Source organism: Denticeps clupeoides, chromosome 15 (genome assembly GCF_900700375.1).
Source record: "Denticeps clupeoides chromosome 15, fDenClu1.1, whole genome shotgun sequence".
Lineage (NCBI taxonomy): Eukaryota > Metazoa > Chordata > Actinopteri > Clupeiformes > Denticipitidae > Denticeps > Denticeps clupeoides.
The window spans coordinates 7,922,287-8,063,935 of NC_041721.1; the positions used below are offsets into that span (position 1 = coordinate 7,922,287).

The 141,649-nt window shown below is 43.5% G+C and overlaps 10 protein-coding genes across 17 annotated transcripts in view; 5 read left to right on the top strand and 5 right to left on the bottom strand.

Moving 5' to 3' along the window:
- The first annotated feature begins 332 nt into the window (after nt 1–332).
- On the top strand, nt 333–44,682 carry LOC114765065 (uncharacterized). The gene is made up of 12 exons (XM_028955123.1): nt 333–571; nt 6,257–6,325; nt 9,466–9,613; nt 12,520–13,002; nt 13,284–13,475; nt 19,475–19,624; nt 22,670–22,888; nt 24,051–24,142; nt 24,990–25,098; nt 31,759–31,974; nt 42,645–42,714; nt 44,311–44,682. The coding sequence occupies exons 1-11, from the start codon at nt 368–370 to the stop codon at nt 42,695–42,697; spliced, it is 1,935 nt and encodes a 644-aa protein (XP_028810956.1). The 5' UTR covers nt 333–367; the 3' UTR covers nt 42,698–42,714; nt 44,311–44,682.
- A 4,236-nt stretch (nt 44,683–48,918) lies between these two features.
- Nucleotides 48,919–49,722, bottom strand: ascl1a (achaete-scute family bHLH transcription factor 1a). The gene is made up of 2 exons (XM_028954074.1): nt 49,088–49,722; nt 48,919–48,983 (listed from the first exon to the last, which is right to left on the bottom strand). The coding sequence occupies exon 1, from the start codon at nt 49,661–49,663 to the stop codon at nt 49,100–49,102; it is 564 nt and encodes a 187-aa protein (XP_028809907.1). The 5' UTR covers nt 49,664–49,722; the 3' UTR covers nt 48,919–48,983; nt 49,088–49,099.
- A 4,144-nt stretch (nt 49,723–53,866) lies between these two features.
- On the top strand, nt 53,867–65,894 carry pah (phenylalanine hydroxylase). Of its 2 annotated transcripts, none has more exons than XM_028954071.1 (13): nt 53,867–54,097; nt 54,734–54,847; nt 57,516–57,699; nt 59,308–59,396; nt 60,606–60,673; nt 62,360–62,556; nt 62,635–62,770; nt 62,852–62,921; nt 63,140–63,196; nt 63,630–63,725; nt 64,708–64,841; nt 65,124–65,239; nt 65,352–65,894. In XM_028954071.1, the coding sequence occupies exons 1-13, from the start codon at nt 54,056–54,058 to the stop codon at nt 65,393–65,395; spliced, it is 1,347 nt and encodes a 448-aa protein (XP_028809904.1). In that variant the 5' UTR covers nt 53,867–54,055; the 3' UTR covers nt 65,396–65,894. The 2 variants fall into 2 exon arrangements, with proteins under 2 accessions (XP_028809904.1, XP_028809905.1); XM_028954072.1 differs by having other exon boundaries at nt 53,868–54,097; nt 54,737–54,847.
- A 378-nt stretch (nt 65,895–66,272) lies between these two features.
- Nucleotides 66,273–71,831, top strand: th2 (tyrosine hydroxylase 2). Its single transcript, XM_028954196.1, has 12 exons — nt 66,273–66,473; nt 66,551–66,722; nt 66,805–66,893; nt 67,228–67,295; nt 67,511–67,561; nt 67,644–67,789; nt 68,147–68,282; nt 68,370–68,439; nt 68,696–68,752; nt 70,926–71,021; nt 71,116–71,249; nt 71,348–71,831. Exons 1-12 carry the CDS (start codon nt 66,273–66,275, stop codon nt 71,505–71,507), a joined length of 1,380 nt encoding a protein of 459 aa, XP_028810029.1. The 3' UTR covers nt 71,508–71,831.
- Nucleotides 71,832–77,680: 5,849 nt separating this feature from the next.
- Nucleotides 77,681–92,532, bottom strand: nup37 (nucleoporin 37). Of its 3 annotated transcripts, none has more exons than XM_028955472.1 (11): nt 92,483–92,532; nt 92,250–92,337; nt 91,260–91,436; nt 90,813–90,937; nt 88,308–88,380; nt 88,095–88,189; nt 79,429–79,519; nt 78,751–78,932; nt 78,611–78,652; nt 78,437–78,530; nt 77,681–77,874 (listed from the first exon to the last, which is right to left on the bottom strand). In XM_028955472.1, exons 3-11 carry the CDS (start codon nt 91,413–91,415, stop codon nt 77,761–77,763), a joined length of 972 nt encoding a protein of 323 aa, XP_028811305.1. In that variant the 5' UTR covers nt 91,416–91,436; nt 92,250–92,337; nt 92,483–92,532; the 3' UTR covers nt 77,681–77,760. The 3 variants fall into 3 exon arrangements, with proteins under 3 accessions (XP_028811305.1, XP_028811306.1, XP_028811307.1); XM_028955473.1 differs by having other exon boundaries at nt 92,501–92,524; XM_028955474.1 differs by lacking the exon at nt 92,483–92,532 and adding an exon at nt 92,434–92,452.
- A 96-nt stretch (nt 92,533–92,628) lies between these two features.
- On the top strand, nt 92,629–101,655 carry parpbp (PARP1 binding protein). Of its 2 annotated transcripts, none has more exons than XM_028954992.1 (10): nt 92,629–92,867; nt 94,648–94,884; nt 95,004–95,114; nt 95,628–95,798; nt 95,880–96,034; nt 97,301–97,478; nt 97,894–98,075; nt 98,181–98,253; nt 100,404–100,614; nt 101,123–101,655. In XM_028954992.1, the coding sequence occupies exons 1-10, from the start codon at nt 92,718–92,720 to the stop codon at nt 101,431–101,433; spliced, it is 1,779 nt and encodes a 592-aa protein (XP_028810825.1). In that variant the 5' UTR covers nt 92,629–92,717; the 3' UTR covers nt 101,434–101,655. The 2 variants fall into 2 exon arrangements, with proteins under 2 accessions (XP_028810825.1, XP_028810826.1); XM_028954993.1 differs by having other exon boundaries at nt 101,126–101,655.
- Nucleotides 101,563–103,005, bottom strand: pmch (pro-melanin-concentrating hormone). Its single transcript, XM_028954994.1, has 3 exons — nt 102,762–103,005; nt 101,875–102,040; nt 101,563–101,779 (listed from the first exon to the last, which is right to left on the bottom strand). The coding sequence occupies exons 1-3, from the start codon at nt 102,948–102,950 to the stop codon at nt 101,727–101,729; spliced, it is 408 nt and encodes a 135-aa protein (XP_028810827.1). The 5' UTR covers nt 102,951–103,005; the 3' UTR covers nt 101,563–101,726.
- Nucleotides 103,006–116,898: 13,893 nt separating this feature from the next.
- igf1 (insulin-like growth factor 1) lies at nt 116,899–130,646 on the bottom strand. Of its 2 annotated transcripts, none has more exons than XM_028954326.1 (5): nt 130,285–130,646; nt 128,334–128,493; nt 119,205–119,386; nt 119,081–119,116; nt 116,899–117,122 (listed from the first exon to the last, which is right to left on the bottom strand). In XM_028954326.1, exons 1-5 carry the CDS (start codon nt 130,309–130,311, stop codon nt 117,063–117,065), a joined length of 465 nt encoding a protein of 154 aa, XP_028810159.1. In that variant the 5' UTR covers nt 130,312–130,646; the 3' UTR covers nt 116,899–117,062. The 2 variants fall into 2 exon arrangements, with proteins under 2 accessions (XP_028810159.1, XP_028810160.1); XM_028954327.1 differs by lacking the exon at nt 130,285–130,646 and adding an exon at nt 129,516–129,842.
- Nucleotides 130,647–134,851: 4,205 nt separating this feature from the next.
- On the top strand, nt 134,852–136,837 carry coa6 (cytochrome c oxidase assembly factor 6). 3 transcript variants are annotated; one of them, XM_028955164.1, is made up of 3 exons: nt 134,852–134,885; nt 135,128–135,281; nt 136,508–136,837. In XM_028955164.1, exons 2-3 carry the CDS (start codon nt 135,138–135,140, stop codon nt 136,601–136,603), a joined length of 240 nt encoding a protein of 79 aa, XP_028810997.1. In that variant the 5' UTR covers nt 134,852–134,885; nt 135,128–135,137; the 3' UTR covers nt 136,604–136,837. The 3 variants fall into 3 exon arrangements, with proteins under 3 accessions (XP_028810997.1, XP_028810996.1, XP_028810998.1); XM_028955163.1 differs by having other exon boundaries at nt 134,866–134,885; nt 135,099–135,281; XM_028955165.1 differs by having other exon boundaries at nt 134,870–135,042.
- A 41-nt stretch (nt 136,838–136,878) lies between these two features.
- Nucleotides 136,879–141,649, bottom strand: part of slc13a4 (solute carrier family 13 member 4) — a 16,263-nt gene continuing 11,492 nt past the window's right edge. The window contains exons 10-16 of the mRNA XM_028955162.1: nt 141,143–141,244; nt 140,891–140,992; nt 140,675–140,781; nt 140,064–140,194; nt 139,760–139,921; nt 138,811–138,948; nt 136,879–138,077 (exon numbers count right to left, since the gene is read on the bottom strand). Coding sequence (XP_028810995.1) covers nt 137,940–138,077; nt 138,811–138,948; nt 139,760–139,921; nt 140,064–140,194; nt 140,675–140,781; nt 140,891–140,992; nt 141,143–141,244 — 880 coding nt within the window. The 3' untranslated portion in view covers nt 136,879–137,939. The remainder of the gene's footprint in view (nt 138,078–138,810; nt 138,949–139,759; nt 139,922–140,063; nt 140,195–140,674; nt 140,782–140,890; nt 140,993–141,142; nt 141,245–141,649) is intronic.

Sequence of the window (141,649 nt, forward strand, 5' to 3'; positions counted from 1 at the left end):
ACAAAATGCAGTCAGTGACCACATTTTTCAAAATCCATAAACTTTTTGCTAATTTGTATTTTACAGGTGTCATACTCATATTTGAAAATGATTCAGGAATTAAAAATCAATTAGGCTGCCATATACCTTGTGAATTGTGGGTGAATCTTGACATCAAAAGGGTTAAGTCCTACATGTCAGTGTTCTTCACTGGTTCAGGTTGGTTTAGTGTGGTAATGATTAATGGGAGAAATGATGCCTTGAAATTTCATTCCCATGCGAGAAGAGAAAAGAACTTCCTGCTTCAGTAGTTTTCAAACACAGCAGTCAGCATTTCAGTAACCAAAGCTGGAGGCCGTTGAGAAAGCAAGGAGTATGCGTGTGTGTCATGATTAAAGGAGGAGACGTGGGGATTATGTTGAACAGCAGACCACCACTCCACTACAGGGAGAAGGCCAAATCTCCCGAAAGGCGAAGAACGGATCATGCTCATCCTCTCCGGCATCCGCGGCGCCCCCGATCCCGGAGTGCCGGCAGCAGAGGCAGCACCTGGCAGCGAAGGTCCCGCCCACAGCCCATCCAAGAACTCACGGTGAGTTCATTCCACGGGCCCCTCTGCTCTCTGCCCGGTCACGTGGCGCCGTGCCGCGCCCTCAGTCCCCTGATCTCTCCCCAAAAATTAGACTTCGGGCGGCACGTTGGGAGGATGAGAGGGATGGAGAGCAGAGGTCGAGCATCTGCCAGATCTTTGACACTAATGAATGTTAAGCAGGTTAGCCGCCGGTGTGCCAACGCGGTAGAGGTCAGCGGAGCGCCAGGGTGGCAGAATCCCTCGGCCTTTGTGTTCGTGCGCCAGTCTCCCGGTGAGGGGCCGGCCCCGGTCGTTCAGCTAAGCCCTGCCTTGTGCTATTGTGGAGATGGTGGCAGCCATATTGATCTGGGATTGCTGGCAGATTATGTTATAAAGTGTGGCTCTGTTAGGCCGGTGGGGGTCCCCTCTTACTCCAAGAACTCATTTCGGGGTCGCGGAGTCCATGAAGCCCCCTGACCCCTCAGCCCAAAATGGCAAACGCACTCACACACACAAGGACACAACAGAGGCAGCGAAGGCCGACTCCAATAAACTGGATTGGTTGGGCGGTCTCATTCACTGTTGATTATGGCTGACCTTTCTCTTACTCCCCCGATGTGGCACTGGGTTCCCAGGTTTTTGTCCCCCGTCTCTCCCCTGGATTGGGCCCTGCTGTGGGGCTGCCTCTGCTCTTTTGTGGGCCATTTAAAGGCCTTGCAGTGTGTTTGGTCTTTGTTTCCCCGACAGCGTTTCCTCATCTGCTCCATGCCCCCCCGTGTGGGACGATTGATCCGTTCTTTGCCAGAACACAAAGTCAGGTCGTGTCTGTCGAAAGGGACTTCAATGTTGTGTGTTAGGCCCATTGATTTCCATGTTGTAATAGTTACTTAAGGGCTTCTATGGAAATTATTATGATGCCCATACCAGGATTAGACAGCAATAGGCATGTTCATGGGCTTCAAATCTCTACTTATACTCAGATATTTCAATTAATATCATTCAATCAGTAATCAGCAAGTGTGCATGATAGAAAAACATGGAATTTTGTAAATCTGTGGACATTATGTTTATTTCCAAATGAAATCAGTGAGGTCACAGAGGTCACTTGGGGTCAGTTTAGATGTATGTTCCAGTTAAAAAACGTCCTGTCCCTACATGGTGTATTCAAGTGGGACTTGTATAATGTGTTTATTTCTGCACATGGTTATCTGTGCATGCGTGTGTGTACGTGCGTGTGCGTGTTTGTCTCTAACCTCAGCTTCTGCTTGCTGACCTCATCAGGACACAGGCTTGAGACCAGCATATCCACTGGCCACAGCGTTGATTGAATGTTGATTAAATGTCTATTAATGTACGCTAGCTCAGAGAGGGAGTGAGTAATCAGGGGAAAGTGAATTAATAAAACATCCAGAGTCCGAGGCAGTGGATCTCCCCTGAGAAAAAGCAAGGTGGGGGGGGTCTGGGTAATTTGATCTGCCCCCTCTCCACCTACTCATTATTGATAAGATGAAGCAGATTTCCTCTGCGGGACTGGAACTGCTCTGCTCCGCTCTTCCTGCCTGCCGGCAGCCCACGCTGGTGCCACCGAAACACGCTGTCCCCCCACTGGCAGGATGTCCCCGAGGTGGTGCGGTCTGAGCAAGGGGGGGGTGGGGCACCCTTCAGACAGGCGCGATGGAAATCCCATCTGAGTGGAATTGGTCTAATCTCATCTGCTGAATTGGACTGAGAGAAAAGGGAAGGCCAATCACTCAATCAAAAGCTCAAAGGGATTAAGTCAATCAATGATACCATCAGAAAGGAAGGCAGCAGCCTGCGTGGGTGGACTCGACTCTCACAGTCTTTTGCAGTTGGCGTACAGCCTTATGTCACCGACACAAAACAAATGATGACATTCTTCCCCTAATAGTGTTTGATACCTAAATGTTTATCATATCAAGTTCCAGGAGAGACATTTTGCTTGTCTGTTCAATTAAAACAGATCATTTAGAAGTAGATGACTATTCAGAATGTTACGGACATCAGCCTCTGTGCTTATATTCTCTATGGTTTGGTTTGCACAATTTTCTTTATGAACAGTCATTAATATGATGTAATATAATAGTCATTTATTTATTTGTGACTTAAATTGTACCAAAAATATTCCCTGAAATTGTCTTCTATGTAGATAGTTTTTTGTACTACAAACAGGTAATATAATTGAAAAATAAACATTAGTATTATTATTGAAAAACACACAACAAAACTATTAATATGTACTATTCTTATTTATTGTTTATAATAATTGTTTTATAGCATGTTTATTAAATCTAAAGGAATACTGGTATATTGGTGAAATGGGAATCTATGAAATCAGTTTTTTTAAACAAAAAATGTCTAATTCTGAAATTACTCTATTAATTACACAGTTTGTTCTATGACAAAAAGTACTTGAATGCAATCTGTTAATGAAAAAGTATTGGCTTAAAATATAAACCGGCCTTTTCAATGCTGCACCATGAATATGTCATGCAATTATCATGTCTGTCTAATAAACCAGCCCCATCACTAGGAATGAACAGGCTCTTCAACAAGAACAACTTCTCATGACTATTCTCCCCATTCAGGCTACAACCCACAAAAAATACATACAGAACAGTCAATGACAAGGCACATTCAGAGTCAAAGAGTTTGTTTCTGCACCCACCTGTCCATCCCCCTGACTTGTAAAAAAAAACAATAAAAGAAAGCAATGCATTAGTCGTGTCTCTTTCCCCACGGCGCACCACCTTCGGGTGTCCAAAACCACTTGATTTCACATTCAACGCGTAATTAGGGACATTGGGTTATTGTGTTAGAAGTGGCTGTGATTCACGGAGGGAAATTGGTCGTTGTGTCAGCATGGCCATTATTCAGATGAGAGCCCAATTAAGGCTGGAGAGATTGTGCAGCATTTTTCTAATAAGAGGCCTGATTTAGGATTCATTTTCCAGGGAAATTTCTGGCCTTTTCTTTAGTAGGGCAGGTAAAGAACATGCTTCCAGCCACAGAGATTGGTAGTTCACCTCTCGGACAATTACATATAGTTTTCAAGGTACCTTTATTGTCTGGACTTGCTGTTCTCATTCTAAAATTACCGTTAGTAAAATTACTAAAAGCCCAACAAGAGCCCTGAGCTCATCCACATGAAGAATCAGGAGAATTTTTTTAAGTTGCCAGACTTAACATCCATTCAACCATCCAAGAAGACAATGGCCCCTCTAAAAGAGATTGCCGAGCTGATCTGTATTATCAAAAGTTGACAGGGACAAAGACCAATCAGAAAACAATGAATTTAGTTACTTATATTTCAAGATGAATATTTACTGGCTGACTGGCACAATTGTAATTAGCAGGGTGGCGTGTACTGCACAAAACGTTGCAGAGACCTGGGTGGGGTGTTCCATAAAACAAGGTTTCTCAGTAAGTTACAAAGACGTCATGACTGTCCAATAGAAATGTAGATAACTAGTCCTCGTATTGGTCAATCAGATAAATTCTCTTTTGTTGAACATCCACCATCCATCTAATAAAATTAACAAATAAGGAGAGCTAATATGCATTGTATACAGTATTTTTTGTACTTTACAATGGAATAAATGTTGACCACATAATACTTATTCTTTTTTTTTTCTAGAAACATTACATATTTGTCACAGTGGCCGGACATGGTGAGGAAGTAGGACGCATTTGCAATGGTTCACGAGATCGGATTTTTATCGGAAGACAATGACCCGACAGAAAACAGACACAAATAGGGCAGCTTTAAACATGCACACACAGGTGGGAATGATCTAGAATCAATGGAACAACGTGAAACTCCGGATCCTGATACTTCTATATAAGCGGTATGTTTTTTTATTAGTAACAGATTGCAGGTATTGGAGCGACCATTTCAGAGCTTCATGCAGACATCTCGTCTTTTTCTTTTCTCATCCTCGAGCGGTTTTCGTTTGCCCACGCTCACATGAGCAAATGCTCACAGGCTCTACAACCACCTGACACATTGACATTGCAACACTGGAGAAAATGCAGAAGAACACTACAGTAAACGAATGCAAAAATCAGTGTCACATCTCATGTAATCTATTGTAAAGGCTGTGTAGGGTCATTTTTGCCTGCATTGATCAACTTTCAACAGAAAAGGTCACATTCAAACACAATAGACATATGTGTAACAGGCCTATAATGTTACTCTAATTAGTCTAATGTTTTAGGGTACTTTCTGCTGAATTGTTTTACTTTTTATAAGGTTTTCCTTATATTTGTGGTGTCCTTAGAAAACGCTTTCTTACTTCACTGTATTGCACATCTACCTACTAAATACTCCACGATACACTTGCCCCCACATTTCTAACTGCCTATACTAACTTCTTGTCTCCTCCATCCCTCTCCCTCCCAGCTTCTTTCTCCGCTTTCCTCTCTCTTTGTGTCCCTCTGCCCGCTGTGGCTCGGTGAGGGGTGACTGCTGTGAAAGGGGCTCTGCTGGGTTCAGCCTGGTGACGACTCAGCCCGATCTGGCAGCTGTCACAGGTGATGGGTGTGTGTTGCCCCCGGAGTGATGGATGGGTACAGGCCGTGCCCCAGTTCCATAGGTCACCCATACACGTAAAGGAGAAAGTCACGACAGAGGACACACATGCATTCACACACATGTCGACTGTACAGTAGGTATAAGCATATTTGTCCGTGATTGTCCTGCTGTGTGTGTGTGACTGTGCACTCTGCAAACATGGAGTAAAGGGCCCCGGGCCCCCAGGGGCCTTTCATGAAGACAGAAGAGCAATTGATGCTGTGGTTATGAGGTTCACAGAGTGCACTCTCTATGGCCAACGTTGTTTTGGTTTTGTTTGTTGCTTACGTTGTTCCACCACATGTGTGTGTATGTGTGTGTGTGCGCGTGTATGTGTGTGCTTTAGTGAATTTTAACTATGTGTAAGTCATCCTCACTGACTGATTGGAAAGATTAATTGAATGATTGAATTAATAATTTGGTTATGATATGACATACTTGAATTTTTAGAATGTAACTTTAGGATGCAAGATTTACTGTGTCTGTATATTTATGTGTGTGTGTGTGTGTGTGTGTGTGTGTGTGTGTGTGTGTGTGTGTGTCAAGGTGTTTGATTAAATGTCTTCACAAAAACAGCTACAGGCAATAGTAAAGTAATTGTGAAAGTCAGTGCGTTTTGCTGGTCCTGTCTAGTGAAAAAAAACATTTTATTAAAGAGTAAATGTTTAATAAATAAGGAGTTAAAGACACTGGGTTTTTACAGAGGCAAATATTAATAACATTATACTATTGCAGAAATGTGTGTTCGTGTGTTACATCTGGGACCCAGGTCACTACAGAGGAAAAAATGTTAGCTATAGAGCCATTTGTCATTTCTAGATTCTTTTAAAGAATTCTGTTTAACACAGTGTCAGTATGGTGTAAAGTTAAATGTGAAGGAGCACAAATTCAGAGAAAAATCCTTATGTTAAAAAAGCCGGTAAATGTATTTTATTTTTAGATGTGATAGATAAATTTTAAGTTTGACTGTTTTATACATCCATTTTTTAAGGAATTAAGGAATAACCTGGACTAACACATTCATTTTATGCATGTTGTGAAACAAGCGTGATATGTTTCTTAGTGTGTGTGTAGGTGCTTTCTCTTAAACTAATGTTTTCAACTTTATTTCTCAGACTCCGTCCTGTTATCTTTCTTTCATCACTAAAGCGGTGCTGTGGGACAAAGACATTAACCACAATACGGTGAGTCCTATAACACACACACACACACAGACACACACAAAGACCATCTCTTTCCACATCTCTCTTTATTTCTCCTTCTCTTGCCCTCGAAAGCCTTGTAGTCGATGTGCCTCAGTCAACAGTGAGGTTGCCATGGGGACAACAGCGCAGTGTGGGCCGGCTTCCTGTCTTGGCCTCTGCTTAAACAAACAGTGAAAAGAGGCACAAAGATCCTCATCGGTCCTTACAGCCTCATTTACATCTCTCTTGACAAACACACGCACACACATCCACTCAATTGCCTCCTAAATCACCCTGCTGTAATGTTGTATGTGTGTGCGTGCATACGTTTGTGTGATTGTCCAGTCCATTCACGCTCCGGTTGAACTTTGAGGGAATACCAGACCATACAGGCCGCTGCACCAGATGAGAGGCTGTTGACCTGCAGATGCTTCTGCCGGTTTTATGGCTAGCAAACAGACACACACACACACACACACACTCACAAAGGTCAGCAAATAGTGGAGGCCGATGTCGTCCGAGTTCCATAATGACACATGCAGAGCACCTGCAATGTGTTTGCACATTCATGTTGATCCGCAGCTGCAATGAGGCTCAGTGAAAGGCCATCAACTGGTCCCAGATCAGGGACCAACATGGCATTGTGATGCCTATGGTCACTCAGAGACGGGTCCCAGTCTCACCTCATATTAGCTACAGTGTCATGACACAATCCAAGTCTGCCCCTGCCCAGCCGTCCTGCTGCTGTGGTCGGGCTCGGTTTGGGGGGTGAGGTAGAAGGCATTGTCTCACAGGGGCGAAACGAGAACGTTGCCCTGGATTCTAAGCCCCTTCTTCTGAGCCTGGCTTCTGACACGAGCCCCTAATCAGATTTCCCCTCCACGGATCTGCCGAACTCCACAATGTGCCCCACTGTCATCATGCCTCCATCCATCCCTCCCTCCCTCTCCCCGCCCCTGCGTGCTGCAGCCAGAGCAAAGCTAATTACACCCTGCAGAAACACAAATCTGGCTGGTTTTAAGAAGTCAGTCTTTTTCAGAGGGTTTAACCTTGTTAGTGCTAAGTCTGGCCCTGCCTGGACGTCAGCCCCGTGTGAGGAATGCTCTGTTCCCGAGGACGGGACACACTTCTGTCTGGCTCCCCCAAAAACGGGGAGTTCACTCAGAGGCAGGCCCATTAAGTATGTGGGAGTGTGTGTGTGTACGTGGCCTTGTGTGTGTCATTTGGAAGCGGTTGCTTGCACGCCGGTTCCTTGTTGTTGCGCAGGCCATCTGGGATGCAGGCTAATAGACTTCCTACATTTGGACGAGTGTGCTGCCCGTGAGTGTGTTCATTGGGGAGCGGATGACATGAACACACACACAGCCAGGGATAATGACATTAGGCAGAGCTTTCTGCAGCAGGAGTGGCGTGTGGGCAGCCTGACGCCATGGGGTCAGAGCACATCCTGAGGCCCCCAGGGGCCACACTCACACACACACATTTAGTCAAATCCACTTTACACTGTAGATTTAACATGATCTATGAAGTAAAAGTATAATCTCAGCCAATCGCAACTACCTAACCTTCAGTTAGAGTGTATAACATGCACTAACAATGCAGTAGAACTGAAAAGAAGATGGAATAAAGAGGGGGCGTGCAAACAGAGAGTTCTGCGCCCCTCCTGTCAACTTAACGTCTAACAGGTAAGGGCACAAAACCGATAAGGCACGTGTGCGTGTGTTTGTCTGTACATGCTGAGGTTTTGTGTAATTGTGTGTGTGTGTGTGTATCTTTAATGAAGAACATGTCTGGACCTGTGGACCTGTCCAATCTTTCTGAACAAAGGCCATCTGAAGAGTATCTCCAGGATGTGGGTGACAGGTAGCGACTAGAACATCTGGGGGTGGCTGCAGAGAGAGAAAAGGACAAATCAGCCAGAGGGAAAGGAGGGTGCAATTCCATCCATTTAATATTTTCAGTTCACAAAAATACAAATGTGTAAAACTAGACGTCCCAGTAGGGAAGGCAAGACTGGGATTTACGGATCATCTGGAGACTGACTCTCTCTTTGTCCAGTAATAATACTGATGTGTGCACATTGTGTGTGTGTAATTTACGTTTTTGTTCTGACCAAATGTGTTGTGTGTGTTTGCTGAGTGTACAATATGCCCCACTATTCTTTAAGATCAATATTGGCTGAGTCACAATGAAGACAAAAACACACAACTAGTGGGTCTTGCCAGGTTATGCTGTCTGATGTTAGGCATAAAATATTACATTTTTACAGAGAACATTGTGTGTGTGTGTGTGTGTGTGTGTGTGTGTGTGTGTGTGTGTGTGTGCGTGTGTGTGTGTGTGTGTTTGTTGAAAGGTTGTGCCTCAATGTGAGCAGCAGGGGGTGCTAGAGCCAACACATGACAAACAGACAAAAAGAACTAAAAATAAAAATGATAAATAATAAAAAGTATTGAATAGTGAATTTTCTTTTACTTTCTGCCATAAAAAAAAAAATCACTGCATAATAATTTAACATGAATCACTGTATTGTAACATTTTAATTTCTCTACTCACACACTCACCATCCTTGACCCTATTTACATGCTCACACGGAATCACAAGGAATCTTGCACCAACACAGCGAGGGAATGCAAACTCAAAACACACAAAATCGCATTCAAATTCATAACTATAGAGGTGTGATGCCACAATGCTAACTGCCATGAAACCATGCAGCCCTGACTTCAATTCATGTGAGTAGCTTTTTTAGCTGTTTTCACAAGACTGTGTGCCATCCATACATCATGGCTGATTTTGGTTTTCGATGGGGCTAAGAAACACATATAAACTCACAGAGAAAATTTGGTGTGCCAATTGTTGTACACTAAAGATGACAAGACAACAGATATAAAAGGAACTCAACTATTTTAGTGTAATGTGTGTAGGCCTAGACTTTAGGTTGTTTTGTCCTTTGAAGGACACATTTTTACTTTTATACTCTGAATGTGTTTTAGAGCCTGTACGTTTTCACTTTGGTAAGTGATGAATGGGGATACTTTTCTAAACCTTGTCACCCTTATGGAATGTACTAGAAAAATGTGTTCAATAGGTGACAGACAAGGAACATTATCTCTGCTGAGGAACTATTTTTTCCTGTTCAGGGATCCAATACCAAGAAGAGCATCCTCCCTTCACTGTGTCCCCGGTTTGTGAGCCACATGAAGTCCTTCCCAGCAAATTTCAGACCTCATGTCAATCCAGAGATCAGTAATTGGCTGCAGACTGAAACAAGTGTCTCCCGAAATATAGGTGAGTATCTCTACTCTTTTTGATATTTGTGTTTGTTTAAAATGAGCTACAAGCTAAAATTATTATTAGGTTAATGTGACATGAATCAATAACATATTGTCACAAAATATTGAACTCTCAAATCCAAAAAAATGTGTGATGTCTTCTAAAGAAGCATCGCACATATACTTATTTATGCGTAACATAATTTTCTTTATTGTTAATCATTTCCTTTATTGTTATCATCGTTAATAAGGGATCTGTGGAAGTAGCACCCATGGCTCTTGTTAAGATTTAATCTGCTTGTGTGTGTGTGTGTGTGTGTGTTAGCACCTTCCTCCGGTGCAGTTGAGAGCCAACCTGCCGCTCTTTGCATAACAGGCCTTCTGATGTAAAGGCATCCACCCACCCACTAACACACCCAGAGGGACACACACACAGCTTTCTGTAAGGGTGGGGACAGGGGGCATAGTTCCACACCAGGGTCCAAAAATAATTAGACAACCATATGGCACAGGGCTCTCTGCCACAGTCGGGCCCAGACTCAGTTCCCTGTGGCCTCAGAGGCGTGCGCACTGCTGTAGAAAGGAGTGTGGAGGGGTGTGGTTGTAGTGACACATGCCATTCATTCACACACACGTACACCTACACACACACACATCTACATGCGTGCACACTCTCTTTGAAATGCGTGAAACAGATGGGAAGAGCGAGAAACATGGTGACCCTCCCTCTCTTTCCCCCATTTTGCCCCTTTCTCATTTTCTCGCCCTCTCTCCTCTGCCTCTTTATGCCTGGTGCTGAGTCCTCAGTGTCACAGGCTCTCTGGAACAAGAGGGCATTGTCTTAGAGCCTTCGGCCTTGGCCCCTTCGGCCCTGCAGTGAAAGAGAGGGGGGACAGTGGCTACAAAGGGCCAGAGGACTGAGGAGGCAGCAGGGGGACAGATGAAGCTGGGTGGCTTAGGAGAGACATGAAGTCTGTGGGTCTGAACAGAAAACAGACAAAGAGGAGGTGCAATGGAATTAGAAGGTACCTTAGGATTAGCAGGTACCATAGGAGGTATAGACTCTTACTGTTTCCCAGTCCTGCCTCCTGTCCAAATTTCTAATCATTTTTTTTTTTGTACAGTGCGGACTGTCTTTAACAAGTCAAATGTGTGTGAACAAATATGATAATGCTCAAGAGGTAGTTAACCTTTATGTAAGTTCATTTTGTGTGTGGATAGTTCTATTCTCTGAAATGAAAGCATAGAACAAATGAATTATACAATGGAAATCAATCGTTCTTCAGAAAGTTCTTTCCAACTCTGTTGCAGAATTTCCCTTAAATATGTTGCACTGGTAGGTTGCTTGGCTGTCCAAACCAGCTTTATTTAATCCTGGAGAATGTGCTGACCACTCCATGTTTTCAAACTTAAAATCTTGTTCGTTTTTCACATTAATAACTCATTGTTGGATGAACCCTTGACCAACTAGGCTCACATCATTGGCATATAAAATCAGCCTTTTTTCTTGTTGCCATGTCTTAGAAATGGCTTTCTGCATGCAGCTTGAGCTTTACAGTTGCAAAACAACACTTGCCACATTATTAAGCTGTGCATGAAGCTGTGTTCTTGTGTGCAGACTTGTCCTGTGAGTTCGCTTTGGGTCTGCCAGACATCAGACAGTTCCTCCCAGTTTCTCAGTGCCCTTTGATGGTGAAGGAGACCTTACTCACTTTTATGATGATGTTGGGTCTTAATTGCCTTTTTCTTACCCTTTTTTATAGCAACACATTGCTTTCTAAAGTACAATATGCTTCAATCAATGCTGACAAGGTTATAGCACCACAGTGCTTTCCAACACTAAGTTTGTGCAGGTAGACAGGGTTGTAAGTATTCAGGACAAGCTGGGACGCATGCAGCAACTGGTAGCACGCACTTTCAACCTCCAGCTTTAAGCTTTAACTTCTTGTTTCCTGAATTTTTTTTTTTGCATATTACAATCTATTATTTAGACTACTTGAATTGTGGTATAAAAAATAGGTATTCCATCATTAAGAGAAATTAACAACATGAACAGTGTCTGGACTGGAGTTTTGATAAATTTGATGACTTTTTTAATGCACTAAACAATTGTTTCCTTCAAACAGTTTGCAGCCGAGCATTCATGAGCTTGCAGACGCCACATGTTAAAGATGTAAAGTATACAGCTAACAAATCCATCTCAAGCCAGCAACTGGAGCATTAGGATTAAGCCTGTAGGGCAAGTAAATGCAGACTTCCACACTAGGTATGGTCCATCCTTGTTGGTTTTAGCTGTAATTGGCTGTATGGGCATTTACATGCAGCGACAGGGAGACAGCTAATTCACACTCGGATCAGTGTTTATGGGGTTATTTCCATATCCTATACCCTCTTGGGGAAAGGATGTTGGGAATTGGACAGCTGCTCTTGCTGGTAGGGGCGTGCAGTTGTGGAAGGGGTCTTGTTAGGGAATTGAGCCCCACAGCCTGGTTGCAGGGGGTGGGGTGGGGGACTCATTGGAGTGGGAAAGGAAATGTCATTGGCAAGCAGTGGTCTGCAGGCCATTCTGGACACCCCCCCCCCTCTTTCTTTTAGCTGTAAACGATGATGAATACAATTTATAGATGACCCTTGCACGTTAATTATTCAGGACCCCTCTTTGTCAGTCCAGCACAATGCCTGTCATTAAGGCAGTGTGCTAGAATGCCTTCTGTGGCATGCCAGGGCTCTCCGTCTCATTATCAGACAGCTGGCCCTCTGGGTAGGATATAGGTGGCCTCCAAACCCTTCCTTAACATAGCCAATGTAGCCTGCTTAGCCTTGCTCTTTTCTGTGGTGGGATTCCTCTGTAAAAAAAGAGGTTGTATGTTTTTTGTGTTTCCTATTGCATTAGATGTTGTTGTTCTTGTGCCTTTTTGACAGACCACACGAGAAGATGGCAATACAGAGGCCAATCCAATAGGGGGCGCAGTGAGGTTGTTGTTCCTCGTGTACCAGCATTGAACATGCCATCATCTGAGCGATCAATGCCTCTGTTGCCACACTTAGACACCAAGACCAACTTCAGAGCTACTCAGCCCAACATTAATCTCAGTGTCACCCCACTGCCTCCACTGACCCAACTTAAAGAGGTAGCTGATGTGAAGTATCTGAAAGGGGAGGGCAAGAAGGAAGAGGAAGATGAAGACAAGAAGGAGAAGAGCTCATCAGGCCTCCCTAATGTCTCATTGCTACCAAATTCCCCATACCTGGACCAGAATTGGCACCATGGCGGGCAAGAGGCAACGGGTGACCATCCAGCCAGCCTTTCCCCAGTGGATTCCCTGTCTGACTTCAGTCGGCCTCCATCCAGCCAGTTTAGTCGGTGCACTGACTTGTCCAGTGGGCCGGGGAGCAGCCATTCTGGTACTTTCTACAACTGACACATTTTTATTCTGATTGTTCAGACTTCTATTCTTTCTATTATTTTGATATTTTTTTCTCCTTGGTTTACATTGTTTGTATGCATCTATTCCATTATATTCATTAGTTTCCTAAAGGTCATACAAGTAAAAACGATTATGATAGTTATTATCCAGAAGGCCAAGCTTTCATTACCTCAATCATTGTACCCATTTTCTCTGGTTTACATCTGGCATCACCTTCTAAACTGAAACGATCTTCTTCAATCCTTCCTACCCCACAAGCTGCAGAAGAGCCTCTCTCAAGTCAACATTCAGGCATCCCAGACCAATTTTTGGGTGCAACGTCTGATGCTACCCGACAGATAACTCTTCTGTCTAGACCATCTCAGTCGGTGCCAGACATTCCTGCAGGGGACCAGACAGAGTGGACAGCCTGTTCCTGGATGGTTCTCCCTCCCATCACCACCATGCGAGGTGAGAAATAATGCTCCTCATTTCCCTCTGTGTTTAATTTGCACTGACTCTTCCCTCACTAGCATTGAGTTGGCACACTTTGTGTATTGACCCACATACTCAAGGGCCCCATTGGGCCAAACATGTCTGGTCATCCAGCCGGTCGTACAGACACTGAGTCAAAAGCCCAGCAGAAAGAGAAACAGCAAGAAAGAGAGCCCCCAAGAAGGCCCCATGATGCTGCACCATTCCTGTCAGGCCCACTTTTGTATGCTCGATAATAAATAATGCAGGGAGCTTTTCTTTTCCATCTAAATCATGGTGAGAGACAGGGAGAGAGAGAAATAGAGAGGCTTTTGATGGCGAGCTGGTACTGTTTGATTCCTTGTTCAAAGCGCTCCAGGCTAGCAACAATGGAGTGAAGGAGGTGGGGCCAGGACGGGGTGGGATGGAGTAGGATATGGTAGGATGGGGTGGGATCTGAGCCTTGTGTTGTGCATCTGTGAATCGCAGCTCCGCCAGCACTCTCTCCTCCTTTCTGTGGGAGCTGAAAGGCCGACGATCAGCCTGTGGTCGTAAATCCACACTTACCGCCGCTCGCTGACAGGGGGAAGAGGGGGGGAACAGTCAGGGCCAGGCTCCGCAGCAGAATGCCTCTCCCCCGGCTCCTTCCACGCGCTAATTTACCGTCCCCAATCGGGATAAAGAGAGGGGCCACTGACATCTGACTCAAACCAGGGGAACTTTATGAAAGGGAGGGAACAATTGAAAAAGAGTTGATAGGATTTTGTTTTTCACCAAGCGCGAGAGAGTCCTTTCCCCCACTACGAGTGACACTGTTTAGTGTGCGGAGAGGTGAAGGGTGTGTGTTAAATGTGTAAATTCATTGTTTGTTTGCACTCAGATTGAGGCAGATTATACTCGGATTGAATCTATAGACACCCTGACCAGAAATGTGCAAAATTATAAAAGCTTGTATTAATCACTCAAAACATTAATATTGCAAATTAAAAAATTTCCATCAATGGCTGTTCACACACAATTAAACTTCCCATTATGTTAATTAGCTCGGTGCTGAAGTTTTTGCCGTTTCTGACGTGAAATGTGATCAGTGAAAAGTACCAGTATAAGCACAAAAAAATCCTAATATTTTCTCAATTCTTGGGATTTTTCAAGGATGCATTGGGTGGTATCCCAGACAAATATACCACAATGCATTTCAGGCCAGCATTGCATAGAAACAGAAAGTTTGACCGGACACTTCCGGTGATTTTTATATAAACACTAACATGACACTGAATTTAAATTCTTTTGCATAGTATATAGTCATGTGACCCTATAAAAGATGAAGGGAATTTGTAGTTATGCTTGGAAGTGTTGTTGTGGCTGAAGAACTGAATTAAAATAAATCCTGTGCAGACACTCATGTATTAAATTGTTAGAGCGGTGGATGCTTATGTCACTGCTTCTATTCTAAATTATTTTATTGAACTGTTACAAAGAAAAACATTACTAGACAAGCTCAACTGTTATGTCAGCAAGCATTGAGCATTGTCTTCCTGAGTCTGGCCTTTCTAGCTGAACCCAATCTGAACAGAATAATGTGTACTTTTTCTTCACAGATTTACAGTGGTAATCTGTGCAGACAAAATATGCTTTTTGTTCACTGTGTTCTCACTGCATTCTCATAATGCTTTTCTTTTTAAAAAATTGTCCACTATTTGTGTCCACTAGTAAGTGGGGGAATAGTGGTCAATGAAAGCAACTGTATTATTCAGACTATGTTACTAAAAGTAATGGTTGGGGACTGCAGTTTGTTTTTTTACGACCTTACGATTTTTACGATCTCTAAAGTCTTGAGTTTGAATACGAGCTCTGTCGTTGTTTACTCTCCCCATGTTGGCATGGGTGTCCTCTGCTCTCCCACCACCCAAAGGCATGCACACAAGGTAAATTGCTGATTGTGTGAGTTATGAGTGCAAAATGTATTTGTCCTGGGTTGGTCCCTTCCCCGCACCTAGGATAGCCTCTGGCAGCCGCAAACGTGATGGGGATAGCGAATGTGAGAGTAATGGTAGGTGCTGGTCAAGATGGTGAACCTGCTGATCAAATCTGGTTGCCATCATGGTTGTTGTTCTAATATACAGTCCTGGCCAAAAGCTTTGAACAATACTTGTCACGATCCGGTCCAAAAAGGGGTTACTCCGGTCTGGGATCCGGACCGGAGTTTCACTGTTGTCATGTGTAATGTTCCCTAATCGTTTTCACCTGTGTTAATTGTATAAAGCTGCCCTGTTCGTTTCTGTTCGCCGTCAGGACTTTGACGTTATGTTCCGTGTTCACCAATTTCAACGTCTCGGATGTCTTCCCTGTCCTGTGATTCACTATTAAACCCCTGTTTCGTGATGTCAGGTGATAGCGTCCTTCATTTCTCGTCACTCTTCGTCCTCCTCTCCGTTCACCTGCCTCATCATGCCCACATGGACGTGACAGAAAGACCTGACCTACATTTGGACGCCACCTGACTCAGCCCCGCTGAGATCGGAGGAGCCGTGACTCGCCGGGAGGACACCGCCAGCTTCCTTGTCCCTGGCCTTCCATGGCTTCTTGTCGTGCAGGGTCCCGACCCCTGCCTCTCAGTCCCATGTCTGGCGGTGTTGAAGGTGAGGAGCGGCCATTCAGTGGGGCGAGCCGGAGGCTGACCATGAGCGGCGGCCGCATGCGGACAGCGGACGAGGTGCCGGTACCAAACTGGCCCGAAGCCATCGCCGCTGGAGAACCGCCGCTCGTCCATCGTGAATACCGGACCACTCATTCATTAATTTACCATTCATCTTTGCTCATCTCATCTTTTCTATCCTGGTTCACTCGAATCGATCCCCTTTCGATTCCTCTTGTCCACTCGGACCATTTAAGACTGTGTTTGGACTTTCCTCCCTCCTACATGGACTGCTTCGTCTGGCCCACCAGGGGTCGTGCCATAAGAGGGGGGATTCTGTCACGATCCGGTCCGAAAGGTAGCGTCCTTCATTTCTCGTCACTCTTCGTCCTGCTCTCCGTTCACCTGCCTTGTCATGCACGCATGGACGTGACAATACTGACCTTTTTGTCAGTTGTTTTGCATTTTATAAGATTCAAAGACTGTTATTGACAATTACATCAAGACATTTGCAGTGTTGGCCCTTTATTTTCAAGACCTCAGCAAACCGCCCTGGCATGCTGCCAATCAACTTCTGGGCCAAATCCTGATGGATGGCAATTCATTCCTTCATAATCAGTTCTTGGAGTTGGCCAGAATTTGTGGGTTCTGAATTATATTAAGGCATTGTTCTTCATCAAGAGATGAAAAAGCTGAAGTTGTTTTGGGAGGATGTTTTGGTACCATTCTTTATTCATGGCCATGTTCTTAGGCAAAATTCTGATTGAGCTTCTCAGCAAGCTCTGCACTGGTGGAACCCGAACCCGCAGCTGAATCATCTTTAGGAGACAGTCCTGACGCTTGCTGGACTTTCTTGTTCACCCTGAAGCCTTCTTCACAACACTTGAATCTCTTTCTTTTAAGTTTTTGATGATCTGATAAATGGTTGATTTATGTGCAATCTTAGTAGCAGCAATATTCTTGCCTGTTAAGCACTTTTTATGCAACACAGTGATGACTGCACGTGTATCCTTGCAGCTAACCATGGTTAACAGAGGAAGAACGCTGATTTCAAGCAACACCCCCTTTTAAAGCATCCAGTCTGCTATTCTAACTCAATCAGCATGACAGAATGATCTCCAGCCTTTTGCTCCTCAACGATCTCACTTGTGTTAACGAGAGGATCACTGAAATGCAGTGGAAATGTTTTTTTTGGGGGGATTAAGTTAATTTTCATGGCAAAGATGAACTTTGCAATTCATTTGATCACTCTTCATAACATTCAACAAAAATGTCTACATTTTCTAACAGCAAAACCAGCTATTCTTGAAGTGGTTGCTCATGTTTCCAGATTATAATGCACAATGTCAGGTGAACATAATGTGGTTAATCAGGGTCAGACAAGACTGGGCAAGAGCCATGCAGAATTATCTGACCCTAGAGCCTTATACTTCCCATGCCTTTTAAGAGCCTAACTCCATGTTTGCATTGGCCTCTATAACCATCAAACATGTTGGCATAAGATATTATTAAAAAGATTGTGAAGACACATTTTTTCCCCTCCAGTATATTGTTTATAAAAGGTTTATAAATGAAACTTCAGCATAACAGTAAATTAAAAAAAATTGCTGTACTGAAGTGCTACATGTAAATAATACCATATTTACATGTAAATAATACTATATGCAATTATAATTTTGATGTTACGCATCACCAACAACAGAGAAATGGAGAAAGAAGCATAAACCTAGCCAAGCAGGATAGTAAGATGTGGTCACTCGTGCTCTTCTCTGGGCTGCTGTGTGCGTTGAGGGTGTGGGTGTGTGTGGGGGCGTGTGTGTTCTCCCCCGGCTCTTTGTCTGCTTTCTGGTTCTCTTTCACGTCCCCGGGCCACAGCCCAACAAACGGCTGCTGACCTCGGGGCCACCCCCATTGAGCATCCTCTCCAGAGTGTAACTGTCCTTGACAATGAGCGGGACCCTGGCCATTGTGCAGTCTGGCCCGGCCTCTCTACACAGACTGCAAGCCATTCACTCATTCTCGCTCTCTCTCTCTCTCTCTCTCTCTCTCTCTCTCTCTCTCTCTCTCTATCTCTCTCTCATACACACACACACGCACACACACTTACACACATACATACGCCAGTGGCCAGTGAGCAGTCACAGAGAGAAGCGTTGTGTGGGTCTGACTGCCTTGCAACCTCTAGCGCACACATACACACACTGGGGTGGACCACTGGCCCTCCTCCTCAACTGAAGATGACAGCTGACTTGACAGCAGCAATATGCTTTGAAGTGTCAAGTCAAGTCCCTCTATTGTCTGTCTGAGTGCAAAGCGAAGGCCCTATACAATACACGTCACCATAGGCAAATGTTTTGTCTGTGCTTGCGTTTTTATGTGTATATATGAGTACATAGCAATATGTAAGTAAAGGTAACTCAAAGTGACTTCTTCGAAATACTTCAAAAGAACCCTTTGAGTGCAGTGTGAGATATCTATAGCCAAGAGAGTACTCACACCCAAAGGCCCTAGCTGTTGCTGTGTGTGTTCTGTCAGGTGCTGCTGGATGAAGACTCAGGGGTGTGGTTATTATTCACTCTGTAGACTCTGGGAGAGACAGACAGGTAATTGGAATAATTGCAGCAGTAGCCTCCAAGACAAAATCAATGTTGAAAAATGGAGATAATATTTTTGGTTGGTGAAATGTCACTGATAAATCTCTGCTTATCAGCCCTCACGACAGCATTAAATGCATTGTGGTTCATAAAAAAGTTGTAGCACACCTTTGGAGTTAGACCTGAAACTGGGCATAGTTAGACCTAATAGAGCAACAAACTGTACTCTAGTCTTGCACTAGTCTGCACATAATACTGTGTTATCTAATTCTGTTGACATTAAGAAGGTGGTTTTGATAAAATCACAAAATCTGTGTAAATCGTGCAGCCTTTTCATCAGTCATCTATCTGGTGCTCTATACTCTCCATTACAGCAGCTGCATGGTGTCACGATGGCTGGACATGGTGAGGAAGAAGGATGCATACGCACAAAACAGGGGTTTATTACATGTTGAACAGGACAAGGGAAACAAGTAAAAATGACCAGACAGCGAACAGACACAAACAGGGCAGCTTTATACAATCAGACACAAGTGAAAACAATCAGGAAACATAATAGCACAGGACGAACATGAAACTCCAGTCCGGACTGGATCCTGATCCTGTGTGTACTCTTTCCAATATACACCTCGACTTTTACCCAAATCAAACCGTGATGCCCTGAGAGCTCATGGGTGCCAGTTGCCTGTTGGCTGAATATACATAGAGAATATGAAATCTAGACTAGCCATCTATGACTTGTTCTAGATTGTGTGTGTTTTACACAGGTCCCAGTGTAGGGTCAAGCTCTTCTCAGGTCAGGAGTGGTCAATCCGATGGCTTTGCTGACCTTGAGGCTGTGGCCCCTCACACAGCATCCTGCAGCAGCCAGGACCACCCAGACAGCAGCGAGGATGACCTCAACTCACCTGCAACAGGTAGAGATGAGCACACACACTGTGCTTTTCTTACTTCGTAAAGACCTGTGGTAACAAACAGAAATGTGGAATTACCTTAACGTAGTCTAAATTCAAGCAAATATTTTGCATCTTTTGGGAATTGACATGGTAAACCATTATCTTTTGAAAACAAACATTTCATCTTAAAGGTCCCCTATTATAAAAATTTCATTTCGTGAAATTATTTAACATTAATACGAGTTCCCCTAGCCTGCTTGTGATTCTGCAGTAGCTAGAAATGGTGAAATGTATAAAGTGTGCTTTGGTCATTCTGCTTCGCTGAGAGTGGCAGCTCAGACGGTCTGGTCTGTAATTTGTCATATTTTTTTTAGTTCTGTCACACGAGACTCTGATGAACCAGTGGGTTAATTTAATTTATTTCTGGAAAAACGCAGACACGACTTCCTGTTTGCGCCCAACATTGAGGTTGGTGAACGGTGTTGATGACATCATGTCCGCAAATGCCCCTTCAACTTCTATAGGCCACTCTCCTCCTCGTCCCACCGCTCCTCCTCATTATCATTTAAAGCTACACACAATGGCGTGTCCTGGGGAAATCTCATTGTGGGACTGGCTAAAAGTGGCTGTATTTCTGTGACTTCAGATATAGTATTAGGGGACCACTAAGACCTGTTTAAAAGCAAAAAAAACGTAATAATAGGGGAACTTTAATAGAGGCAACAGCATTTGGGACAGTCTTACACACATACACAAAAACACACACAAACACACAAACAGAATGTAACACTCGCTACAAAGGTAAACAACAAGCTACTCCTCAGTAAATGTCACAGGCTTAACCCCCAGTGCGTAAAATGTCACCCACAGTCACTAACGGGAGCAGCAGTGATAAGATCAACAGCACCTGGTAACTCCACCAGTGTTGTGTAAACTCAGAATGACGTACATTGTCCATGGCTTGTTTGTTGTTATTGGGGTTCTAATCCCACAATTAGACACTTCCTCGCCTTGGAGGGTGAGGGTGTCCGTGTGAGAGAGAGATCGAGAGAGATAAAGAATGTGATTATTTGCGTTCTCTGTAGTGGAACATGAAGGTAGGTCTTGTGGGGACCTTCTTGTAAATTCTGTACATTTGTGTGTGTGTGTGTGTGTGTGTGTGTGTGTGTGTGTGTGTGTGTGTGTGTGTGTGCGTGTTTATCCTGAGGCTTGGTAGGCACCAGTCAGGCAGATTTCCCCTGGACCAGGTGCCTAAACCCAGACAAGGTGTTCAGGTGTTTAACAAACCTTTTTGTTTCTTGTGACCCTTTGTTGTGACCTCTTGACTTTTAACCTGGGGGTCTAATGTCTTCCACCACAGAGTCTGCTTTCCCTTCCTGTGTTTTTGCTGGAAGGGCCTAATGATTGGCCCACGGCCAGCTTAAAAGAAAGTTTGTCTTTTGGTGGAGTGTGTCACACCCTCACTGATCCTCAAGACTTCCTCTGGACAACGCACCTGTCATTCATCCACACGGAACTCTTACATATCAAGTTCATGACAGAGCAACTGTCCTACCATTTTGATTAATAGGAGAGATAATAATATTGTGGAAGAGTGTGTATTTGTACCTACATACCATAGTTTGTGTGTGTATGGTTGTGTATTGTGATATCATAGCTTGCCTGTGAAATCCCCCTCTGGTGATCGGCAGGACCCGCCCAGGAAAAGGTGGGTGTGTGATTTACATGGGCAGTGAGCCCACTACGTTACTGATCCTGCTGTAATGGGGTGTGACGGAGAGCACAAAGCACTCAGGAGACCCAGTGCTCCTTTAGAGGATCTGTCTCTCACATGTCAAAATACCCATAGTCCTTAGCAGCAGTAATGGCTGCCACTCAGTCAGGGAAGCTGATTATCCAAAACTTCTGAAGGAGACCCATGATTTCATTTGAAAGCATGTGTGAGTGTGTGTGTGTGTCTGTGTGTGTTTGTGTGTGTCTGTGGTTGGTTATATACATGTCCGAAATTTTTTTGGATGGGAATTTGTGAAAGTATTTTTTGGTCCATTCAAATGACATCAAATGGGTCAAAACTTCAGTTCAGTTTATTTTGCAAATGACTTCGGTAGCTGTCGATGGTGGAATATCTGCATTCATGAAGAGAAGAATCTTACGAATAATGTGTTCCAGTGTTCATTAACCCAAGAATGTCACTTTAAAAGCTCCAATAATTATTATTAAAACTCTTTTGAAGTATTTGTTAGTATTTGTTTAGTGTAGCTTAAAGTAAAACTTAAAGAAGCCATAGAACTGGCCTTCTTCATACTAGTAGAGTATCCAGTGCATCAGCAGATGTGAGTTGACTACATTATTATTGAAAATCTTTTTTTTCGTGAAAAGACAAAGAAATTTCAAATTAATTGTAAACTTTTGAATTATATTATACATATAGACAGAATATGAGAAAAGTTTTTTAAAAGCATAGCTTTTGCAAGTTACCATCTATCTCACAGCGGAGGAAGAGGAACTGTAGAAAAAAAAAAGAGGTCGTCACCTGAAATGGTTTTCCAACAGTCTTGAAGGAGTTCCCAGAGGTGTTTAGCACTTGTTGGCCCCTTTGCCTTCACTCTGCGGTCCAGCTCACCCCAAACCAGCTCGACTGGGTTCAGGTCCGGTGACTGTGGAGGCCAGTTCTCAACTTTTTGTTAAGTACATAAGTCCACATGTGTTCATTCAAAGTTTTGATGCCTTCAGTGAGAATCTACCAATGTAAATGGTCATGAAAATAAAGAAAACAAATTGAATGACAAGGTGTGTCCAAACTTTTGGCCTGTACTGTATGTTAAACGTTTTAATAGAATTAAATGTAGGTGCATGTGAGTTTGTGAGTATAAACATGTCAATTACATCAATTACACTCTGTAAATACAAAATAATCATTGACAGACTTAGAAATAGGTATGTAGTTTGCTGGTGATACTCCGGTCTTGGAAAATGCAGTTTTATTGCTTGCTTTTGAACACTAGTGTAGTTCACTATTCCCCAGTACTGGAACCATATCAGCTTCACCTTCACTCTTCCCTTCAGATCTGTCTCCTGGACTGGCTGCTCTGACGATGGGGTGTGACTCAGGAGGTCTGGGGTCTCTGTCCCGGGTTCAGCTCTTGATGCTGGATCGGCCTGAACCACAGGAGACAGGGTCTCCCGTTGATCAAGAGTGGGGCTTCGTTACACCTCTCCCCAGAATGGAGGCAGCCCTTCAAACTGATCCTAGAGAACAGGCCATTATGGATAACCATCTAGAAGGTGTCATATCACACATTGCCCAAGCAAGTCCAACACATGCTGAAGTTATGTGCAGTGTTTAGTGTTGTGGCAGTTCATTTCAGTCCTGTGTTTATGCATTTACGTGTGTCTCCACTATGGCAATAAAGTGAATTCTTGGCCCTGCAGAACCAATCAGAGAAGAACTTTTAAACACTGTCTGAAACTCAAACACTGTGTTTAGATAAAGAGATACAGGCAGGAGGTGGAGGTGGGGGGGTTAAAGGAGATGTGAGAGGGAGAAAGAAAGAAACGGAAAATTAAAAATAAAGTGAAAGAAGCACAGAAAAAAAAAAAACGGTAGAAAGCAGGGGAATGCCGCAATGTTTCGGGCGTGGTGGATGGCCTTGACTGCAAAGTCTTAAGAGCGTGTCAATCAAACTATCCCCCCCCCACCCCTTGGCTGCCACTGGCTTTGAAATGGGGCGGCCTGCCTCTTATCCGTAGGCAGGCTGCTGCAAGCTCTTAACGGAAAAGCCATAAAGCAGAGGAGGCCCGTGCCTGGCCCCGCCCCAAAGGTTTATGAGGCACAAAATGTCATGTTAATCGAGATAAAAATGTTTATCATTAACTCAAAAAAAAAAAATCTACACAGCAGGTCGTCGCTGGGGAGCAATAATGTCAGGCCTTTTGTTGCCGTTTTATCTGTTGCCGCAATAGATAAAACGCCATAAAAATAAAGAAACAAAATATCACAAAAATGTACAAAACATTAAATCTGTTCAAATATGTTATCCCTGCTCTCTGCACTACACCACGCATTCATACGTAGGCACATGTGTACTGTATACGGAAGCATTTGCATGTGTGTGTAAGTGTCAAGAGTGTGTGTTGGGGTGTGTTTCTGTTTGTACACACACCTGGCACACTCCTGGCAGGCAGGTGCTTCTCTGGGCTTGTGTCTCAGTATTTATATCGGTGTTTGCGGAGGGATTATGGGACAGCAGTCATAGCTAATGGACAATTTTATTCCAAGGCACATGTGTACTTATGGTCCCCCTACACACACACACACACACACACAAACTCTCACACAGACAGACACACACACACACACACACACAAGCTGAATTAGTTCTATAGAAAGCAATAGAATAACTGAATTACTAACCGTGTGAATGTGTGTCTGTGCACAACATTTCAGGGGACCTGCAAGCACCCAGCTGTGGGGGCAGTTATGTTTCTGAGCACAGTGGCACCACATCACGGGTGGAGGAGCAGACTGGAAACTCAGTGGTGAGCGTGCACACAGAACTATGACTTTTCCACCTCAAACACCTTCATTTGACATCTTGGCAGAGTTTAAAGCTGCTTGGACTAATTTCTTTACAGACACACACACACACGTTTAGAGACATGCACTTTATGGCTAACTGAAGGGAGGTGAATGGGGATTTCTGCATGGAGCCATGCAGCAGGTGTGTAGTTAATAAGTCACAGGTGTGGAGAGGGTGAGCTGCCGTGTGTGTTTGAGCGTGTGTGTGTAGTATGCTGGTGGCTCTCTGTGTGTTTTGTGTGTGTCTCAGTGGGTCGCTCTGCAGCACAGGGGAGAAGTCAACCTATTCAGCCTCATCACTCCCCTGCTCTGCTGGATGCTGTTTCTGGGGAGACTGCTTTAGATGATGCACTGCTGGTGGGATCTGGTGGGGTGAGGGGTCAGAGTTCAGAGGGTAAATGATACCAGCGAGGGGTACGCATGACTGGAATAGGTGCAGGTGCACTGAGACAATGGACATTATTAATGTTCTCTATTTGATAGGTCTGTGTGCTGTGTGTGTGTGTGTGTGTCTAATACCTGAATGTCTTGCTATAAGCTCCAAAGCAATTATCCACCCCTAACAATGATGCATCCCGGGGTTCCATTAGTACGAGCTGGTAGGACCATGGCTGCATTCTCACACTATAACACCACAGGTCTCTCTTTTATGGCTGGTAATGGTGCCTCAGTCATATTAGCATTAACAGCGGTCAGTGGGGTCAGTCTCTGGTCATGTGATTGGCTCTGTTCTGGGTGGTCATGCTACTGGCTGTGTAGGCCCTGTGTTGAAGAGTGTTGGTGTGTGTGTGTGTGTGTCATTTGCAGAATGTTTCAGACAGCTCGTCTCAGTCACCATCTTCTTGGCTCCCCAAGACCAGCTTCTTAGAGCTGACTTATGGATCTGTGGAGGATGGAACCCATTGTGAAACCAGAGGTACTCAGTCCCAACGATCACAACAGTCCAGCTTGAAACACTAAGACACCAAGACATTTTAACTTTAATTTTATTTCTTATATCATGATGTCAATGTTTAATTGATTTAAATAAAACAACAAAACATTTCTATCATTATTTAAAAATAATAATGTAATGCAATGTAATGTAACGTATTATAGTGTGTAAACAAATACATTATGACTTTTATACAAATAATATGGTATATAATAAAAAAAAGCTTCTCTACAGTGAACTGAAATGCATACACATATTTATAAATTAGTTTTATATATGTTTCTGTGTATGTATATATAAGCATATGAACATGTATATGAGTGCATACATGTTTTATATGAATGTGTTTTGTATTTATTCTCTATTTGTTTCCTATTTTTCTTTTTTCGTTTGTTTAAATCCCAACCTGTGCAAGTCAACAAGCCGCTAGTCCAATCACCAATTGCAGATATGATTATTGCTTAAAACACAAGTTTTTGGATTCCCCAAACAATCAATCAGCTCCCTGCAGATGAATAAGAGGGCTGCTCTCCCACAGGTTAGTGGCAAGAGAGAGGGATGCTACATTATGAATCATTGTCCCCTGAGTGTCAGGACTGTGTTTGGTGTTACTCTGCCTCCGGTACACTTAAGCCTGTTAATCCTTCAGGGCTGTCTGCCGCTCGGTGTCGTCTTCTCCGGTCTTCTGTACATAAATGAATCATGGCTTAGAGGCTGCAGGCGTACAGTAGGCCCACAAGCATATCAAACCTGAAAAGGTGGGCTCAGGGGGGCGCTGGAAAGGTTGCTGAGTTCGTGGTGTCCTGTCCCCTCTCTACCTGTCTGAGTCTCTTTTCTTTTTCTGATCTTCCTGACCACTACCTCTTTTCTCTTGTTCTCTCATCCCTGTTTTCCACCCTGGCACAATTTTAAATAGCCCCTTTTCTTGGTTAATGTTGTGTACTGAAAGCAGCAGGCATCCATCAGAAAAGCTGAGCGATGTAATGTCCCGTGCAGTACCGGGTCAGAGGTGACACCATTAGATGCTTTTCGAAGCTCCAAGGGACATGCCATGCACGGTAGCCACTGCATTCAGCCCTGAAAACACAAGGACACCCGACTGACAAATTACACTTTGCAACTGGTGATCTGGGAGTAGGCTCTGGTGCGTTGTTAGAATGATTAAGGTTGAGACTGGGATGGAGAAAGATGATCCTGGAAAAGCCAAAGACAGGCGGAAAGCAATCAAATCCAAGGACAGAACAGATTTTCATTGTTCATGTCAAAGTGACCTGGCACTTTGTTTTAATTAAAAATCTCTTAGATCTCAGTTGTTTCATCTGTGAAGCAATAGATTTGTGGCATTGTATGACAGTGCTAATATTGATTAACCTTGTAGGTGGGATGTGATAAAGTACAAGCAATTTTCAGTTTGTATGAAGGGTTTTCAGGTTTATTCCATGACTATTTTCTTCAATCTGTTGATGTAGCTTCAATTAATCTGATTATCTAAGATTGGGATATTTTTTCTTTTGAATGACATACAAGACATCAAGACTGTAAACATCTACAAACACATGTAATATAGAATGGCACCATTGGTCAGTCTAGCTTTGTTTTATAAGACAATAGACATAAACCAGAGGTTTATGTGTGATGTGTGTAGGCCTAGAAGTGTCACCATGAGTAATAGAGGCAATGTCATGTGTACCTTCTATTCATCTACATTTTTTCTGCTTTTCATGCTAATTAGCTATTAAGTTTCTATTCCTTTATTGTAATTTCGCATGAAGTCCAGTTTTTCCAGGAGTCCATTGACAAGGACCCTACATTTCTATACTTCTATCTATATGTCTATCTATGTGTACTTGTACTTGAGTGAAGAACATGTGCACTTTTGCTTGTTGCTAGTGATGTTCGTTTGACCACCAGTCCAAAATCCGAACCCCACCTTTACAAATAGTGGTACCACCATTGTATTTCTGAGCAACAAATCATATGCTGCACTGTGGAGAATCGCTGTAAGCGATGAAGCCTGATGTTTGAGTATATGATGAGTATATGTTGGAAATTAATTGTGTGTGTATTCAGTCTGCTTTCTCAGACCACCCTTTTTGTGATCTCCATGGCCACCAGAAACCAAATTATAGGTAAATAAAGAAAGGAAAAAAAGGAAGAAAGGAAGACTTAATCTGAATTGCAGGGTTAAGACTCATCCTTCCTTTCTGCCTTCCCTGCACACTCAAAGGCTCGGCAGCAACAGTTACTCATTGTGAAAAGTAACACAAATGAGGGCAAGTGACTGACAAAAAAGATGTCACTCGGATTACCTGTGCACAATGACTTCTCAGAGGCCAACGGCATGGACACACACTGAGACGGGGTCAGCATAGGGGTCATAAGGAGGTCATGCTACAGACCAACGGGTGTTTGAGGGCTTCCAGGACGTCTTAAAGATCGACATGAGATTAAATCCAACCCCGTGGAGCTCAGAGAATAGGAAATAATGACATGAATGGATTATCTCTTAATGTGACACCATCACCAAAAATGAAGATATTAAAGTTGACCAGTGAGGCGTTCCTTTGTCTGTATAGGAGAAATTCTCCAGATGAAGATACACTCTGTGCTGCTTAGGCACAAATATTTTTGTAAATAAGACCATCTCAGGCAGAAAGAAACAATGGCTGATGAGAATTAAAAAATATATATGTATGTTTCTATGTAAAGTTCTACATTCCATTTCATTATATTTTGTAAATGAGACATTGAATGTTACATTACAATGTGCACAAGCACACTTGTATATACAGTATATAACACAAAGAGAATTTGTACAATATATATATATATATTGTACAAAAATAAAGGGAACACAAAAATGAATGAATGAATTATAATATATGAATTAATAATATTCTTATTAAAGAACATAGCTGAATGTGCTGACAACAAAATCACTCAAAAATTATCATTCCATGGAGGTCTGAATTTTGAGTCACACTCAAAATTAAAGTGAAAAAACTCTGAAAAAACAGTCTGATCCAACTTTGATGTAATGTCCTTAAAACAAGTCAAAATGAGGCTCAGTAGTGTGTGTGACCACCACGTGCCTGTATGTCCTCCCTACAATGCCTGGGCATGCTCCTGATCAGATGGTGGATGGTCTCCTGAGGGATCTCTTCCCAGACCTGGACTAAAGCATCCACCAACTCCTGGACAGCCTGGGGTGCAACGTGGATGGTGGATAGTTCTGGGAAACGGGGGGTTCTTATACCACCCTCATGGAGTCTGTTTGTGACCATTTGAGCAGACACATGCATATTTGTTGCCTGCTGGAGGTAATTTTGCAGGGCTCTGGCTGTGCTCCTCCTGTTCCTCCTTGCCCAAAGGCGGTGGTAGCGTCCTGTTGCTGGGTTGTTGTCCTCCTTCGGCCTCCTCCATGTCTCCTGGTAGCGCCTCCATGCTCTGGACACTACACTGACAGACACAACAAACCTTCTTGCCACAGCTCGCCTATATGCACCATTCTGGATGAGCTGCACTACCTGAGCCGCTTGTAAGGGTTATAGACTCTGTCTCATGCAACCACATGCAAGCACTGCATGTGGTTGCATTCAAAAATGCTAAATCACCACCTGCAGAACCACGCCTTTATTGGGAATGTCTTGCTAATTGCTTATCATTTCCATCAGTGTTGCTTCCTAAGTAGACAATTTGATTTCACAGAAATGCGATTGACTTGGATTTACATTGTGTTGTCCTTTTATTTTTTAAGCAGTATATAAATCTGTGAATTTATGTGAAGTATTGTATTTTTACAAATAAGATTATGGCAACAGTTATAATCAACAGTTTGGACACTGAAGTAAGTATCTATAAAATATAAATTGAAGAGTACCTTCTCCAAAATATTGAGATTTTAGGCCATCCTAATTGATTAATGGGTACTTCACTTCTTGTCATAATACCTTTATGGGTGCTTCACTCCCACACCTAACATATTTATAGGCGCTTCATTCTGAATTCATGACTGCTGCTTTTCCTTTTGGACATTCAGAGGGTCTCTAAGTGTTTACCTTGGTGTTTAGCATTCAGCTGCATCTGATGGTGGGGGGGTTGGGGTGAACTAAATTTGAAATCTGCAAGTTTACAATCTACACGCCACCAATTCAACTAATCTGAACTGGCCCAGGCGGATTGTTCCAGAAGGTCCCGATAGCGGCCGGACAGATTAAGAGTGTGAATGAGAGAGATGCAGAAGAAGAGATTAGTTCTGTTCGGGGCAGTGATGATTCCCCCCTGAGGACCACACACTGACACTGTGGCAGTTTGAGCATTGTCTCCAACACACTACTGTCACTGGGGGCGAAAGACCCCCGGCCCCCACGGCCCAAATCCTCTTTCGTTACTTCAGGCTCAAGGTCCGGACGCGGGCCTTTGATTGGCACTTGTCAGGCTTGTTGGGGATGATGACGTGTTGGGAAACAAGCCAGCAACAGACACCCAGAAAGGACAATCAGAGCCCATGAATAATAATCTGTGAGGATTTTCTCTTTTTTTTTTCTCAATACCCCTCCCTCCATTCTTCTTTTTCTGTGCCGGGATCGAGGGATGGAGGCTCTGGGTGGTATGGGTGAAAGGGCCCACCAGTCTCTGTCTTTTTGACACTCATCCCTTTCTCAAACACACAAAGAAAGGAGATACAAGTCCGACCTTCTTGCCTGTCCCTGGTGCAGTGTATGTTGGGTTTTGTGTTGAGCAATGTGTGCGTAAGAAAGGGAGAGTGTGTGTGTCTATGTAATCGCGTGTATAAGTGAAATCGGGTGGACATAGGACTTTTTTTTTTTTTTTAAGATTAGGGCGGGGACGCATAAGGGATTTGACTCGGTCACTTCTTGCCAAATCCAGCTATCTGCATTTGTCAGAACACTTCTGTTGGTATGGTAACCTGGTCTGTGTGTTTGAGATGGTTCCTAAGCGGTTCCAAGCCTTGTTTCCAGCTTTGACTGACCACTAATCAGTGCTCTCCATTCAAGGATTAGGGTATGTGAGAAAATTAGGTTTTAACAAGGAAGGTTGAATATGCTGCATAAAATCAGATGAGCCTCAAAACCGATTGGCCGAAAGCTTGGCATTTTTGGTAAGGGAAGATAACCGAGGCCCAGCGGCAACATCAGAATGATCATTCAGGAAAATGCTTTTGGTGAAGCTACGCAGCTGAATATCCTCTGTTAAGAGTCTCAAACCTTCACCCTTCGCCGATGTAAATGTTCTAGAAAATTCTGATGGAGTGATGCATTACTTCTCCCAAAGGTGAGCCAGGGTTGACCCGTGCTATAAAGGCGAACCACTGAAGCTTGTTGCAATGACTTTGTGCTTTGTGCTGGAAGACAGACTCACTAATGAGACATCCTGTTACCCATCAGTCCCGGTGACACAAGTTTGATTTCCGAAGGAAAAAGAATGGTCGTGGAAACCTTGTGGTTTGCAACAAACATTTATCAAGTGCTCTCTGTCCTGACTCAGAAGCGCTGAGATGTAAAACGACAGCAGAGAGACCCCCCCCCCCCCAAAAAAAAAAAAAAAGTCTGAGTCCTCATCGATTGCACCCTTTTTCTCTCTGTCCGTTCAAACCAGGAAGTGCTTTGTGTGGACTTTTCACTAGACAATAATGGCACTCCTAATTGTGGGCCGCGAGTAAATTAAAAGACATGGTGACTCTTTAGACAGAGTGTTCCCATTTGAGATGAGGTGTTTAAAAGTGGGGGGAGAAGAGGGGATTGTGCCGCGTGATGTGCAATTAGGATGGCAGAGGGGGGGGACAAACCCCAGAGTTTCCAAGAGAGGCTTAGCAAAGTAGTATATCCTGCCACCAAGTAAGATGCAAATACAGTTTTTGTTCTTAACGTCCAGGTACTTGTCCAGTTTTGTCCAAAAGCAAAATCTCCCACAGGTTTCCTGGAGAATGTCAAAAGCAGTCAACAAGTTGCAAAGAACAATGGGCACAGGGTCTACTGTAAAAAAGATTAGGTAGTAACTCAACATTGCTGTGCCTACGTAGAATGTATAGGCTTGTTTCGGTAACTTTGGCACGTGTGTTTTGGTAAAATTTGTTCGATTTATGCATTTATATTTTCAGGGCAGACTGAAAATTGATTTTTTAACTGAAGGATTTCACTGTATTCTTTTCAAATTTTAACCTAAACGAAGAAGAACCAAAATGAATGATTACTCTTGTTTTGTTTACCTGCATGAGTTCCGTGATACTTGGTGGTGAGATGTAGCACAGGCCACTGCATTTTAGACGGGACAGCTCCGTGAATTTAATTTCAGTTTTGGTTTACACAACATTTCACCGGCGCAAAAGACTGTTACTCGTGATTTTACAATCCTGTAGATGGCAGTAAAGTTCAGTGATGATGAAACATACAAATATGACTAATTAAATATGCAAATCCATATTCATGGGCAGTGATTATATAAGGTCAAAGTAATATCCAAATGTATCCATATCCATAAATTTAAAGATACAATTGGTTAGAACAATTATCACATCATCAAATTGCACTATTCTATACTTTGTACATTGCAGAAAGAAGAAGCCACACAATTATCCTGCTTACCCTCCATGTGCATTTATTTCCTTGTGTATGTGTACAGGAGTATCCAGTTTTGATCACAGACGGGACCTGAAGCAGGAACGCCACATGGAGGGACTGCCAAGTGAAGCGAGAAGAATGGAGTCTGGAAGGCTGGAGGAGAGGGGAAAAGAGAATGAAAGGAAGCGGAGGACAGCAATGCAAATTTACACCAGAATACAGCAGGACAGCAAGCTGAAACCTGGACCCGGTTCCACCTGCTCCAGGTTTGAGGACTGTGAGTTAAATACGTGAACAGGAACTGTATAATACATTTCTATTGAGCATTTTGAGCAGTATGGACCAATTTTTTTTTTTTTTTCGAGGACATTTAATCCCCACTAAGACATAAATAATGTACACATACACAAATGCATACACATAGTTTTGCACTCCCGCAAACACAATCACATTGTCCCAGGCACAGAAAATTAGACTCTCTCACACATCATCCAACTCCTCTCAAGACTGGAGGTTCTCGCTGGCTTTGTTTCCACCCCCTCCCCACCTCTCCACACTCTTTTCAGCCCCATGCTTGCACTTGATTTCATAATGACACTGGAGACGAACCCGACCAGGGACCTGCAGTTGTGACTGAGAATCGCATTCAGTGGCGCGATGATGGGCTGAGAGAGCGAGGGGAGCGATAAAGGTGGGGGAGGGACGGTACGTACAAGGTCAAGGTGAAGGGGGTGGAGCCGTGCTGAGGTCATGAGGGTCGGGGTCCTTGTGTGAATATGGGTGTCTGTGAATGGGCCTGATTGGGCAGGTCTGCTCAGCCAGTAATCAGCCATGATGAAGGGGCCTGCAGCTGTCTCTGGCATAACACAACAATGCGGCGCTATTGTGCATGACTTTATGCAAGTGTGAGTCACTGCGCTCTAGTGTGTATGTGTATGTGTATGCGTATGTGTGCACGTAACTATCAAATTTTCCATTTTCTTTCAATATTCATGAATCTCCTGTTCATGTGATCAAATATTGTTTAAAAGATTTGCATGTATACTTATGTACATATTTTCCTATATGTGTATTCTGTGTGCACATGCAATTGTGCGCAAGTGTGTGCGCTTGTCAGAGACCTCTTTTTCAGACACTTCTAAACGTGGATCCTCATTAGGAAAAGAAAGGCACTAATTGGGCCTAATTGGGCACCCTCTACTCCAACACTGACCACCGACCAGAGGAGAAAACAAGAGTCCTAAAATAGCACATCCCCTCTCCACCCTGCATCCGTCTCTATTCTTGCTGCCTCCCCTTCTCGTCCCCTTCTCCCTTTGCCATTTAACTCTCTTCTCTGTCACATTCGCCTACCTGTGACACACTTTCCCTAATTTGTTTTCTTGTGTTCCTGCGCTGGAGAGCTGCTCTGTATGTGTGAGTGTGTGTGTGTGTAAGGGGGTGTACGTTGTGTGTGCATGCATGCTGTCTCCTGATCTCTGTTGATGTGGAACACCTGGCAACTCCTTGACTGCCCCGCCCTAAGCACTTCCTATCCCGGAAACAGGGTCGCTCACGATTCTTCTATCAACGCATTCCTGCTTGTGTGTTGTCCATGCGCGCGCGTGGATGCGACTATGAGCTTATGGATAATTGCCCGAGCTTCAGTGCACGTGTGTGTGTGCGCGCGTGTGTGTTCGTACTCTGGGTTGTGTGATGAGTGAGTCAGGGTCTGGTGGCTTTATGTAATTTCGTGTTTGCTCAGCCTCTGTGCTGTACTCTCGCCATTAGCTCAGAATGACTGAGCAAACAAACAGCCAGCCCATTGATTGGCGGCCGTGTGGAATACAGCTGCCACGTTCGTACGGCTCCGGAGCTGGGGCGAAGTGAATCTGTCAAAGACTCTATTATGCGGCGTCCAAACAGAAATGCCCCCCCTCCACAATGTCCTTATTAATGGCACAATGTCAAGGAGAACCACGGCAATAATGGCAGATGATTTGGCTTTGTGTGGCTACCGCTGCAGATCAGATATGGCGCATGATTCCGCCTTTGTTCAATTATCAGTGTGGATCTGCGGTGAGTGTGTGTACGGTTTTGTGGTGAAGTTGATGCCGTGTGGCCAGGCTAAGGAGTGTGTCGACTGCGTGTGTCTGTGTTTGTTTTCCTTTTTTGTAATGATAGTGAAAGGTCGGGATTCTGTCACATTCTGCCCTCTGTTTGGCAAGCTGATAATATCAGTAAAAATTCCAATTTTCCGCTTAACTGGCTACGTTGCAAAGTTTGGTCATCAGGACCAGGCAAATTGGATGATTTTTGCTGAATACATGTCAGGATCTTAATCAGGAGGGATCAGTAAGAACTTTTGGGTCCAATTACATGTTTCAGCATGCAGCCCTTCAATAAATACTCCAATTGGTAAGAATGTCAAACCAAATACTTTGGGGCAGGCTCCTCAAATCATCTGAAGTGAGCCGCATAGCATTATTCAACATTTTCATCATTATTTCAGACGTCAAGAGACGTCACTGATGCCGTGCATGTTGCCATGACGGATGCAGACTTTTGAATTGAGTGCTCTTAGAAATATGCTTTTTAATGATGGTTTGTTGAGAATACTTTCATAAATGCTTTTCATTTGTCATCATTGGAATGTTGTCCAAACATATGCAAATATTTGCTTCTAGGCGGGGTTATTAATGTAACCCTAAAACGTTGCAAAAAACCACAGATATATGAGGCATTGGACTGAAATAAAACTTTGCCCAACACTAAACCAAGCACACCTGTGTTTGTTAATGGTGCCTTTTTGGTGATGGACAGGTTTAACGTGATGTACTTTATGATTTGGAGAGATGATGGGGTTTCCCTTTGGACCACTGAGTGACCGTGAAAGACAATGGCGAAAGAAAAAAACCTCTCATGTTTCTATTTGCCGAGCCCATCTTTGTGTATGAGTAATTATGATAAGAATGAGCACACTCGTACAGGCCTCTATATGTGGGACAGAGCCAACAAGCACTCCCGCCCCACAGACGAAAGGGGGTCACCTACTCTGAGCGCTGAATGTGACCTTTGTTAGGGGCATGATGGCATCTTTATTCTATATCTGACGGTGAGCAGAGACAAAGCTTCTAGATTAAGCGGGAAACTTACAAACAAACATGTACACAACTGACAAAAACACCAACACACAATGGACCTCTGTATGTGTTTTGTGCCCAGTGCTTTCAGAGCATTATAATATTAAGATAGTTTCATTTCAAAATTCACAAATAAATATCACACCATTCACAAATATATTTCTTGATTCATTTTTTTCGACTCAAAAATAAATGTAGGTGATGCACAAATGTCAGTGCAGTTACATTTATTCACAAACCGATAAACCTACATTTACAAACTCTGTATATATTTGTGCATACCCTTACATTTATTTGTGGATTTTTTAAACTTCCCTGAGGGTGCTTGTTTCACAAATGCTTTTTTCAAAAGGTAGCCAATCAAAAATCTCCAGCGTTAACAGCCAATCACATCAACTGATTTTCGAGAGTTTGATTTAATGGTGACAACATTGCGCCACTTTCACGCATTGTCGTGGTCTCTTGGTAGGAAGTTTCACTAAATGAATCGGGACAAAAGTCACAGATAAAACACATCTACCAGTGTTTTGTTGCGGTAGTGAATTGAAATGAAAGTTTCCCCGCTGGCTCAAGTCAAGCGGTGTCCGTCGGTCAGCACAGACAACCTGGTGTCTGGACAAATCCTGGACACAAGAATTCAATCTGAAACTCTCTGAAGTTTAAGTGCAGCTGTCTATCGCCAGACCATTTTATATTGTGTTTATTTGCATCTGTACGAGCATTCAGTCAATGTTGCTTAGACATTGATGGCAAAAATGTAAGCACAGATTGTTAGCCTATTAGCTTCAGCAACTTGTTTCACACAAAATCATTTCAGTTTGTTTATAACAGAAACATTATTGCTCCTTTCTGTTCCAGTGATCCGAAGCCTCCCATCTAATTTGTAACTAGAGTATTTAATTATCTCTACAGAGTAGTCCGAACATATCATGGCTGTAACTGACAGAACTCAAGAGAGATTTTTCATCAGTACAACAGTATACACAATATACCATGTACTGAAATACTGTTTCACATTGACATCCCCATACTGCCATTGTAAAAGAAATATATACATACACAGTACAGGCCAAACATTTGGACACACCTTCTCATTCAATGTGTTTTCTTTATTTTCATGACCATTTACATTGGTAGATTCTCACTGAAGGCATCAAAACTATGAATGAACACATGTGGAGTTATGTACTTAACAAAAAGTGGAGACCTGGTCTCCACAGTCACCGGACCTGAACCCAATCCAGATGGTTTGGGGTGAGCTGGACCGCAGAGTGAAGGAAAAAGGGGGCAACAAGTGCTAAACACCTCTGGGAACTCCTTCAAGACTGTTGGAGAACCATTTCAGGTGACGACCTCTTGAAGCTCATCGAGAGAATGCCAAGAGTGTGCAAAGCAGTAATCAGAGCAAAGAAACTAGAATATAAAACATGTTTTCAGCTATTTCACCTTTTTTTGTTAAGTACATAACTCCACATGTGTTCATTCATAGTTTTGATGCCTTCAGTGAGAATCTACCAATGTAAATGGTCATGAAAATAAAGAAAACACATTGAATGAAAAGGTGTGTCCAAACTTTTGGCCTGTACTGTGTGTGTGTGTGTGTGTGTGTGTGTGGGTGTGTGTGTGTGTGTGTGTGTGTGTGTGTATGTATGTATATATATTATATATATATATATATATATATATATATATATATATATATATATATATATATATATATATATATATATATATATATATATATATATATATATATATATAGTTATATATATATATAGTTATATAGTTATATAGTTATACACGCACACACATATCACTCCACTAAAATAGTTTTTTGTTTCATTTATCACAATATTTATAGCATTTATGGATTTAATTTTTCGTTCTTTCGATGGTTTATAATAGCTGGCCAATGTAAGATAAGATTAGATGGTCCTTCACTAGTTTACAGTTACAGTTGTATTTCAGGTCAACTGCTCTTTATGCATAGATTAGTTTTATTAAAGAACAAACAATGTAAAATAAGGTCATCACAGCCACAATATAAACTTTTTCATTTATAACTGTTTTAAGGACAACTTTGTATTCAGTGGAATGCACAGTTCTGGGTCAGAAATGCTTTTGAGACATTGACATTTTAGAAAAAAAGCGACATGTAAACACAATGCAAGTGTCCCCATTGTATAAGAACAGTGTTCATTCATTATTCATAGCTCCGTGAATGTGAATCCAGCCACTGGGGCCATGGTTTGAAGGCTTAGTATTCTGTTTGGGACGTGAGGGGAGCTGAAGACCCTTTCAGGAGGCTGAGGACCAGCACTTTCGGACTGTCACTCTGCATCCAGAGGGTTGACTCTGGAGAAGGAAAAGCAAAGAAAAATGTAAAGACCAGGTCATGGAAAACAAACAGTTTGAGTTGAATAGTCTTAAAAAAAAACAGTGGACCCTCCCTCATCATCATCGTCGTCGCCTCCCTTTTTTCCTCCTCTCAGTCAATCGCTACTGAATCACCCCCCTTCTCTCTCACTCACTCTCCTGCTACCTCCTTCTCTTGATTAACATTTTCTGCTAGGCTTCACACCAAAGACCCAACCTGTACGCTCTAAAGCCAGGGTGAAAGAAAGCCATCAGCCAGCAGAGTGGAATCAAATAAGGCTATCAGGCGGGAGGTTTTCAGAGCCACGGCTTTGTGCTGCAGCTCCTCCCCTCCCTGCTTCCTCCCTCAATCTCTCACTCCACTGCACCTTTTGTCCCCTTGATTTCCCCGGTGAAATCCGAGCCGATCTGCATCTGTGTGTGTGTGTGTCTGTGTGTTAGGGGCTTTAAAGCTAAATCCCATCCACTGCGCTGGGACCAGCCGTGTGGCACCAGGGACCGTCAGACAGACCTGCATGTTATAGATATTTGCAAACAGATGTAGGGTTCTGGCCTGGTGGTTTTGATCAATCAAGCCTTAACAAGTGGAGTTGACTGGATGCGAATGTAGCACTTAGCATGTGAAAGGGAAGGTCGGGATAGGCCCGGGTCTGATCAGGAGTAAGCAGATAAACGGCAGATTGAAAACGGGCCCCCTGCGAACAGGCAGCAGCCCACAGCACCAGGGCTTTAAATCCAGAGGCTGATATCAACTCTTTCTCCATTTCCTAATGAATAGATCTATTCTTCCTCCACAAACTGTCTGATGTGCTAAATCCAGAGCACCAGAGACTTAAAGGGACAACCACCATTCCCTTCTCTCCTCCACTACTCCTCTTGCCTTCTGCTTATGTATCTTTTCTTTTTCGATTTTGTCATTTCAGGCTCGTTCTCAGAAGCCTAATATTTAAAAAAATATATTTATGTTTGTGTGTGTGTATATATACCAGTTGGATTCTTGGCAAAATATTGCATCTTCAGTCTGGAGAAGCTGGCTGAATACAAAAAGGTTTTTGAAGCTGTAAGAAATCTCTTTTATAATTGTGTTAATATACACATTTTTTTTTTTTATAAACACAGTGTTTAGTATTGACGATCCCCTTTTTTCTCTTCAGGCCGACAGTGATGGAGATGGTTACCTGTCCTGCCTGCAAGTTCTTCTTGCATTAAAAGACATAGTACCTCCAGAGGTGCTTTCTGAGGATGACGAGATTTATGTCTATAGGGTGTGTGTATGTAATATATAAAAGTTTAGTTTGATGTATATACACTAAAGTTTAGATGTTAGGTCTCACCAGAAAATAAATCAGAACATTAGAGATGCTTAAAACAAATGTAGCTGTTTTTTATGTCTTACTATTGTATTGTCAATTTAACATATTTTCTACAAAGACTCAAGCTATTGATTGTTGAACAAACTACATAAGGTGTGTGTTAAGCATGCTGAAATTCCCTTTGCAAACTTGATAATGTGCTAGGATGGGTTGGAAAGAACCTATTGTTGATTTTCTCCTTTGTTTTAGTATGAAGTTGGGCCCAAATTTCTGGCCAGTGGTGTATCCGTGTGCTCTCGCTCTCCTTTATCCAGGCTTTAAAAAATAGAAGAGGTGTGTAAACTCTGCAGACTTTTTCTGTCTCTGTTGCTCAGATCCTGGAGCTGGTTGACCTGCGTGTGACAGATGGGGCGCTGGACCTTCGTCTGTTTGCTGTTGTGGCGAGCCTGGCCGAGAAAGTGGCCACATTCGAGTGAGTAGAGGAGGCTCATTAGCAGCAGACGAGGAAAAAGAGAGTCGCTGACCTCCCATAAATAAGGACATGGCCTAAGTGCCTGGGTGTGTGAGTGTGTGTGTGTGTGCATGTGTGAGTGACTCTTTGTGTCTGAGAAGGTCTGAAGGCTGGATTCGGCTGATGAAGTACAGGATGTGTGTGAATGTGTCTTTGTGAGTCCCATCTACAGTGTCTGCTTTTTTTGTATAATATCTGTGTGTGTGTGTGTGTGTGTGTGTGTGTGTGTGTGTGTGTGTGGCCAGGGCTACTATTTGCATCCTAGTGAGGACATTTTGCTGCCCCTCTCTAGGAATAATGTTTATTCCAAAAAGACAAAGATGAAAGTAGGTAGGGTAAAAAGTGGGCTGAAAGAGGTTACTGGGGTTAGGTTAGTGTCATGGCTTTAAAAGTGTTGTTACTTTAAGTTGGTTCATATTTATTCTTCAAATGTTACACAGTTATTACTATAGGTCCCCTAAAAAAAATGTTTATGTGTTGTGTGTGTGTGAGTGAGTGTGTGTGTTTGTCTTGACCCTAGCCCACTGGCCTATCACATCCTGGGCGGTCAGATTCTGAATCCAAAGTCCATCTCACTGATGAGGTTTTTGGGGTTAGCGCTCCAGCATTAGATCAGGCCCCATATGCCACAGATTCCCACACACTGTGCTTTTCTTTCCCCTGTGTGTTTTATGGCCTGGGTCTGGCCAGGGTCTCACAGGTCAGGGGCTGTTTCAGGAGTTTCAGGGTCAGACCCTACTGATTTACTACACTGTTTTGTGCATTCTTGAGAGTGGATGTCTGTCCTGTTCAATGAGAAAGAGGACTATGTCTCGAGTTGGGTAGGATTCTGTTAGAAATCAAGTCTGAACTGAAAATTCCCTCACAAAGGCTTCAATGCATATACTTTACTTTACTTTATTTTGCAGACACTTTTATCCAAAGCGACTTACAAGAGGAAGATACCAGCAATTCTCGTTCGATTTCTATAGATTTTGAGTTTACAACACTAAGAGCCCTGATAAGGCCTAACTTGTTAAGTTGTTAAGTACTTTTTTTTTTATTTTGTGCAGTGTGTATGCATGTGCATGTGTAAGTGTTAGATTTGTCTGAAATACTTTTTTCAACTGCTTCTTAAAGGTGGTAGTAGGCTCGGCTAGTCGAATGGAGCAGGGCAAGTTCCACCAGCCAGGGACAACAAAGGAGAACAGAGTTGATTGGAATCGGAGATGCCGTGAAGAGGGAATTTTCAGTCTCATTTCATTTGCAGATCTGAGAGGGCGTGCAGGAGTGTAACCAGCTAGTATTGTATTGATATAAGCGGGTGCAGTTCCATTTACAGCCCCGTAGGCATATAAATATTTATTATTTATCATCACATAGACACTACGTAAATGTATGTCCTATTAAAATTAATTGCCTTTCTTCTCAGTCTTGCTTGCTGTCCATTAGTTTCACAGTTCATTTCAAGCTTTGTCCCTTTTACCACTATACTCTATTTAGAATTGAATAGAAAAGAAAAGAATAGCATAGAATACCTTCTTTGTCAGACAATGTTGTACAAAGTTTGGCCCCGTTCTGTATAGCTCTGGAAAAATGAACTTTCAGCACCAACACACTTCTTCAACATGAACAGCTGATTAGATGGAATGGTAGTAGCCTAGTGGGTAACACACTTGCCTCACAAGTTCAAATCCCACTTCCTACAGTTGTGTCCCTGAGCAAGACACTTAGCCCTAAGTTGCTCCAGGGGGGGACTGTCCCTGTAACTACTGATTGTAAATCGCTTTGGATAAGAGCGTCTGATAATTGCCATAAATGTAAAAAAAACTCACCAAAGAAAGAAAGGTTTAAAAGTCACTGCTGTGTATCTAACTCACATATTTTATACAGTTCAAACAGTTGAATCATCCTAAATTAAAGTAAGCTTTCTAAACTTGTTTAGTTTAGTTTATGCATCAAGCTGAAAAAAGTGAACAGTGGCTAAAGTAAAAAAAAAATCTGTCACACCAATTTTTTTAGAATTGATGTAATGTAAATAAACAGGGTGCAGAAGGTTAGATTGGTTTATTTACATTATGTCAGCCCTAAAATATTAAGTGGTATGGTTTAACTTTAGCCAGTGTTCACTTTTTCCTGTGTAAAAAACTGTATTTTCTGCAGCAGCAAGGGTGACAAATGGTATCATAAATTATATGTTGGTATTCCCATGTTTGGTTTGGTAAATCTTTCCTTTAGTTCCTCATGTCTGTGGTTTTGAAAAAGAAAAGACAGAAAATGATCTGAACCAAATTAAATATCTTCATAAATACACAGATGCAATCTCAGCAAGATTTAAGTCCAACTCTCACTGACAGTCCATCTCCATTAACCCAAAGTGGGTCAACATGCATTCATGTCCTGACACAGAGACTCCTACGACCTCAGCATCCCTCGTACCCCAACCACCCTAAACACACAGGAGACCGCCAAAATGTGTACATTACATAAGCAGGGGAGGAGGAGACGGCAACAAAAGAACTGGGTTATGATGCTGTTTACCAGCCCCCCGCATTTTCCGCTCAAAATACAGACCCCGCGCCATTCTCCCTGTACACGGTAGGTCGAGTTTACCGCCAACCAACTGCAATTAATGATCATTAGCTGTCCTGTCTCCGTCCATCGCAATCAAAGTGCTCTGTGCCGTAGCACGGGCAGAGAAAAGGGCCAATCACAATGCAGGAGCAATCAAGCGTGTGGCGCGGTGGCCATTCAGTGGGTATAGTCTGGGAGGGGGGGGGGCGGCTCGTTAGTGAGTTGAGGACGGTCGCTGTGCCACACGCTGGACAGGAGAGGCTTGTCTGAACAGAATGGCTTGTGTCTCTGTGCAATTATCCAAGTGTGTGTGTGTGTGTGTGTGTGTGTGTGTGTGATTGTGTCAGTCAGTCAGTGGTCACATTGCAGCAGAGCGTGCCTCTTTGCGAGCAGCCCCCCGCACAACTGCTTCCACCCCAGTCATAGCCAACCACACACACACACACACACACACACACATACACACACACACACCCCCCGGGCACAACAGTTTTATCCGTTAAGGTGGCGCGATGGCCTCGTGTCCACAATCATTGTTTTGAGAAACAGTCCGCTGTGAGCAACCACAATGGACTCAGAACACTTTACCATCATCGGCTACCCAAACACACATGGGCCGGTCCCGCCAAAAAGTGACCCACCATAAGAGAAACTAAGATCAGGATGCCCTCACAGTGTGACTTATCCTACACTGGCTAAATTTTCAAAAATTGAAGTAACCATTCACACCTAATTTTTTAGCATTGACGTAATGTAAATAAACAAGGTTACAGCAATTTTGATTGATTTATTTACATTCAAAATATTTCCTTTTTTTTTATTTAGCCTGTGTTCACTTTTTCCGAGTATAATAGATTAATAGATTAATAGATTTTTTAAATTATAGATGTTAGATATATACTAAAAAAACGTAAGGATAAATTAGTAGGCTTAGTTTAAATGAGGAAACTAAAATATTTTTAACTACTGTAATGAGAAAAAACACAACAAATCACAGCTATGGTGGCGATACCTAAACTATTTTGTTTTATTACTATTTTCATGGATTTTTGTCGCATATTTCTGTTTTCAGTGACTTTATGCATTCCCTCATCAGCAAGATGGACTTCAAATCCCTGGAGATGAAGCTGCACAAAGCCAAGGTAATCTGAGCGAGTCCTGTGTGTATGAAAACAGCATATGTTCCTCAGGGCGGCACGCTATTTCTAAAGCGGAACAGACTAGTTTGTGCCCACCACCATTCACACTTTCCCCCTCTCTGATTGACTTTTCCCCGCCTCGTCCACTCAGCGGTGTAAGAAAAAGGCCCCCGCTGTGTAATTAGGGTGAAATCTAGACCGGGGGGGCGATTCAAGCAAACCGTCGGCTTTCTGTCTAGCTGGCCGGGCCTGAGGTGTGCCGAAAAGAGGTGGGAAAGCACAAATGACAACCAAAAAAAGAGAGAGAGAGAGAGATTATGAGAAAAATCGAAAGAGTTGAGAGAAGCGTATTTCTTTCTCTCTTTTTTTTTTCCGCTTTGCTTTCATGGATTACGTTTTCTAATCTCATTAAAGTGGCCGGCCGTGTGTACACAGCGTCCGCTCCTCCCAGCAATCAGCCAGAGTCACATTGCTAATCTCAGATGGACCAGGGGTGTAGGATGACCATTCACCCTTGATGGTAGCCCCGGCCCATTCACTTCTGGGAAGGTGGGTGGGGTTGGGCTCTGAAAGCCTTGAGGTGCTGGAGCTGGAAACTGAACCCTCCATATCCAGGTTCCAGGATTTAGGTGAAGAGAGAGAGCAGCTAATTAAAGAGCCGGTGGAGGTGGGAGTGTTATCAGAGGTGTGTGAGGCGGTGGGCACACTGCCAGCAGATTACTAAAACCCTCCACACACACACACACACACACACACACACACACTCACCCACACCTTTTACCCAATTATAACTTGAGACGTATTTAGCTGTGCAAACAGGTGCAGCAGAACAAGAGTATAAAAGGGCCGCTGAAACCTGAGCCTCCACACACACACACACACACACACGCCACCACCACTACCAGACATACGGTGTCATAGTCATTTGTCCCAAGCGGTCAACCACTGCTCCAAATGATGTCGAATATTGCTTGGACTTTGTATTAACTTCCATTTATTTGATTCTCTTCTCCAAAGTGACCTACATTCACTGACGACAGGTTAAGCCCCCCTGGGGCAGCATACGGGTAACCAAATTGTGCATAGACACAAGGGCAGCGGTGGGATTTGTAAAAATGAGGATCAGAATGATTACTGTGACCTTGACTAAAGCCTAATCTACCTAATCAACTACCTTCTCTGAGGATGTTTTAATGCATATGATGTCATGGTGTTGTGATGGCAACAATTAACACAAAATTCAGCCAACCCCAAACTGCGCATAACCTTGCAAGCTGCTACCTCGTGAGCATGACCTCTATTGCACTTTTATCTGCTTGTATAAATGTGGACGGATGAGGGGGGGGGTTGAGGAAGCGTCCCCGTAAACTGACGGTTGCCGGTTCGAATCCCGATCTGCCAAGATGGCACTGAGGTACGACTGAGCAAAGCACCGTCCCCACACACCGCTCCCCGGGGGCCTGTCATGGCTGCCCACTGCTCACCAAAAGAGAGGACACTTTTCATCGTGCCACCGTATGCTGTGCTGTGTATCACAATGACAATCACTTCATATAAAGGTGCTTTGGTTTCATTTTGTGTGTGTGTGTGTGTGTGCAGGAGCTGTTCCTCTTCCTCCTGGAGGCACAGACAGGGGGCACTGGGACACAGCAGGGCACCTGCATCAGTGCTGAGCAGCTGCTTTTAGAACTGAAAGCTGGGGGCATTCGCTGGGATCAGGAAGAGGCCGTGTCCAAGGAGCTTCGCCGCCTCTGCTCACTCGACCTGCTCGACTTCCTGGCCTACCTCCCCCTCTTCATCCTCATCCACACGTCCATCATCAGCAACCCACTGGACGATTCACCCAAACTGTGACATCGTCGCCAAACTGACACGTCTCAACCGTGTACTAATTAGTAGCTTCTTAATAACCCCATAATGGCAGGTTGTTGGCGGTGTGATGTTGGGAAATAAAAGCTTTCTGGAAGGTGACCCTTCAGGACCATGATTGAGAGGCACCCCTCTTTATGTTCCAGTTAATAAAGGTCTAGAAATGGCACTTCCCAGTACACTGAGTTCAAATGACCCCCTCACTCACTCACTCACTCACTCCCAGAAGCACACACGAGCCAGGAATTCAAACTCACAACCTTGGAGGTGTCAGGCCATGCCAGGTCTTCCGATTCCACTCTACTGTGTTTGTGCGTCAGAAAGGATCACCCCTTGCACCCAGCTTCCAGATTCCGACTGGATGCTACGCTGAGATCGGCGCCCGAGCTGTGGAGTGCTGTCTGTGGTACTGAATCATAAACCCTCTCTGCCCAACCAGAACACACACCACACTCCTGAGGGCTTGCAGACGAGAGCAAAGAAATTCTGCTCCGTCCGCAGCTTCCGTTCATGTGCAGGTGACCACAGTGTCTGAATGTGTTTCTTGGGCACCACCATGCGCGTCCAAGAAAGGGGGAAAAGCACACTGTCCTTGTGGCTGCAGTCTGGGACGTCCTTTTTAACAAAACGAAAAAAAAGGCCCTTTAGTGACTGTGAGAGCGAGTCTGCACCCTCAGCATCATGTGTAGGCAGGGAGAGCGAGAGAGTTTGAGAGTGGAGCGATAAGAAGAGGCGGCGATAGCCAATCAGTGCAGCTTCCTTAGAAAGGGCCCGGTCTTTTCAGCCGCATAATGAGGGGGGGGGCAACATTCTCTCACAAAAGGATGGACAAACACACACACACACACACACACACACACACTGGCCCACTCCCTTGGTAACGGCTGGGTTTTCATACTGTATAAGAGAGGAATGTAGTGTTTATCTACACAGCAGCTATGCTAATTCGCTCCGCTGCTTGTTAATCAGAAAAAATGGGGTGAGGCCTAAAGTAGGCCCCTGCTCTGAATGGGACGTGAGGGGGCAGGCGGCCCGCAGCGCCGCGTCCGTGGCGACAGCCCCGACGAACGAGGAGAACCACGGTAAAGAGTGCAGTTCTTGCTGAACTTGTATTTCTCTTTGGTTGGCGTTCAGCCATTGTCGGTGGTGCACACGCTTATTGCTGAATTTGTCAGGCTCACCGCCAATGTCACTTTAAACCCGCTCAAACGCCGCCCCTTGGATGAACCAAAAAAAAAGACGAAGAAAGAAGTAAATACAGGCAATTGAAAGGCTTCTGAGACACAGCTGTATATAAAGACAGAGGTGTGCCCAGTAACAGCGTAAAGAAATCCATTCTATATAGAAGATATAACTGTTCAAAGGTTTTGGGGTCCTTGGTTTTTCACCAAAAAAATGGTCATTGGCAAATAATGATGAACAAATAATCTGATGAACCAGATGCTGTTCTAGTGTGAATGTGGCCAGTTTGTGGTTTGAACTATTTTCAGATGGTTTTCTAATAGTGAATGAAGTCACACACTAAAATGAATGCAGCATTCCTCTCTACATCTCTGATGGTAGTGCAGATATGTATTTATATGTATTGTGTATTTAATTACTTCATTGTAAGTTTCTAAAAAATAACATAAAAGTGAAACCAGGTGTAATTTGTATCGCTATTTATAGATCTGTGCGGTAAAATAAAATCAGCGTTTTTTTGTGTGTGTATCTGAGTAAACTTGCTAAACATAGTATGCATTTTTGGGTACACAACATGCTTTGGGCCCATGAAAAATCGACTCAAACCCCAATCGGACTTTAAATAAACCATGGGCTTGGCGCGCACAAGAGGTGGCCGGTGCCATATGCTGGAGGGATTTTACGGATTTCTTTTTACGCAAAGTGAATTTCACACCAGAGGCTTCTCCTCCGCCGCTTTCCGCCTATCCTTCCTATCGATCCCCTGGCGAAGGCTTGATGGACGCGCGAGTAAATTGATTACCCAGGCTGGTCAAGGGTTCGGGTCAACTTAAACTCGGTTTGGGTGACTTTACACTGAATGGGAGCTTTTATTCCTATTCCAGGCTGCCCAGGAAGGGGCGGGTCCGCGCATAAATAACACATAAGTTCCGTTACGTTGCTCTTTCTTTTCATTTCTCGCCATTGTTGTCCGGGACAGACGTGGCATTTTAGCTGCTGATTTTGAGTTTAGGAAGTTGTTTATTTTCTGTTCCGAAAAAAAAAGATATGTTATAGACAGTTGACAGTTGTTTTGTGATTTGATGTATTTTTTTGCATGTAAAATGCATGGTAAAAACGCGCCTTTGAAGCTTGGTTTCCGCTCCGCTGCTTGCACGCGGAGAACGGGTGCCGCTGCTTCGCGTCTTTTTTTTTTTTTGCTCCTGTCGGTCGAGTGCCGGACGCGCGCTGCTGTCAGAAGGCACACGCCGTCCGCCGGTGACGGTGTTGCCAGGTGTGGGCCGAGATTCCGTTCCCATTAAAAAGAAAAGAAAAGAAAAGAAAAAGACTGAACCCAAAGCGTGCTGTGGGAGGGACGCGTTTCACACTGTGCGGCCTGAAAAGCACAAACAAGATTCAAACTTTATCGCAACCGCATTCGGGCACGACTTCAACACATTGTGAAAAATCTTAATTTATTAAACGAATGAGACGATTTCCCACCAACATTTCACATGATCGTTAAAAAATAAAATAGAAGTTAAAAGTGGAGACAGACGCGCCAATAAATTATTGTATTGAGTCTAATAAATACGGACGCGGAGAAATTACAAAAATACGCCGTACACCAGATTTTTAGTAGAATCCCTGCGTTCCAGCAGAATGGTTCACTTCTTCAGACATGTAAGCAAAGGCTTCGCCCCCTTTCTGCCGATTCTGCTGTTGGCGCGCAACCCCCCCCACCCTGGCAACCCCCCGACCCCGGTCGCGCGCGCGCGCGCGCGAGCCGTCCGGTCGTTAAACAGGCGCACGCGGCCGGCCGCGGGCGCGCACGCCCATCCACCTGTCGCGCGCGCGCGCCTGCGTCCACCTGCGTCGGTGTCGGCGCACGCCCGACGCGGGCCAGAAGAAGGGGGCGGCCGGTCGCTTTCAAGCCCGCCAAAGCGCCGGAGAAGTTTAGGAAGCAGTTAAACGTCCGCCTGGACAGAAGCGTGTATTGCGGGTGCAGACTCATCACCCCCCCCCCTTTTTTTTTTTTTCCAAACCGGTAATTAACCCCGCTCGTTTGGGCGTAATGCGGCTGCGTCGTTCGATTTCGTTTCATTTCGTTTGTTTGTTTTTTCGGGTTTAATTTGACGGGCTGTTTAAGTCCGCTATTCGGGTCACGTCGCTCCAGTTTCTGGCTCATCAGCTCCATTCATCGGGGCCGCATCTCTCGCCTTATAAGGTCCCACGCCCCTCGTCAAGTGAAGAGCAACAAAGAAGAAGTACCTGGAGAACTCGACATGAGGTTCCACCGCCAACCCGATGAAAGGTTGATCAGTTTTCATGATGTTACAGAGCATGTTAATGAGAACACTGAGCTTTTTTTTTGCGTGTTTCTTTGATTCTTTTATTATGAGACTAGTGTGAAGAAAACAAGTGGTTAAAGGCATTTTCCCGTTCAACCGTGCAGCACGTCGACGGCGCGCCGGTTGGTCAAAAGATGCGTATAGACTTTTGATCATCTCGAACTCAGACGTTACAATAACATGTAATTTCTATGAAATAAGACACGTTGGTGCAAAAAAAAAAAAAAAAAACCCTCCTAGACCGTAGAGAGAAGCTCCATCTGCAAAGCCTTATTACGGACTACGTCATAAGCAACTTATTCATATATTTTTCAAAATATACATATTAAAAGAATGTGTACAAAACATCTATAAACCTCTCGCATACAAAAATAGCTTAATATATATATATATGTATATCCAAAAAACAAGAACAATATTTTATACAAATAGAATTTCAGTATATAATAAAAATTAAGTTGGAAGCATTTTTTTTAAGAAGTGAATTTACACACAAAAAAAGGTTTGACTTTCTTTGATTGGAGTCAGCATAGTTTGAGGAATGACGTTTTAAATAGTGTTTTTTTTTTTCCTGTGCAGAGTCACTTTTTTGATGGCTGTCTGGGTGGGACGAGATGCGCCAGAAGATCCGGATCCCAAAGTTCCACCACGGGGACGGTCTTCTTTCCAAATAATTATTTTCTTTTTAGTATATATATATATATATATATATATATATAAAGTCCTTTGGCTCTTGACACTGGAGGGCCTGTCTGGGCCGGGCTTGAGGGCCAGGTCGGTACTGGGACCGGCCCAGCGGCGCGGCGCAGGCGCAGTGCTTTGTCTTGGTGGAGGAGGCGTGGTCCTTCGCGATTCCTACCAAACTTGTGTCTGTTGGGTGTTGAAATCATCCTACGAAAAAGCAAAACAAAAATACGATTATTATTATTATTATTATTATTATTACTATTTCGAGATCCACACAACGAAGTCGTCGTTGAGTAATAAAAGCGCACCTCGTCACACGCTCAGAACCAGTTGGTGAAGTCCAGCAGCTCCTGCTCCTCCGGACTCAGGGGGTCGTACGAGCCCTCGTCCGACGAGTAGGACGACACCGGCGAGCCGGCCATGGAGTTCATGTCGGCGGAGTAGGCGTGCGACATGGCGGGCGACAGCACGCCGGCCTGGAAGGCGGCGCTGACGGCGTCGTGCTCGTCCAGCAGCTGCTGCAGGGCGCGGATGTACTCCACCGCCGAGCGCAGGGTCTCCACCTTGCTCATCTTCTTGTTGGCGGCGCCGTTGGGCACGTGCTCGCGCAGCGTGGCGAAGCCGTTGTTCACGAGCTTGACGCGGTTGCGCTCGCGCTCGTTGCGCCGCGCCACGGCGTGCGGCTGCTGCTGCGGGAGCGTGTAGCCGAAGCCGGCGAAGTTGAGCCTCCTCTTGCAGCGGAGGAGCTCCGGGGAGGAGGAGCGCGGCCGCTTCGCCTGCTTGGAGGCGGACTTGCCGTCGGCCGGGCTGAGCTGGACGCCCTGCGCCTGCGCCGCCGCGAAGAAGCAGGCCGGGGCCACGAGGTGCTGCGTCTGCGTCTCCATCTCGGTGCGTCTGTCGTTGCCGGGCGCGCAACGTCGTCGCCGCCGCCGCTTTCACAGGACGGAAGCCTTCCTTCGAGCTGAGCCCGGCCGCCGCGGGCTTTTTCAACCGTGCCGCACGCCCCGCCCCCCCACGCGCGCCGCGTGGCCACGCCCCGCCGTCTCCCCTCCTCCTCCCCGCGCGCGCCGGACGCGTGCCGCCCCTGCCTCCGCGAGCAAACACGCCGACGCGGGGACCGGGGGGGGTGGGGTGAGGGGGGGGGGTGGACCCACTTCCGCGGCGTCACTTGTTTTTTTTTTTGTTTTTTTTCCCGCGCGTCCTGGAAACGCGTCGAGGGTGGTGCTGAAGGACAGCTACTCCGCCGCTACTCCACCCCGTCCCTCGCCTGCGCCTTTACTCTCTGATAAGTAGAAACAAGGGGTACTTTTTATATAAATATGATAATAAATGATTATTACTGAGCGCCGAGGCGGGGAGGGACGCGCCTTTCTCTCCGCGATTTGTTACAGTGACACAATGCATCTCGAGAACACGTCTTTCTTTTTTCTTTTCTTTTCTTCCCGTCGAGACCCCCCCTCCCTCCCTCCCTCACGCTCTCGTTTCTTTTTTGCCCAAAAATAATGGAGCATGTCTTTCATTTACGCAGGGACAAATCCAACTGGGCCCTCGGTTCATGAATAACTCCGTCTCTCTCTCTCTCTCTCTCTCTCTCTCTCTCTCTCAGTGTTTACGAGGGAACGAGGGGGTGCGGAGGAGCTGGAGGTGGAGGTGGGGCGAGGGTGGGCGGGGCCAATAAATTGGGCAATTTCTCCGCGCTGCCTGCGGCATTCAGACCCCAAGCCACAGGCCCGACGTGCCCACCCCACCCCTCCATCCTAGTCACCGCAACTTTTTCTTTTCTTTTCTTTTCTTTTCTTGTCTCTCTCTTCCTTTCTGTCGCGGTAAGAGAGAGAGAGAGAGAGAGAGAGAGAGAGGTGGGGGGGTTGTTGTTGAATAGAAGCGTGGGTTCTATTCATCCCTCCCCAGCCTCGGCGGCCCTCTCTGAAACCTATATCCACCACGGCCTGTCAGCGCTGCTCCGGAGCCCAATTAGCGCTTTCTAAAGCCACCCCCCCCCTTCTCTAGACACCAGGCCAGTCAGCGCCGGGTGTAATAATTCGACATGACGTCCGAGGGTTCGAGTCCCCAGTCCGACACCTCCGCCTATCTCCCCTTTTTAAATAAAAAAAAAATCTTAAATAAAAACGCGCTCAAGGGTCCGTTTGTCTTTCGTGTTTCTTTCTTTCTTTCTTTCTTTTCTAATAATTCTGAAGGCGATATGCGGGATTAATTTCGAATTTATTCTCTTTTAAAAACAGATTGAACGCTATTCTTCCTGTTTAACTGCTGTGAAGCGCATTGTGTGAAGGGCAGGACCGAACTTCACAGGGATTCCCAAGATATGCATTGAATAAAAACCAAAAAAAAAAGGATCGTCTCTAAACAACTTATTTCTAAACGCTTACACTGGTCAAAATAGCACTACACTGTATATTCCCTTTAAATGTCCCGCTTATGGGGACATCTTATCTTCCATCGTCTTTCTGACTAAATTAAACATACGACGTCGTTCAAACGTTTCTTAAATGTTTCATTTTCAACTGAGAAAAAAAACACACACACACAAATACTAATTAGACACTCTGAAAAAGTTTTAGTCAATGACGTAGCCAAACCCACATCTGCTGACGCATTAGATCCGGGGTCACCAGCCCTGGTCCTGGAGGACACTTGTCCAATTTACCTTCCGCTTCTGTGCTCCTCATCAGGCACGGTGGCGGAGCATGGAAAAGATCGTGGTGCCCTCCAGGACCAGGCCTGGTGAGCCCCCAACTAGGACCAGTGTATGAAGAGTTACTGCGCTTCTGAAGTCCCTCTCCACATGCAGATGTTCTATCACCAACAGCCGGGGCAGTGGTGGCCTAGCGGTTAAGGAAGCGGCCCCGTAATCAGAAGGTTGCCGGTTCGAATCCCGATCCGCCAAGGTACCACTGAGGTGCCACTGAGCAAAGCACCGTCCCCACACACTGCTCCCCGGGCGCCGGTCATGGCTGCCCACTGCTCACTCAGGGTGATGGGTTAAATGCAGAGGACAAATTTCACTGTTTGCACTGTGTGCTGTGCTGCTGTGTATCACATGTGACAATCACTTCACTTTACTTTACATTTCCAGCTACCAGTTGAGTCATGGCAACCGGACTTTCTTTCTTTAATGTAGAGACGTCTCTTTCTGCATCCACGGAACTTGACATTGAATCTGACATTGACAAAGTTCTGTGGATGCAGAAATGGCTTTCAGACAAATTCACCTGGACGACTGAGAATCTTCACATATCCACACCAGAGTCACCTGATGTCATTGTAATGCCCTTTAAAAGCAAACAGTTCATTAATCCGATATGTGCTAGAATATGTTTTCTTGCTTCGGCCCCTCCTCTCCTCTGCTGCCACGCGCCACGTCTGTTTGAACGTCTGCACGGCCTCCACACTTCAAACAAACCTTCTGAGTCGCCCAGCCGCAGGGCACTCACCGAGCCGAGAGGAACTTCGGTTGGATTTCCCCCCCATAAAAAAAAAAAACCCAGACTGCTCTACAGCTTTCCTTCACGGCCACCCGAGCGTATATTTCACGCGCGATAAGAAGTTGCATGGATTCACTTTTTTTTTTTTTTTTTAACTGTAAACTTTTAATCGGTCTCCCGTTTACAGGTGCGCGTTGGCGCCATCTAGCGACCGGGAAACGGCATCGCTTTCAGGCGCGATCGCCTTTTATGAGTTGAGGTCCTCGCGGTAATTTAGGATCTTTTGGAGCAAATGAATTTAGAATTTAGGAGCAAATGAAAATGAATAAAGGAAAAAAGAATAAAGAATTCGATTTTTTTTATTGCACGATGCAAATCTTGGCGTATGCCGCCATCTAGTGGTGAGCTGAGATTCTCTCTGACGGAGAATTAGTTTTTTTCATGGTAAAGAAAAAAAAAAAAGGTTTTATCCCACTAGAACGAAACAGATTATGTGTCCGTTTTGATGAAATCTTATTTTGATTTTCCTCACACACTAGCTTTGTATTTATTTTTGGCCATTTAATCCCTGACTGTAGAGTAGAAAAACGATTTAACCCATCCACTCTCACACCATCACAGAGAAAATGGTAAGCAGTAAAAGTTCCTGGATTCATTGCAATGTGACTGCTCCTTCGAACCTTTAAACAAACTCACTAAGAGAAGGAGCTCATTGTTCTAATACTGCGATTGATATCAGATGGAACTCTATGAGGCTGTGACAGAAAAAGAAATTGGCCAAAGAGTCGAATAAGCCAAGAGTCATCTGCATGAGATGAACATTGCATTTGGTGGTGCAGTGATTAGGAACATGGCCTCACTCCTCCAAGGTTGTGAGTTTGAACCCCATCTCAGACATTGTGTGTGTGGCGTTTGCATGCTCTCCCCAAGTTGCCACAGGTTTCCTCCGGGTTCTCTGGTTTCCTCTTGCCATCCAAAGACATTCGCGAACATATCACATATAGCATCAGTCATAACATTCAATTAGCCATTATTTTATAATTATGACTTTATCCAGAGCGGCTTGAAAATCAGTAGTTACGGGGACAGTCCCTCTGGAGACACTCAGGGTTAAGTGTCTTGCTCAGGGTTACGATGGTAATGGGGGGTGGGGGGGTGAAACTGTGACTTTGTTGAACTGTTGTAATTGCAAACGTGTGTCACTTTATCATTTCCAAATATCTCTTATCACTACACTTTTTTAAACTACTGCCAGAATATTATCAGTCCAGTAATTTGAGAAAATGACTTGGGATTTTATACATCAGTTTATTTCAAATGTTGTGAATATCAATATGTTGTCTAAATTAAATAACCACTTGATTATATACGTATAATTTAATTAATTGATTGATTGATTATTTAAATCATTAATTTTAGATAAGGCCATTTGGAGTAAATCCTGAATAATGCTGTCATCCTAACCTTTTAAACTGCAGTGCAACTGGCATTCGATATTTGAGTTGATTGATTACCGATTGCGCTTATTAAAAGTGCTGAGACGCACGTGGAGGGGCATGTGACGGTCCCGTGAGCTGTGCGTCTGGAAGGCGGGTACGGAGCGCGCACCGCGTCGCCGGAGCGCATGACGCGTCGGACGGTCCCGCGGGAAGAGACGGCCCGGACGCCAGTTTCACAACAGTCCCGTGGCCCCGCTCCCCGGCCGTCGCGTGACAGGCGCCCGGGCCCGTCCAGGGGGGTGTGGTGTCACGTGGTCCCTTTAAAAACTCGCTGCGCTTTTCGGGGCTCGGCGCAAACACACGCAGCACCCCGACACGAGCCGAGCCTGCGAGGATGGACGCAGCCTACCGCAAGGTGAACGGGGAGCACGGCGCGGTGAGTTCGGCCCGACGTCCATGCCGATTAGAAATGACGATATTCTACATGCTTGTACAGCTTATTTTTTTTGTCAAAGGCTGCTTTTAGTAAAGCGTGTAAAACACAATCAAATAACACTGTATATTAAAAAAAAAACCCTGTCTCTATATTTACTGTGTTGAAATCTGGGTTCACTTTGTCAGTATTAATTGGGTTAATTCCATTGGAATGTAAATGTGATGACAGTCATGGGTTTTGAAAGGGAACCTCATGAGAGGCACCCGCACACACACACACACACACACACACACACACACACATGCATGTGTAGAGATATGTGAACAGAATGGGAAAAAAGAAGAGTGAGGAATGCAGCCTGAACCTGTAGTTGATCCAGGTATCAGAAACAGATTGGAAACTCGGATATTAAAACTGAAAAGCAAAACTACTGGGTACATTTTGCATATTCAGTTCGTGTATTTCTGCACAGTTGCTGTGGCACAAAAAAAATACCTCTGTACTCCGTTCTGAAAACATAATTAAAGAATCTGTTTTAAAGCGTAGAATATTTGCCAAATACTGTTACAACAGTATTCTGATCATTGCTATAAATTATAAATATATTGCTTCACTCTCCCCCCATCTGTGTTCCAGCAGCAGGGCTCCATGTACCTGGAAGAAAAGACCAATAAAACTGGAGTCCTGTCCTGCATCTTCTCCCTGAAAGAAGAAGTCGGGGCTCTGGCCAAAGCTCTGAGACTGTTTGAGGTCAGTACGCCCTTACACACACACACACACACACTCACACACATCACACCAACTGAGGAAGTCGAAGCTTCTTCTGCTCTGTGCACTCATTAACACAGCTTGAGAGGGACCCCCGCTGAGACGGGGGGGGGCGTTCACATGAGGGATGTTGGTAACGACTCCAGGTAAGAACCTCCACATGGAACGGAGACGACGCCGTGCCCCCGGCTTTAGTGGGGTCATCCCATCACTAGACAGCGCCCAGATGAGCCATTTGTACAAGCCTGTGCATTAAAGCTCTGGAGCGGTGGAACTCCAGGTTGGTCGTGAGTGCGGGAGAGTCGGAAGCCCCAGCATGTGTGTGACTTTGAGATTTAAGCAGCTTTCGCGTTGCGCACGAATGTGACTCTTTCAGTCGTCAATCCTGTGTTTCCATGACCCTTGAACTTAATCGGGTTGATGCCTACGACTGGCCAGACTTTGATTGACCTGCTCATCAAAGGCTAAACACACACCCACACACACACACACTCATTCTCTCCGCCTACTTTCATGTCAGCTCTGATACGTCCTTGTATGAAATAAGAGCATGTACGATTTTGGTTCGAATATCGTGATTTAACAAACACACCAGCAGACAGGGCATCGGTGACAAATCAGGTGACGCACAAGGGGGCTTTTTTTTGGCCGCATCTCACCCATATCAAAGTACAACTCGTCCTGTGTTTGTTGACCAGATGTTGACCAAGTGCTGCACTGATATCGCCGCAGTTGGCACAAGGCCGACTTATGACACCTTCAGCAGAGGAGGATGGGGGGGTCTTCGCTAATGAGAGCCCGGGGGGGTTTAATTAAAACCGCCGGAGCCGACCCCAACATACGTGCAGAAGCAGGTCACGTTTCCCGAGATTTTCATTGGCTCGTGTAAATCTCAGAGAACGTTCTCCGCGTGTTGTGCGTGCCTGGGGGACGATCAATGCGAAATATCTGCCAAGTCACAGCTCCCAACAGCGCGGCCGTAAACATGAAAGGCTCGGACCCGTCCTATGGGCAACCAGTCCAAACACACGCCCCCCTACACCACCCACACAACACCCCACAAAATGCAATTTACAACCCAGATCCCTCCCCAAAAGCAGTCCAACCACCTTCAAGTCTGAGTGCTCCACCCAGAGACCACCCCCACCCCATCCCAACTGCTGACTGCAAGGACCAGAAAAACGAAGTAACCGAACCCGGCAACTGACACGCCCATTCGAATACACCACGATTCATGCAGCAGCACAGATCAAACTGAAATGATAAAAAAATGGGTGGAATGGCACTTAGCACAAACGTTTCATGACGTGACAACATCCAGTGACGACAAAACCATCTAAGATGCAAGCAATTTTGTAAACATGGCAACACCCCCCGTATCTGAAACTTGCCTAAAATGGCCATTGCAGAAATTACCTTAATTTCCTGCAACAATGACATGATGTGGGCAGAGATTATGATCTCTGAGCATCAATACAATCTTGTTCTCCATCTGTCGACTTTTTCTTGTTAGTTTGCAGACCAACACCCGCTTCTTCTTGCACACCTCTGCATATCAACATTTTAAATCTCTATTATTACACTTTAAGATAGTCCCTTTCTGAACTGTCTTAGACTAATTGTTGGAAAGATGGAAAATGTGAATTAGTTCAAATTTTTGTTTATTTTTCTGCGCCAAAAACCTGAATATCATTGAAAAATAAATTATGTGAATCTAACAAATAGACTGCTGTCTCAGTAATAATGAATCATGACAAGATAATTAAAGAAAGAATGGACGGGTCTTTGTAGAATTGCAACAAGATGCAGAATCACATGGGCCCGAAACCTCTCTTCTCACTGCAGCAATCACTTCCAGATGGAACGAGGGAAAGAGAGGATAGAAGGAAATGAGAAACCCACCTCCTGACTCGGCCTATGAGAGTGTGTGACCACCACCCCCACTCCTTTTGTTTGGCCAGCATCTACTAAATTAAAATGCACTACAGATTTTAGCAATTGTGCAATCAGGCCTCTTATTTCCTAAATCAGAATATGACTTAATAAAAATCCAAGACATATCTTTACATAAGAGAACGTGAAAATGATATTTTTTTGTCATTGTGAAGCACAGCAAGCACAGCACACGATGCACACAACGAAATGTGCCCTCCCATCACCCTTGGTGAGCAGTGGGCAGCCATGAATGGTGCCCGGGTAGCAGTGTGTGGGGACAGTACCTTGATCAAGGGGACCTCAGTGGCACCTTGGCAGTTTGAAACCACAACTTTCTGGTTATGAGTCCTCGTCCTTATCCACAGGGTCACACCTGCCTCACTTCCACAACTGCCATAGCTGCCATAAATATCCCAATTTAGCAAAATAGATCATTTAACCACAGCTACACAGCTGACCAGAAAGCCTTCATTTCTCGATGTGTGACCTCAGGCAGATTTGATCCTGTTCTGTCTGCACTTAATCTGCTGCATGCACAGCACGCTTCTGCCCTCTAGTGGTAAAACGAGAAATGGCCAGCTGTGCAAAAAAGACATATGAAATAAAACATGGTGGCATATACAATAGCACACATTTGTGCTTGTTTTAGTTTCCATGCCGCCACTGTGTGGAGGCACTCGTGGTTTAATAGCTGTGCTGATGTGTTCTTTGGCAGGAGAAAGGGATCAATCTGACCCACATTGAGTCGCGCCCATCGCGCTCAAACAGCCAGGAGTACGAGATCTTCATCAACGTGGACACAGCCTGCTCCCAGGCACTAGACGAGGTCATTGATGGCCTGCGCACACAGATCAGTGGCCATGTGCACGAGCTCTCACGCAACAAGCAGAAGGATACAGGTAAACTCATGTGCATATGTCTGCAGAGAGTGTAATATAAAAGCATGTGCGAGAAGCTTGTGTCAGGCAGAAATATAAATAACAAAAATTGCAAGTTGTGATCTATTTCATATACTAGCCATTTAATCCTTTATATGTGATTCATAATGATATCAGCAGATATGAGTTTTTGAGTTCTCTTAGAGTGCAGGATCATTGCCAGAAAATGAAATATTAAATAGCTAAATCTAAATGAGAAGCTACAGCAAAAAAGAAAACAGATGATGTCCAGCCAAAAGTAATTAAACAAAAATGTGAAACTAAAAGTCTATAAATTAAACATATGTTTTGAATAAAATCAAACAAGGGAAATATCTTTAGTGAATTAAATTTACTTTATATTACTGTCTACCTCTGTAGCCTTCTCAAAACTGTCTTCAGCATTGAGCAATGCTTGTCAGCAATTGCTTTATAAATGTTTATTAGGAAAACAATATATTTGAAATTAATAAAAAACACAGTGTTTAAAATGAGTGCAAACATTAAACATATGTTTTGAATAAAAAAACAAGACAATACATTTTTTTTAATAAAAGTGTGCTTGTATGTGTGTGTGTGTGTGTGTGGTTTGAGAGGGCCTCCAACGATGTTTGTGCCTAGCGGCAAAATAGAAGTACTATCTGTCCTTGGTGTAGCCACTGTCTATAGTGTCGTACCAGGCAGTCGAGGCGACCAGACGCCGTAATAGTCAATGAGTGTCGCCATGGTGATGGATGGCCTGTCTGCCTGTCATGTCCAGACTTATATGAGTTGTTTCCAGAATGACATTAGTTTAGCTACTGAGGACAAACAGACATGGGCTGGACAGACATCGCCAGTGTTTTTTACTCCCAAGAGAACTACAGGGCATTGTCCGGGTGTGTTAGTGGGGGTCATCTCTCACCCGGGTACACGGACACACACACGCCACCCCAGACAGAGCGGCTCACCCCGGATTTCACAGCACAGGCCCTCCTCTTTCACATAAACAAACACTGAGATGGGGAAATTTCTAAGTTGTCCTCAGTAGGCACTGAGCAGAGAAGTCTGGCGAAGAGACTATTGTGATCTGTGCCTGAGGACGCAACCATTATATATTAATGGCAGGAACCCCCGAGATTCACAATACTCATAAATATGGAGCAGATGTAGGACTGAGCACTAACTGGTCTGTCCTGCGACTCCAGTCTGTCTTCCTGTTGAATCGGGTCATTGTGTCGATGAAGATGCTACTAGGAAGAAATCACAGCCTCCAGGCTACATGGTTACAGCAGTGGCATTTGGGGCAGTGGTGGCCTAGCGGTTAAGGAAGCGGCCCCATAATCAGAAGGTTGCCGGTTCCATTCCCGATCAGCCAAGGTGCCCCTGAGGTGCCACTGAGCAAGCACCGTCCCCACACACTGCCGTCCCCACACACTGCTCCCCTGCCCACTGCTCACCAAGGGTTATGGGTTAAATGCAGAGGACACATTTCACTGTGTGCACCATGTGCTGTGCCGCTGTGTATCACAATGACAATGAATCACTTCATTGTCTTGTTTGTAGTGAAAAGGTTCCGATGTCCCTGTCATTTTCTCCCTCTTTGATCAGTGCCGTGGTTCCCCCATGAGATCCATGACCTGGACCGCTTCGCCAACCAGATCCTGAGCTACGGATCTGAGCTGGATGCTGATCACCCGGTAAGTGAGGGCATGTTGGTGGTCCTTGACGTTTAATTAATTAACATTATTTAGTAATTATTCAATTACTAAGAAGATAGATTACATAATTATTATCCTAGGCCTACACAAAAATGATAAAGTGCATATATGTGTGTGTGTGTGTGTGTGTGTCTGTGTGTGTGTGGATCTTCACAAAAGTGCTAAATGGCACACTGTCACAACGCACAGTATGCAAAAACGGTACAAAAACATACATAAAAAGTATTGTAATTATATTGTAATAGATTATATTGTATGTTACACACTGCTGCATTGAACATGTGAGGAGTGCAACCCACACACAGCCATGTTTAAAATTCCGTCATTTTACAAAATAAATCTGGTTTTGTTAAAAAATGTGCAGATTCCCAACAACATTCAGAAAACAAAAAACGTCAGGGACAGATTAACGATGGAGCTGTGATAAGAAACAGTTGTGCATAAGTTATGTCACTACATAATAAAAGGAACTGCGTATGATATCTGCCATTGAAATGTAATGGAGTTAAAGGGCTCTCCAAAGAGAAATACTTTAGTCAGTTAAATTTAATTTGTATTACTGTCCACCTCTGTAGCCTTCTCAAAAGTGTCTTAAGCATTGAGCAAAGCTTGTCAGCAAATGCTTTATAAATGCAACATTTATTAGGAAAACAATATATTTGAAATATATTTTTAAAAAATCATTACAGAAGTGTTGAAGATCTGAGTGTCTGTGTATGAAATATTACAATGATACTGCACGTGTGTAAGTTTGTATGGAAATGTGTGAATATACATGTTTTTGCATTTGTAGGTGTACACATTTTGCACGAGGGTGTATGTGTGCAATGGTGCAGGTGTATGGGTAGATGTGTATCAGGTGCTCTGACTCACAGACAACTGACATCATTTGAAATTAGCACTGATCCAGTCCTGGTTCTCATGGAAACCGGCCCTTAAGATGATGTCATTGCTTTAATGGAGTCCCTATAATTATAAATAATTGCCGCCTTTATCCATCCATCATTAAACTGAAATGTGCTTAGCATAAGCTGAAAACATGCTACAAAGACCTTATTTGAATATGTTTTTCAGTAGAGGGCACATGATGACTAACACTGTCCCAGCAGGCTGATCAAGCCCGACTCATCTCCCCACCAATGTCCTGCAGAGGCTCTGACACCATGACCTTTCACCTGTCATCCACAGGGCTTCACTGACCCAGTGTACAGGGCACGGAGGAAAGAATTTGCTGACATCGCCTACAACTACAGGCAGTATGTGACCATCAAGAGCTGGGATTTCTCTGGCACTCTTGTATCAGGACAGGGGCCACTCTAACTCTCTCTCTCTCATTCTGTTTGAGCCTTTTATGGGTAATTACTCCCGGAACAAAAGGGGACAAATGACAGGGGGGCCAGAGCAGCATTTAAAACCGATAGCTTTGTCATCGTAATGGAGGCACATTATTCACACGGCCACTACAAAGCAAGCAGAAGCTCAATGGAACGCCCACCGAGGAAGTGTGCATTTTTTTTACGTAGCATAATGGAGCGAACCCACACACTCTGCACCAGTCGAAGAGCCGCTCCGCACTGGAACTCAAAATTAGAACACAATTTCTTATAGGGCAGCCATGCATCAATGTCCAAAGACCGCTGATCATTTTAGCCATATTTAACACCACTTATTTTCAACCACATGCGTCATGGGCAGGTAACCTATACAGTATTTTGGAGCTCATGGCGCAAGAAGCAATAGATTTCTCTTCTGCTAAAAGCCTCTTCTGTAGCAGCCCAAAAGAATCAAGCTGGCTGAGCACTACAACAAACATTGACTACAAAGATTGAGCATAGATTTTGCATAGACATTAAAAAGTGAAAGTTCGAGATCCTCTGATGGCATAGGTCAGCTGTTGACACGCCAGCTCTAGATATGCTTGCTGCCATCTCATCTCAAAATTCTTGGTGGGATCAATTCAATAATTGCTGAACATTGGTCCCTTGAACTTGTTGCTCTTCAGTAAGAAATCTAAAAAAGTAGATTAAAAGCGCTGCAAATTCCATCTAAAATGTCTATAATTTTGAAATATTAATATTTATTAAAGCCATTACAGGACATGTGTTAACATACACCAAACGTCAACTCTCTGCTGAGGCAATTTTCTGCAAAACCTTCTGGAACAGGGGTGGCCAACCAGTCCTGCATTTATAGCCAAACAAAAAAAAGAGCCACTCACCACTCTCACGATCCCGCCATATAATAACTATACCTGATAATTTTCAGGTAACAAACTGAACCATAGGTCTATAGGTATCACAAAATGCCTCTATTTCATAAATGCTGACAATAAGCAACACAAACACAAAACCTGGCAGACCTACAGCATCCGACATACTGCCTTCCTCGCGATAAGATTGTACGGTTGAATTAAATTGCTATAATCTACTTATAAACACTGTTATAAGCAACATCTCCTCCATTTTGGTTTCAGAGCCATGTGAATGTGTGTTCAACAAAATTCAACTTGTGGGTTTCAGAGTGCAAAGTAGTGCTGGCCGCGTTTCAGTTTGACTGCCCACGAAGCCTCACAGGAGCAATTCATTTTAAAAATGCTTTACTAGAATGCTTTAATAAATCACCTTTAACTAAGATTATAATAGTGAGTGTGAGAGAAAACGTCTTTTTCGAATTAGTCATACCGAGCATATTATTCTTGTGCAGCGTGTGTGTGTGTGTGTGTGTGCTGGTAGTAGCCTAGTGGGTAACACACTCGCCTATGAACCAGAAGACCCAGGTTCGAATCCCACTTACTACCATTGTGTCCCTGAGCAAGACACTTAACCCTAAGTTGCTCCAGGGGGGGGGACTGTCCCTGTAACTACATGATTGTAAGTCGCTCTGGATAAGGGCGTCTGATAAATGCTGTAAATGTAAATGTATAACGCTCCTTTCTGTCCCAGCGGTCAAGCCATCCCCATGGTGGAATACACTAAGGAAGAGAAGGATACGTGGGGGGTGGTGTTCAGGGAGCTGAAGACCCTGTATCCCACCCACGCCTGCCGCGAGCACAACCGCGTATTCCCACTGCTGGAAAAATACTGCGGCTACCGAGAGGACAACATCCCTCAGCTGGAGGACATCTCCAAATTCCTGCAGTGTAAGGAATCCTGGATGTGTGCATGTGTGTGTGTGTGTGTGTGTGGGCCAACTTAAACACACTTCTCCTACCTACCAGCATGTACAGGCTTCCGTCTGCGCCCAGTCGCCGGTCTCCTGTCGTCCCGCGACTTTCTGGCAGGCCTGGCTTTCCGAGTCTTCCATTCCACACAGTACATCCGCCACTCGTCCAAACCCATGTACACGCCCGAACCGTGAGTACCGGTCCAAGCCTCACTCGCAGAGCACAGGTTGAAGAAGATGTTGGTTTTTCATGATCTCGTGCTTCCACGTAGGGACATCTGCCACGAATTGCTGGGACATGTTCCCCTGTTTGCAGACCCCAGCTTTGCTCGCTTCTCTCAGGTGGTTATAAGATCTTTCATCTCAAGAACATCAAAAGCAATGAGATCCGAAGCTATTTCTCAAAAAGCATGACCTGAATTAGGTTTTATTCTTCTTGTTTTTTGGCATCAAGATAGGAACAGCCAAATTATAATTTATTTAGATGATATATGTCTCTTTATTATTAGTATTATTTACTGAACAAAATATATTAATTGAGTTTCTCAATTTCTCAATAGGAAATTGGTCTGGCTTCTCTGGGTGCCCCTGATGAGTTCATTGAGAAGCTTGCAACCGTGAGTACTATATGTACTCACTCACATATATACTATATATGCCATTTATATGGATACACCTTAATAAAATGGGAATGGTTGGTGATATTAACGTCCTGTTTGTGGCACATTAGTATATGTGAGGGGGCAAACTTTTCAAGATGGGTGGTGACCATAGTGCCCATTTTGAAGTCGGCCATTGGATCCAACTTTTGTTTTTTTAATAGGAAGAGGGTCATGTGACACATCAAATTTATTCGTAATTTCACAAGAAAAACAATGGTTTTAACGTAACTTTATTCTTTCATGAGTTATTTACAAGTTTCACAAACCATTCTCATTTTAATAAGGTGTATCCATATAAATGGCCCACCCTGTATGTATACACTGTATAAAACCACATATATGTGGTTTGTGGGGACAGGGTGTGACCATCCTCGGTGTTTGATTCCAGGTGTACTGGTTCACTGTGGAGTTCGGTCTCTGCAAGCAGGGCTCTGAAATTAAGGCATATGGCGCTGGCTTACTCTCATCATTTGGCGAGCTACAAGTAAGTACATACTGGAGTACTGATCCAGGGTCTGCTAAAAATTCTCATAACTCCCGCTCCAGATAATTATTCCATATAGTCATTGCATTAAAAAAAATGAGTTATAATTGACCAATGGGTAACAAACAGATTCTTCTTCTTATTATTATTATTGTAATAAATTATTCTGTTGTTGGTAATTGTCATTCAAAGTATTATTATTACGCCCTTTTCATGTCTTCATCATGAATTGAGATACGTGGTGGCCTAGCGGTTAAGGAAGCGGCCCCATAATCAGAAGGTTGCCGGTTCGAATCCCGATCGCCACTGAGGTGCCACTGAGCAAAGCACCGTCCCCACAAACTGCTCTCTGGGTGCCCCGGGCGCCTGTCATGGCTGCCCACTGCTCACTAAGGGTGATGGGTTAAATGCAGAGGACACATATCGTTGTTTGCACCGTGTTCAGTGTTGTGTATCACAATGACAATCACTTCACTTTCACTACACTACTATTCAAAATATTTGGGTTTTTGATGTCCATAATGGATTTAAATTGGAAAATGGGTCACTGGGAAATAATAATAAGTAGTCAAACCCACATGTTCTTATGCTATAGATAGTGCACTAGTGTGAATTTGGCCAGTTTTGTTGCTTGTTTAATCCATGCAACTTTAATTCAAACAAGTTATACACTTGGGTTAATGGACTCAAGACTAATTGTTCCTCTCTACATGCATGCAGATATTCCATCATTAACAGACATTTCATGCTACCAGAGTCATTTACAACATGAACGACGCCTGGACTGGAGTTTTCACTCATTTGAGGTTGTAGTAGCCTTGTGGTTAACACCAGACAACAAGACCCAGACAATCTATCCCTGCATTCAGCAAAACTCTTACTCCCAAAGTTGCGCCTCTGATATACATATATAATAATAATAATAATAATAATAATAATAATAATAATAATAATAATAATGTAACACGTCGTCCTCCCACAGTACTGTCTGACGGAGAAGCCAGGGCTTCATACATTTGACCCCGAGAAAACCTGCATTCAGAAGTACCCGATCACCGAGTTCCAGCCCGTTTACTTCGTGGCAGAGAGCTTCGAGGACGCCAAAGAGAAAGTCAGGTGCACAGTTTTTCTTCTTCTTAAAAAGAAAACGTGTGTGTATATATATATATATATACATACACACACACACACACACACATACATATATATATACACACACATATATATATATATATATATATATATATATATATATATATATATATATATATATATATATATATATATATATATATATATATATATATATATATATAAAACTAATAATATATATTAAAAAGAAAACGATTATTATTATTATTTTAATAGCGAGTAGGTGCTAATGCTGGTGATCCGCAGGAAATTTGCCGGCACGATTCCACGGCCGTTCTCGGTGCGCTACAACCCGTACACCCAGAGCATCGAGGTGCTGGACAACACGCAGCAGCTGCGCAACCTGGCCGACGCCATCAGCGGTGCGTCCTGCCCCGACGCAGCATCACACGCCGCAACTTTACAATAATCGTTTAGCGTTTATCAGGCGCTGCCTGCATTTTAAACCTTTTTTTTATCATTATTATTTCTTAGGCGACATGGGGATCCTCTGCAACGCGCTGCGCAAGTTGGAGTGAAGATTACGAAACAAACGCGTTTTTTTTTTTATGGTTCTTAACTCAGTATAACTCAGTTTAAATACAAAATGGTGAATTTGCATTTGCATTTTGCGCTTAAACGTTTTTCCTTAGATTCAGTGTGACCCTGATATTCTCCTCTCTTTTTTCAGAAGTAGGAAAATGTTTGTACTGTACTAGAGATAGGACATAGAAAAGGAGTGTAATCGTTTCTTCATGCTGTCGTGAACTATTCATATATCAGGAGAAAAAAAAAGAAAAAGAAGCTGAAGGATTTATTAAAAATATAAATGATTTATTTCTAAATAAATCACTCGTAATTATTTGGCTCTTTTTCTGTCTTGAGGCTAATTGAACCAGGGTCATTAGATCTTTCATCTTTTGATTGTGTTCTCCAAATTGTACTTCCCCCTTTCACGCAATGGTGTGATTTGTTGGTTCTGGTATGCATTTGGTTCCACATGCATTTATTTCAAATAAAATGAAATTAGAATGACAACATTTTCTTAATTTTACCCTTTGTTTCATTGTGCGTTACTGTACTGATGGTCCGTTCAGGTTCAGCACCACGGAGAGCTCCGCAGCCCAAAAACAACCTCCATAAAACATTAACACAACGCTAAATGCCGTTTAATTACAATTTACCAACGAAAGGCCTCTTTTTTTATTATAAATGTATTTAATTCGTTTCCGTTAATTATTATTATGACGATGGTTATTATTATTTTTATATCCATGGCCACGGAATACAACACCGAATCAGCTGTCGGTTCCCTTTTTGGAAACGGAGACGTGACGTAACTCATTAGCATGACGGCGACGCACCTATAAAGGCGGCGGCCGCCTGCGGGCAGCAGCGGAGGCCGAAAGCGCCCGGATGAAGACGGACAGCGCGCCGCAGCACCACGTCCCGTTCCCGGGCAGGAGGCGGAGCCTGCTGGACGACGCCCGGCGGGAGAGCGGCTCCCCGTCCCCCGGGCCCTCCCGCGGCGGGGACAGCCTGGTGGCCCTCAACCTGCTCCTCGCCCTCAGCGGCGAGAAGAACGCGGGCTTCTTCAAGGCCGGCAGGGTTTTCGAGGTCGGTGGAGCTGCCGCCGCGTGCATTTTTCGACCCGCGAGTCGTTTCGAGTTCATGCGAAATGGTTTTCTGCGTAGACGTTCGAGACCAAACTTCTGCACGTGGAGAGTCGGCCCCGGAGATGCAAAAACAGCTCGTCGGAGCTGGAGATCTTCATCAAGTGTGAGGTCCACAGCTCGGACATTGAGGCCTTCATAAACTCATTAAAAAGAGTGGCAGGCGACGTGCGAACGATCCCCGAAGAAAAAGGTTATTATTATTGCTGATGATGATGATATTGTTGTTATATAACGGTATATCAACTACTCAGCATATTCTCCCCCAATTTCAGTTCCCTGGTTTCCACGGAAAATAAGAGAGTTGGACAAATGCAATCATCTGATAACGAAATTCGACCCGGATTTAGACCAGGACCACCCTGTGAGTTCCGCTCTGTTCTTTACCCTTCCTGGCGTGCAGGTAATGAGGCAACAACACGATTGGGGTTCTGCTCTTTACGGGATTTATGCTTCGTGCAACATAATTTTTTTTTAAAACCAAGCAAGATCAAACAAATGTATCGAATACTATACCAGGGGACAAGATTACAAAATGAAAACTGATTCATACAAGAATTTGAAATAAAGTTTCTCAAGGCTTTCTTTAAACATGCCCTTCCCATGAGCAAAGTTGCAATGTGACGGGTCTCCACCCTTTTACAACACTGTCGTCGGGTCTGTGTTCATTTAACTGCTCGTCCTGTGTCTGTTTCTAGGGCTTCACGGACAAGGAGTACAGGAACAGAAGATCCTACTTCTCCGAACTTGCCTTTTGTTACAAACAGTAAGTTCATCTTTTTTGGCGAGGAAGCATGCATTGCAAATATTACTTCCATGCTGTAGAATATTTATTGCTCACAGTGGGTCGTATTGCATTTGTTTGTTTTCATCACTTGTCATTTTTCCCCCCATACTGCCATTCAGATTTATAGATGAGTTGCAAACACAGAACTGATTGCGTGAAATGAATCTCTCATTGCATTGTGTTGCATTCTGCAGAGGGGACCCCTTGCCCAGAGTAGAGTACACTGCGGAGGAGGTCTCCACCTGGTAAGCCTGCCATTCTTCAGCGCAGTGGAGCTGTGAGGCGTGGCTTTTGATAAGAACTAATGATCGTGCTGCTCTCTTTCAGGAAGGAGGTCTACAGGACCCTGACCGGCATCTACCCCAGCCACGCCTGCAGGCAGTTCCTCCACGGCCTTCAGCAGCTGGAGAAGGAGTGCGGCTATGGAGAAGACAGGATACCTCAGCTGCAAGACGTCTCAGTGTTCCTCCAGGGTAACGCCAACCTTCACGCCCACTCACTCTGCTTAACCACCTCTCCTTAATCAGCCCACACACCTACCCACTATTCACTCATGCACTCATACCCACGGACTAGTGCCTTTGGACAGTGGGAGGAAACTGGAGAGCCCAGAGGAAACACGCATTGACCCGGGGAGAGCATGCAACCTCCAGCCACACACGGTCCGAACTCACAAGCTCACAAACGTTCACCCCACTCCCAAGACCCAATTTAGTTTGTGTGTGTTTATTCCACACAACATTTTATTAAATAGAAGTTGTTCATGGTGCTGATCTTCCAACAGTAAAGCTAGACAAACGTATGTGGAATTTTTCTTTTTTTTTTTTTAGAGAAAACTGGTTTCCAGCTACGTCCAGCAGGCGGACTCATCTCTGCGCGGGACTTCCTGGCCAGCTTGGCGTTCCGGGTGTTCCAGTGCACCCAGTACATCCGTCATTCTTCTGCACCAATGCATTCCCCAGAGCCGTAAGTACCGACACTGCACACTTTCAAATCGTTTATTTTAACCGCACGATACCTATTCACACACATCCGTTTCATGTTTTGTGACAGAGATTGCTGCCATGAACTACTTGGTCACATCCCTATGCTCACCGACAAGGAATTTGCCCAGTTTTCCCAGGTATTCCCGGGATCAGCTGAAGTTCGCGAGGCTACATGTATTTATATTTAATGGCACTTATCCAGAAGTTACAGGGACAGTCTGCCTGGAGACACTCTGCGTTGTGTGTCTTGCATAGGGACACAATTGTATTAAGTGGGGTTTGAACCTGTGATGTTCCCCGCTAGGGTACAGCTCCGACAGGCACATAAGCAGCTTTGCTGTGGGCTCTCCACAGTGATCCATAATCGCTTCATCCACTATGTTCAATTTGCAGGAAATTGGTCTTGCTTCGTTAGGAGCATCAGATGACGACATCGAGAGACTTTCAACAGTAAGCCATTAAAAATTTATTTCTGTTTCATTACATCATGCTAATTGGTTTAGGTAAACATCTAAATAAATACCATATTTCATTTTGACTATTATTTTTCGGTTTTAGAGATCTAGAACAGAAATCCTTTGCTCACCAAATGTGCATCATGTTGTAGTTTGCTGCCCTCTAGTGCACCACACCAGCAACTAAATCAGGGTTGCTCTTCAAAGAGCAGATGTTGAAAAGTCCAGTTATTGACTACGTCCAACGGGGGGGCTGCCATAATATTGTGACCACCTACCTAATATGCATGTATTCCCGTCAATCTTTAAAGGTATTCTGTGGTACATTCATTGGATTGAGGTCTGGAGAATATGAAGGTCTCACCTGTGGATCCAGTCACACCAGCATTAACTCTATTGGCAATCGGAGCCACATTAGCTCTTTTTTTTTAGATGACACTGCTTTACGTCATGTTATGGCTGGTCAGTGCATAGCCAAAAAAAAGTGCTTGTATGTTTTCACTAAGACTATGAAAACCTATTTGACCTACAGACATTAACAATTACAGACCAGTTTCCCTCCTCTCGTTTCTATCCAAAATCCTTGAGCGCTGTGTCTACAACCAGCTATCACTCCATTTATCACAGAACAACCTCCTGGATCCTAACCAGTCTGGCTTCAGAACAGCTCATTCCACCGAGACTGCCCTTTTGGCGGTTACCGAGCAGCTACATGCAGCCAGATTGGCAAAACTGTCATCAGTTCTTATTCTCCTTGACCTATCTGCTGCATTTGACACCGTTAACCACAAGACTCTCTTGTCAATCCTGAAGAGGCTTGGAATTCGGGGCTCAGCATGGCAGTGGTTTGCTTCCTACCTTGATGAGCGATCTTACCAAGTGACTTGGAAAGGATCCACCTCTACCTCACGTAGACTCTCCACTGGTGTCCCTCAAGGCTCGGTGCTAGGTCCTCTCCTTTTCTCCCTCTACACGAGATCACTTGGTGAGGTCATTTCCTCACATGGATTATCCTACCACTGCTATGCTGACGACACACAACTCCTCTTCTCCTTTCCTCCCTCTGATCTACATGCTGCTTCCAAAATCTCTGCATGTCTAACAGACATCTCGTCTTGGATGGCAGCCCATCACCTCCAACTCAATCCCACCAAAACTGAACTAATATTCATTCCAGCAGATTCTTCACCACATCAGGATCTTGCTATTTACCTGGACAACTCGCAGCTCTCTCCTTCTGCAACAGCCCGCAACCTTGGCGTAACAATAGACAACCAACTCTCCTTCTCAACTCACATCAGCAATCTTTCCCGCTCATGTAGATTCCTTCTCTACAATATCAGACGAATCCGCCCTTACCTGTCAACCCAGGCCACCCAACTACTGGTTCAGTCCTTAGTAATCTCACGACTGGACTACTGCAACTCCCTTCTAGCTGGTCTACCTCTATGTACCATCCGACCTCTACAACTCATACAAAATGCAGCAGCACGACTGATCTTCAACCTTCCCAAATTCTCCCATACCACCCCTCTGCTACGTTCCCTTCACTGGCTCCCAGTAGCTGCACGCATCAGGTTCAAAATACTGATGCTGGCCTACAAAGCCAAACATGGAGCAGCACCATCTTACCTCACAGCTCTTATTACACCCCGCACTGCACCTCGTTTACTCCGAGCCTCCAGTACTGCTCGCCTGGTCCCTCCATCTCTGAAGGTAAAAGGAAAACATTCATCCAGACTCTTCTCCGTCTTGGCCCCTCGGTGGTGGAATGAACTTCCCCTCGAGGTCAGAACAGCTCAGTCACTGAGCACCTTCAAACGGCAGCTCAAGACCTTCCTCTTTAAAGAATATTTAGATTAAATTGTAATTTTCTTGTCAAACTTTGTGTACAGAATCTACAACAGAGTGAATTAAATAGATGTATTCATAGTTGGGGTCCTGGTGAACCGGAATTGATCTCTTCATCGATGGTAACTTGAAAGCACGTTGTAAGTCGCTCTGGATAAGGGCGTCTGCCAAATGCCGTAAATGTAAATGTAAATGTAAATGTAAATTTGATCCGTCTGTTTTGTATGATACTATAATTCTGTAGATTGCGTTTATTTTATACCTAATTTTAGCAGTTTGGAGAATGTGGCAATGACTGATTATGCATCCTTTCACAGCTCTACTGGTTCACTGTGGAGTTTGGCTTGTGTAAGCAGAACGATTCAGTCAAGGCCTACGGTGCTGGACTTCTGTCCTCTTATGGCGAGCTCATGGTGAGTACAGCGAGGATTCCAGTCTGTCGCTAACCAGTCGATTGCACTGCTTCAGAAGAGATGACCACATGCTCATATTCTTTTGCCTGTGTAGCATGCTCTCTCAAACGAACCAGAATACAAACCCTTCAGCCCAGAGGAAACCGCACTTCAGCCGTACCAGGACCAAACATACCAGCCAGTTTACTTTGTGTCAGAAAGCTTCGAGGACGCAAAAGCCAAGCTGAAGTATGTGGACAGGGCTTTCCCACGAAACGGTTGTTCTAACCTTAAATATCTGCTGAGCGCTCTGTTTTTGAAGGAGGGATTTGTGATTTCTCCAACAGGGAGTACTCATCGACTATACAAAGACCTTTCACAGTCCGCTATGACCCTTTCACCCACAGCCTGGAGGTGCTGGATCGGCCCAGTAAGATACAGAAAGCCCTGGGTCAGATGAGAGAAGACTTAAAAATCCTCCACAGCGCTCTGGAGAAACTTGGCTAGAGTTAAGGGGCACATGTAAAACCACCGCTGGGAAAGGCTGTGGCTGCTGGTTCTGATAGATATGTACACTAGATGTCGCATTCAGCCTCTCAGCATGCGTCAATACCGCCGCCACATTTGGACAGGGTTACAAGTGAAGCCGGACTATTACGAAAGATCAAAGCACATTATTTCATAAGTAAGATTTAAATCGTATAGCTTAATTGTAGAGTTAGTTCATTGTCAATAGTTCTTGACAAATCTGTACAAACGGCTGTTGCTTTGGATAAAAGCGTAAATATAAATGTGTGAGTGGTGTTGCTACGGGGCTTATCATGAAGATTGCCAGGGTTTTCCAGCTTCCATTGCTGGCCTTTATTTGCATTTTCTGCATGTAGTAGGCGTGTAGTTTAAATGAATTCGAATGAAAAAAATCACATATGCAGATTACATTTTGACCCAAAATTATGCTATTTTCTCAAAAAACAATTCTCTTTCAATTTATTGAAAGAGAATTGGTCGTAATTTATTGGTCGTAAATTCATGTCTGACCTTTGAAACAAACTAAGACAATAAAATCGCTCTGCAAATTTGTCGGTTTGTGGTTCTTTAATTCTATATTCCACCTTGTCCCTGATAGACATTCATTCATGTAAAAGGAGCGCCACCCCGTCCCAACATGGCGGCTCCATTGACTCAAATGTTCCCATAAATGGCCCCATTCACAATGACATCTAGTGTATATATCTATTACTGGTTTTGAACTGGTGCGAAGTGCTTAACATGGGACTTTACTAGCGTTCTCTAGGTATTTTACTTTTTTTATGAAGTAAGTAGATAAAACAAGACCGAAGTGCTTGCCAGCTATCTGTATCATGAAGAAGAGAAATTAACCACACTGTTGTTCCTGGTCAGAACACATACGATACTTCCTCATTCTGGATTATTTAAACCCACACCCGTTGATTTTTCAAATTTTTGCACAAATATCATTAAAGATCATATTTATTTCTTGTTTCATGTATTTATTTACCCATGAAATGCTGCCAGCTCAAAAATACTGCTCTATATCTTTAACAAAAATGAGTCATAAAATGGAGCTGTGTACATTTGCTGTTTAATAAATGCAACTGTATAGTTACAGAAAATAATATATTGTGCGTAACTGGTCTCACAGCTGTTTCAAAATATTCATAAATCAGCATATATGGGAAAAGATACACCGATTTTGACTTTGGATTGTGCGTGTGCATTTTCTTTGAGCACTGGTGTTTGGACTGTTCGTGTAAAGTGGCTTGCAGGGAAGGGGGTGGCTTTGTACAATAAAAGCCATGTGCCCCTCATTTCAGACCAAGCTGTTTTCATTTGGAAAGTTCTTGGAAAGTTCTTGTCTTTGATTCTTATTAAACAAAGGGAAGGAGCTAATTATGAATGATTTAAGTATCAGATTCTTCCACTGGCTCCCAGCAAAACCAGCAATGGGGCCCAGTGGATGAGAAACAGGCCAGGTCACCATGGTCTCCCTGCTGATTTATGAGCCAAGGTCATACCTGTGCCATGGGAAGCCCTACAATTATACCCCCCACCCTAAAAGAAAAATACATTTTAATCCTTAAAACTAATCCATGGCCTGCAGTTAGCACACTGACCTTGGGTGACCTCATTTTGACACCCTAAAGCCTCTGTCTCCACCATTTTCTCATTATGCAGGGTGAAAGAGTGAGAATGACTCTAAACATGCAGGAGTGCTGAGATGAGCACTTCCACTTCCATGAAGCAAATTTAGGGGCCTCGTTACTTGTTGAGCCCCATCTCATTTTACATTCATTGCACTATCCAACCCACAAATCCTCAAACCGCTGACAGGATCCCAACGCTGTTGAGTTCCAAACAAAAGTACGTCGCCATGGCAATAAGATAACCACTGAAAATCACTGGAAGTTGAAGGGAATGAAAACCCAATACACACACACACACACATGTGTATGTATGTATGTGTGTGTGTGTGTGTGTGTGTGTGTGTGTATTCAACTGCTGAATAGGGATGGCGAGGACCCGGCCCTCTATTGTGATGGTAGGCTTATCCATCCGTGTCAACAAGGGGGTTTTATTTCATTTGAAAAACGTCCTCATCAACAGAGCGGCTAATCTCAGAGTCGAGCGCTCAATATTCTTGGCCAGCCTGACGCCGCCGCCTTTGGTTCTTTTGTCTGAAACGCCTGCGCTCGAGGCTGCGGTGCAGATTAGAGCCCACTGCCTTCTCCCAGAGTTCAAACCTGTCCGAGGTCTCTTTGATCCTGCGAGTTTATTATTACACCACCGCAAGCAAAGGAGCTTGATCCCGAGCACTTAGAAAAGGCTGGCAGGGAAGAGAACTCCTCGACCGTGGGGAGCACATGTGTTATTGTAATGGTGCACTTAAACAGAACAAAAGTGGTCAGGCCCAGGTTTAAACAAACAATTTTCAAACAAGTCTTTTTATTTTATTTATATGGTCACCACTCGCTCAACTAAAGGGAGAACTGGACCCCAATTAGATGAGGATCCAAGCATCTGAACGACAAATTAAAAACCAGGGGTGCCCAAACCTTGAACCTGCTAGCATTTTTAGATGCAGTCCACGTGATTCCAAGTCTGCAATGTTCCTGGAAGGCTCGATGAGTGGCTTCAGATGTGGAAGATTAAGGTTAGATAAACCAGCAGGCAGTGGCGTGGCCTGACGCCCTTTGGGGTGAGTAAACAGTTGTTTGCAATATTTAATGTTTAATGGTTTGCATATGTTGACTTTAACTTGATAGTAAGTTGTCAAAAAAAAATTCTAGCCACGCCCCTACCTGCAGGACTGCAGATCAGGTCAGGAACAGCTGTTTGTGAAGCCACCACCAGGTGGCGGTGTTATGTTACCCAGCCAGACATGCCAATACAGATCGAATGGCGTTTGGTGAAATGACAGAGCCGCCCCTCATTTCTCAGCGGGTTATCATGTCCTATGGAAATAGTTCCGTGTGTCCATCGCTGACACTGATTTATTGTTCCAGGCTCAGGTCAGACCCTGCGCTGCATGCATTTGCAACAACTGCACTGGACTTGTTTTAACTTGAAAGCACGTTGTAAGTCGCTCTGGATAAGGGCGTCTGCCAAATGCCGTAAATGTAAATGTAAAATGTAAATGGGAGAGCGGTAGCTGCAATGTTGCGATAGTAGGTCCAGAATGAATTGGTCAACCTTTTTCCGCCAAAACAGACAAGGCATAGGCTCTAGGTAAGCTATGGTATCCACTACCGAGGTGTCAGTAACAGATCACGTACGTCCTGTAAATTGCAAGGTGGTGAAACCACTGCAGGCCAGGAACATCCTGCAAGAGCTGCATTTTTGAAGCTACAACAGACATTAAGTTACCACAATCTTTCAGATTCATACCCTTTCCTGTTATCTAACAATTGGACTTCAAGCTCGATTGTACACTTGCTGCCTAGTTGATCCCAGCCTCTGCTAACTGCCATTGTGGTGGAAAAAACACAATGTTATTCACTTCAGCTATGACTGATCTGGCTAATATGGGATTGTGTGATGGGTTAGAAATAGTGGCTGCAGTTTCAAAGACCTCAATGACCTATCACACTTTATTTCAAGTGCAGTACAATACTGGTTCTGCTCAGGTCATCGCCTTTGACCTTACACTAGCAAACAAGCCCCATGCTTAGGCACGAGTTCTATGCCTGTTTATTAGCATTCATTACTCATGCTTTTCAAATGATTTTCAACTATGGTGAACAGTGTACTGCACAGAAAGCAGATGTTTAGCAGAAAGGCTGTTAAAGTGGTCCATTAAAATTTTTAAATAGAGCCTGTATTTAGATGTTAGCATATTGTACCTGTGAAGCTGTAACAAATACCAGTGACTTACTTGTAGTTACACAATGAAATAAACGAATCCTAGAAATGCAATTCTTAAAACAAAAAATAAAAAAATAAGACATCCTAGATCTTAATGAATGAAACATTCTTATTAAATACTTTGTTCTTTACATAGTCGAATGTGCTGACAAAAAAAAAAAACACAAATTATCAATGGAAATCAAATTTAAGTGGAAAAACACACTGATGTTGGATCCACCCAAAGAAATGCCACCCTGTACCATTACTGACCCACTGCCAAAGCCAGCATTCTGGAGGATGTTGCAGCAGGATGTTCTCCACAGCCTCTCCAGACTTTCACATCTGTCACATGATCAGTATTAACCTACTTCATCTGTGAAGAGCACAGGGCACCAGTGCCGAATTTGCCAACCCCCTGTGGACATCGGGCCCTCATACCACCCTCATGGAGTCCGTTTCTGACCGTTTGATCAGACACATGCACATTTGTGGCTTGCAGAAGGGCTCTGGCTGTGCTCTTCCTGTTCCTCCTTCACAAAGGCAGAGGTATCGGTCCTGCTGCTGGGTTGTTGCCCTCCTACGGCCTTCTCTTCATCTCCTGATGAACTGGCCTGTCTCCTGGTAGCGCCTCCATGCCAAGGACACTACGCTGACAGACACAGCAAACCTTCTTGCCACAGCTCGCACTGATGCACCATCCTGGATGAGCTGCACTACCTGAGCCGCTTGTGTGGGTTGTAGACTCAGTCTCAGGCCACCACTAGAGAGAAAGCACCGCCAGCATTCAAAAGTGACCAAAACATAAGCCAGAAAGCATAGGAACTGAGAAGTGGTTTGTGGTCCCCACATGCAGGACCACGCCTTTATTGGGGACATCTTGCTAACTGCCTATAATTTCACCGATTGAATATTCCCTTTGCACAACAGCATGTGACATTGATTATCAGTGTTGCTTCCTACATGGACAGTTTAATTTCCCAAAATTGTGACTGACTTGGAGTTACATTGTGTTATTTAAGTGTTCCCTTTATTTTTTGAGCAGTCTACTTACAGTTGCTGTACTGTACAATTTACAAGAGAATACACTATTAAATACACTGGGTTAAATTCAGGTTATGGGTTAAATTCAGAGGACCCATTCCTTTTTGTGCACTGTGCTTGCTGTGTATCACAACGACAAAAGAAAAACACTTGTATTATAATATATGTTTGCACCCAGTTAATAATGTAGAACAATATGCATGCTTAATCTGTTAATCTGCATTAGTTGTGTTAACGGATGTCCTCTCACAAAGACCACTTTGTTTTAGTTTTTAAAACCAATTGTATTGGGACCATTAAAAAAGCCTGTACTCGCCCAAAGTGCTACTCATGCACCCCACCTTACCTCAGCAGGGAAGGAGGTGTGACATTTCCTCCCTTCACGTCGCTCATGTCATCCCACCATCCTTTCTTTCTCTTTTTCTGTGAAAGATGTGGGGGGGGAGAAACCACTCACCGATTATGCTGCCAGTCTGAGCCATATGACCTGGGAGGACCTCCACTCCCTGCTTCCTCAGCCTTTCTAAGAAAAACACTCTTCCTCCCTCCCTCCGCACATTGGCTTCCTCCTCTTGTCTTCATCTGAGGAGTTTACTCAAGCCTTGGACTCTGGTCCAAGCCCACTCCCAGCCCCAGCTCTGTACTCACCCTTTAAGCGGGCAGGTAGGAGTGCAGGATTATAGGCCTGACGTGTGGTTGAGCATCTTTATTGGCAATGTCCAGTGGGTCTACATGTGTGTTTCCACGAGCCACATTTGTTTTAACAGGGTTTGAACGTACATGAGAATCTGGATTGTGGTGTTATGCATAACCCACTTCAGATCCAAGGGAGTGCACACCCAAGGGACTCGTTCATCCGGCATGTGTGTATGGGAAGGGTACTGACATAACCGCACTTTTGCACTCAAGTACAGTACCGATTTAGGATATTTAGAAATGTCTGTTTTTGTTAGAGCAAAGCCTGAATAGACTTTTGTCCATTAAAATAACATTGTTAATGTTCTAAATGACTAAGGTAGGGCGAGATTGCTGTTAACCAATGGAATATCTGAATGTTAGTAGAGCAGCCATTTATCAACAATTAAGACTTGAATTCCAGTGGAATACTGTGTTCACTAATGCAAATGTTTTTTTTGTTTGTTCTAGAAAACCCCTTTCAATTATTTTAGTAGAGCTAAAATACTAGTGGAGTAGCTGACTTTTGATTTCATTTTATTTTTGCCCGAGCATGACCTGACCAAAACCTTCCTGCCAAACAAGGAAAAAAACTGAAGAACATTCAAAATAAACTTTTATTGATCTTCTCTCAACAGCTACTCATCTGTAGACGGTTTGAAACACAGATGCTCATAGGTCACATCTCAGTCATCCAGAATGCCAGTTTCCGGTCTCCACCCATTACACACAAAGGTAGGGTTCGATGCCAACTGAGACCACCCCCAACAGTCGATGAGCCAATCATCACAGGCTGCAACAACATGAGAAAAGAACTGTAAAGCTGAAACCATTGATAAGAGGATCTATACCCTCTGCAATGCAACACAACTCGAAACTTATCCAAACATCACCCGTACGTGTGCAAATTCTGATATACTGAGCTCAATTATGAAGCACAAAGTCAATTTACCCAAATCAGCCCATGTCTGAGCAGAGCATGAAAATTGTGTGTGTTGACATTTTTTGAATGTGACCAATCGCAACCAACAAAGAGTGAAGAAGAATAGATATTTCCTACGTGAGATATTTCCAAAACACGTTTTGCCCCCCTGCATGTTCTACCCAGGGTAGCACTCTTCACCTTTTCAGTTGGTCAGAATGTGACCTGTATGAGCATCTCCTGTGTGATGTGTGTGAGGGCAACTCTAGGGAAATGTCTGGATCTGATTTGGAGTTCACACATGAAAATGGCTCATGAGTCAAAACAGTAAGTAAGACTGAACACAAAGAAATCCAAAAGAGGTTCAAATATGCATTTGCCTACTTTGCAGGATACATCCATCCACTGAAAAGTCTATCAGCAAGGGACATACCTGCGGGTGGCCCAAATGGTGCACCAATAGCTGACTGCTGATCTTCCCAGGGAAGTCAGTTGTAGAAAAAAGATTCTCATTTGCCCTGGACCATCTGCCAAAGAGAGATTTTTTACTTTGGTCATAATCCATTTTCATTTAAAAAAAAAAAAAAAAAAAGAATGGGGTAATCACCTGAAGATTCCGGCATGTACAGGTCTCTTCTCCTGTGGGTAACTACTCAACAAAAATGGCGTTAGTCTATAAATTATAAGGTCTAAGAATTCACGGTTACTCGCCTCCCCTGATCCTCTCCAAGGGCACGTGGTGCTTACCTAGACCGTGTGATGTCCCATATAACCCAGTTTGTGCCCACAACTGCACCAACTTTAATGGTATTTGTTAGGCACCAGTCAGCAGACATAAGTGGAACTTGTCCACTGTCCAGTGAGAGAACTGCCTGCTGGGTAACTAGGTCATAGAAACGTATTATTCCTCGTTTCTCAGCCACCATCAGCTAAAGAACAAAGAAAAGAAAAAAAAAAAAAATTCCACTGTCCACTGTTACCCTTGCAGTATCGTTATTAGACTTCCTGGTGTATATGGTCTAGCAATTTGGGCATGTTCACAAATGTAAGAATCACTAGTTCACCACCAATAAAATTATCCAATAATCTACCACCATGTTTAACATCAGACGAAATGCAAAGGTTAGTAAAACAGATCATAGTTGTATTTCAATCAAGGAGAACTAGGAAAATAAAGGGCGGAGCCAGGACCAATAACTGACACTGAAACAGAAATGGTTAGTTCCTCCTCTCCAAGATATAGATGATTGGCAAGCGGCCCTTTCATGTTTGTATCTGTTCAGTCCTGTTCAGCCCCCTTCTGCCACTATAAATCCTAAAGAGGGACTTGACATATACTTGACTTAAGCGAGCGTGCCACAAGCCCTAAGTCTACCGTAGTGATTCGAAAATAGGGCTGTTCTAGAATGCAAAACACATGCACACCTTGTACATTTCCTCAGGGTGCCAGCACACACTTGTGCCAGGAGAGCGAAGCCGAAACACAGCTGCTTCGTTCCCATCCAGGTCCCAAATCCTGCAGCAAGGAGAACAGGAACCAGCAACACATTAGCTAAAACACAGCAAGACATGGAGTGAAACCAGTGCAAGCAGAAAGGCAAAAAAAAAAAGCAGGAAAAATAATGACAGGACCCTTGCTGTGAACCATGATGGTGTGATCACACCACTCTTGTTGTACTCTATTAATGACCGGCCAATCTGACCAAAAATTAACAAGGCACAATAGGAAGGCTGTGTGTTCTTTTAAATATAGCTGCAGGAGTCAAGACCTTCGCTCTGCTTGCCTACGCCCCCCCCTTTGCCACTAGAACCCTTCCGGATTAAGAAATTAAGGGATTAACAAATGTTAATTAGTACTAAATATAACAAGGAACAAACACATGACTGCTGTGACCTTTGGAAGATGCAAGTCTTTTCACTCTTTCCACAAATTCTCCGTCATATCCCTCCCCTCTCTCTCGCCCCTTGATGATGAGCAACCAACGTAAGCAGAAACACACAAGGGGCCTTTCTGATGCCAGTATTTTTCTACAAAGAGCATGCAACGTCTGCTTGTCATTAATCGAACTTGTGCGAACTTGCGGGGCTGCCAATGCCTCCCATCTTGCCGGGAAAGAGGGAATCATGTTTTGCTCTTCATCTGGCCCTGACAGAAGCAAGAACGAACAGTGAAGGAAGATACGAGGGGAGAAACAGTCACGGGGATGCCAAAAAATCACAAAGAACGAAGAGCACGGCTGACTGGAGAATAAGGAGCCACGGCAAACCACATGAGGCCCAGAGCGAAACGACCACAACAAGTTCGCCAAATGTCATGAAGTCGTTGCAAGGGCTTGAATACAAGAAGGGAAAAAAAAAGTTACAAAATCAAAAAGCAGATACAGCTACACGTGAGGAAAAAAAAAAAAACTAACAACAACAGTGTAAAAGCCTGGAGTTCTATACAGGGCTCTTCATTAACAATTCTGGCACTGGTACATGACTTCTTTATCATCTCAAGGCAGCGGGGAGAGGGAACACTGGGCCAGTACATTGTTTTATACATGCATTTGGCTTAATCCGCATTTCATTTCTACAATTTCACTCAGGCTCAGCCCCCCCACGGTAAATGATTGGTCAGGTGAGCATTTCGATTGGTGCAAAAATGTAAGCTGAGGGAGTAAAATGAACGCTAGCCTCTGCCGATTACATCCTGGTTTGCACTGGTAATGAAACCAGTGTGGAAAAAATCTTTGATCATGAAACATGATGTTAAATGACTCGGCCCCACCTTTCACAATCTATGATTGATTTTGAATAGGACATGGACCTAAAAATGTGTCTGTTGCTCAAACCACAGAGAGTTTTCTCCCCCCGACCACTGATTTTTAGGTCACACTATTGAGAAATCAGTATGCATGTGCAACCAAATTGGTCGCATTCTAGAGCCCTGCTAGACCTCAGATCAGCATACCAACGCAGATTTCATCTTTACTGCCAAGTACAGTAAAGATGAAATAATTTCATGTCTGATCCAGCTGTTCCTAACACAAGGCCTTGGAGTGATGAGATCATGCCAATGGCTTCATCTGATGAAGTTGTCCAAAGCCCATCTGAATGTCAGCCATGTTGTCGGAGAGATTAACATCTCCAGTGGTACAGTGCGCTGAGGACTAGTGCCAGATGAAGGGCCTCAGTAAACACTCAGCTTTCCCCCTTCATCTCGCTCCCTCTCCCCTCCCGGTTCTGTGCGGTCCTCCTCACACCCCTACAAATACGACGAGCGTGAGTGAGGTTTCAGACCACACCACACACACATGGTTAAAGCCTCACTCTTCGGGCCACTCCGTTGCCAAGCCTCGTCTGATTGCACGCTACACCTCGTCATGGGCCAAGCCACAATTGAACCACTTGTGCCCCTGAGAGGGTGAACACTGGCCCTCTAAAATATGAACAGCACCGAACGTGGCTAAGAAGCACAAAGAAAGGTAAAAACGAGAGAAGGGAAACAAAACAAAAAAAAAAAGAACGAAAGAAAGAAAGAAGAAAGCCAATGCTGACCAAGCACAGTGTAATTGCATAACATGCTTTCGAGGGGCTGCCGAATTGACGCAGCACGGAACAATAACACATGGCGGCCATGTTTGGGAAGAACTGAAAGGGTGGGAAAGCGTTTGAAGCGGCGGCCGAGCTTGGTGAGAAAACAGTGGCCGGGGCCCTTGGGCTGGCCCGTGTTTTCCCAAAAGCCACAGAAACTGGAAATGTCGTGCAACGTGATTTATCGGGCAAGAGCCAGGAAAACAGGCCCTGCCGTCCACTGGGAACTCTGCTCAGCTGAGCCAGGCTAACCGAGCCGGACAGGCCTGAAAAGCATGAGGATGCACAGACTCTTATCAAAATATGCAGAGACAGAAGGGGTCCTGCCCCGGGAACTAGCACAGCACCGACTCAAAGATATTACTTTTGTGGAGTCAGGTCTACTGATATTCGACAGCTGTATAGACTTACACTACAGGCCCACACAGAATGTAAAATAAATACATAAATAAACACGCCAGCCTTTCATAAATTCTAACTTAGACTGTAAGTGTAGCTGAATGGATCTTTTAAACATGCTGAGTAATTGTCGTGAACTACAAACTAATTTGTTTTAAGCATTTCTGATGGTTTTGTGCAATGCACTTTTCAAAAAGCAGCATATGTATTTGTTCAATATATTGATCTAAAATGTTCTGACTGGCCTGGTATGGCACACTTTTAATAATTATCTTATTAAATAGTCTTAATCATTTAATTATGCATGAAATAAACAGCAACTATTGAATACTGAGTACTTTAAAAAGTGACCGGAAGCTGAGCGTACAAAACAGCATACGGAGAAAAAACAATCTACTATCTCACTCAGCACGCATGAAGATGCAGAACCACCTGCGCTTACAAACATACGCTCCCTCACCATCATCTTACAAGTAGCAGCAGGCTGGCTAAGTGGGATAACTTCTGCACCACCTGCATATGCATTAACTCAGACACACAGTCACACACTCGGTCTCTATCTCGAGTCTGGTTGCGTGTGGCCTGGAAGGCTCCCTCTCCTGTTAACTTGATCTTTCTCTCGTTCCGCCTCCCTCTTCCTCCTGCGTCCCATATTTTCTCAGCGTGACAGAATTTAAATCTTTCTGCAGATGGAGCAGTGCTCTGTTTTCTCTGGCCACTCTGGACAGGGAGGCTGAGAAATGCACAGCGGATGTTTCCCGCGGCAATGCTCGCTCTCTCTTACACTCTCCCCGATCCCTGGAGTCTTCTCACTCCTTTCATCGTATGTCTCGTCTTCTCTTCCTTGAGAACCCTAAGCAATACCTGCGTTTGTGTTCCCTCCTCTTTAGTTTTGTAAAGCAGGTAGAGCAATAAAACATTGTCTATAGCTGACTGACCACTTTCTGGGATGTGAGGTACAACAGCAAATGTTATCTATTGATACTGGGGACTAGTGCTGCACGATTAATCTAATCCCAATCGTAATCGCGATGTCAGTCTGTGCGATTCCATGAACGCAAAAACCTGCAATTTAAATGATTAGTACATGGATTGGATCGGATCGGCTACATATCCGATCCATTCTCTCATTCTCTCAAAGTTTGCGAGCTGACTGAAGTCTCACTTCAGTCGGATGTGATGTGTTTGGTCACATGACTTTCGATTCGGAGACATATGGTTAGACGCCGCATGACGCGCTGCATTGTACGTCAACGTCGCCGCCATATTGCGATAGGCTCTGCTGTGGAGTGAAGCATATACATGTCTATAGAGAGAAGTGCATAAAAATGTCTCACTCTTGTGCTGCTTGGGGCTGTACAAACCGCTGTAAGCTCCAAACCAGATCCCGGGGGATTACATTTCATAGGTAAGGCTGGACCATTGTTTTGAATATATTTGGCCATTATAAAATCCCGTTTTATAAGTCTTAACCTTAGCTAAGCTAGGCTAAGCTAGCGAAGCTATGCATTCCTGTGTTCAAGTCAGCCTCCAAACAACGTTTTGGCTAAACGTAGGCATTAACTATTTAGGCTGTTCTTAGCTGTTTAGTTAACTTTTCTCAAACTTTGAAGGTTTCCTAAAGAAATTCACCTCAGTTTACAAATCTTAACCTTAGCTAAGCTAGCAAAGCTATGCATCCCTGTGTTCAAGTCAGCCTCCAAACAACATTTTGGTTAAACGTAAGAACTATAATACGGGATTTTATAATGGCCAAATATAATGAAAACAGTTGTTTAGCCTTACCAGGGTTTGTCGTTAAAGAGTTTTTTGTGATTATTTAATTTAAAGGAATATTGTATTTTGAAAGCACTGGGCATTTCAAGTTGTTATAAGTAGTTTGTATGTTTCACTTTGAAATTAAACATTTCACTTTTAGTAATTTGTATGCGACTTTTCATTGATATACAAGCAAGTGTCCTATATCATATCGCAATTGCATATTGCAATATTGATCTCAATAATCGCAATATGTCTTTTTCCCAAAATTGTGCAGCCCTACTGGGGACCGGAAAAATGCAAGAATATGGAGGACAAAAAAAAATTTATCCTAGCTGCAGGGCTACACACCTTGATAGTGAATACACCTACATCTTCTGCTGAAAATAGCCAGAGCAGGACAGTCAATTTCAGGTACATCCCACGAAGCAGGTGCTGCAGCAAAGGTTGTCAATCACTTCCTTATCATGTCCTTATCATTACATGATTTTTACAGCCAAAGTGCAGTACAGGCCAAACGTTTGGACACCTTCTCATTCAATGTGTTTTCTTTATTTTCCTGACCATTTACATTGGTAGATTCTCACTGAAGGCATCAAAACTATGAATGAACACATGTGGTGTTATATACTTAACAAAAAATGGAGACCTGGCTTCCACAGTCACCGGACCTGAACCCAATCGAGATGGTTTGGGGTGAGCTGGACCCAAACAAGTGCTAAACACCTCTGGGAACTCCTTCAAGACTGTTGGAAAACCATTTCGGGTGACGACCTCTTGAAGCTCATCGAGAGAATGCCAAGAGTGAGCAAAGCAGTAATCAGAGCAAAGAAACTAGAATATAAAACATGTTTTCAGGTATTTATTTTTTGTTAAGTACATAACTCCACATGTGTTCATTCATAGTTTTGATGCCTTCAGTGAGAATCTACCAATGTAAATGGTCATGAAAATAAAGAAAACACATTGAATGAGAAGGTGTGTCCAAACATTCGGCCTGTACTGTACATTCAAAATTAGGCAGAATAAGGTCTCGGCAAAGACTGATTGATGATCGCAATATAATTCAGTTCAAACAGTTTTGGGTCTTTTCATAAGCACAATAAAAAAGGCAGAAATCATCATATTTTGAAAAACTGCACACATATAAACATTCATGAGGGAATTCCGACTGTTCTCAACATGTTGCATGACCAAAAATACTTTTTTTTTTTTTATGGCCACTGCTGCAGAAAGCATTCAGTGCCAAATAATGGTTTAAAAAATGGTTTCTAAGGAATATCAAAAACGGGCACAAAACGTGTGCATTTAGAACAAATTTTTGTGATTATAAAGAAAAATAATGTTTTACGTCTTCATTTGCAATAAGGAATATTTTGAGTCTGCCCTGCCCTTCTGGAGAAAGATAAATGTACACTGATTCTCTCAGCTCTGGCTGTATTTATAAGGAATGCCCATAGACTTTTTTTAAACTGTAACAACTGCCTCATTTCTCTACTGTTCTCAAAACCATTTTAATCTATCTTTGTGTGACTTCACACATCAATTAAACAGCTGGAAACGGTGTGAAGGTAAATGTGTGTGTACGTGAGAGGGCCATACTCTGGCCTGCGCTCCTCCCACGTGACGAGTGCATGTAAACATTAGCAGTTCGCTCCTGCGCCGCACACACTCTAAGCTCCCCAGTGAGTTTGGCCCTAGTTCACACAAACCAGCCCCAGAGGAAAACACATTCGGTCACACCGCCCCAACCACGAACCCCACAACTTGACCGTGCACGAAACCATCCTGTGGCTGCAGCGGCACAGTTAAAGGTCCCCTATTACGGTAAATTTCACTGTGTGAGCATATTGAACATTAATACGAGTTCCCCTAGCCTGTCCACAACACTGAATTATTTGTTTCCTCAATTGTTACTTCTGTCGAAAGTACCCACTACTCTGGTGGTACCAAACGTGGGGATTTTTTTTGCTTTTAAATTGGTCTTAGTGTCCTCTAATACTTAGTGTCTTGCATGACGGAACTAAAAAAAAATACATTTGTGCTTGTTTTTCACATCCAATCACCAAGGAATTGCAATACTTCGCACGTTTTCAAGCCATGACGGTCAGTGGAGTTCCTTTTTCAGGGGAGGGGAAATGAATGAGGGAAGAATGACAAAGCACTCTTTATACATATCGCGATTTCTAGGCACTGCAGGACCAAACTGAATTGGGGAAATCTCAATGTATGACTGGCTAAAAGTGCCTGTAATTCTGCATCACAATGAATTTCGGAAAGAGGTTTAGTATTAGGGAACCACTAACACCAATACAAAAGCAAAAAAAAAAATTAAAAAAAAAATCATAATAGGGGACCTTTAATCCCCACAATTAGTACCACCAGAGTAGTGGGAGCTTTCGAAAGCAGTAACAATCAAGGACAAAAGGAAATAATTCAGTGTTAGTAGAAGTTTTGTTCATCTGGATTCTGTCAAAAACTGAAAGCTCTGGAGTTCATGCATGTGTAAGCAAGAGTAACAAATTTCTGTAATTTTGTGAAAGGATCCAAATCTGCAGAACATTTTAAAAACTAAATAATCCTTCGGTGGCAAATTTGCAATGTCACTAATGATTGGCTGTCTAATGTAATATGATGCAAACATAGAAAAATGGGTTTGCACTGAATGCCGTGCCACAGGTTGGTCACCAACTCTTAATAGTTTAGATGTTAGACTATTTAGGAGGAGGTACTGAAAACATTGTTACACAAATCTTGTTTATTTATTACTTTGAAATCAATGTGATTAGGAAAATCATCAGATTTTTTCCCAAATCAAGTTATTTCTGGTCTTATAACACGATTACAATGGTTTGTAACTCATGCACGGATGCTGTTTCAGAGAACAGATGCATTAACATTAGAGTTAAATAGTCAGTCAGTCAATTTCCAGCATGTTTCTTAGATGAGGGTCACGGAAGCAGCAGGCTCAGCTGGTGAAACCAGGCATCCCTTACCACAATAACTGTAAAAAGCAGGACAACTGGGGTCTCTGCAAAGTCAGACGTGCCCAAAAGAAAAGCAACGGCAGCCTTACAGTGCCAACCACCTCAGCTGGCTCCTCTTAAAACGGCGGTACAGCGGCTCTGCTGGATTACCGAGCTCCTCATCCTGTCAAGGAGAGAGCAACTCCTGCAACCCGAACCAGAAACCTCACTTGAATCCACAATCTTGGTCTTTCTGTCAGTAGCCAAAGTTCATGACCCTATGAGAGGACAGCAACGTAGACTGACGAGTTAAATCCGAGAGCCTTGTAATCATGAATGCGAAGATCAAGCAGGGCCAGGCAAATCTGGTCAGAACGTAAAAAAATGGAAACGGAACGTACGAAGCCTTGTACTATACTACAAACGATGGAAAAAACACTTCAGATGCATTTCAGGCAGTCCCTGCCAGGTAATTTACATTAACTTCAACACACACACACACACACACCATGGGCCCGCTATAGGTGCCGTATTGTGCTGACAGTGCTTTCTCAGATCAAGGTTTGTCAGGGTGAAAGAGGTCACCGCGAACACAGCACACGTACGCATTTTGCCAAAGACAATGTCTTCACGTAGCGTAAATCTGGTGCTGGCTCACGGGAACTAGAGCCTGAATTATTCGAGGTTGCAAAAGGAAATGTTGTTGCTGGAAGCAGGGCAGACAGATTTTATCTCAAGCGGCTGCTCTGGAGTGATTTCTGTCAATAGTGTGAGGAGGGGTAGGGCTGGGAAGGGACGAATCTGGAGCGGCCGGGGGCCAAGAGTTGGGCCTCTGGTTCGACCTTGCAGGGGTTGACCCTATGGCAAGAAACCAAGTGTAAAACGGACTGTTGGTGGAGGGTGCCATGGCAACATTATGACGCTGTCCTGATGTAACAGAGGAAACCCCTTGTGCTTATGGAAGAGGCTTTCAAGGTCATCTTCCAGCTGGCCAACGAGGCCAAATGTCGAGTCCATGCTGGTCGGGCACACGAACAGGCATCCTTGCGGAGACAGGACGAGCCAGGCCGCTAATTGGATTTCCACGTCTAACCAATTACTTAGAGAAGTGCGGAGGCCGAGGGGTGTTCCGCTTACGCAGGCCTGGTGGCGCAGCATGTTGTGCTTAGAGTTGGGTTTCACGGTGGAAATGCTCTCAGGACTTTCTGCACCATTAACAGAGAACAGAACACAGTCAAGAGCTCTGTGCGAGTGTGTGCACGCGTTCTCTCTCTCACACACACACACACACCAGCTCACACACTGACATGCACCCAAAAAAAAAAAAAAAAAAAAAAAAAACAAAGCATGAGGGGGGGGGGGGGGGGGGGGGGGGGGGAAGAAAAAAATGACCTGCAGGTGTGATCATCGCTGACAGAGGCGATCTGTTTTCCTTCAGTGGGCTCGAACACTAACTGGTTTACGTAGCTGGTGTGGCCCTCGATTACCTAAAACAGATCACACACACACACAGTGTTCTGAAAACAGTGGTTTATTTAATGCTATCGAAAATGTGCAAGCGTGTGTGTGTGTGTGTTTGTGTGTGTGTGTGTGCATGCAGGTCACCTTTACTTCATGACGGTCTTTCGCGTCTGACGTGACCAGCCGGAGTTTGCAGTCAGCAGCTGCGGTGCAGAATCTACAGTGGGAGAGCACCAGGCAAAACAAAACAAGGACATCAAAACACGGCCTGGCTTATTCAACTCTACACACCCTGCGCGTGTGTGTGTGTGTGTGTGTGCGCGTGTACTACGGGTTAACACCTCTCTCCAATCGAGTGTGCGTGCGCAAGTGGCTATGATTTGGCCATTTGTCAATGGAACCATTGCCACGGATATTATAATTGCAAAGGATAAACGGAGAAGAAAACAAGACTCTTCACGCCATACCACAGCTTCTCTCTCTCTCTCTCTCTCTCTCTCTCCCTGTTCAGAACCCAAACCAATCCTGAGGAGAGAGGACCTTTCCCTCTAATCAGGCCCAGTATACACCAGCGCCTGCAATTATTCACACAATTACACTAACTCACTTCTGACAAGAAAAACACACACACGTTACAAGAAAAATAAACACGTTTCACACATTTTCAGCTGTGGGAACAGATGGATTTGGCGTGATGTCACCATACACATGCAGCGTACAATAGCACCATTCTAACGTTGCATCTCTCCTACGTTGAGGTCTCTCTGTGGACTTGACTTCACCCATGGCTGGCACAGCGGCGAGTTATCAGCGAAGATCCTGATAATGCACCATGATCCTGACCATGGCGCGCTTCCAGCCCTGGTCCGTCTTCTTTCACTACTGTTCCCCCACCCCCTCTCCCTGGCCCCCTTTTTCTGGTCCTGGTCTCCAAACCTCGCTGCTTTTCCTGGAAGGCGCAACCACTGTACATGTGTACGCGCGGGGAGGGCTGGAACCGGACCGGTGTGATGCGGGGTCATGGGGTTTAGTCGGGGGAGAAAGGGGCCCACAGCCATGTAACACGAACGCACGCTCACGTCACATTGTGCGGGCCGGCCCTGTGGTACCCCGGCAGGAAGCATCACTGCCACCGCCGTTTCCCCCTGTGCCCACCCACTGCCTGCCTGGGAAACATTCCTAGTGGGAGGGACCTGCGTTTAGAGCCTGGCTTTCTAGAAAGCATACTGAAATGGCTTCATTAGTCCAGAAGCACCTGAAACAAGCCAGCCCACAGGTCAATGTGGTGGAGGACCGAAAACTCAAGTAAGGACCGAAGGTGACATTAATATAGTACATGACTAGGAACAAAGTAAATAGCGTAGATGTGTCTCAAGGGATGGTTAGTTATGAATAGGATTCTTTCAGTTGTATTATTGCGCAAAGAGTCGAGTCGAGTAGGGTGGTTCTTAACGGCTCTGCTAACAGAGGTGAAGGTATGGAGCGAGACTTTAAAAGGGTGAAGTAATCAACTCTGTAAGAACCACAAATAGAACTTCAGGACCCGCTTACCTTCAAACAACAATACAGACATTAAACTAAAGAAAAAACCAAAAAAAAACAAAAAAAACAAACAAAAAAAAAAAAAAAAGTCAAGAAATGTGGTAAGCAGGAATAAAATGGATGGGTAATAATGTGGTGTTTTCATCTGCTTTGCAGCAGCCACAAACGTCCAGTAGCATGGTGCAATGAAGACTGGCAGCACTACACTCACTGGGACGATTCTCTACATGATGCAGGGGACATTTTGATAGGTTACTTTAGCCCCATAACTACTACTAACTATAACTTCAAACAAGTGTGACATGTATGTAGTACTTGTTGTGCCCTATTACAGGGTCGTTCAATATAAAGTTCTGACAAAAGCCATATAAGCAGTTTGAAAACTTGCCATGTGATGCACATTATACAGAAAACTAGTCTCACTTGTTTAAACCAACTTCCAATAAATTTCTGTGAACTCTACAAGCATTCAGACAAAACTAATGCACCAAATATTTCAGTGTATAATGGGTGTTAATACACTTCAATAAAATAATGTTTATACAATAATAATGTTTATGCAAATAAAATGTCCAAGATGGTGTGATGCACAGGAAAACAATGTCACTCATCTAAAAGCTACACGAGTTTAACATATGATAACAAGGACAAAGAGTTACAATGTGGTTCATTATATTAATATTTTAATTAAGCCTGATCTGCTCAATATAACATGCCTGGGTTAAAATAATTTGCTTCAAATTTCATTGAAATTAGTAAAAATAGTGTTTCAAATATCTGCAAAACAATCTTTTTTTTTTAAATACATTTGAACGATGTTCCACGTTATCTTACACCTATCCTAGTACAAGAAAAAGTGCAAATATTACAGATTATTTATTAGCCCACCGGCTATTAAAAGAACAGAAGAACATAGCCTGATACAACACTGTATGGAGCATGCTCAACAATTAACTAATTAACTATTGCTGAACTTATATTATGAACCAGACAACAACAAAGTCACAGGTTGAAAGCCCACTTAAATCTAACTAAAATCTAGATATTTGAACGAATACACAAACACAGGAAAAAGCATGTCGTAAAATACTTTAAAAAGTATTTCACCTGATGACTTGGGGAAGGTGGTCCAGTCGCGATTCAGGGCTCCAAGCAAGACAGTCAACACGAACTCCATGATGAAAGATCCACAGTGTATTAAACTCCACACCTTCCACGTCAACATCTTCTTCCTGAAAAAAAAAAACTTTTGAAATATATATCAACAAGTCTCATCTTTGACTTCATCTGAACCTCAGATTCCATCCAAAGAATCAAACACAATGTAAAAACTGCATATACATGATAATATAACATATTGGGGGGCTGCTGCTAGATTTTTTCTGCGCCCGGTCTCTTCACATCAACAAAAACCACTCAAATTAAATACTATTTAGAAAAAGACAAATCATCTCTAAAAACAGACTGTGATCGATGCTGTGAAATCTCAGGTTTCAAATGGATTGCATGCTTTCTTTTAAACCATAACCCAACATTTTATTAGGTTCTACTCACCTGAAAGCGACAGGTCCCCACCACAACATACAAATTTCCTCCATATGCTAGTAATGATGCGGCAGAGCCACAGTCGAACGGGCTGAACTCCACAACGTGGACATAGTCATCACATGGCACTGTGTACGTGGCGGTGCGCTGTGTGTCATCCTGCATCGTACCCTCTTCTATTTACGTCTGTAAAATATGAATGCCACAGGGAGACGCACTTACACAAATTTATGTTGCTTAAAATACACCAGTGCAAAAAAACAAAAAAATATTTTACATCACACAGAACCACGCCCCATGGCCTTTAAGGGCCTGTATCCTGTATACAGATGATGTAGGGAGCACTGTGCGTGGGGGGGTACAACACGCCCACCCACACAAATATCCACAGAGTGAAACATTTTACATTTACAGCATTTATCAGACACCTTTACCCAGAGCGCCTTGCAATCAGTAGTTATACACATATTTTAGGTTTTATGTTAAAGACATAAAAGTGTAATATTTGGTTATGTTTGCAATATTTGCATATTGGTTCATTGTATGCTTGCAATATTTGCAATACAGTGTTCAGTAGCAGTCGCTAAAGAATTTCACTGTATATAATAGCGTGTATGACTATGTATGTGACAAATAACATTTGAATTTGAATTACAGGGACAGCCCCGTGGAGACAAGTGGGGCCTGAACCTGAGACTTTGTGGTCTTCTGGTTCACTGGGCTACGACCAGCACACTGCATTTCAGTCCGCAAAACGTAATGTTGCTGCTTTCTAGAAGAAATAATCTAGAAACGGTCACAACAATGTACACGAGAAGGGCCACAAAGTGAAATGAAGCTAGATCTACGAAATTTAACGTAAGCACTTGACGTAAACTTAACAAAGCGAACTGAAGCGGCGCATTAAACACGAACGCGTTGCTAAGATTCAGACGTAAAGCAGACGTAATTTGTTAAATAACGCCGCGAATGAAAGAACGAGCTGACGAACGAGCTTACCTCTCCGTCAGACAGAATTTCAAATTCTCCGGCACATGGAGCCAATGCGGCCTTTCACTTCCGGGTTGTCGAGTGTGGAAGTACATCTCTATGGATTTTTACAGTGCGAAACATATAATATCACATTTGGTTGGCTCATAAACAGATGCATGTATTTTAATTTAAATAAATAAATCTCAGGTACATATAGAATACATATACGTGTAGAATGTGTTGCGTTAGATGAATGAAACCTGTTACAAAAAGACTACATGCTCCTCGGCGGTCAGCTTCCTGGTAAAGGGGCGTGTTTTGATTACGTCAGTGGCAAGGTGCTACGCGATTGGTCAGCGACGGACTTCCGGGGAGATTTAAAATTTTTCAACTGGATGCGGCAATTCGCGAGATTATGTACCACCTGAACAGCGTCTGCAGCCTTTGTGTTCTAAATAAGACCACGGACAAGGAAGGGAGCTGCGTTAGTCTGCAATGGATAACGTAGAGGACAGCTTGAAGACTGTGGTGCGAGTCTTCAGGAGAGAATGCCACCGGATTCTAGAGTCCGAAAGGACAACGATACGCGGGTCGGACGGGATGCTGATAGCCCTGCAGCTGGCCATGGCCCAGATTAACAAGCAGGTACACCTGACTTCAAATCCAAAATACGGGTGGGCAAGAAGGTAAAATGACATCGTCCTAAAATCAAATTTAATACAACAAAGGAGTAAGCAGTTAGTTTTAATTATGAGATGAAGCGCTGAAAGCACAATGGTTCTGCAGATCAGGACGCCCCTCTCCATGAATGTTTGGTGGGTGTGAGGCGTGTATAGTTTACTAATCAAGGGCTTTGTACTTCCCAGTATATAAGCATATGTAAACAGCATTAACCTATGTATAAATGTAACAAGTAATGTCTTTTTTTTATTTGTGAAATTCTAAATTTATCAATCAATCGTTTTTTATGTACATTGTCACAAAGGACCTAACTAATAGAATGGTGCTCAAAGTCCCAGGTGGGTGAGCAAGCCAGAGGAAACCAGTGGCAAGTAAAAAAAAAAAAAACCCTCTAACAGGAACAAGCCCTTGAGAGGAACCAAGGGGAACCCATTTACAAAGTTCTGGCACATGAATGTTATTGCAGTTCACATGTGTGTAATGAATTAGCATCCAGGTGTGATAATGAGTTTCAGCAGGTGAGCAGGTATGGGGTGATCATTCCGAACCAGGAAACTCCCCAGGCAGGATTTACTATCCATAGTGCAGTGGATGGTGAAGGATAGAGGAGAAAAAAACAAAATGTTAGTGATTATTTAGCAATAAAATGACAGTAACTGAACAGAGAACTAGACATTTCACTACTGCACAGTTTCTAATGGTGAGGGCAGTGTTGCAAATGCTGTATTTTCAGCAGTGACTGCGTACACATGGGGGACAGTTAGCCTTCTTCCAGAGAACAAAGAGGGCGTGGTGGGTTATGAGGGACTAGTAGGTTATTAAGAGACTGGAGCAAGACCATGCAAAATTTTATAGGTAATAAGCAGAATCAATATGCCACTTAATTGGAGGCCAATGCAAAGAAGACAATACAGACATAGTGTGATTTTACTTTCTAGTGCGTGTAAGAACCCTGGCTGCAGAGTTTTGGACGAGCTGAAGGTTATTCAATGAAGCAGCAGAACCAAAAGTCACACCCAAATTCACACCATAGTACAGATGTACTAGGACCAGTTGAAAAACCAACTCCAATCTATATTCCATTAACCACTCCTCACCCCTTTGGGACGATCACTGGTCTTATCTATGTTGAGCATGAGGAAATTGTGGCTCATCCAGTCTCTGATGTCCTTCAGACAATTTTCTAGTTTAGGGAGGTGGTGAACTTCATCCAGCTTGACCGATGTACAATGAGATGTATGGGGCAGTGGTGGCTTAGCGGGTAAAGAAGCCCGTAATTGGAATGTTGCTGGTTCGAATCTCGAGCCACCAAGGTGCCACCGAGCATGACACCGTCCCCACACACTGCTCCCTGTGCACCTTCTAATGGATGCACACTTCTCACTAAGGGTGATTAATTACGTTCAGAGGACACATTTTGTTACGCTTCACAATGACAATCAATTCACTTTGACTTATCTTGGGTGTCGTCTGCATCAAAATGAAAATGTATCCCATATCTATGGATTAACTGACTGAGTGGCAGCATGTACAATGAAAATAACAAAGGGCCCAGTACTAAACCCTGTGGAATCCCTTATAAGAACTTGAGACTGAGAATCGTCACAGACAACCCCTTATAAGGCCATGGAATCATGAATTTTATGTGTAGTAATTTTTTTTTTTTTTTTTTTGGTTGTTTGTTTTTGTTTTTTCCTTCATTGTCTTCACTGGTATCTGTCTTTGGCTTTTCTCTCATTGATAGGAAAGTGGAGAGTTCAGTGTGGATCTCAGTGACGTCCTCAGGTCCTGGAAATGTTTACTGCTAGACAAACTCAACCTGTCTTGTGAGGCCACCATACGTCCAGAGAACTATGAGCTCGTCCAAAGAGAGTATGAGTGCTTTATGAAGCGCACAAATACTGTAGACCTAATCGATGTCTACTTCATGTTTAAGAAGCTCAGAGTGGATTCTGACCCTGATGAGAATCTCCTGACCCCTGTGAGTGGATTGCACTTGTACATCTGTGTGTGTATATCAAGGAGATTTTCCGTGTACTGCTTTTCCACCACAGTTCTGCGAAAAAGCTTTTTTTTTTTTTCTTTTCCCCCTCTATGCAGACGCAGCTATTTCAGTTCATCTCAGGTAACATGGTCCACTCGGAAGAGACGAGCCTCCTACCTTCCTGCCCCTCCACTCCCTCCAGCCAACCCAGGCCCTGCCCTTTGCAGGTAAAGAATTAAGTCAGCCTGGTCACCAGAACGCCCTCCCTCACAGCCGGAATGGTTTGATGGTTTGTTCAAAATTTTACGTGTTACGTTGGCTGCCAGCCGCTGTATTACCCGATGTGTTATTTCTACTGTTTCCCTATCTGGCATGATGCCGCCCCCTCCCAACCCTGCTCGAAGTCAGCTTGGCACTCGTCTTCTCCCTCACTCGCCCTCGCTCTCTCTGTGCTGTGGGATCACTCTCACTCTTATTAACAGGAACATTAAATCATAGCATTCAGATTTAAGAGGGAAATGTGAATTCAATTACCAAGCGGATGTTTTAAAGCTCGGTACAATGTCAGCTAAGCCGCGCGCACCCCTGTTCCAGCTGTTCTGTCCTCCAGTGATTTATGAATGGGTGAAATGAATTGCTACTCTAACCGGGGACGACTAGGTTCATGGAACTGGGGTCTTTAGGTGTGGAACAGATGCTCTGTAACAAGTAACCAACAGTATTGTTTACTGCCCGTGCAGGTACGGAGGGTGGTGAAGAGGATTTTCTGCTCTTACTTCGACCTGCTAGTAAATTCAAAGAACGACTTGGCTCTCGCTCATGTGCTGGATGCCCCAGATCGCAACCTCGGCCGCACGGCCTTCACTGACCTTAAGCACGCGGCTCACCGCAGCGAGACCTCCCTATTCCTGGTATTTGCTTTCCCATTAACAATGAAGAATTTAGCTGAAACTTTATATCAGTTTGACACTTTAATTTGTGTGTGCTCACAGGCAGTAACATCATTTGTTCGAGCCATTGAGCTTGGGGGAAAGGGCTACGCCCCTCCGGAGTCAGACCCCCTAAGGAAGCACCTTAAAGGCTTCTTGAACTTTGTTCACTTCACTGACCAGCTGGAAGAAGTTTTAGGAGAGGCAACTGACCCCAGGTACCCCTCAGCCTGGCACGTTTAATACCCCTTGTGCTTCTATTAACCCTTGCCTCAGTTTTTTCGATGTCATGTGATCACGTCACTCCACACTGATTCTATCACCGTAATATAACAGGGCTTCTAAAAGTCTGTATCTTATGAGCTGTAGATTGCATCAAGTATGAATTACTTATGGAGACCCCCCCCCCCCCACCCACCCACCCAAAGGTTGAAAGGTTGAGTTCCCTCTTAAGTGGGATCCTGACTGCTACCCGTATCTTTGCTCCGCCTTCCACAATTTATCCTCTTGATCTGTTTTTGTTCCCCTATTCGGAACAAACCCAGATGACGTGTTTCCAAATCTTCATAATGAATGGAGACTGAATTGTTCAAGCATGTTTGTATGGCCCACATCAAAGTATCCCTTGGTAAAGATTGAAAGGCAATTAATGTCCCCTTTCCCTTGATCACCAAAATCTGATTTCATGTCAAATATTTAGATCTCCTTGATTGTTTTTGCTAACATCCCCTGACTTCAAACAAGTCACAATGTCTGTCCCCACGATGCTGTCTGAAACAGGGTGGTAGTAGCATATTGCGTAACACGCTCGCTTATGAACCAGAAGACCCAGATTCAAATCCCACTTACTACCATTGTGTCCCTGAGCAAGACACTTAACCCTGAGTGTCTCCAGGGGGGACTGTCCCTGTAACTACTGCTTGTAAGTCACTCTGGATAAGGCCATCTGATAAATGTTGTAATTGTAAATGACGTGAACATATTACTGTGACTTTTTTTTTTTTTTTTTTTTTTTTTTTTTTTTGTGTACTTGCATACCTGATAAACTTATGAGTGTTTGGAGACAGAAGGACCTTTTCAACAACGTTTCCCCCTTCCCTTTTCCCATTTTTCCCTTTGTGGAATACTGTATTTCCACAAACACATCTTATGGAGGGTTCAAGGTCTCTTGTTCGGCCAACATCTGTTTTCCCAGATGATTCTGTTACTGTAATTCACACCCCTCTCGCAAAAGCTGGGTCAGGGATTCTAGACTGCTTCTTTTTGGTCCACACACGCTCGCTCTCACTCGATACACACTGCACTTATTCTCACAGACACGTATGTATATGCAAGTTCTGCACACTGATTTGTGTGCTCTATGAATGACCAGGGGTTTGGTCTGCATAATTTCATTATTTATTCTTGGCCAGTTATGCAGGTTACATATACATAGGCGCATTAATGGATGCGTAACATTTTTATAATGATTTATTTGTGTAAAGTCTGGCAGGGACAAGGCTGGTGTCCAGTCTGCGAGCGGCTCTGATGAAAGGCCGGCGCAGCGGAGACGCTGTGTCTGCTGTGGTTGATGACATGGCAGGAGCCCTGAAAGAGCGAATAAGTCAGATCCACCATGCGCAGAGGGAGTTGGCCATCAAAATGGGCATTAGTCCAGCAAGGGTAATGTTTCACTTGCCAGTACGCATATAAAGTAGATAAATTAAGACCAATCGGTACTTTGGATCTTATAATTTATTAGGTTCTAATGATGTCTTCAACCTTGACTGTGCTGAAGTGTGTGTGTGTGGGTTTTTTTTTTTTTTTATTATTTAAGGACTGCAATCCAGTAAATGTAAAATCTTAGTGTAATCTCAGAAATTAATGAAAAGAACTTGTAAGGAACTCCATTTTGTGGTTGAACCTTATGAATGCGTATTAATGTTTTGTTGGCTACGCGTATTAGGACCGCATTTTTTGGAAAGACACATGGTACCTAATACTTTACCAAATAGTGTTCTTTTCCCCTTTACTGTTTCTTGGTATGATCTGTTTTCCCAATCTTCTTTAAAAAGAAATCTTCTTCCCCCTTCCCAAGCCCAAGGCCCATGCTATCAACCATGCCACTGCATTGGGGGGCAGGGATGTTGTGAAGGTGCTGATTATGCTGCTGGATGAGGAAGCTCTCACGCCGCCTTTCAGGAATAAGGCTGCACTCCTCATGGATGACCAGGCCATCCTGAACAGCTGCGAGGGAACATCCTTGCTCACACTTTACCAGTGAGTTTGTTGTAAAATGGACATTCCCCTTTTTAATTTCCTTTTAATCAATTACCCTTTATTTTTGGTCCCCCCCCCCCCCTTTTTTTTTTTTTTTGGTTGTAGGTCCCCTGAGGTTGCAGCTAGTTCTCCAAAGCCTTTATGGAATCGTGTCCAGGAACAGCAACCTAAAACAAAGTTAAGTGTGTCTAAAATAATGCTTTAAAATCAACGACAGTTTTCTGCTTTCATGACCATGTTTATAAGACCAAACAGGTTCTTATTCATAATAACTATAGCAGAAAAAGGAAAACCAACTACAGTGGGTTTTTAAAAGTGCTGGATATGTCTTCGTCTGTCCTGCACCTGTAATCCAACTACGTCATAGTAGATGGGATTTCATACAGCTGGTTTTATGCTCTCTATTATAAGGTCTGATCTAACGCTGATCAGTCCTTTCCTTAAAGCTGTCCCTCCCAAACCAATTCAGGGGTGTGGGTAACTATGCATCTGAAGTCATTCTGGTTTGTTTGTTCATGTTTTTTTAAGATTAGTAAAGCAGCAGCGAGCAATGTGATTGGTCTGTGGCAATGCTTTTGGATGACCAGGTCTAGGAGTATAAAAGGTTTTAGAGTGTTCTCTAGCCCCTTTTCCTCTACTCTGGGGCTCCTGATCTCTTCTCCCGGGACCCCTAAAGTACACAGTGTTCTTATAAGCTATGTAAAAACAGCCTCCCAGCGTGGAAATGTAGTCTGTAACCTCCAGTACTGTTCATCTCTCAGGCCTTATGAATCATGTGTGTGTTTTGGGCTCACTCTCAGTAGTTTAGCTTGCACAGTGAAGCTTGAGGCTAGTCTTTAGCTGTGTGAGATTTTACACTTTCACTTCCAGCTCATTAAAAGATTGAAGCCCGAAAAAAAAGTGTATATTAATAAGTGGGGTTAAATTGTATTTTTTTATTTATTTATTTATTTTTTAATTGCTTGCTTTTGAACAATGGCGGTTTTATGTTTAAGGCTTCAGTAGTTCTATCAACTACGCTGATCAGTCCCGTGACGTGTATGCTGAACACACTTGGTGAAATGGCTCCTTTATTTTATTGCGCTAGCAGATGTCACTTTAGCTCCCCACAATCTGGCCGGCTTCCTGTTTTGAGCGAGCCGTAATGGTCCCAGGACGGCTCACCGCTTCCTGAACCCGGCGGGCGGAAGCTTTTCTGCATCAATTTCACTTTGAAGATGCCCTATCAGTCGCGTAACTCGACCAGCAAGGGGAACTTGAAAGGTTATTGTTTCCTGTTGTCTGCAGAATCACTTTATCCCGCACCGCTCCAACAGTTTCATCATGTACTGACGTCAACTGGCAGAGCCGGCGAGAGATGCAGATGCTTCTGTTCTCCCGCCTGCCCTGCAGCCTTTTGTCCGGTGGCCGGGCGGGGCGGGCTTATCCAGGCAGGGGTCCTTTGAAAGCTTTCACCGTGGCTAATGAGCCTTGATTAATACTGATCGCTCTGTATTTTTGCAAATATCGAATACTTTAAATGTCCCAGAAGCCAAGATACCCATGTGGCTTTGCATAGCTGCAGCATTAAGACTTTATGGCTCTCTTGCATATGTAGATCCACCTGTCAGGATTTAGCTCCATGTACAATGCGAGACGGGGAAGGAATTAAGCTCCGGGTCGCAGAGTCTGCAGGGGTCAGATCAGGACATGGAAGTGTCTGCCCCCCACCCCCCCTGAGATTGGGCCGGGCTACTGTTTTCAGCGGAGGAGCTATGATTGTGAGAGCCGGACTGCCCATCAGGTTGCTGATGTGAGAGAGGAGGACTGGGCCGGGCTGAAGGCTTTCTGTTGTTTTAGGTGTTCTTTTCAGGAACGCTTTGAACAGCCTCCTTTTGAAAAGCTTTGATCACCCTCCCCACCCTGCTTTGCATGCAGTAATTTTTTGATATCCTGGATTCCACACTCCTACTTCGGCCAGCTAGCCTGGAGGGAAAACTTTTTGAATTCTGATAATCCTGAGCAGGCGTGGATCAAAAGGCAACGAAGGGCAGGGGGTTGGTAGGATCAACACATCTCTTGGCCCTTAGTTGACACTCTAAAGATCTTTAGCATTTTTTGGCCAGTGCTGAGCTTGTTAGCCTCACCTCTTTGGGCTTAGAGTGGGTCTTATGAAAGCATCCAAGCTCACAGGCAGGCGTAATACTCTGGATTCCTCATTCACTGATTAAGCATTACGCTGTGTCAGGACACTCTGTCCTCTTTTGAACCTGCTCATATTCTCACATAGAGAGAGGAGTGTGATTTGATTCCACGGGCATGACATCTGGCCATCTGCTGCGTCCACAGGTGAGGGAACGGGTCATCCGTTCACAGTTTGCCTGTACTTATTTGGATGATGGTTTGCCCTTGAGCCGGGTTTTGGAGTTTCCAAGCACAAGCCAGCTTCCTACATGTGCGCATCCAGCCCCCAAACGCCATGGGACCTCTAACAAGGACCAGAGGGACTCCAAACTCGACCACTTGTTAACTGAAAGCAGCATCGGTGGTGGTCATTCAGGTAAAAATATAATTTAGGCCACTATATATTCCCCAACCCCTCCATCCCGTATTTTATTAAGCTTTATTGCTGTGATGGACATAATAGCATTAGTGTCCCAAGTCTCAAAATCCCTCTGACGCCACACACTCGGAACCGTGCCTGACCCTCCCCCGTACCTCACTTCCTACCTAGACCTCAAACCATTCCCTGTCCCTCCACAGAGATTGATCCTTAAGATCAACTTTTAAATGATTCCCCATCCTATAAAGACTCAGCCTCCCCCACATCTGTAGTAAAAACTCCCAAGAACCCCCGATCGCCGCCTCTCCTTCCTACTGTCTTAATTTCTCTCAGGCTTTGTCTTTGTTCCAGGCTGCATGATACATGATTGCTTAGTACTTTTGTAAAATATCCCCTCTTAAACATTTCCCCTCTTAAAACCTGAGGCTAATGTCAGTAAGTCAAACATTTTCTTTCCCCCTCTTCCTTTTATCAATTTACTGTAAAGCTTCCTTGTTTTGTCCAGAAGCCCACGATGTGAGTGAGGGAGGTGGTGTCCCACACTCAAGAGCAACACTAGGGCATCGGTGCGGCAATGTTCCGAGTCAAGATGGTACCATAGTCCCCAGGAACCCAGGCCCCCAACCTGCGAAAAAGACACTGAAGAGAAAACAAATGGACCTGGCCGATCGGAACCTTGAGAACGAGCAACCCCCTCAGAAGAAAGCCTCAATAAAAGCTCCCTCTGCAGCCCCGGGGAAGAAGGCAGCAAGCAAAGCTCCAGTCAAAAAGCTCATTTCTGGACAGGGGAGGCTAACCAGCTTCTTTAGGTTCTAATGCCATGAGCATCATGATGAGTTCTGTATGGACTCAACAACTGAGCACTTTAATCTGAAGAGAGAACACTGTCAAGAACATGGACTTAACAGACTTTACCTCTGATCACCACAGAAACCAGAATTTGACCACAGGCATGTTTTTATTAAAGTTTTTGTTTTAGTCTATTAAACATGATCATTATTTGTTTTCTTATTCATAATAAACATTACACAAATGGCATAAGAGGTAGGGTGTTTTTCACGACACACACAGTGATGGTGGGCTTTGATGATCCCTGGGAGGTCACGATATTATTGAGACTGCCAGCAGGGTCGGTACACTCTTCCAACCATACATCTCAGCACTGAAATTGGGGGAGAGAGGGGAAATTTAAATATATAAAATAAAATAAAAAAAATTTTTTTTTTTTTTTGGTTAATTTTGTAGAATCACCCTTACCATCCAAATCTCGCCGTCCAAAGGGAGCGTCATCCACCTCTCTGATCTCTTTCTTTGTGCTCCACTCTGAGATGCTGTTGTCAGGGCTTTTGCCAAGAAACAAAGGAAACATGTGACCCAAAGCGAGGTTCGTGCCACCCCGAGTGGATCCTCTCTGCCTGTCACCCTGAAAGATTAAGCACATCACTGTTAACACTGCTGTATTTACGCCTAGACACTTAACCAGCCATCCACATTCCCGTTTTAATGCAGGAATTAAAATACGGTTGATCCTTAATGAGCCACTATGTTTGGGAGTTTTATACGAGCTAATCTACAATTTCCACATGTTTAATTACCTTTTCTTGCAGGCTATGACCACCGCTTTATAACTCAATTCTGACGTTTGTCACCAAACGACTCTTACAAGCTGCATGCAAGTCTTCCTTCAACTGTACTGGCACAAGGCCAGCTCATATGGAACCCCACATGGAAGAAATGTGTCAAACGACTGCAAAGTTTCCCCACTATTTAAAAAAAATACTTTATAAGATCACAGTGGCCCCATTTGTACACCACAGCATTTTCCAAGCACCACCACACCCCTTCTCTCCTCGACAGTAGTGTGTTCTATTGCAGCTTAGATAAGTGGTTCCTGATTAGCTTTGGAAGAAGCCTTGATATATGCTTTTGAAACCCCTTTGCATTCTGTAAGATTTCTTCTCAAATATTCATATTTATCACTGGGTGAAGGTGTAAGAACTGAGGATCTAATGACAGTCTGAAACCTTAAACTTTAAAATCCAAAGCTCAAAATGACCAAAAGTAAATTCAAGTTTCATAGAATTTCATTTTAAGACCGCTTAGTAGACAAATTGGTACATCAATAATGCCTTAAAGTTACTTACATAGAAGTCAGCAATCACATTTTCATCCACAAGCAGTTTGTCTGTGAAGGCAAGGTTCCTGGAAGGTTCTGGAGCACCCCCACCTATGACATCTTCGCCCAGTAAGCTCTTGCCCTCAGCCACTTTTCCTTCAACTGGACTGCACTTACAAAATACAGCAAGTGCACAAAGCATATACAGGGACAACATCGTGCTCTGTTTCTTAAAGTGTAATGCAGAAGGTTCCGTTTTCTCGCATAGCTCTTGTAGCTCTGCAAGTAAGCATGGAAGTGTGGCGGGGTTTATATATAAACCGAAGTCAATGATGCTCTTTGTTGCTCGTGACTTTAAAATGCTGAATATAGGTGTTCCAAATAGGAGGTCAGTTTTTGTTTCTGCAATGTCCTGCGTGGTTGAATTAGGAGGAGATGGGAAGATCTTTTGTGGTCTGCTTTTGTGAGTGAAGGCTCTGACACCGGGGCAGTATGGGTGATATGGAAATATAAAGATATTTGACTTGAAGTGGGAGTCCTTTTTGAAGGGCCCTCTGCAGGGGTTGGGTCCATGAATGAATGGCTTATATCAAAGACTATGAGCGAGTGAAGATGAAGCTTGTGTAAGCCCTGGAGAGATCTTCTTCACCCAGGTCATGTATTACGGAAGCCATCAATCCACATTGAAAATGAGACACGTGGAGAACACTTGTGGTGCCATAGCCATCATCTTACTGTTATCTTTTGAGATGCTCTGAATAGGTGTGCTTATAAAAACCCATCACCCACAGAACGTCAGCTGTGTGACCTGTGTGACATCACAGGAAGAGATGTGGCTTTTATTCGAATCCTCCAAGAGTTAATCAAAATTTTTGTTGACCATTCACATCATGGTAAGAGTTTGTCATGGTTTGTACCTCAAGAAGCTTTATGCCTGAATAAATCTAATAAATCTAAATCTGGCCTAGTGGTTAAGGAAGCGGCCCCTTAATCAGAAGGTTGTCTGTTCGAATCCCAATCCACCAAGGTGCCACTGAGGTCATCGCTGCCCACTGCTCACTAAGGGTGATGGATAAAAGCAGAGGACCCATTTTGTTGTGTCACTGTGTGCTGTGCTGCAGTGTTTCACAATGACAAAACACTTTCACAGTGGCAAAAAAAGGTCTTTTGATGAAAGACAAGTAACAAATACAGTATATTAGCATATTAATATATCAGCTGAAAAGCATAGCTCTCACCCATAATCCTTTATGAATGTCCAAAAATAAAATCAGGTTCTGATCTCAAAAATATTAAAGTGAAAACAAGTCAGCATAATTGAACTTGCTTATGGTTTTGCCAACTTATTGTTCAACCTGCTTTCCACATTTCATATGTATTCATGCATGTTAATAGATGCAACTGATACATGCTTGGCCAAAAAGGACTGAATTTCTTACATTTAAATTCAGCTTTCATTAATTCAAGTTCATTTTCCTGTATCGGCCCAAATTTAAATCATCCTTTAAGATGCAAACCTTCAGCGCTCCCACACTTGATCCCAAAGAGTATAAATTTCGCAAGGACATTGGCCATCAATTAGAAAGACGTATGCAAAGGGTGTTTTACTTGGGGAAATAGAAGACCATGTTGACACAAATCTCCCAAGGCTCCCTTCAGTTCTTAGGAAAATATCAGGGGCTTACCTTATTAACATCACACAAGCCCCAGTGCAGAGGAAAGAGAAATGGGACATGAATAATAGTTATTGAACTCAGCTGAGGTGATTTTACTTGGACAGCTCAGCCTTTATTTTGTGAGTATTTTTGTTGGAGGGAAACAGGCTCTACTGAAGGACTGAACGGGCCTATAGGGACACAACTGTTCCAGCAGCAGCACAACTGAACTTCAGAGTTTTCAAGCTCTGTTGTTGTAACCCCTTTTTCTCTATTGCTTGGCTTTTTTGTATCTTATCCACCCATCTCTCTTTCACTCCTGTGTTCTACATGAAAATGTCTTCAGGCATATTCAATATCATTATTTCTCATAGTTCTCATTGTAGTAATGCCACTGCTAGGTCTTCTATACCAAAATCATTAATCTAGTGTTCAACATTATAATTCACATGACCCATGTTGTGTAACACTTACCTACACATACCTAACTAATAAACACATTTGAGATCAGTTTCCCATTAATTGTAATAAGCATAATCCAAGACTAAAAGAGAACTTAAATGAAGTTCTCAATTTATTTATAAACATAACTGGTAAATCCAGCAGCTACACAGTCTGCTGCTAATTTCACATAGGACAGTATGTAGGAACTACCATGATAAGCATCTGGATTTCACTTAAGGACTGAATTCCTGCTGTGCCCTGATTGGCCAGTCTTGTATATACAATATACTATCTCATATTAAACAGTTAGAATTTTTAAATTGATTTTAATCACATTTTTTATGATATTGGCAGAATGAAATTTTCACAGACTGAAACTGTGAAACAGCAGCTTCATTTGTGCCACATCGCTTTGGTCATATCTAATAGGGTGAGCAGACGTCTTCTTTTGCTCTGACATGTCCTCTTTTCTCTGGACATGTCCCCTTTTGAGACCTGGAAATTGCACTTGGACAGGATTTTAGGATTTTCTAGGTTTTTGAATGCCTAAACATTTGTCATGTCATGGGCATCCAGCATGCCTAGGATAGTAATGCCAGCACACATGAACATGAAAAATGTCGAAATCAAGCTGAATTTTATCACCATCATTGATCGAGATTATTTAATCGGCCAGCCTGATGCGCAACATTATTGCGTGGTTGTCAACCAAATAAGAGCAAGAGTAACCATCAAGACCCACAAAGGACCCAATTTCAACCCAATTCTCATATTTTAACGTTTTTTTTTTTGCAAAAAATATTTTGTGCCCATTCATGGAGAAAAACAGCTGTCATTACATTTACAATTCATCAGTACAAAACCTCCTGGCAGCAATTCAGAACTAATTATTCACACGGCATTCCTAATTATTCACACGGCATTGTGACACTTTCCCATTTGCTAACTGGTTGTCTCTATCTAATCCCCTAGCCATCCTGAATTTTGGAAAGGTTTCCCATTCCCTGGTGGAAAGCTTTAACTGACTGTAACCCTAAACTATTTCTTTGGCCCTCTGGCCTCAACTAGCAAATTTCAATGACATCATTAGAAACTATCCCCCGTCCTACAGCCCATATTGCCTCGGAGGTCTCTAGGATGTTTCTCAGCACATGCCAAATCGGCTCATCAGGATGCTCTTTGGTGTGTAGTTTGTCCTGATTTTTCTCTGATGATCCATTTGATTTTTCTTTAATCCAGTGGTTTCTCCTTTTCCCAGAGCAAAATTTCTAGGAAAACATTACCATAATTCCAAAACAATGAGCATTAGCATAGAAGACTAAAAAGCAAACTAATCTCCCAGAGCCAGATGTGATTTCATCACGTCTGCATGCCATCATTTCCTCACATCTCTTTGAAGAAGAAGACACAAACGTCAGCAGACTGGCATGGCGGCCAGCACTCTTTCTAGGTTTAATCATACTGCAGCATACTGTTGTAAAAATATAACATGCTGAAAAAAAACGCTGATAAAAATGATTTAAATCACATTGCCAGTTGTTTCCACTGTATTGCGTAGAATATAAATTACAGCCATTTATTTTTTTATAAAACCACACAACATGAAACTGACAACTTCTTGGAACTGTCAACTTGATACCTGGAGCACACAGACAATAGGTTGTCTGTTCTTCTGTAACAGTATAGTTTTACACCAAAAGCCGAAGCAATTTGAAAGCCTCTGACAACCCGTTATTTTAGCTGTTTCAATGCTTTGCCCATCTGTGTAAGTCCATCGTTAATGAATATCTACTGCTTGCGGTGCTCCATGTGTCCATTTGCCCTTTTTCTGCACTGATAGAGTGCCATCTGGACAGCAGTTTTATTTTACTTAATTATTATTTCATGTAACATGTATGTAATATATAAAGGGAACTGTCATTTGTCCATAAGGATACCATTACCTCTTGTTGAAATTTTCCTGAAGATTCAAATAAACAGTGTCTGAGTATAGCTTCCATGCTAAATGACTGAACAAGATCAGGGAAAATTCTCTGAGATAATAATAGTCTTTATAGAATATACATGTGTAGTCACATATGTTCTTAAGGGGGGGTTAATTGAGTGCATGAGTAAAAGCTGGCAAATTAACTTTCCAACTGTCAGTAGAAACGCTGTGAAAAGGGTGCAATATTGTGTTTTGTCACTGCTGCACACACACACACACACACATTCTTGGGGTGTGAATCGTATGTGTATTGTGTGTTGTGTGTGTACTCTATGAACATTTTAAACCATGTCATAATAAAAATGATTAGAATGATGCATTGAAGGTCATTTAAAGGCGGAAGTAACCCTGTGGGCCATGAACAGTCACAGGTTCAAATCCCACCGCCTTACCCCGGGTTGCTCCATGGGAACTGTCCCTGTAACTTCTGATTTTAAGCCGTTCTGGAAGTCACATCTGTAAATGTAATACTGTCATGCCTCAGCTCAACCGGACTTGCCAGGTGCAGTGGTGAGTCCTGTTCACCCCAGATGCTGTCAATTAGGACTCTTTATATTTCGGTTGCTTTCTCATGTCTGCATCGGTTCTTGTATGTTGCTTGAACACTGGTTTACTATTCATTTACTTTTGTCCTGTTTTGAGTTCCCGGCCCTCATGCCATTATTTGTTTCAGTTTTGTTTCAAAATCCCTTGTGTTCCTCATGCTGTGCGCTGGTGCCAGCTCCTATTTTGTACCTTGACAAATACATGCAAATGGCCAATCGACAAGCACAGTTTTTTGAACACCCCAGGTCAACCGTCAACACAAAGCAAGTGCCCGAATTTTAACTCAACCTTTGAGATCTGAGATCTGCCGTGCCACCGAACAGACCTATTTCACAGAAATTAATGTGTACAATGTGTCACTCTGGCCTCGCTGCCTTGTCCCTGCTCACCCAGCCACGAGCCCCTGCACATCTTCACCACCATCACCAGTACCTGAATTTGCCCGGCACAATTCAGTGGCGATACTCATGCCTGATGCTTCAACATGGTGTGCCTGTCTGAGTAATCCAAATGTACACTGTCTGTACACTGTAGAAAATGTCATTGAAATTTACAGAATCAAAAGAGCAGTGTATAATTTAGATTAAATTTTGTAAAATTATTAACCAAAAACAATCATAATTTTAAAGTAAAAATCTGTATTAACAAATAACTGTTTAAATATAAACTGTAATATTAAAAATAATACAATAAAGTTAACATTTTCAAAACAAAAGAATTGCATGAAAATTGCATGAAAATGTGAAATTGCATAAGGCTGTGAAACTATTTTTTTTTAAACAGGTCAACTTTGGGGGTGGGATTTAGTGATGCTTTGCAAGCAGTAAGGGTTGGGGTCAGACGAAAATTCCAATTTCTGGTTGCTTCGTGCCTTGCGATCCAACATGAAACAGCTCATACAATTATGGTTTGTCCATCAGCTTTTTAAATCACTTTCGTTGCGACAGTCAAAACTTCCCCTTATGGTCAACTCCTCTAATCAGTTGTAAATAACAAAATATTTCTTTTTAATTTTTTTATTAAAAATGTTAAATTCTGAGACTAGAAAAACTAGAAATTAAATTGTAATGAACTCATGCTAACTCACTGAGCAGTTTGTTTCTGTTCTTTAATTGGATGACTACGTTATCACGGGAGCAGCTAGCCAGTCACAAAGTCGCGTCTAGTTTTTTAACTCACTGCATGCGCTTATCTGCCATCGCATCCACAGAAAAAAAAGAAATCTGATTCTTTAGTATGGTAGGGAGAGGTAAAATGATTAAAATGCTGTTTTTGTAGAAAAATGCTAGAGGGGTTATGTTCTATACTTTACACAGGAATAAATCACATTATTTATATTATTATTTATGTTTGGGCCAACTGAAAGCACAGCAAGCACAAAACACAATGCACACAATGAAATGTGTTCACTGCATTTAACCCATCACCCTTAGTGATCAGTGGGCAGCCATTAAAGTCAGTGTGTGGGGACGGCGCTTTGCTCAGTGGCACCTTGGCGGCTTGGGATTCGAATCGGCAACCTTCCGATTACGGGTCTGCTTCCTCACCGCTGCCCCCAAATGTGTCCTCTGTATTTAACCCATCACCCTGCATCACATTAACCTTTTAAAAGATTTCAACTGAATGCAGAGATTTACTAGTTTCGACAGACCATCTCCAGCTGGACGTCCTAAAACAACATGGTGAGCAACGCCTCTTCTCAGCCAGGATCGTCTCCACCCCAATCCAGCGCCGGGCATGTTAGCCTCTGCAGAACGGTACTGATCTTCTGCTGGTGTGTCAGTGTGAAATATAATTCACAGGTCAATAGGAAGTTTTTACAGTTTTTGAAAAGTGCTCAGGGAGACATGGGGCCGGCCTTAGCGTAGGCTCTGCCCAGTAGTGTTTGAGGTGATGTGGACGATCTTGGAATAGTCTGGCATGGTGCATCCAGAGAGCCTGGATGTAAAAGCTGTCCCTCATCTGCCGCAGTATCGTCTTCTGGAGGGTAGGAGTTTACATGAGAGGGGTCCTGCACGATGCTCCGTTTGTGGAATGTGTCCACTTGTGGGGAGAGAGGCATTCCAATGATGTTAGGAGCTGTTATGCAGTCAGAAGTGTTGCAGTTGCATTACCATATGATTCAGCCGCTCAGGATGCTCTCGATGGTGCCTCTGTAGAATGTGGTGAGGATGTGTGGGAGGAGGCTCGTCCGTTTCAGCTTCCACAGGAAATACAATGTCTATGCCACACTAGCATCAGCTCAAGGGGGTTTTGAGTGTCTACATAAGTTCCTCAATTATGTGTACACCGAGGAACTTGATGAGTCGGCTGTGGGCAGGACTGTGATAATCATACACAAATTTGATGATGTAGTTGGTAGCTGTGCCGAGAGTGGTGTTCTGGCCAAGCTCACTCAATTTCATTACCAGCTGTTGAGGGATGATTGTGTTGAAGCCAAAGCCATGAATAAAATCCTGACACATGAGTCTTTCTTGTCAAGGTGTGTCAAGGAAAGGTCGAGAGCAGAGGATATGGCATCCTCGGTTGACCTGTTGGGATTGTATGCAAGTTTGGAAGCACTTAATGATGATTGGTGTGAGTGCAATGGGTCGGGAGTCATTGTGGCATGTCACTGCAGACTTCTGGTATGTTGGTGGTGGTCTTGAAGCATGCCAGGGCCAGCAACTGGCGACTGTTGAAGATGTCTGTCAGGACGCCAGCCAGCTGATCAGCACAATGTTTGAGCACCCGGCCAGGTCAGGTCAGGTCCTGCAGCCTTTCAGGGATTAAGAGTCCTCCTCACATCAATGGTGGAGAGATGGAGTATTACTTGCTTGTCGGGGGAAGGTGTTGCTTTCCTCATCTGCTCTTTGTTGTGTACATCAAAACATGTTATTCAGTTCTTCTAGGATAGAGGCATCGCCATTGCTGATTTGTGGATGGGGCTTGTACTTTGTAACTGCTTGTATGCCATTCCACTAGTGTCTCTGGTGGTGCTGAAGTGTTCAATGATCTTCTGTGACCTTATAGTTGGCTTTGGCCATCCTGAGGGCAGTTCTGTCACCAAATCTGAAGGGAGCATTTCTGATCTTGACCACTTCTCTCGTCATCTAGGGCTTTTGGTTGGCTATCGTGGTGATCTTTCTGAAGACCATAACATCCTCAATGCACTTGGAGATGTGACCCGTGAATGAGTCTGTGTACTCCTCCAGTTTGATGGTGTCACAATACATAGCAGCCTCCCTAAAGATGTCCACCCCTGTTGAGTTGAAGCAGTCTTAGAGAGCTGATACCGCACCACACGGCCACACTCATGTATGCAGGGACCATGAACACAGTGATGTGGTCCAAGTAGCTGAGGTGGGGCGGGGTAGAGCCTTGTAAGCTTCACATATGTTAGTGTAAATATTGTCCAGACAGTTTCTGAGAAACATGGGACGCGGGGTCTCCTTCAGTATTCCTGTTGGGGAACTGCTCTGTAGATCTCCGGATCATGCAGGTTTAAATAGGGGAGCAAATGAGACACAACAGGCATCGCTATCCATGCCCAAGGGCTCTAGGGAAAAATGGTGAGAAGGGAACCATCACCCAGAAGGGAGAGACAGGTAACCCTGGAAGGGGGTCCCTCTCTGTATCACTCCTTTCCAAGGTTTCTTCCTTTCTTTTTTCTCTCTCCTCTCTCAAAAACATTTCTGGGTGAGACCCTCCTTTGGTGCCCAACCAATGAAGTTTTTTTTCCTTTTCTCTGATGGCATTACTCTAAAAAAGTAATCAAATTCATAACTTCTCACTTGCCACTTGACAGTCTAGTGAAGTGAAGTGATTGTCAGCACAGCACACGGTGCACACAGTGAAATTTGTCCTCTGCATTTAACCCATCACCCTGAGCGAACAGTGGGCAGCCATGACAGGCGCCCGGGGAGCAGTGTGTGGGGACGGTACTTTGCTCAGTGGCACCTCAGTGACACCTTGGCAGATCGGGATTCGAACCGGCAACCTTCTGATTATGGGGCCGCTTCCTTAACCGTTAGGCCACCACTGCAGTCTACACTGCTGTCTCATTGTTTTGTTTCATGTGATTGCAAACTTTCCATACATCTTTTGTAACTGTGACTTTATGCACATTATTGTATGGTGCTGTGATGGTCTGCAAACCCCAGCTCATGTGTGTGGACATGTGTGTCTCTCTCTGTCTGTGTAAATGGGTGGGACTGGGGGCTGTGACATGGGGAACAGGAGGCTGGGATGAGGCAAACCTCTTTGTTGCCCAGAGAACAGGACACAGTTTCCAGGAACAATGCGGCTGATGAGAGCCTCCAAGGAAAATATGGCTCTGACATCATGGGTTCATAAAGCCCACAGCTGAGCCAACACTCCCCTGCCATAATCAGCGCTCAGTGAATTTCCACTGCTGAGTAAAAGAGGGAGAGAACAAGGACAGTCAGTGGGAGAGTCATATTTTACCTGCATTCTGATGAATTTGAATTGATTTAATCAAATTTGAACTCTTGGAAGGTTACCATTCAAAACGTCTATGTATGCTTTTTATTAATGCTGTGGCTGACACTCACAACCCACAAATGTCAGCATATAGAAGTTCTGATTCCTCCAGAAAAAATGGTGCTCTTAACAAAATAGTGAAACCATAAGCAGGTTGTAGACTTATAACCAAAAAGGTCTTCATATTGAGTGGAGCAAACCAAAACCTCTCTTATATTAGTGGCAACCCATCATATTGCACCTAGGTACATGGTGACGAATACCTGGTGTTCATTAGCAATGAAAACATTGTGTTGCCAGCCTTAAACTAATTCTTTTTCCTCTAAAACAACTAGGGGGAACTTTGGGAAAGCTGAGAGTGTATTGCAATTGACCGCAAGGTCGTTTAAAAGACAATAACGCACATAAGTAGCAGGGGCTCTGATCTTCTATTTCACAGTTAGGTCCAGGAACAGTGTCCTCAGATGCACTTAGAACTGCTATCAGCGCAATTTGGGCAGAAATGCAGAAGGCCAATGCTTCTTTGAATCATTTTTTATCATGTTGGGACACAGGAGAAAATAATTTTTGCTCCCCAAAAGTGTATAAGCCTGTCTGTTAAAGATAATGCAGTGACCCAGTTTATTTGCTACCACAGCAGTCCAATCCAGGATGGTAAGGACTAGCACTTATCAATCTGTATTTGTTTAAATAGCAAAATTATTTCTGATTCAAGTGATATTAGTTTTTTTGTTTTTATTTGCATATTTTTATTTTTAGCATATTTACTGTTTTTATTGGTTAAAGTGGGCAGAGGAGGGCAAAAAAAACACTGGGTATGGGAAGAAGTCACATGATCAATGCACATGGGTATTAGTAGAAGTCACATTTCATTTACAGTTGGCATATTAACACATAAAAACCAAATACATGAATATGACACTTCCCAAATGATAAATATAGTAAACATAGGTACAGCTCTTAGCAAGTCCTATGAAGCTTTGGTTGCACTGTATTGTATGTGCTAGCCTCTGAACCTAAAAACACACTGTTATTTGACCAATTGGTTTGAATAAATATTATTATTATTTGAAGGAGACTGAATTAGATAAAATACAGAATGGACAAATAAAATTGTCTGCCAAAGTCTGTGCTTCATATTCAAAACCGTAATGTGGCCCAATTTATCCAATGGAATTATTTGATTGTGCTGCAACATATCCCTTTGCTGATCCTGTGTGAAACCCACACAAATCTATTTGCTTTGGCAGAACAGAATCTCATAGTTCTGTCTCTGACGTGAAAAGGTCTCCATCTGGAAACCTAGGGGTTGGGGGTGCCGTTCAACTGCTGTACACATATCCAAGATAGGGAGACTCACAAAGCCTTACAACCTGAATTCCAGAAAGAGTTGGGACATTCTTAACATTTGAATAAAATAAAAAAACTAAAAGACTTTTAGTTTTGACCTGGGCCTGTATTTTATTCACAACAGAACATACTTAACATAATAAAATGTTCACACTAGAAAACTGTACACCTTTTATCTGAAAAAAAATGCAGTAATTTTATCCCTACTACAGCTTCCCAAAAAGTTGGCACAGGGCCAACTAAAAAGCAAGGCATATAAAAAATATTAATCTGGGAGAACATCAGGTCTGCAACATGATTAGCTATAAAACACATGAGATGCAGAGTAAAGATGTAAGGAAGGCAGAAGTAATAAGATATTCCTCAGAGTAAAAGATGTTCCTCAACGTAAAATGGCAAGGACTTTGCAACTCTTATCATCTACAGTGCATAACACCTTCAAAAAATTTAGAGAAACTAGAGATATCTCCGTGCGTAAGGGACATTGGATGCCCGTGGTCTTCAGGCCCTGAGATGCATCACTCATCGGCATGATTGTGTCAATGGCATTACAAAACGGGCCCAGGAATACTTCCAAAAGCCACCGTGCCTTCTGCTGATGCCATCTAAAGCTTTATCATGCAAAAAGTAAGCCATATTTGAACAAGGTATAGAAGTGCTTTCATATCCTGTGGGCAAAGACTCATTTGAAATTATCAGTATCTCTGATGGTATGGAAGTACATAAGTACAAACGGTACGGGCAGCTTGCATGTTTTGGAAGGAACTATTAATTCTGAAAGGCATATAAAGGTCTACATATGCTCCCCTCTAGACAACTCCTGTTTCAAGCGGACCATGCAGAACCACATGCTGCAGCTATTACAACAGCATGGCTTCATCGAAGAAGATTCCAGGTGCCGAATTGGTCTATGGACAACATTTGGGGCATCATTACACGTCAAAGACGTTCAGCAGCTGGAAATCTGTCTTCAGTCTTCAAACTGTTTTTAAAAGAAGAGATGTTACACCATGGTAAACATGCCCTGTCCCAACTACTTTGAAACCTGTTGATGCCTGTTGTAAATGTTTTCAGTTTGAACATTTGCTAGGCTATCTGTGTTGCAAATTAAATATTGGCTTGTTTGCTTTGAAAGTCTTTTAGTGCCTGTTTTATTCAAATAATAAAAAAAAAAAAATTAACTTGGGTTGTAGAAATGTCCTTCATGATGTTCAGATACAGAATTCGACTACTACAGCACTGTTAGCATTAGTTTTTTTTTCTTCGAATTGTGGACACCCTACCTACTAAGATCAATTATGGCCCATCCTTACAAACCTGGGGAAACACTGTGATTTGCAGTGAGGCTGTTCTGGTGCTGACATGCAAGGGAGTCAGAGTTTGATTCTGAACAGCTCAATAACCTCTGTGTTACAAAAACTGCCATGTCATGCTTGTAACATTGACTAGTGCTTTATTCAGCAGGAATGGTGAACAATCTGTAATTATTTTAGTATTTTATACAGAATGCAATTGAGCACCAGTTATAACAGCAATTCAACTGAACATTCATTGTTACTCTTTTCATAGTGTATGTTTTGATATAGTCAAGCAGTCATGTTCTGATTTTATTTCAACATTAATACACGTTTACATTTATTTCTTTCTGTTGTTTGGTGTAATTTGTTGTGACATTATACATAGTTATTTCAAAATAATGATTTACAGCAAAATAAGATAAATCATACACATCCCTTAACTGTATAGCGGCCAGCCTCTTCTTAGAAGACATTCGGTATGATGCAATCAGTCGTCAGCATTTAATTATATATTTCATTACATTTCTTTAATTTAACTGGTAAAGCCTGTATTCCAGCTGCAAAAGCAAAGACATTAAGCTGAATATTGTCAAATGATAGGAATCACACAAAAGTAATCAAAGTTAATAATCTTGAAATGTTGGTTCAAATAACACTATTCTAATCTGCAGTCAGATGTAATATTGAATCTGTCTCTTGAACTCCACTTTAACCTGAAAAAAGGATCCAACATGTTGGCAATGGCATAGCCCAATAAAATACTGGGATGCTGCATCATAAGGAATTATTAATGGGGCTAAATATTCTGGGAATGATAGTCCTAATCTTAAATTGTTGCATTTAAATATTATTTACACCCCAAAATCTCAGAAATGTTAATAGGATTACATTGCTTTTGACACCCCAACATCATTGAACATGATCATTAAAATACTGCAGGTTCATGATTCACAGTCCTTTTCTAAACATTTTTTTGCATAGGGGTCCTTATTGTAGTAAGAATAAAAATAAACTGCAGAGAATAAAATAACTTCTTGGGTAAACAACATTATGATGCATCCATGCATTCACAGATGTCACAGAAATACATTAATACATTTGACCACTTCCATGCCCATCTTGCCTTTTTGGAACAGCATATGAAATAAAAGAAAGAAAGAAAGAAAGAACAAAACAAACAAACAAAAATATACACACTATGAAAAAGGTGGCCCGATGGCTGTGCAAAAGGGAAGACCTCCAATGATCCCCGTCACTCTCCACAATACTTTTTCAGCCAACCCTTGCAAGTAACAAACTACAAAATAGCACCATAATATGATGTCATCACGTACAATGACGGTGGAAAGAAAAGAATAGGACAACTCATGAGAGTACTGGTTGAGTATACTTGGGTGCGACAATTACGGTGGAAGGTGGCAAGATGTGTTGTAAGTTTCATAAGGAGTGGAATGGTCATTACCCAGGGTGAGGGTGTAAACATCCACTCCTTCCTAAAAAGCCTGAAGCCATTGCTGTGGGTTTCCCAGAACAGGAGTTGGTGCCATGTGCGAGTGCTAAAATGCAATATGGCTGCAAGTTTATCTGTGTAAGAGAGAGTGCGCTTGCATCCCGGTGCCTTGGTTTGTTTTAAGTATCTAGGTATGCACTTTGGATGCTTTTGGGTAATAAACCCTCACACTTTTTTTTTTCTCAAATGAAAACCCATGCAGTCACATTACTAAAAGAGAAGCTAACGAAGTGGAAGGATTCAGTCCATGTTTAAATCAATCTGTAATGCTCTATTCCCACCCACGTCCTCCCATCTTCTCTGTTCTGCTCACAACACTTCAGGAATTAATAAATCCAGTTCATCTCTGAAGTTGTATGAAAATAGATCCATTAAAAAGACAGTTGGTGCAATGTTTGGTTTAGTCTGAATATGCAAGAAAAAAAAATAATTGTAAAAATCAGGATGTATTTGTCAGGGTAAAGCAAACAAAAAAGTAATTCTCAGTAAAGACAAATGCTGTCTTCATAAAAAAATAATAATAATAAAATACCCAAATTTTTATAAGCTATATTTTGCGACATTACTGCATAGTGCATTGCATTCAAACAAAAACACACAACTAAAAAACTGAAAAGAACTGTGAGGGCGGGGTCAGTCAGAACTCAGTCAGCCGAACCTCTGAGAAGAAGTTTCTGGAAGATCAGTGGAATAGTACATCTGCCATCTTACAGACTGAACAAGAAACTGCCCACAACCCATGCTACAGCTCTCACAGTGAGATAAAAATACTTTTTTTATTAATAGCAGCAATTATTTTTGTTTTGTCAGATTTTTTCCCTCCAATGTGACATGGTGCAGTGAACAAAATACAGTTTACCCTCCCTTTGCAGCTTAACACACTTTTATCCTTGTGTTTAGTTTATTATTATTATGATTTTTTTTTTTACAGTGACCCATCCCACTGAAGGACAAGGTAAGGCCACACCTTCATTTCTTTCCACGTTTATTCTGTCCATCTGGCCTGAATTTTAGCTGGTCATTTTGTGCCCCGTCCTCTTGCTCACTTTGATCTCGTCTATATTCTGTAGTTCCTGCCTCCTGTGTTCCCTCGACTTGAGTTTTTCTGGTGAACCTCCTGTAAGGAAAGAGAAGTATGTATATATGTATCAGAGCAGCAGAAACCAGGAAGCACACAAAGTGCAGGAAAACATCTCTGGGTCAGAATTTTGGGTGCCTGTGCCTGCAACAACACAGATGCGAAATGAATGGCTGATTTCAAAACACACAGGAAATAAAGGCGTCTCTGCTGTCAAATGAGCCCATGCAGTGTACGTAGCAGGAGGCCGCTAACACTGATGGTGGAGAATTCGACTTCACAGCGTGTCCTGAGCCCAAAGTGGCTCCATCTACATCCAGAGCCATGCAGATCTCTCGTGGACATGACCTGGGAATAGGCGGTGGGAAATGATGTATGGTGACAGAAAATATATCCAGGGAGAGCAAGCGCCTGCAGGTCTACCACAAAATCCACTTAGTTCTTTCACTAATGGTTTTCTTTTTTGAGAGGACGGCTGTGGAAAGCACCAGGGAAACTCTTAAAAGGATGGTGCACAGGTGGATGAAGGGGGATGGAGTGAAATAAAAAAGGACTGTGCTTTTGCGTATGTGTATGCTTTTGTGTGTGTGTATATATATATATATATACACACACACACACACACACACACACACACACACACACACACACACACACACACATATATATATATATATATATATATATAAAGGACATCATAAAATATTTATAGCTGATTCTTTGCAGAGTGTTATTTTACACACATATTTTGGTTTGCCTTTTATTAAATAAAATGGAATGATAGCTTTCAGGCACCACAAGTGGGTGCTATAAAGCCTGTTCTGCTTGAAAAATTTTTTTTTCCACTTTAAATTTTGTTTACATCTTAGGGTCCAAAATCAGGGTCCATCTACTGGTTATTCCTTATATGACCAATAAGCCTTCGTAACTGAGGATTGGGGGTTTTCTAGTTATTTAAGCTGATGTGCTTATCGGTAAAATGTGACACCTTGGATCCTGCATTCGTGTGGGCGTTACTCTGACCCCTACTCTCTACCTACACATTGTTGCTGACCAATTAGCCCCCTTCAAGAAACAATATTCCCTGATGGCAGTTCCCCCATTTAGCAGGATAATGTACCCTGCCACAGCAAAACGGCTTAAGAATGGTTCAAGGAGGTGTCGTGCAACTTCTCCAGTCCTCAGGCCAATTGAGCAGTGGTGGGATGTGCTATAAAAACAAGTCCTATCAATGTACGAATCACAGCTTGGTGCCAGATACCACAGAGGTCAAGTGTAGACCAGGGCTTGACAGGACGGGGATGTTTGAGTGGCACCTACTCATTTACATTTAAGGTATTTGGCAGACGCCTTTATCCAGAGCAACTTACAAAGTGCTTTCAAGTTACCATTGATGAAGTGATTAGTTCTGGTTCACTAGGACCCCCAACTATGAATACAATCTTTTTATTCACTCTGTTGTAGTTTCTATACAAAAGTCAGACAATAAGAAGGTTACAAGTTAATTTAAATATTCTCAAAAGAGGAAGGTCTTGAGCTGCCGTTTGGAAGTGCTCAGTGACTGAGCTGTTCTGACCTCGAGGGGAAGTTCATTCCACCACATAGGAGCCAAGACAGAGAAGAATCTAGATGAGTGTCCTCCTTTTACCTTTAGTGATGGGGGACCAGGCAAGCAGTACTGGAGGGTCGGAGTAAACGAGGTGCAGTGCGAGGTGTAATAAGGGCAGTGAGGTAGGATGGTGCTACTCCATGTTTGGCTTTGTAGGCCAGCATCAGTATTTTGATTCTGATGCGTGAAGCTACTGGGAGCCAGTGGAGGGAGCGTAGCAGAGGGGTGGTGTGGTAGAAGATCAGTCGTGCTGCTGATTTTTGTATTAGTTGTACTCAGTGTACTCAGTGAAACATTGTTTCAGTTTGAATGGACTGGCCTATATGTGACAATATGCATGGTGGAATATGCATAACATTCAGAGCTAGAATGCGTTGCATAAGCATACCTTGCAGGACGTGTGGCTATGCCCAGATATAGGTTTCTGTGTATAAAAAAAAACAAAAAAAGTTTGCATCATACATCTCACAAAAGCAACTAGATAGATGTATATTTGGGCTGTTGTGACTCACTTTTGCTGTTCGGGGTATGTCTGTGTGGCGCTGAGCCCTCAGAGAACGTGGTGCCTTGCCGGTTTTGACCGGCGCACAGTACATCTCCAGCCTCCTAAGCTCACACTTCTGGAAGCAGCATTCGTCCACTATCCCTCGGTTGTGCGATCGCCGAGAGCTGGGGCCGTAACCAGTCGGTTTACCTGTGATACAGAGGAAGCACTTCTCAGTTCAACTGAACATGTTGCGGTTTTCGGCATGCAATTGTTTGGCAAAAGGGAAAGTCATCAAAAAGCTGAATTCTTTATATTCAGAATCTAAAGGTTTCAATTCTTCTTTTTACCTCAAATATTTACATATCCCAAAATGACAAAGAGAAAAGTTGACTTGAAGCTAATTTATTAAAAAACAACATGCTTAAGTAGTCACACCCTTTGCTCAATACTTCCCATTTTCCCAGAACCTCTCAGACATTGTCAGTTCCAACCAGAGCCACCAGAAGCCACTCAAGGACATTTGTCCTGAAGTTGCTGCTTTGTTCATTTGTGCTTAGGGTCTTTATCCTATTGGAATCTTTCAATTGAACCTGACTAGTCTTCCAGTTCCTGCAACCAAACATCCCCTCAGCATGATGCTGCCACCACCATGCTTCATTTTAGGCAATGTATTGGACAGTATTGGCCTAGCAGGTTAAGAAGTGGACCCATAATCAAAAGATTGCGGGTTCAAATACCAAACCCAAAGGTTCCTGAAAGACTCTCAAAATTCTCTGGTCTGATGAAACTGAGAATTTTTGGCCACTGATCAAGATAACCTCGCAGTTTTGTTTGATTTCTCTTCCAACGTTCTTTCTTTCTTGATTTTTATTATACAAATAACAGTGCTTGCCCTTTCGTCTCATTGACACATGCTCCTCCCCCCTTTGTTGCACCCTGTCCCTAAACCCTTTCATGGCTGCCCATTGCTCCATCAGGGGATGGGTAAAATGTGAAGACCACATTTCGCTGTGTGCACTGGGTGCTGTGCTGTGGTGTGTTACATGTGACAATTAATCACTTTCACTTCACATCACTGTACTGGCCAGGTGGCGAGTGGTTCCTCGTTTTGTCCATAGATGCAGTTTGGCATTCAGGCCAAAGACTCTCAGTTTCATCAGTTTTCATCAGACCATTTTGTTTCTTTCAGGAACCTTTTGGTAAACTCCAGGCAGACTGTCATGTCCCTTTTACTGAGGAGGGATTTCCACTCCATCTGGCCTTTGTACTTTGTATTCCTAAGGTGCTGACCCCACAGTTAAATGTAACTTTCTCCATTGCTTTCTTTTCTCTTGCTTTGACCCAGGCCTCATTGGATCTTATAGCCATACACTGTACTGGTGTAAAAGGTTTCTACATGACTGGTGTTAATGGCTTGGATTTCCTCAGAGTAAAATATGCAAGGTATCACTTTGTACAACGCACATTCCTTTTGGCTGTCCTGAGCCAGCGAAAAGGCAGTCACAGTCCCCAAATGTTAAGAATATCATGTTCTGCCATTTTAGACCTTCATGTTACCAAAAGCGCATGGCAAAGCCAGGTCGTAATCAGACCTGAACACACCAAGCTCCTCTCTATGGCAGCCAGTATGTTACTGCCTTTAGGGGTTCGTCCATACAACTAACAAAAACCTGAGGCATTTGTTCACTCGACAGGCATTATCACATTTAATTGAAGAGTTTTATCAATTTGTTTATAAATAAGACAATAGTTGTGATTTTAATAGTTGTAGTTGCTGTTGACATACAGTGGGGCAAAAAAGTATTTGGCAGCCACTGTTTGTGCAAGTTATCCCAAAAAATCCAGGAAATCACATTGTATGATTTTTAAAGAGTTTATTTGTATATGGTGCAGAAAGTAAGTATTTGGTCAATATTCACCTCAATACTTTGTAATTTAACCTTGGCTGGAAATGATAGAGGTCAAAGGTTTCCTGTAGCTCTTCACCAGGTTCGCACACACTGTAGCTGGTATTTTGGCCAATTCTTCCATGCAGATCTTCTCAAAAGCTGGATGTTATGCACAACTGGTGGCCGCCAAGCATTTGGGGCAGCATTTATATACTGTCATATGGGCTGAAACGTCAGGTATGAGCATTCTTGGTCTTAAAGTAAAATCTTCAGCATGCTGAACATCCCCAACAGTAATGAGAGGAGGCTTTTGCTGTGTGGGGAATTTATCACGCGGCCAGAGCATGTTTATGCGCAGCAGTCCATCATTGTTTCGAAACCTGCCAGTACATCTGCAAACACAGCTTTGGGAGGTCCCACCTCCCTATGGGACCCCTAAAGTCTTACATTTGATACCGGAATTAGTTGTAGCACTTGCAAGTGACCTGGTCATTGAGACACCTAAGTGTCTCCAGGCCAAGCAGATCTATCTTCCTTGAGCTCTCTTTCCCCCATTATCTTGTGCTCCATCAATTCCCAATTCACCTGGGGTAATAGAGCACTGATAGGTTTTTCACGAAATGAAATAATAATAATTTAATATGGCATTTACAAGGCGGAAATGCCTTTCCCTTTCACAGTTAATAGTTCTTGGCTTGCAAGCCTACCAGTGCTGACAGAGCGCATTAACGTCTGCTCCATTTGCCTTGCCCTGACAGCATTACTTTGGAAAGAATAGACTTTTAATTCAGGCAAATGAGAGTTCATTAGAAGCACGACTGGTCGTGGGGTGCTGTACCTTTTGGGATGTCATTATTAGCAAAGAGTTGATTGTCCAGTCTCTGGTCATCTCTAGTGGAACTCTCTCGAAAACTGTAACATCTCTTCAGCTGATCAAGAATACTGCTGAAAGAATTATCTAAGATGTTTTTTCAAATTCTCACACTGTACATCTCTGTGCTATGAAACCTGCCCTGGATTTCTGTTGCTGCCCCTTGTTAAGATCAAAAGGTGATTAATGGCACTGATTAAACGACGGGTCACTTCTCATCCTCTCGGAGCATCAGGCAATTCCCCTCTTGAGCCTCCTCTTTTAAAAAGAAGAGCACACATGCAAACAGACTCTTTTCAGTCCTGGCCCCTCAGTGGTGGAACCAACTTCCTGTTGCCAACAGCTGAATCCCTTCTTATCTTTATGCGAGAATTAAAGACACACCTTTTTAAGGAGTAGCCACTGAATTAAATACATATTACACAAAAAATCTCAATGTTAACGTAAGGTTCTTTGCTCTTTGGGCTTGAATTGGTATGTAACTTAGCTGATAACCTCTGTTAAACAGCAGTTTCTGTCACAAATGTAGCTAAATATGTTCTGTTCTTTTGTTTGATAGTGCTGAAGAGAAGACGACACTCCTATGTGACCTCAGTCCAAAGTAATGCTACCCAAGGATCGTATTTTAAGTACCTGTATATGGTAACATTTCTGTGTCCTGATTAGGGGCATTACAAGGATGTACTAACATGGAATCTGATCTTTAACCTTCCGAAATTCTCCCAAACCGCCCCTCTGCTACGTTCCCTCCACTGGCTCCCAGTAGCTGCACGCATCAGATTCAAAATGCTGGCCTAAAAAGCCAAACATGGAGTAGCACCATCCTACCTCACAGCCCTTATTACACCTCGCACTGCACTTCTTATACTCCGAACCTCCAGTACTGCTTGCCTGGTCCCTCCATCTCTGAAGGTAAAAGGAAGACAGCTATCTAGACTCTTCTCAGTCTTGGCCCCTCTGTGGTGGAATGAACTTCCCCTCGAGGTCAGAACAGCTCAGTCACTGAGCACTTTCAAACTACAGCTCAAGACCTTCCTCTTTAGAGAATATTTAGATTAACTTGTAACCTTCTTATTGTTGAACTTGTGTACAGATTCTACAACAGAGTGAATTAAAATGTTGTATTCATTGTTGAGGGTCCTAATGAACCGGAACTGATCACGTTGTAAGTCGCTCTGAATAAGGGTGTCTGCCAAATGCCATAAATGTAAATGTAAATGCACTGAATTCCCCAGGGCTTTGCATGTATTGTCATTCTGAAGCTCATAATTAGGCAGATCATTCTTTGTGCTGATCCTGTTAAGGGCTGTCACAAATCACTCCTGCAACTCTTCTCCACTCATTCTACACATTTCACACTTCCCATTGCTCTGGACTGTTGAACCTCCTCCTTCACCAACTCTTCTCCCTTTAACCTGACAATCGCGCTGACCATCCTTTCATTCCTCTACTCTCTAGAGCATATCTCCACCTCTCCAGGTCTCTTCCACCTGCATCACACCTTTGCTGCAGAGCACAATGGCATCAACAAACATTACAGTGGTAGTGGGCAGTGGTGGCCTAGCGGTTAAGGAAGCGGCCCCTTAATCGGAATCCTGATCCGCCAAGGTTCCACTGAGGTGCCACTGAGCAAAGCACCGTCCCCACACACTGCTCCCCGGGTGCCTGCCATGGCTGCCCACTGCTCACCAAGGGTGATGGTTAAAAGCAGAGGACACATTTCGTTGTGTCACCTTGTGCTGTGCCGTGTATCACAATGACAATCACTTCACTTTCACTTCACTTTCACCATAGCAACCAAGAAAAGGCTCAGAGCTGATCCTTGGTCCACCTTGAACACTGCTGTCACACCACTGTCCTTCTGACCTTCTCTGTGCTTCAACTGTTTGGGAGGTTATAAATAAGCAAAAAGTATTGGGATGGCTGCCATCTAACCCTCATCTTCAATCAGCCAAAATACACCCATGTTACACCTCTCCTTACCTCCCTCCACTGGCTCCCGGTAGCTGCTCGCATTGAGTTCAAATCCTTGATGCTTGCCTACAGGGCTGTAAATGGAACTGCGCCCTCCTACATCAACACACTACTACCGAGATACACTCCTACACGCTCTCTCAGATCGGCAAACGAAAGGAGACTAAAAATTCCTTCTTCACGGGGTCTCCGATTCCAATCATGTCTGTTCTCCGTTGTTGTCCCTGGCTGGTGGAACAACCTACCCTCCTCCACACGACTAGCCGAGACTATCACCACTTTTAAGAAGAAGGTGAAAACCCTCTTATTCCAAAAATATTACAGACAAATTTAACACATACACATGCATACACATTTAACAAACAAATACAAAATGTATAAATACATTATAATTTTTCTTAGTCTAGCACCCAACACTCTCCGAGCATGTTCTTCAATGACAAGTCTAAGCCTTATCAGGGCTCTTAGTTTGTATACTTCATATTCTATAGAAATCGAACGAGAATTGCTGGTGTCTTCCCATTGTAAGTCGCTTTGGATAAAAGCGTCTGCCAAATAAAGTAAAGTAAAGTAAAGTAAAGTAAAGTAATTCACCCCAAAGCTGTTTTGTCTGGTTGAGATCAGGGATATCTGCAAACCAGTCAAGTTCCTACACACCAAACATGCTCCTTATGAACCTTGATTTGTGTGCTGGTGCTCAATTGTTTTGGAAAAGGAGGGGAGCCATCTCCAAACTCCTCCCACAAAGCATATATAATATGTATACCAAGACTGTATTTGTGTGCACGTTGCTGTGCAAACTTGCATAAGCTTAGAACTCAGCATAGGTATGATATGCAGATCTCGTTGCACATAGCAAGCATTCCTCAGGGAAAAAGTGCGCAGAAAAGCCTCGTTCCGGAGTGGCACAGCAAGCATCTGCTTTTTACGGCCACATCGTGGTTAATAAAACACAGCGGATTGTTGGAGAGCAGTGCGCTGCCGGTGGAGTGTCAGCCGGTTTATGGAACGGTGAGGACTACAAAACCTGCTGCAGACCTCTCTCTATCGCACATATCACAAAAGAGTTACGGCCGGAAAAAAATTCTAGAATTCATTACTCAATGCATCTGGCACTAACAGGGCAATTCAGATAATCCCAAGGAGCTAAACTACACATTCAAATTGAGCAACCATTAACAATGTGAGTGAAGTGATTGTCATTGTGAAACACTGCAGCACAGCACATGGTGACACAACAAAATGTGTCCTCTGCTTTTAACCATCACCCTTGGTGAGCAGTGGGCAGCCATGACAGGCGCCTGGGCAGCAGTGTGTTGGGACGGTGCCTTGCTCGGTGGCACCTTGGCGGATCGGGATTCGAATCGGCAACCTTCTGATTACCCGCTTCCTTAACATGTATACCAAACTCCTTAAAGGCACTGATAAAATAGAATCTTTATTAAGAACATTTGACAGGCTGGTTATATAATTTCCAGAAGAAATCATCTTTTAAGATTCACCAGTTAATAAGCATGCATACAGATGCATATGCCACCATTGATAATTTTTTTCAATTGGCCAAAATTGCCAGATGTATTTAGGTCTCATTTCTGTCCTGAACACAATTGCAGCACTTACAGCGTAGGGCCGGGATGAGATTTGGACAGCACGATAACCCTGTGATAACATTAGTAAACTAACAAAAAGAATAAATGTCACACATTTATAATACTGAGGTAGGAAATCGGTACTTATCTGCTCCTCTCTGCTTTGCGATGTAACATTAGAGGTCATTACTAGCTAATGTTAACTATCTAATTAACAATATTATCTGTCTCTGTAGAAAGCTTATTTATTCCATCAGTGCCAGAGACACTAATGATCATAGCTGGCCGCATATCTTCGTTTCATGACAGCATGACAGGCGATGCTCTCATAGATGTGAAACCATAGTTGAGGTATTTGCCTCTTCTGGCAGAGCACGTTATTAACAGGACAGCACTTTATTTGCACACAGTTACAGGACTGGTGGCAGTGGGGTCACCCAAGAACCCGGAGAGGCCACGGTTTTGTGCTCCTGGCCTGTGTGCAGCTGGGATCCGGGGTGGAGGGGTACAGGACAGGCGACATCTTGATCATCCAGTAATCCCCCATAATCCTCCCGCTCCGGGACAGGAGCCAGCTGCGTGATGTGTTTACATGTTTGTTTGTTTTGTTTTTTTTCAGCTGCATTAGAAATACTGGGTGGAGAGGAGATGGGAAACACCTTACCTTCTTCACTTCATCCCTGTAAAAAAAAGTCACTGCATGTCTCTCTGAACGTTACCTGAGTCATGACCAATGTCTGATGGCACACAAATACACATAAAAAAAAAATAATACAAAAAAAAAAAAAAAGAGTGACTTTGAAGACTCTTTCTTTACTGCACAGATGGACCTGGAATAGGAATTCAATAGAGGTGATTTATATCTCACAGAGGATCTGCTCTCAATGGCTTTCCGCTGGCTCCTGTGTCAGGGACGCTCCTATTTATGACAGCAGGTTGAATGCCCAGACACGACTACTAGAGTTCATCCCGGCCACCTTCGCCTGCTGCAGAATCTGCACATAGACAACAGACTTTTTTTTTTTTTTTTTTCCAGGCCAGGCTAATTATTGGAAAAACTGACTGCGCAGTGGATTTCTCTGTTTTTTTTTTTATTATTATTTCAAGGCCACATTTTGTTTCAATAAACTATTTTTCCACAGAGTACTATTTCACATTTCCGTCAAGGTAATGAAATGCGAAGTTTTGAAATGCGAGCAGGGCTACTTTCGCGGTGACGTGGGCAAGGTGGATTGGCGAGGTCGTCGGCGGGTGTCGCTGCAGGGGTGTCATAGGGAGGCATCACCGCTGCCGGCCTTTGCCAAGTCTAACATTACCGTCTGGGTATGGCGCTGGGCAGAGGCAGAGTAGACCCAACTGTCAATCTCTTCTCGCCATAGAAGACACGATTCGGCAAAATGACTTCTCCAGATATTGCAGCGGGGGTGTTGTTATGCATCTGGTCCCTCTGGCCCGCTGTCTCCTGGGTGCACATGCCCGCGCTAAAACCCTGTCCGAGTCGAGGGAATGGCGGGTCAAAATCCTGCATGTTTGAGCGCAAGACATGGGGATCAGCCGCGATCTGTGGATTACACACACTGGACTGCCACCGCCGGGTTAGGTAACGGGCAGCGGTTCAGCAGGTTCACGGATCTCCTCCGGCACCCGCGTGGTCAGTCGAAAACGAGTCTCGAACACCAGAGAGGCCCGACTGAAGCACCTGAACAGTGTGTCCTGGAATCTAACCAGGCGAAAACAGAGCCGCTGAACAGATGATGTGTCTCATGCTTAATTTACGAGCTGCGAGTAAAAATGGACAGGCGTGTCGGCGAACGTGACACCGGCGTTGCTGGACCGCACTACTGGAACGGCAGGACGTATAAAGCTTTATCACTGGCCCGTGGCATGACACCCTCACCTCATCAAACAAACGATCGCTCTCCATCCACTCGAAAAGGTACGCACGTTTGGTTAACAGCAGGCAAGAGGAATAAGGCCGTGCGTGCTCTTTCAAAATAACGCCACTTTTTGACTCAATTTAGAGCTCGGGTTTTATGCGTAGTACTTTAAGTGTCACTATTTCCCCTCTAGAGCACGTTGCCAAGAGGAGACGCACAGGAGTGTGCTGCTCTTTTCCTGACCCTGTCAGATCCAGTGCGGACGAAAACTCAGACAGCCATTTCTTTGAATGGCTTTGGGTGTTTAGTGCGCAATTCCGACAGTGTGAAAAGTGGGTCCTGAGGCTCGGGCCAGGGTGCACGTCTTTGGCTGTTACCGAGAAGCTGAGCACAACTCCTCCACTCAGCGCCTCCATATATCCTACTCTGGCCTTTTGTGCTCTCAATGGAAAATAAGTGGATTTAAGTCTTGGACTGTATGCGGAGGGGTTTCCTTTGGGTAGGTTTCCTTTTACTATAAAAAAAAAAAATCAGCACTACAATTCTTCTTCTTTTTTCTTTTTTTTCCCTTTTTCTTCCCATTTTGAGAGGGGGGAAATTCCAAACAATGAGCAGTAACTTACCAGATGTATAGGGCCTGGAAATGGCACTATTGAATTTCAGAGTACACACCGATTACCAAAATTTCCATGAAATGCCTCCCTTTCTCCCACATACTTACATTTGAGGTCGGAAAGCATCAGATATGCACAGAAATAAATAAATACAAAATAGCACCAAAAGTCCAATTTACATTCTGAATGAGAATACATTTTGAGCAGAGGACACAAAAAGACAGGCCGAGAGGAGGAGCGGGAAAGAGGGAGTTAGTGCTTTTTTTTATTTATGAGGCGCACATTAGTGCTTAGGTAGATAAGTGGCAATCCTTTATGAATAAATAAAAAGTGCACTTACTGAAATAAAAGCCCCTGTCGCCACACACAAACTGCAGGGTGTCCACAAGCTCCGCCCCACACAGTGTTTCAGACCCCGCCCCCACGGCTGCAGGACTCAGGGTCAGGATGCACAGCACCAGAGACAGGGAGTGTGCACCGGAGAGACGGTGCATGGTACACTGTGTAAGGAGGGAGGAACAGAGTACGGCACAGTATTGTCAGCAACCAAACGAATCCACAAACAGTAGCAACATTTCTCAATTAGCTGGCTATGGTCACGTGATTAGATAAGACCTGCATTCTTATGCAATCTTATAGCTAAATATTATCAACTAACAGATTGTTCTGACGTGTGATCATTAATAACAGCACTTACCTGACGTATATTTCTTAACTGTTGCAGTTTGAAAACTTTTAACAATAAAAGTTATTAATTATAAATGTCGTTCTGTGTAATTCACAATGCCATAATACTATAACTAAGAACACACTTGCAAGTGTTGCCAGGATCGCGGCCAGAATGGGAGATTTGTGGACGTAATATATTCACTAGAGTAACGTTATCAGATTATGATTAGGTGGGCGGCTGAGGCATTATTAGTGAATGGGCATCGGCCATAAAAGCCCGTTTTCCGGTTGGACTGTTTCTTTAAACGTGGTTGCCTGCACCCAGCCCGCTGAAGCAATGTCCTGCCAGACAGTAGCGGGACGACTGAAGAGCACCCGGCACCCACCCGCATAAAACACGCATGCCGACGACGTCACTTTCTCGCCTCTGCGCGGCCACAAGCCTGGCTCAGACGCGCGGACCGCGCTGTTGCCAGATGTCGCGGGAAACAGACCAGCCCGCAGAGAGACCTGGTTCAAGTAAAGCGACCTGGAGCTTTAAAAGCCCTGCTACATGACACGCCATCGCGTGTCAATTATTTTCAACAGGAGCCGCAAGACGTGGCAATCGCAAGCGAACTTTGCAAGTCGTGACGTATATTAAGCGGACCTGGCCACACAGGTTTGAGGCGAATGTGATCGTTCCCGGTGCACCTCAGCGTTGGCATCATTATGCTAATTCCCCACGAAGACGCTGCAGAAAACGAATACATCTGCATCACCACAAGTAAATATTTATAACCCTATACTTGGGTAAAAAAAAAACTTCGCGGGTGGAAATTTTACTTCAGTTTGGCAACCAGTCGCCATTTACCTGAAAGCGTCTAGTTCCTACGGGCCCTCAGTTCTGGCCGGCGCGTCAGAGGAGCGCAGCGATGCACTTGTCAGCTCCGGAGCCCGACACATCGCTGGCTGCTCGCCTCGTGAACCCGGCGATGTTACCGACCGAAACAAAAATGTAAAAAAATAAAAAACCCCAACTTCAAGAGTCGCCAAAAGGCGCGCGGGGTCGTGTTCGCATAATAAAGGGACCGGGACAGGTGCCCGGGACGTCCCCCGCGCCGCATCGCGGCCGGCGCCGTCGGCTCCCGGAGCCCCGGCACAACTTTCCTGAAAGTTCGTCGGCGCGGCGGCGAGCGGCGCGCACTGCGCAAAAAAGAGCCCGCGTCGCGTCCCCGCGTCGCGTCCCCGCGTCCGCGCGCCCGCGCCCCCGCGCCCGCGCGCCCGGCGGCGCGTGCATGCGGGCGCACGCGCCGCCGTGCTGATGCGATTAGTGAAAAGTTGGTTGCGTTGCGGCACGCATGAATTCACACATTCATACTGTTATTATCATATTGCCTCATAAATGAGGCTAAAAAGACACCTAACTAATTATTGTATGTAATATAAGTAGTATTGCGTTATATTTAATATTATGGTCTGCTGTATTAAGTTAAACCGACCCGTGGCTCCTAGCATCACGTCCAAATATTTAATCTAGAATATCTGATGGGGGTTAAAAAAAAAAAAAAAAAAAAAAAAAAAAGGAGCATTCGCGAACCCACGGCGGAATATTCGGTCTCGGAGGAAAGGCGTGAAGTTACCTTGGAGGCATTACGGGCGCCAGACATCCCCGCGGGTCTCCGCACGACAAAGCCCAGCGAAAAGCAACTTGTTCGAAGTCATTAAAACGGCGAGCGGGAGGATGGAGATGCGGGCCAATGTCACATCTCAGTATTCCCCACTTTGTTCCATTGCGCAGGCTCGCCTCGGAGAAGCGGGATTGAGCGGACGGGAGATTTAGCGAGAAAATCCCTCGCATTTATCTACATTACCGAGACGCTCTCAGAAGGAAACAGCTGGGGCGGCATTTGCCCCCTTGCCTCTCGCTAAGTTATTCATTAAGGATTTTTGGGCACATTTTCAAATCACGTCATTTCTCTCCTTTTTTTTTTCTCTCCCCTCTCTCCTCTCCTCTCCTCTCCTTTCCCGTTCTTTTTTTTTTTTCTCAGAATGGGATTGAATTTTGATCTCTTTGAGGAATTTTTGTTGTTCGAGATAAAGCCACCCGCGTCGATTAACAGAGACACAAGGAGGAGGGCGAGGAAAGGAAGAAATACTGCCACGTCCAGAACGATATTATATACAATATGATTATTTAATGGACCGTAAACGAATTCGGCCTCGGGCGTTACGGTGAATGATGTGGAGCCGAGCCGGGCTGCTGCCGGTCTGGCTGACCTCGGCACGGCGGTCCGCCTTCCGGGGGATGCCTCGTGTTCGGATCCATAATGCGCATACGCTGACGTCATGAGCCTTATACGTGTCTTGCTAAGTGGGGTCTCGAACCGGGGTCTTCTGGTTCGTAGGCGAACGTGTTACCCACTAGGCTACTTATTATGGACGGAAAGTACAAAATGATTAAAGGTTGAGAAGAATAAGACTTTTTTTTTTTTAATGAAATTTGGAATTAGTTTTTTTAGACAGGGGCCAAACCGAGATAAATGGACAGTTGAATGTACAAAACTGCAGCTCCTGTGGGATGATCCTGGTCTGCAATGGACCGGAGGAAAACCAGTGACTTGGTCATGGGCGACCGAGGCTCGCCGAAGCACACGGGGAACATAGGCTGGATCTTGATCTTAATAGAACTACTGTAGCTCATATTGCAAAAAAAAGCTGACATACTGCTGGATCTGATCAAACACGCAGCTCATCACCTTTTGTCTGAAAGTTCAGTCATGGCATGAGTCAACTTTCAGACAAATTCACCTGGATGACTGAGAATCTTCACAGGCTCATCACAGTTTGTTGTGAAGCTGCAGACCGGTCAGGATACCCATGCTGATCCAAGTCCACCATCATGCAACAGGCACATGCACATAACATCTGGACCAGCAATGGAACAAGCTATCCTGGTCTGGTGAATCACATTTTCTTTTAAATCACATGGATGACAGTAGTGTGTGTGTGTTGCTGAGGAAGACATGACACCTGAATGCACTATGGGAAGAGGCAGTCTGGCGCTTTTGGCCTATGTCCTGTTGGTTTGACGCACATAACCGTGTGCACTAATCACCAAAACCCAGAAGAATGGTTTGAGGAACGCATGGTTTGAGGTGTTGAGTCTGGATCTCAACCCAATCGAGCATCTGTGGCATGTGCTGGGTGGAAAAAAACTCCGATCCATGGTGGCATCACCTTGCAACTGATGACTTGGTACTGGATACCACAGCAGACCTGGTTAAATCCACGGCAGCAAAAGAGGGACTTAGTCACTACTAGATGATTTGTGTTAATAAAGTTAGCTCTCTTAGAACAGAAGGCCAACTCCAAATTGTCCCTTCAACATCACAGACTCATCAACTCAAACCCGATCTGAAGCCTGAAGGCCCTGGGACAGATCAAGCAAGCAGAGGCAACCTCTGTGACGTGCTAAAAAAAAAAAAAATCCACAATACCTCAAACCAAAGAAGTGGGTCAGTGCATCACACACACCAAGGCTCACAGAAATCCTCTTTCTCCCACACACACACACACATTAATCCCTGCAGATGCTATCTTTGTGTTGTCAGTTGTGTAAACTTTTGCCCTGCTTTTTGACATCAGGCCGAGCGACCGTCCGCTTTCTCAACCCGTTTAAATCCCTCAAGTGATGCTGCTGGAATCACAGCAGCCAAGGATGAGCCGCAACTGTTTGTGTGCGTGCGTGTGTGTGTGTGTGTCCTCCTCAGTGAACCCATTGACCAGGAAGAGGCTTGTTTTCGTCCTGCAGGTCTCTGGAGAGGATGTATTGACAGTGTCATCTGTCTGGCTCGACCTGCCCGGCCTGTGATGCGCCGCTGCCTGGTGGAGCTGTGCAGACGTGAGCGATATGCTGCACTGCGCTGCCGTGGAGCCTGGGCGGGTGAACGGGGTCAGGCTGACATACATACATTTTCATACATAGTCTATCAATTATTGAGGATGTGTCTTTTGATAAAAAAAAAATAATAACATCCGCTCATATTATTTCATTTACTGATGACAGCATTTCGCGTAGCAACAACGGAATACAAATACGTTTGAGTTTCTTATGTTGTACATTGTAATTCATAACAATCTGCAGGCACGCTAGGTGACATGATGTTCCTACACAGATGTTACCATGTGTACGACTGGTTTCTGTCTAATGACTTGGGAATGAGGGTGTAAACGTGGGTGCGTAAGGAGGTCGGTTCCGGCATGTAGAGGTGTTAGATAAAGGGAGGCTCCCCTTTCTCCCCACTTTACTGCAGAAGCCCACTCATAACATCTATTTAACCTTTTGGAGACTATAGGGATGTGGGTGTGCAGCCCTGTACAGTGACCAATCACAGTGTGCGCTGTGTGTTTACATGCAATGGGCAATGACCACTTACGTGTCGGTGTTCATTTGTGCACATTTGGTGTGTTTGCAACATGCATGTGTGTGTCCCATCATATGGAAGGAATAGAGGTGCGTCATGAAGTGGAGCACAGAATGGACGATTGTTTTGATACTCTGTGTTACCGTGGCAACGCATAGGGGTCACTTTTTTTTAAACTTTTTTTTAAGGGGAATAGACAGGAAGCTCTGTGGTGTCTGCTGATGATCAGAACCAAACGTCTTCTAGTCACAGGAGTTCTTGGGCCAACATTAATTCAGAGTTTGCAGAAAGTACTACGCCCTTCACCTTTGACCCAAGTTAAACATCATCGAAGGATATATCTGTGGGAAACTGTGACAATTTTTGCATTAGTTTGTGCATCTAAGATATTGTTGCTGTTTATACTGGCACTAAAACCTCAAAAGCGTTATTTAAGACATTCCACCTTGACGTAACCTTTGCAAGTAGATGCTGGCTTTTGAGTGTGTGCTAAACAGGGAACAATGGGATGGATATAATGTGGGGAAAATCCTAGAAAACAATTCTTTCAATCACATGTTTAGCAAACAGGTTCTCAATCAGGACAGATAATAAATTAAATTTTGCCCCTGTCTAGGCAAATGTTATGTGAAAATGTGATGATGTTTAGTTTTCATGAGAAGATTATATGTGATAAAGGGCAGCCAGGGCTAGAATACCTCCCTAGGCTTCACAACCTGGCATAGGGTGCAGGGTAGGGTGTGGCTTTGCCCATTCTGCCTGGCATTAGATGCGTTCAGGACAGCGCTGCCAGGCCTCAATTACTGGGAAGTCATCCAGGACACACTGAAGCAATTACAGAACCTTATAAATCAATATGCAGCTGTTTCACATAGTGATCTGCTCCGGGCTCGCGCTGGATCCAACCCTCTTCAGGTCTGCTCTGATAATGTCTCCTCTGGTCAAGAGCAGAATGCTGTCTGGAAATGTGTGTAGATTTAAGTCACTCAGGGCTGCTCAGCCACTGGCCTGTCGTCACCAAGTGCCCAGAAATCAAACCTGTTTTTGTTTGATTGGGATTTTTTTTGTTTTCTTTTGTTTTGAACATAATTTTTTTTACATCATCAAAGCATGTGCTCATTCACTAGAAGATAGAAACATGTAAGTGATTTGCTCATGTCAAGAATATATTTCAGCTTACCATGCTAATGATACACTGGATACTGCAATGTGTTGTTTAAACGCTGAAATTAGACGTTGTCAATTCTTTATCGCCATCTAGTGAATGTGTCTATTCATCTGTTCCTTTAGGATTTATGATATCAGTTCACAAAAGGGAAACTTATCTTATTAGCACATTTCACTATACCAGGTGAATGTATATATCATGTACTTGACTTCAAAAATGATATGACAAGACATTTAACCAGTCTTTGGATCTGGAAATTAAAAGAGCTGCAACACTGCACTCTTGTGGTCAAATACGGTATGACCAAATATACCGTTGGCTTCGTAATAGATCGTGGACAGCAGATAAGCATTAAATCTGAAGCTCTAAAATAATCACAAAGATATTCGGTTTTACACACAAATGCTACACAATAAGAAACTGAATAAATAGTGCAATGTTGGACGCTTTTATTTTGAAATCTCGTACAGAGCGGGATCTGCCAAAATAATAATCTATTTGTACTCATACTTTGTTGAATACTTGTGTAATGTGTACACCTACGGCAGTATACATAGACTATATAAAAGTCTGTCACCTGTAAACACACTTTTGCATCAGAATGCTTGGCTTTTATTTTGAAACGAACCGGAAGTTCCTCCTGTGTAAGGTACGCATGCCGTAGATTTCTGCTCCGAAAAGACCGTCGTCGCCTGAAAACCGTGGCTCGTTTTCCGTAAATATGAGGCGTTTTCGCTGAGAGCCTCTTTAGTGGGCTGTCGCGGCGCGCCTCCGATTGTGAAACCGGTTTTCAAGGTCACTCGCAGGTGTGTCCCAATGTGGCGCTTGTAACCGAGCGTCCGTACGTGTCTCCGCGCATCAGGGGCTTCACCCGATCGCGTTTCATTAAAGGCTCCCGGGAATGTCGGCGCCGAACAAGGAGCAGAGACGAGCCTGCTGGGCCGCCAGGGATGATCTGTGGAAGTGTCTCGACGGCGGCCAGGACGACGCCGAAGCCTGCAGGCCGTTCCAGCAGCGGTTCGAGTCGAGCTGCCCGGCTCAGTGGGTACGCACGTCCCGCTGGTTTTCATTTATATTTACAGCATTTATCCGACGCCCTTATTCAGAGCGACTTACAATCAGTAGTTAGAGGAACAGTCCCCCCCCTGGAGCAACACAATGGTAGTAAGTGGGGTTTGAACCTGGGTCTTCTTCTGGTTCATTCCCACTAGGGAAGCCCGGTTGACTTCGGATGAAGGAGACAGGTTGGGGAATCGGCGGGACCGTGATTGGCTGTGCATGCAGACTTTCTTTAAGGTAGATACGTTTAATTATGCATCCACATGTGACTGCCCCACCCTGGCAGCTCCTCTTACCCCCAATGGGTCAACATTGGTGGACGTGTGAATTTACATTTACAGCATTTAACAGACACCCTTATCCAGAGCGACTTACAATCAGTAGTTACAGGGACAGTCCCCCCCCTGGAGACACGCAGGATTAAGTGTCTTGCTCAGGGACACAATGGTAGTAGGTGGGATTTGAACCTGGCTCTTCTGGTTCATAGGCGAGTGTGTTACCCACTAGGCCACTACCACCCCATATTGGGCCAGATTTATTTCTGGGGATAGATGAAAGGGCAGCATTATAGGTTGGAGATAGGTTGTGTCTGAGGCCTCCACCTCCTCTCTCAAACCACCTATCTTCTCTGTCCAATATTTGAACATTTTTGTCCAAAAATGAGTGTCCTTTGTCCTTCAGATGAAGGTACACCTCTGATTCTGGCCCTGGGGTGTTGCTCCTTCTTTGGGATGGACTAATCTCAGTCTCTGAGCCTATTCAAGACAGGAGTGAGGTGAAATCAACCCTTGTGATCACAAGCCAAATTCTGTGGATGCAGAATGAAATGCATCTACCTCAAAGAAAGAAAGTCCAGTTGCCATGACTCAACTTTCAGACAATATCACCTGGATGACTGAGAATCTTCACAGAATCTTCACAGTTTAGGTCGATGAGCGCAGTTACTTTCCTCAAGTTAGGGTGATTTAGTATATACATTTTGTAATATTAAAAGTGTCTCTTAGACTCATAAGTCATTTTTAATTAAGTTCCTTTCACCACAGTTTACTAACTGATCAAGAACTTGTGCTTTCTGGAGAGATTGTCTTCGCCACTTGTGGATTTCTGTAGTCTAAGTGCAAACATGTATATATTATTTTTTTTATATTCGTATTTTTTTTTTGCAGGATTTGTAGGCACCAAATAATGATGCTCATGTATTTTTCCTTGCAGGTGAGGTATTTTGTCAAAAGGCGTGACTTCTTGAAGTACAAGGAGCAACTACAGGCCGCAGGATATGAGTATGCGGAAGGACCAGCAAAGACATAGACTGGAAGATAAAGTTATGACAGGGACTGACCCGATTTTACCAGCTGGGCCATGGACAGCAGCCACGGCAAGATCCTGAAGCACTGTGGACCACCAGAGCCCTGTTTTATAGTTTGCTAAGTCGTAATTCTGTATGAATGGAGTATCTGTCTTTATTTATAAAGATGGGATGTGGACATGGCCATCATTGTGGCACTGTGTAATATACCTATTAATAAAAAAAAGTTATCGCCAGTTCATCCTTTACCTGTAATAATTAAAAAGTTTATATCTAAGTTGCACATTCATAGATTTTACGGAAATGTTATTTATTCATGAGGGTATAGTATACAGTAGTATACTTCATCTGATATATATGTACACAGAAATGTATTAATCGTTTAAAGTAGTTGCACAACTGAATAAATTAAGAGCTACTGAAGATTTGTAGGTTCAGTTATCTGGTGTACATCAGTTACAACGTTAATACTGTACAAAAACCTTCGTACATTTCACAAACAGGATTATGTAGCTGAATAAGTAGATAGGCACTACTGTGAGCTGACTGCTCCCTATAGTATTTAGTAGCATATTTTGTGCATACCCAGCACGGCAAACTATGGTAAATTTATTACACTAGTTTACAGTACAAAAAAAAAACATCAGAAAACTGATGATATACACATTTTTTTTCTTCAATGACTAAGCTGCGGGGTTGTATTATGGGGACACCCTATGTGGCCGTATGATATAAAAAAGTATAGTGTTAGAAAAACGCTACAATTCTGTTAAAGAAGGAAAAAAATGCAGAATTTACACCACTTCCTTATATCTAAGTACAAAACTGGCGAGTCTGTGGTGTGTGATGTTCCTTAAAGGTGAGCTTGTATATTCTTTCATTCGTTTTTTTTAAACACACCAAAAAAAAGTTGAGCAAGATTTACTGAAGGATCATGTCCATTTCACATAAGTACAAAAATGGGAAGTTTTTCGATTCAGCTTAAACTACTCTGAAACTCAGATAATAATGATGTTTTTAACATATTGGGTTTTTTTCCACAACATAAAAATACACATCACCTCAGATCAACAGGATGGAAATTGCTCAACGAAACACTATAGTGGTTCCATCCTAACGCCGCTCATGTTCTCCAAAGTCCCTTGTTTGTGATAACGTCTTTTCCTTCTCACACCAAACTTTCGTTTTTCATACAGAAGGGACAAGGAGCCATGTTTGTCCCGCTCAGGTTTTTCAGTCTGTTGTAAGAGAAAACGTCTCTCTCCCTGCGTCAGTCCCCAGGCTTTTATTGTAGAAACTCTTCTCGGACCCTCTTGTTCCTTGGTGGCCCCCTTGTGGCTACAAGCTGCTAGTGACATTTCTCATGACCGCCCAGGCAGGAAATTCATTAAGTTGGAAAAGTGGAACTCCCCAGGTCATGATTGCCAGCATGACCACAAAAACTCCAATTAGGTTCACTCCGAAACCTGCTTTAACCTGCAGAACAAGAAAAAAAAGGCACTTACATAAACATTAAACTATATTTTTGAGGCATCGATGTACTTCAATTAAGGGTGGAAGTAGCCTAGTGGGTAACACACTCACCTATGAACCAGAAGACCCGGGTTCAAATCACGCTTACTACCATTGTGTCCCTGAGCAAGACACTTAACCCTAAATTGCTCCAGGGGGGACTGTCCCTGTAAATACTGATTGTAAGTCGCTCTGGATAAGGGCGTCTGATAAATGCCATAGATGTAAATGTAAATGTAATTAACTGATTTCGATTATCTATTTATTATTTATTTTAAAAATCCAGTTAAATCACTTATTCTTCTGTTTAATGTGGTATGAAAAAACAGCTTTTGCATATTCATGCTTTCTTCCATTTAGATTTACTGCATTTTTCAGACACCCGTATCCAGGTCGACTTAAAATCAGTAGTTACAGGGACAGTCCCCATGCAGCAAGTGAGGGTTAAGCTTCTTGCTCAGGGACACAATGGTAGTAAATGGTGTTTGAAACGGTCACCTAGTTCATTGGCAGGTGTGTTACCAACTAGGCCTATCTGCTTAAGTTACCAACTTTCTATCTGCTTATACTTCATATTGCTGATATTTGTGAATGTTTTGTTGATGAAATAGTGGACGCATCATTTGATTGCTTCAGAAAAATTTTTTTGCACATGGCTTATTTTCATAAAACAACATAAGTAAAGTTTATTTCTTACCATATCACTGATTTGCACATGTCCATAACTGAACACAATGGCATTCGGTGGGTTCCCTACGGGCAGCATGACCCCAAAGGACACGCACATGGTGGACGGGATCAGTGTGTGCAGGGGGTTTATCTGCAGGGTCTCTGACTAACAGACAGAGAGACAAAGGGGCAAAAGTCACATTGCTGTCCCCAACTGCTAAGAAAACAACATTTTCATCATTATTTTGTATTACAGACATGTACTCTAATATTTGGAGAGCTTTGAACTTTGATTACAGCATGGATTTGTTGTGACATTTTTTTCTGTTAGCACCTCCCAACTAACCATTCTTTCACAATTAGAGCCTGATGAATGCCAAATGAAAATTTACTGATGGAAAATAATGGTTTGCTGTTTTTTTTATTGTCATATGGACCAACAGACAAGACCAACTCAACCAAACCTTGATCATATCACTGCTCTCCTCATGCTCTGGACTCATCTGACCACATGACCCTTTAACATTGATCCAGAGTCCAATCTTTGTGGTCCATGGCAAACTGAACCTTTGTTTGTTCTTTCACGTATAGCCTTGTTTATAATTACCTTTCTGATGGCCACACTGCTCATTAGTGCCAAACGTCTAGGTGCTCTTTACAGTTCATGTGGAAATGTTCTTACCTTTGTGTGTTCCACAGTCAATTGTCTACCATTTGACTTCACCAAAAATGTAAGTGATCTCTGATATGATGGTTTTACTCTATCCTTCCAGGTTTGATTAATGTGTTGAACAGTTCTTAACTGATATTTGAGCCTTTTTTCTAGTGGTCTCCTTGTTTAATATTCTTGGCTCAGGCCAGTAATTCTAAAATTCAAAGATATGTTTCTTCTGAATATTAATCAATGACATATTCGTTTTTTGTTCGGCAGCTAACATGCAATTGGGTGATATTGTGTTTTTTTTCTGAGCTCTTACCAATGCAGAAAGGATGGGGAGGAACACTGTGAGGGTAGCAGGGTTACTGGCAAACTCAGTGACTGCAGAGACAAGGAGACATGCCAGCAAGGTGACAGCCCATGGTGGTAGGCCATTCATGGGCTCCAGTTGACGACCAATCCACATAGATAGACCTGAAACCTGCAGGAGGAACCACAGAACATTCCAGAACCAACAAGAGTGGATATATACTTATCTATTACATAATGAATTTGATTTAAATATCAGCAGCACACAATACTCAATAATGCCTTTAATTTAGGAAAATCTGCATGTGTCTGACCTTGCAACCTGCAGCCAACGCATATCCTCCTCCAACCAAGATGACAATCTCCCAAGGCATGAGCCTTTGAAAGTCTTTCCATGTTATCATGGGGGCAAGTGGGTCCTCCTCACTCTCCTCATCATCTTCCACTGTTGGAATACACATACTCACGGTGATGTAGCACCATTTCCACATCATGAGACAAACCAACAAATGCACACAATTCAAATAAGCCTCCATAGTAAAAATGTATGATAGATTCGTGGCTTTACAGATTGGAGTGTGCACCAATAAAAACAGATCAGGAAATAATACTGTTAGAGCGATAGATAAAGATTAGTTATTTGTTGTGTTTTTGCTTTAATATTTGTAGATTGTAAAGGAAGGGAACCTTTTTATATATTTTTTTTATTGTGGGGAAAAAAGCTAATTTCAAGAATGTTTAATCAAGAATGACGCAGACATAGGGATCTGCTGCAATAACAACACTTTTGTATATTTCTGTAATGTGTCTCTGGATGTCTGTGAGAGGAACAACATATTGCACTGCACCGCTGTGAACCCCTGTGCATGGACCCTGTGTGTTCTGGACATAGGAAGGTCTAGCTGCAGCAGGTGGGCAGACTGACCTTTAACCTGGCTGCTGGACACAGATGGCCAGGGTTTGCGTGCTGGGATGAGAAAAAGCAGGAAGCCAAGGAGGACAGACACGGTTGCATCAGTGCGGTAACCTTTCCTGTGAAGACGTGGATGCGTTAGTAATGGTCAGTCACTTCACCAAGCACAATATTCTAGGTGCTTTTTTTGTGCATGCGCTAAAAGAACACACTACAATAGGGACATACTTCTCAAACAAAGATGTCCAACCAGGGACAAAGCCAGGTTCTCGCGTGAACCACAGAAGGGTCATCAGGATGAAGAACACGCCAGTTACCACCTCTGGGTAGCTGTGGAAGTTCAGAATAAAGTTGACATAAAGTTGACAGAATAAAGTTGACTAATTTACTATTAAATTAGATTACTAAATTAGATTAAATTAGATACTAGATTAACTATTTTATCCATCTTTATTGTGAAGGGGTGGGTATGAGGCTGACCTGATGGGTCCCAGTTTGTGGTATTCATCATGAATGCGTTTTTCTGATAACATCTCTCTTCTTGTCTTGCGCTTCTTACTGAGAGAACAGGTCTCCTTAAAGCTAGGAAGAAAACAAATGTACCTTTTTAGCAGTGGCAATGAAAGGAAGGTCTTTAAAGAAAAAAGGGAAAGTCAAACGAATTGTCATTGTAAAACACTGCAGCACAGCACACGGTGACACAACGAAATGTGTCATCTGTTTTTAACAATCACCCTTGCAGTGGGCAGCCATGACAGGTGCCCGGGGAGCAGTGTTTGGGGACAGTGCTTTACTCAGTGGCACCTTGGCGGATCAGGACTTGAACCGGCCACCCTCTGATTACGGGGTGAAAATTATATTGTCCAGAAAACACAATTTGGCACATATAATTGACCAATTTAGAAATTACTTTTAGATTTTGTTTGTGTAGGCACATCTTGGAACTGAGCTAAATGGTAGGTTCACAAGACAAATGAAGAAATAAAA

Bases quoted from the DNA above. Each gene is read 5' to 3' on its own strand.
- LOC114765065 (XM_028955123.1), top strand. From the start codon at position 368: ATGATTAAAGGAGGAGACGTGGGGATTATGTTGAACAGCAGACCACCA. The intron at 24,143-24,989 runs GTGAGCGTGCAC...TGTCATTTGCAG, and splicing joins AGCAGACTGGAAACTCAGTG to AATGTTTCAGACAGCTCGTC. The intron at 31,975-42,644 runs GTGAGTTAAATA...TTCTGTTTTCAG, and splicing joins CTGCTCCAGGTTTGAGGACT to TGACTTTATGCATTCCCTCA.
- ascl1a (XM_028954074.1), bottom strand. From the start codon at position 49,663: ATGGAGACGCAGACGCAGCACCTCGTGGCCCCGGCCTGCTTCTTCGCG.
- pah (XM_028954071.1), top strand. From the start codon at position 54,056: ATGGACGCAGCCTACCGCAAGGTGAACGGGGAGCACGGCGCG. The intron at 62,557-62,634 runs GTAAGGAATCCT...CCTACCTACCAG, and splicing joins CATCTCCAAATTCCTGCAGT to CATGTACAGGCTTCCGTCTG. The intron at 62,771-62,851 runs GTGAGTACCGGT...GCTTCCACGTAG, and splicing joins CCCATGTACACGCCCGAACC to GGACATCTGCCACGAATTGC.
- th2 (XM_028954196.1), top strand. From the start codon at position 66,273: ATGAAGACGGACAGCGCGCCGCAGCACCACGTCCCGTTCCCGGGCAGG. The intron at 66,723-66,804 runs GTTATTATTATT...CCCCAATTTCAG, and splicing joins AACGATCCCCGAAGAAAAAG to TTCCCTGGTTTCCACGGAAA. The intron at 68,440-68,695 runs GTATTCCCGGGA...TTCAATTTGCAG, and splicing joins AATTTGCCCAGTTTTCCCAG to GAAATTGGTCTTGCTTCGTT.
- nup37 (XM_028955472.1), bottom strand. From the start codon at position 91,415: ATGCAGGATGACACACAGCGCACCGCCACGTACACAGTGCCATGTGAT. The intron at 88,190-88,307 runs GTGACCTGCATG...GATCTGTTTTAG, and splicing joins AAGACCGTCATGAAGTAAAG to GTAATCGAGGGCCACACCAG. The intron at 78,933-79,428 runs GTGTGCATGTGT...TTTGTTCTTTAG, and splicing joins ACCCTGAGGAAATGTACAAG to CTGATGGTGGCTGAGAAACG.
- parpbp (XM_028954992.1), top strand. From the start codon at position 92,718: ATGGATAACGTAGAGGACAGCTTGAAGACTGTGGTGCGAGTCTTCAGG. The intron at 96,035-97,300 runs GTACCCCTCAGC...ATTTGTGTAAAG, and splicing joins GGAGAGGCAACTGACCCCAG to TCTGGCAGGGACAAGGCTGG. The intron at 98,254-100,403 runs TTAAGTGTGTCT...CTGCGTCCACAG, and splicing joins AACAGCAACCTAAAACAAAG to GTGAGGGAACGGGTCATCCG.
- pmch (XM_028954994.1), bottom strand. From the start codon at position 102,950: ATGTTGTCCCTGTATATGCTTTGTGCACTTGCTGTATTTTGTAAGTGC. The intron at 102,041-102,761 runs GTAAGTAACTTT...TTAATCTTTCAG, and splicing joins ATGTGATTGCTGACTTCTAT to GGTGACAGGCAGAGAGGATC. The intron at 101,780-101,874 runs GTAAGGGTGATT...CCCCAATTTCAG, and splicing joins TGGACGGCGAGATTTGGATG to TGCTGAGATGTATGGTTGGA.
- igf1 (XM_028954326.1), bottom strand. From the start codon at position 130,311: ATGTCTGGCGCCCGTAATGCCTCCAAG. The intron at 128,494-130,284 runs GTAACTTCACGC...CTCCTTACACAG, and splicing joins GCGCCCGTAATGCCTCCAAG to TGTACCATGCACCGTCTCTC. The intron at 119,387-128,333 runs GTAAGTGCACTT...TCTGTATCACAG, and splicing joins CGACAGGGGCTTTTATTTCA to GTAAACCGACTGGTTACGGC.
- coa6 (XM_028955164.1), top strand. From the start codon at position 135,138: ATGTCGGCGCCGAACAAGGAGCAGAGACGAGCCTGCTGGGCCGCCAGG. The intron at 135,282-136,507 runs GTACGCACGTCC...TTTTCCTTGCAG, and splicing joins CGAGCTGCCCGGCTCAGTGG to GTGAGGTATTTTGTCAAAAG.